The following is a 144,179-nucleotide window of genomic DNA, read 5'->3' as shown; positions in this document are numbered from 1 at the left end:
AGAATCCGTCCAAGTACCCAAAAACTTTCTGAACGAGAACCGAAAATTGGTAGAATCGGGGACAGTACCGGATAATGATAGAATCCGGGCGAGTACCGGGAAAATGTAGAATCCGTCCGAGTACCATAAAACTTTCCGAACGAGGGCCGAAAATTGGTAGAATCAGGGTCAGTACCGGAAAATGATAGAATCCGGGCGAGTACCGGGAAAAGGTAGAATCCGTCCGAGTACCCAAAAACTTTCCGAACGAGGACCGAAAATTGGTAGAATCAGGGTCAGTGCCCGAAAATGATAGAATCCGGGCGAGTACCGGGAAAAGGTAGAATCCGTCCGAGTACCCAAAAACTTTCCGAACGAGAACCGAAAATTGGCAGAATCAGGGTCAGTACCGGAAAATGATAGAATCCGGGCGAGTACCGGGAAAATGTAGAATCCGTCCGAGTACCCAAAAACTTTCGGAACGAGAACCGAAAATTGGTAGAATCGGGGACAGTACCGGAAAATGATAGAATCCGGGCGAGTACCGGGAAAATGTAGAATCCGTCCGAGTACCCAAAAACTTTCCGAACGAGAACCGAAAATTGGCAGAATCAGGGTCAGTACCGGAAAATGATAGAATCCGGGCGAGTACCGGGAAAATGTAGAATCCGTCCCAGTACCCAAAAACTTTCTGAACGAGAACCGAAAATTGGTAGAATCGGGGACAGTACCGGATAATGATAGAATCCGGGCGAGTACCGGGAAAATGTAGAATCCGTCCGAGTACCATAAAACTTTCCGAACGAGGGCCGAAAATTGGTAGAATCAGGGTCAGTACCGGAAAATGATAGAATCCGGGCGAGTACCGGGAAAAGGTAGAATCCTTCCGAGTACCCAAAAACTTTCCGAACGAGGACCGAAAATTGGTAGAATCAGGGTCAGTGCCCGAAAATGATAGAATTCGGGCGAGTACCGGGAAAAGGTAGAATCCGTCCGAGTACCCAAAAACTTTCCGAACGAGAACCGAAAATTGGCAGAATCAGGGTCAGTACCGGAAAATGATAGAATCCGGGCGAGTACCGGGAAAATGTAGAATCCGTCCGAGTACCATAAAACTTTCCGAACGAGGACCGAAAATTGGTAGAATCAGGGTCAGTGCCCGAAAATGATAGAATCCGGGCGAGTACCGGGAAAAGGTAGAATCCGTCCGAGTACCATAAAACTTTCCGAACGAGAACCGAAAATTGGCAGAATCAGGCTCAGTACCGGAAAATGATAGAATCCGGGCGAGTACCGGGAAAATGTAGAATCCGTCCGAGTACCCAAAAACTTTCTGAACGAGAACCGAAAATTGGTAGAATCGGGGACAGTACCGGATAATGATAGAATCCGGGCGAGTACCGGGAAAATGTAGAATCCGTCCGAGTACCATAAAACTTTCCGAACGAGGGCCGAAAATTGGTAGAATCAGGGTCAGTACCGGAAAATGATAGAATCCGGGCGAGTACCGGGAAAAGGTAGAATCCTTCCGAGTACCCAAAAACTTTCCGAACGAGGACCGAAAATTGGTAGAATCAGGGTCAGTGCCCGAAAATGATAGAATTCGGGCGAGTACCGGGAAAAGGTAGAATCCGTCCGAGTACCCAAAAACTTTCCGAACGAGAACCGAAAATTGGCAGAATCAGGGTCAGTACCGGAAAATGATAGAATCCGGGCGAGTACCGGGAAAATGTAGAATCCGTCCGAGTACCCAAAAACTTTCTGAACGAGAACCGAAAATTGGTAGAATCGGGGACAGTACCGGAAAATGATAGAATCCGGGCGAGTACCGGGAAAATGTAGAATCCGTCCGAGTACCCAAAAACTTTCCGAACGACGATCGAAAATTGGTTGAATCAGGGTCAGTACAAGAAAATGATAGAATCCGGGCGAGTACCGGGAAAATGTAGAATCCGTCCGAGTACCCAAAAACTTTCCGAACGACGACCGAATATTGGTAGAATCAGGGTCAGTACCGAAAAATGATAGAATCCGCGCGAGTACCGGGAAAAGGTATAATCCGTCCGAGTACCCAAAATCTTTTCGAACGAGGACCGAAAATTGGTAGAATCAGGGTCAGTGCCCGAAAATGATAGAATCCGGGCGAGTACCGGGAAAAGTAGAATCCGTCCGAGTACCCAAAAACTTTCCGAACGATGACCGAAAATTGGTAGAATCAGGGTCAGTACCGGAAAATGATAGAATCCGGGCGAGTACCGGGAAAAGGTAGAATCCGTCCGAGTACCCAAAATCTTTTCGAACGAGGACCGAAAATTGGTAGAATCAGGGTCAGTGCCCGAAAATGATAGAATCCGGGCGAGTACCGGGAAAAGGTAGAATCCGTCCGAGTACCCAAAAACTTTCCGAACGATGACCGAAAATTGGTAGAATCAGGGTCAGTACCGGAAAATGATAGAATCCGGACGAGTACCGGGAAAATGTAGAATCCGTCCGAGTACCCAAAAACTGTTCGAACGAGAACCTAAAATTATTAGAATCAGGGACAGTACCGGAAAATGATAGAATCCGGGCGAGTACCGAGAAAAGGTAGAATCCGTCCGAGTACCCAAAAACTGTCCGAACGATGACCGAAAATTGGTAGAATCAGGGTCAGTACCGGAAAATGATAGAATCCGGGCGAGTACCGGGAAAAGGTAGAATCCTTCCGAGTACCCAAAAACTTTCCGAACGAGGACCGAAAATTGGTAGAATCAGGGTCAGTGCCCGAAAATGATAGAATTCGGGCGAGTACCGGGAAAAGGTAGAATCCGTCCGAGTACCCAAAAACTTTCCGAACGAGAACCGAAAATTGGCAGAATCAGGGTCAGTACCGGAAAATGATAGAATCCGGGCGAGTACCGGGAAAATGTAGAATCCGTCCGAGTACCCAAAAACTTTCTGAACGAGAACCGAAAATTGGTAGAATCGGGGACAGTACCGGAAAATGATAGAATCCGGGCGAGTACCGGGAAAATGTAGAATCCGTCCGAGTACCCAAAAACTTTCCGAACGACGATCGAAAATTGGTTGAATCAGGGTCAGTACAAGAAAATGATAGAATCCGGGCGAGTACCGGGAAAATGTAGAATCCGTCCGAGTACCCAAAAACTTTCCGAACGACGACCGAAAATTGGTAGAATCAGGGTCAGTACCGAAAAATGATAGAATCCGCGCGAGTACCGGGAAAAGGTATAATCCGTCCGAGTACCCAAAATCTTTTCGAACGAGGACCGAAAATTGGTAGAATCAGGGTCAGTGCCCGAAAATGATAGAATCCGGGCGAGTACCGGGAAAAGTAGAATCCGTCCGAGTACCCAAAAACTTTCCGAACGATGACCGAAAATTGGTAGAATCAGGGTCAGTACCGGAAAATGATAGAATCCGGGCGAGTACCGGGAAAAGGTAGAATCCGTCCGAGTACCCAAAATCTTTTCGAACGAGGACCGAAAATTGGTAGAATCAGGGTCAGTGCCCGAAAATGATAGAATCCGGGCGAGTACCGGGAAAAGGTAGAATCCGTCCGAGTACCCAAAAACTTTCCGAACGATGACCGAAAATTGGTAGAATCAGGGTCAGTACCGGAAAATGATAGAATCCGGACGAGTACCGGGAAAATGTAGAATCCGTCCAAGTACCCAAAAACTGTTCGAACGAGAACCTAAAATTATTAGAATCAGGGACAGTACCGGAAAATGATAGAATCCGGGCGAGTACCGAGAAAAGGTAGAATCCGTCCGAGTACCCAAAAACTGTCCAAACGATGACCGAAAATTGGTAGAATCAGGGTCAGTACCGGAAAATGATAGAATCCGGGCGAGTACCGGGAAAAGGTAGAATCCGTCCGAGTACCCAAAAACTTTCCGAACGATGACCGAAAATTGGTAGAATCAGGGTCAGTGCCGGAAAATGATAGAATCCGGGCGAGTACCGGGAAAAGGTAGAATCCGTCCGAGTACCCAAAATCTTTTCGAACGAGGACCGAAAATTGGTAGAATCAGGGTCAGTGCCCGAAAATGATAGAATCCGGGCGAGTACCGGGAAAATGTAGAATCCGTCCGAGTACCCAAAAACTTTCTGAACGAGAACCGAAAATTGGTAGAATCGGGGACAGTACCGGATAATGATAGAATCCGGGCGAGTACCGGGAAAAGGTAGAATCCTTCCGAGTACCATAAAACTTTCCGAACGAGGACCGAAAATTGGTAGAATCAGGGTCAGTGCCCGAAAATGATAGAATCCGGGCGAGTACTGGGAAAAGGTAGAATCCGTACGAGTACCCAAAAACTTTCCGAACGATGACCGAAAATTGGTAGAATCAGGGTCAGTACCGGAAAATGATAGAATCCGGGCGAGTACCGGGAAAAGGTAGAATCCGTCCGAGTACCCAAAAACTGTCCGAACGACGATCGAAAATTGGTAGAATCAGGTTCAGTACCGGAAAATGATAGAATCCGGGCGAGTACCGGGAAAAGGTAGAATCCGTCCGAGTACCCAAAATCTGTCCGAACGATGACCGAAAATTGGTAGAATCAGGGTCAGTACCGGAAAATGATAGAATCCGGGCGAGTACCGGGAAAAGGTAGAATCCGTCCGAGTACCCAAAAACTTTCCGAACGAGGACCGAAAATTGGTAGAATCAGGGTCAGTACCGGAAAATGATAGAATCCGGGCGAGTACCGGGAAAAGGTAGAATCCTTCCGAGTACCATAAAACTTTCCGAACGAGGACCGAAAATTGGTAGAATCAGGGTCAGTGCCCGAAAATGATAGAATCCGGGCGAGTACCGGGAAAAGGTAGAATCCGTCCGAGTACCCAAAATCTGTCCGAACGATGACCGAAAATTGGTAGAATCAGGGTCAGTACCGGAAAATGATAGAATCCGGGCGAGTACCGGGAAAAGGTAGAATCCGTCCGAGTACCCAAAAACTTTCCGAACGATGACCGAAAATTGGTAGAATCAGGGTCAGTACCGGAAAATGATAGAATCCGGGCGAGTACCGGGAAAAGGTAGAATCCTTCCGAGTACCCAAAAACTTTCTGAACGAGAACCGAAAATTGGTAGAATCGGGGACAGTACCGGATAATGATAGAATCCGGGCGAGTACCGGGAAAATGTAGAATCCGTCCGAGTACCATAAAACTTTCCGAACGAGGGCCGAAAATTGGTAGAATCAGGGTCAGTACAGGAAAATGATAGAATCCGGGCGAGTACCGGGAAAAGGTAGAATCCTTCCGAGTACCATAAAACTTTCCGAACGAGGACCGAAAATTGGTAGAATCAGGGTCAGTGCCCGAAAATGATAGAATCCGGGCGAGTACCGGGAAAAGGTAGAATCCGTCCGAGTACCCAAAAACTTTCCGAACGATGACCGAAAATTGGTAGAATCAGGGTCAGTACCGGAAAATGATAGAATCCGGGCGAGTACCGGGAAAAGGTAGAATCCGTCCGAGTACCCAAAAACTGTCCGAACGACGATCGAAAATTGGTAGAATCAGGTTCAGTACCGGAAAATGATAGAATCCGGGCGAGTACCGGGAAAAGGTAGAATCCGTCCGAGTACCCAAAATCTGTCCGAACGATGACCGAAAATTGGTAGAATCAGGGTCAGTACCGGAAAATGATAGAATCCGGGCGAGTACCGGGAAAAGGTAGAATCCGTCCGAGTACCCAAAAACTTTCCGAACGATGACCGAAAATTGGTAGAATCAGGGTCAGTACCGGAAAATGATAGAATCCGGGCGAGTACCGGGAAAAGGTAGAATCCGTCCGAGTACCCAAAAACTGTCCGAACGACGATCGAAAATTGGTAGAATCAGGTTCAGTACCGGAAAATGATAGAATCCGGGCGAGTACCGGGAAAAGGTAGAATCCGTCCGAGTACCCAAAATCTGTCCGAACGATGACCGAAAATTGGTAGAATCAGGGTCAGTACCGGAAAATGATAGAATCTGGGCGAGTACCGGGAAAAGGTAGAATCCGTCCGAGTACCCAAAAACTTTCCGAACGATGACCGAAAATTGGTAGAATCAGGGTCAGTACCAGAAAATGATAGAATCCGGGCGAGTACCGGGAAAAGGTAGAATCCTTCCGAGTACCATAAAACTTTCCGAACGAGGACCGAAAATTGGTAGAATCAGGGTCAGTGCCCGAAAATGATAGAATCCGGGCGAGTACCGGGAAAAGGTAGAATCCGTCCGAGTACCATAAAACTTTCCGAACGAGGGCCGAAAATTGGTAGAATCAGGGTCAGTACCGGAAAATGATAGAATCCGGGCGAGTACCGGGAAAAGGTAGAATCCGTCCGAGTACCCAAAAACTTTCCGAACGAGGACCGAAAATTGGTAGAATCAGGGTCAGTGCCCGAAAATGATAGAATCCGGGCGAGTACCGGGAAAAGGTAGAATCCTTCCGAGTACCATAAAACTTTCCGAACGAGGACCGAAAATTGGTAGAATCAGGGTCAGTGCCCGAAAATGATAGAATCCGGGCGAGTACCGGGAAAAGGTAGAATCCGTCCGAGTACCCAAAATCTGTCCGAACGATGACCGAAAATTGGTAGAATCAGGGTCAGTACCGGAAAATGATAGAATCCGGGCGAGTACCGGGAAAAGGTAGAATCCGTCCGAGTACCCAAAAACTTTCCGAACGATGACCGAAAATTGGTAGAATCAGGGTCAGTACCGGAAAATGATAGAATCCGGGCGAGTACCGGGAAAAGGTAGAATCCGTCCGAGTACCCAAAAACTGTCCGAACGACGATCGAAAATTGGTAGAATCAGGTTCAGTACCGGAAAATGATAGAATCCGGGCGAGTACCGGGAAAAGGTAGAATCCGTCCGAGTACCCAAAATCTGTCCGAACGATGACCGAAAATTGGTAGAATCAGGGTCAGTACCGGAAAATGATAGAATCCGGGCGAGTACCGGGAAAAGGTAGAATCCGTCCGAGTACCCAAAAACTTTCCGAACGATGACCGAAAATTGGTAGAATCAGGGTCAGTACCGGAAAATGATAGAATCCGGGCGAGTACCGGGAAAAGGTAGAATCCGTCCGAGTACCCAAAAACTGTCCGAACGACGATCGAAAATTGGTAGAATCAGGTTCAGTACCGGAAAATGATAGAATCCGGGCGAGTACCGGGAAAAGGTAGAATCCGTCCGAGTACCCAAAATCTGTCCGAACGATGACCGAAAATTGGTAGAATCAGGGTCAGTACCGGAAAATGATAGAATCCGGGCGAGTACCGGGAAAAGGTAGAATCCGTCCGAGTACCCAAAAACTTTCCGAACGATGACCGAAAATTGGTAGAATCAGGGTCAGTACCGGAAAATGATAGAATCCGGGCGAGTACCGGGAAAAGGTAGAATCCTTCCGAGTACCATAAAACTTTCCGAACGAGGACCGAAAATTGGTAGAATCAGGGTCAGTGCCCGAAAATGATAGAATCCGGGCGAGTACCGGGAAAAGGTAGAATCCGTCCGAGTACCATAAAACTTTCCGAACGAGGGCCGAAAATTGGTAGAATCAGGGTCAGTACCGGAAAATGATAGAATCCGGGCGAGTACCGGGAAAAGGTAGAATCCGTCCGAGTACCCAAAAACTTTCCGAACGAGGACCGAAAATTGGTAGAATCAGGGTCAGTGCCCGAAAATGATAGAATCCGGGCGAGTACCGGGAAAAGGTAGAATCCTTCCGAGTACCATAAAACTTTCCGAACGAGGACCGAAAATTGGTAGAATCAGGGTCAGTGCCCGAAAATGATAGAATCCGGGCGAGTACCGGGAAAAGGTAGAATCCGTCCGAGTACCCAAAATCTGTCCGAACGATGACCGAAAATTGGTAGAATCAGGGTCAGTACCGGAAAATGATAGAATCCGGGCGAGTACCGGGAAAAGGTAGAATCCGTCCGAGTACCCAAAAACTTTCCGAACGATGACCGAAAATTGGTAGAATCAGGGTCAGTACCGGAAAATGATAGAATCCGGGCGAGTACCGGGAAAAGGTAGAATCCTTCCGAGTACCCAAAAACTTTCTGAACGAGAACCGAAAATTGGTAGAATCGGGGACAGTACCGGATAATGATAGAATTCGGGCGAGTACCGGGAAAATGTAGAATCCGTCCGAGTACCATAAAACTTTCCGAACGAGGGCCGAAAATTGGTAGAATCAGGGTCAGTACAGGAAAATGATAGAATCCGGGCGAGTACCGGGAAAAGGTAGAATCCTTCCGAGTACAATAAAACTTTCCGAACGAGGACCGAAAATTGGTAGAATCAGGGTCAGTGCCCGAAAATGATAGAATCCGGGCGAGTACCGGGAAAAGGTAGAATCCGTCCGAGTACCCAAAAACTTTCCGAACGATGACCGAAAATTGGTAGAATCAGGGTCAGTACCGGAAAATGATAGAATCCGGGCGAGTACCGGGAAAAGGTAGAATCCGTCCGAGTACCCAAAAACTGTCCGAACGACGATCGAAAATTGGTAGAATCAGGTTCAGTACCGGAAAATGATAGAATCCGGGCGAGTACCGGGAAAAGGTAGAATCCGTCCGAGTACCCAAAATCTGTCCGAACGATGACCGAAAATTGGTAGAATCAGGGTCAGTACCGGAAAATGATAGAATCCGGGCGAGTACCGGGAAAAGGTAGAATCCGTCCGAGTACCCAAAATCTGTCCGAACGATGACCGAAAATTGGTAGAATCAGGGTCAGTATCGGAAAATGATAGAATCCGGGCGAGTACCGGGAAAAGGTAGAATCCGTCCGAGTACCCAAAAACTTTCCGAACGATGACCGAAAATTGGTAGAATCAGGGTCAGTACCGGAAAATCATAGAATCCGGGCGAGTACCGGGAAAAGGTAGAATCCGTCCGAGTACCCAAAAACTGTCCGAACGACGATCGAAAATTGGTAGAATCAGTTTCAGTACCGAAAAATGATAGAATCCGGGCGAGTACCGGGAAAAGGTAGAATCCGTCCGAGTACCCAAAATCTGTCCGAACGATGACCGAAAATTGGTAGAATCAGGGTCAGTACCGGAAAATGATAGAATCCGGGCGAGTACCGGGAAAAGGTAGAATCCGTCCGAGTACCCAAAAACTTTCCGAACGATGACCGAAAATTGGTAGAATCAGGGTCAGTACCGGAAAATGATAGAATCCGGGCGAGTACCGGGAAAAGGTAGAATCCTTCCGAGTACCATAAAACTTTCCGAACGAGGACCGAAAATTGGTAGAATCAGGGTCAGTGCCCGAAAATGATAGAATCCGGGCGAGTACCGGGAAAAGGTAGAATCCGTCCGAGTACCATAAAACTTTCCGAACGAGGGCCGAAAATTGGTAGAATCAGGGTCAGTACCGGAAAATGATAGAATCCGGGCGAGTACCGGGAAAAGGTAGAATCCGTCCGAGTACCCAAAAACTTTCCGAACGAGGACCGAAAATTGGTAGAATCAGGGTCAGTGCCCGAAAATGATAGAATCCGGGCGAGTACCGGGAAAAGGTAGAATCCTTCCGAGTACCATAAAACTTTCCGAACGAGGACCGAAAATTGGTAGAATCAGGGTCAGTGCCCGAAAATGATAGAATCCGGGCGAGTACCGGGAAAAGGTAGAATCCGTCCGAGTACCCAAAATCTGTCCGAACGATGACCGAAAATTGGTAGAATCAGGGTCAGTCCCGGAAAATGATAGAATCCGGGCGAGTACCGGGAAAAGGTAGAATCCGTCCGAGTACCCAAAAACTTTCCGAACGATGACCGAAAATTGGTAGAATCAGGGTCAGTACCGGAAAATGATAGAATCCGGGCGAGTACCGGGAAAAGGTAGAATCCTTCCGAGTACCCAAAAACTTTCTGAACGAGAACCGAAAATTGGTAGAATCGGGGACAGTACCGGATAATGATAGAATTCGGGCGAGTACCGGGAAAATGTAGAATCCGTCCGAGTACCATAAAACTTTCCGAACGAGGGCCGAAAATTGGTAGAATCAGGGTCAGTACAGGAAAATGATAGAATCCGGGCGAGTACCGGGAAAAGGTAGAATCCTTCCGAGTACCATAAAACTTTCCGAACGAGGACCGAAAATTGGTAGAATCAGGGTCAGTGCCCGAAAATGATAGAATCCGGGCGAGTACCGGGAAAAGGTAGAATCCGTCCGAGTACCCAAAAACTTTCCGAACGATGACCGAAAATTGGTAGAATCAGGGTCAGTACCGGAAAATGATAGAATCCGGGCGAGTACCGGGAAAAGGTAGAATCCGTCCGAGTACCCAAAAACTGTCCGAACGACGATCGAAAATTGGTAGAATCAGGTTCAGTACCGGAAAATGATAGAATCCGGGCGAGTACCGGGAAAAGGTAGAATCCGTCCGAGTACCCAAAATCTGTCCGAACGATGACCGAAAATTGGTAGAATCAGGGTCAGTACCGGAAAATGATAGAATCCGGGCGAGTACCGGGAAAAGGTAGAATCCGTCCGAGTACCCAAAATCTGTCCGAACGATGACCGAAAATTGGTAGAATCAGGGTCAGTACCGGAAAATGATAGAATCCGGGCGAGTACCGGGAAAAGGTAGAATCCGTCCGAGTACCCAAAAACTTTCCGAACGATGACCGAAAATTGGTAGAATCAGGGTCAGTACCGGAAAATCATAGAATCCGGGCGAGTACCGGGAAAAGGTAGAATCCGTCCGAGTACCCAAAAACTGTCCGAACGACGATCGAAAATTGGTAGAATTAGGTTCAGTACCGGAAAATGATAGAATCCGGGCGAGTACCGGGAAAAGGTAGAATCCGTCCGAGTACCCAAAATCTGTCCGAACGATGACCGAAAATTGGTAGAATCAGGGTCAGTACCGGAAAATGATAGAATCCGGGCGAGTACCGGGAAAAGGTAGAATCCGTCCGAGTACCCAAAATCTGTCCGAACGATGACCGAAAATTGGTAGAATCAGGGTCAGTACCGGAAAATGATAGAATCCGGGCGAGTACCGGGAAAAGGTAGAATCCGTCCGAGTACCCAAAAACTTTCCGAACGATGACCGAAAATTGGTAGAATCAGGGTCAGTACCGGAAAATCATAGAATCCGGGCGAGTACCGGGAAAAGGTAGAATCCGTCCGAGTACCCAAAAACTGTCCGAACGACGATCGAAAATTGGTAGAATCAGGTTCAGTACCGGAAAATGATAGAATCCGGGCGAGTACCGGGAAAAGGTAGAATCCGTCCGAGTACCCAAAATCTGTCCGAACGATGACCGAAAATTGGTAGAATCAGGGTCAGTACCGGAAAATGATAGAATCCGGGCGAGTACCGGGAAAAGGTAGAATCCGTCCGAGTACCCAAAATCTGTCCGAACGATGACCGAAAATTGGTAGAATCAGGGTCAGTACCGGAAAATGATAGAATCCGGGCGAGTACCGGGAAAAGGTAGAATCCTTCCGAGTACCATAAAACTTTCCGAACGAGGACCGAAAATTGGTAGAATCAGGGTCAGTGCCCGAAAATGATAGAATCCGGGCGAGTACCGGGAAAAGGTAGAATCCGTCCGAGTACCATAAAACTTTCCGAACGAGGGCCGAAAATTGGTAGAATCAGGGTCAGTACCGGAAAATGATAGAATCCGGGCGAGTACCGGGAAAAGGTAGAATCCGTCCGAGTACCCAAAAACTTTCCGAACGAGGACCGAAAATTGGTAGAATCAGGGTCAGTGCCCGAAAATGATAGAATCCGGGCGAGTACCGGGAAAAGGTAGAATCCTTCCGAGTACCATAAAACTTTCCGAACGAGGACCGAAAATTGGTAGAATCAGGGTCAGTGCCCGAAAATGATAGAATCCGGGCGAGTACCGGGAAAAGGTAGAATCCGTCCGAGTACCCAAAATCTGTCCGAACGATGACCGAAAATTGGTAGAATCAGGGTCAGTACCGGAAAATGATAGAATCCGGGCGAGTACCGGGAAAAGGTAGAATCCGTCCGAGTACCCAAAAACTTTTCGAACGATGACCGAAAATTGGTAGAATCAGGGTCAGTACCGGAAAATGATAGAATCCGGGCGAGTACCGGGAAAAGGTAGAATCCTTCCGAGTACCCAAAAACTTTCTGAACGAGAACCGAAAATTGGTAGAATCGGGGACAGTACCGGATAATGATAGAATTCGGGCGAGTACCGGGAAAATGTAGAATCCGTCCGAGTACCATAAAACTTTCCGAACGAGGGCCGAAAATTGGTAGAATCAGGGTCAGTACAGGAAAATGATAGAATCCGGGCGAGTACCGGGAAAAGGTAGAATCCTTCCGAGTACCATAAAACTTTCCGAACGAGGACCGAAAATTGGTAGAATCAGGGTCAGTGCCCGAAAATGATAGAATCCGGGCGAGTACCGGGAAAAGGTAGAATCCGTCCGAGTACCCAAAAACTTTCCGAACGATGACCGAAAATTGGTAGAATCAGGGTCAGTACCGGAAAATGATAGAATCCGGGCGAGTACCGGGAAAAGGTAGAATCCGTCCGAGTACCCAAAAACTGTCCGAACGACGATCGAAAATTGGTAGAATCAGGTTCAGTACCGGAAAATGATAGAATCCGGGCGAGTACCGGGAAAAGGTAGAATCCGTCCGAGTACCCAAAATCTGTCCGAACGATGACCGAAAATTGGTAGAATCAGGGTCAGTACCGGAAAATGATAGAATCCGGGCGAGTACCGGGAAAAGGTAGAATCCGTCCGAGTACCCAAAATCTGTCCGAACGATGACCGAAAATTGGTAGAATCAGGGTCAGTACCGGAAAATGATAGAATCCGGGCGAGTACCGGGAAAAGGTAGAATCCGTCCGAGTACCCAAAAACTTTCCGAACGATGACCGAAAATTGGTAGAATCAGGGTCAGTACCGGAAAATCATAGAATCCGGACGAGTACCGGGAAAAGGTAGAATCCGTCCGAGTACCCAAAAACTGTCCGAACGACGATCGAAAATTGGTAGAATTAGGTTCAGTACCGGAAAATGATAGAATCCGGGCGAGTACCGGGAAAAGGTAGAATCCGTCCGAGTACCCAAAATCTGTCCGAACGATGACCGAAAATTGGTAGAATCAGGGTCAGTACCGGAAAATGATAGAATCCGGGCGAGTACCGGGAAAAGGTAGAATCCGTCCGAGTACCCAAAATCTGTCCGAACGATGACCGAAAATTGGTAGAATCAGGGTCAGTACCGGAAAATGATAGAATCCGGGCGAGTACCGGGAAAAGGTAGAATCCGTCCGAGTACCCAAAAACTTTCCGAACGATGACCGAAAATTGGTAGAATCAGGGTCAGTACCGGAAAATCATAGAATCCGGGCGAGTACCGGGAAAAGGTAGAATCCGTCCGAGTACCCAAAAACTGTCCGAACGACGATCGAAAATTGGTAGAATCAGGTTCAGTACCGGAAAATGATAGAATCCGGGCGAGTACCGGGAAAAGGTAGAATCCGTCCGAGTACCCAAAATCTGTCCGAACGATGACCGAAAATTGGTAGAATCAGGGTCAGTACCGGAAAATGATAGAATCCGGGCGAGTACCGGGAAAAGGTAGAATCCGTCCGAGTACCCAAAATCTGTCCGAACGATGACCGAAAATTGGTAGAATCAGGGTCAGTACCGGAAAATGATAGAATCCGGGCGAGTACCGGGAAAAGGTAGAATCCTTCCGAGTACCATAAAACTTTCCGAACGAGGACCGAAAATTGGTAGAATCAGGGTCAGTGCCCGAAAATGATAGAATCCGGGCGAGTACCGGGAAAAGGTAGAATCCGTCCGAGTACCATAAAACTTTCCGAACGAGGGCCGAAAATTGGTAGAATCAGGGTCAGTACCGGAAAATGATAGAATCCGGGCGAGTACCGGGAAAAGGTAGAATCCGTCCGAGTACCCAAAAACTTTCCGAACGAGGACCGAAAATTGGTAGAATCAGGGTCAGTGCCCGAAAATGATAGAATCCGGGCGAGTACCGGGAAAAGGTAGAATCCTTCCGAGTACCATAAAACTTTCCGAACGAGGACCGAAAATTGGTAGAATCAGGGTCAGTGCCCGAAAATGATAGAATCCGGGCGAGTACCGGGAAAAGGTAGAATCCGTCCGAGTACCCAAAATCTGTCCGAACGATGACCGAAAATTGGTAGAATCAGGGTCAGTACCGGAAAATGATAGAATCCGGGCGAGTACCGGGAAAAGGTAGAATCCGTCCGAGTACCCAAAAACTTTCCGAACGATGACCGAAAATTGGTAGAATCAGGGTCAGTACCGGAAAATGATAGAATCCGGGCGAGTACCGGGAAAAGGTAGAATCCTTCCGAGTACCCAAAAACTTTCTGAACGAGAACCGAAAATTGGTAGAATCGGGGACAGTACCGGATAATGATAGAATTCGGGCGAGTACCGGGAAAATGTAGAATCCGTCCGAGTACCATAAAACTTTCCGAACGAGGGCCGAAAATTGGTAGAATCAGGGTCAGTACAGGAAAATGATAGAATCCGGGCGAGTACCGGGAAAAGGTAGAATCCTTCCGAGTACCATAAAACTTTCCGAACGAGGACCGAAAATTGGTAGAATCAGGGTCAGTGCCCGAAAATGATAGAATCCGGGCGAGTACCGGGAAAAGGTAGAATCCGTCCGAGTACCCAAAAACTTTCCGAACGATGACCGAAAATTGGTAGAATCAGGGTCAGTACCGGAAAATGATAGAATCCGGGCGAGTACCGGGAAAAGGTAGAATCCGTCCGAGTACCCAAAAACTGTCCGAACGACGATCGAAAATTGGTAGAATCAGGTTCAGTACCGGAAAATGATAGAATCCGGGCGAGTACCGGGAAAAGGTAGAATCCGTCCGAGTACCCAAAATCTGTCCGAACGATGACCGAAAATTGGTAGAATCAGGGTCAGTACCGGAAAATGATAGAATCCGGGCGAGTACCGGGAAAAGGTAGAATCCGTCCGAGTACCCAAAATCTGTCCGAACGATGACCGAAAATTGGTAGAATCAGGGTCAGTACCGGAAAATGATAGAATCCGGGCGAGTACCGGGAAAAGGTAGAATCCGTCCGAGTACCCAAAAACTTTCCGAACGATGACCGAAAATTGGTAGAATCAGGGTCAGTACCGGAAAATCATAGAATCCGGGCGAATACCGGGAAAAGGTAGAATCCGTCCGAGTACCCAAAAACTGTCCGAACGACGATCGAAAATTGGTAGAATTAGGTTCAGTACCGGAAAATGATAGAATCCGGGCGAGTACCGGGAAAAGGTAGAATCCGTCCGAGTACCCAAAATCTGTCCGAACGATGACCGAAAATTGGTAGAATCAGGGTCAGTACCGGAAAATGATAGAATCCGGGCGAGTACCGGGAAAAGGTAGAATCCGTCCGAGTACCCAAAATCTGTCCGAACGATGACCGAAAATTGGTAGAATCAGGGTCAGTACCGGAAAATGATAGAATCCGGGCGAGTACCGGGAAAAGGTAGAATCCGTCCGAGTACCCAAAAACTTTCCGAACGATGACCGAAAATTGGTAGAATCAGGGTCAGTACCGGAAAATCATAGAATCCGGGCGAGTACCGGGAAAAGGTAGAATCCGTCCGAGTACCCAAAAACTGTCCGAACGACGATCGAAAATTGGTAGAATCAGGTTCAGTACCGGAAAATGATAGAATCCGGGCGAGTACCGGGAAAAGGTAGAATCCGTCCGAGTACCCAAAATCTGTCCGAACGATGACCGAAAATTGGTAGAATCAGGGTCAGTACCGGAAAATGATAGAATCCGGGCGAGTACCGGGAAAAGGTAGAATCCGTCCGAGTACCCAAAATCTGTCCGAACGATGACCGAAAATTGGTAGAATCAGGGTCAGTACCGGAAAATGATAGAATCCGGGCGAGTACCGGGAAAAGGTAGAATCCTTCCGAGTACCATAAAACTTTCCGAACGAGGACCGAAAATTGGTAGAATCAGGGTCAGTGCCCGAAAATGATAGAATCCGGGCGAGTACCGGGAAAAGGTAGAATCCGTCCGAGTACCCAAAATCTGTCCGAACGATGACCGAAAATTGGTAGAATCAGGGTCAGTACCGGAAAATGATAGAATCCGGGCGAGTACCGGGAAAAGGTAGAATCCGTCCGAGTACCCAAAAACTTTCCGAACGATGACCGAAAATTGGTAGAATCAGGGTCAGTACCGGAAAATGATAGAATCCGGGCGAGTACCGGGAAAAGGTAGAATCCTTCCGAGTACCCAAAAACTTTCTGAACGAGAACCGAAAATTGGTAGAATCGGGGACAGTACCGGATAATGATAGAATCCGGGCGAGTACCGGGAAAATGTAGAATCCGTCCGAGTACCATAAAACTTTCCGAACGAGGGCCGAAAATTGGTAGAATCAGGGTCAGTACAGGAAAATGATAGAATCCGGGCGAGTACCGGGAAAAGGTAGAATCCTTCCGAGTACCATAAAACTTTCCGAACGAGGACCGAAAATTGGTAGAATCAGGGTCAGTGCCCGAAAATGATAGAATCCGGGCGAGTACCGGGAAAAGGTAGAATCCGTCCGAGTACCCAAAAACTTTCCGAACGATGACCGAAAATTGGTAGAATCAGGGTCAGTACCGGAAAATGATAGAATCCGGGCGAGTACCGGGAAAAGGTAGAATCCGTCCGAGTACCCAAAAACTGTCCGAACGACGATCGAAAATTGGTAGAATCAGGTTCAGTACCGGAAAATGATAGAATCCGGGCGAGTACCGGGAAAAGGTAGAATCCGTCCGAGTACCCAAAATCTGTCCGAACGATGACCGAAAATTGGTAGAATCAGGGTCAGTACCGGAAAATGATAGAATCCGGGCGAGTACCGGGAAAAGGTAGAATCCGTCCGAGTACCCAAAATCTGTCCGAACGATGACCGAAAATTGGTAGAATCAGGGTCAGTACCGGAAAATGATAGAATCCGGGCGAGTACCGGGAAAAGGTAGAATCCGTCCGAGTACCCAAAAACTTTCCGAACGATGACCGAAAATTGGTAGAATCAGGGTCAGTACCGGAAAATCATAGAATCCGGGCGAGTACCGGGAAAAGGTAGAATCCGTCCGAGTACCCAAAAACTGTCCGAACGACGATCGAAAATTGGTAGAATCAGGTTCAGTACCGGAAAATGATAGAATCCGGGCGAGTACCGGGAAAAGGTAGAATCCGTCCGAGTACCCAAAATCTGTCCGAACGATGACCGAAAATTGGTAGAATCAGGGTCAGTACCGGAAAATGATAGAATCCGGGCGAGTACCGGGAAAAGGTAGAATCCGTCCGAGTACCCAAAATCTGTCCGAACGATGACCGAAAATTGGTAGAATCAGGGTCAGTACCGGAAAATGATAGAATCCGGGCGAGTACCGGGAAAAGGTAGAATCCTTCCGAGTACCATAAAACTTTCCGAACGAGGACCGAAAATTGGTAGAATCAGGGTCAGTGCCCGAAAATGATAGAATCCGGGCGAGTACCGGGAAAAGGTAGAATCCGTCCGAGTACCCAAAATCTGTCCGAACGATGACCGAAAATTGGTAGAATCAGGGTCAGTACCGGAAAATGATAGAATCCGGGCGAGTACCGGGAAAAGGTAGAATCCGTCCGAGTACCCAAAAACTTTACGAACGATGACCGAAAATTGGTAGAATCAGGGTCAGTACCGGAAAATGATAGAATCCGGGCGAGTACCGGGAAAAGGTAGAATCCTTCCGAGTACCCAAAAACTTTCTGAACGAGAACCGAAAATTGGTAGAATCAGGGTCAGTACCGGAAAATGATAGAATCCGGACGAGTACCGGGAAAATGTAGAATCCGTCCGAGTACCCAAAAACTGTTCGAACGAGAACCTAAAATTATTAGAATCAGGGACAGTACCGGAAAATGATAGAATCCGGGCGAGTACCGAGAAAAGGTAGAATCCGTCCGAGTACCCAAAAACTGTCCGAACGATGACCGAAAATTGGTAGAATCAGGGTCAGTACCGGAAAATGATAGAATCCGGGCGAGTACCGGGAAAAGGTAGAATCCGTCCGAGTACCCAAAAACTTTCCGAACGATGACCGAAAATTGGTAGAATCAGGGTCAGTACCGGAAAATCATAGAATCCGGGCGAGTACCGGGAAAAGGTAGAATCCGTCCGAGTACCCAAAAACTGTCCGAACGACGATCGAAAATTGGTAGAATCAGGTTCAGTACCGGAAAATGATAGAATCCGGGCGAGTACCGGGAAAAGGTAGAATCCGTCCGAGTACCCAAAATCTGTCCGAACGATGACCGAAAATTGGTAGAATCAGGGTCAGTACCGGAAAATGATAGAATCCGGGCGAGTACCGGGAAAAGGTAGAATCCGTCCGAGTACCCAAAATCTGTCCGAACGATGACCGAAAATTGGTAGAATCAGGGTCAGTACCGGAAAATGATAGAATCCGGGCGAGTACCGGGAAAAGGTAGAATCCTTCCGAGTACCATAAAACTTTCCGAACGAGGACCGAAAATTGGTAGAATCAGGGTCAGTGCCCGAAAATGATAGAATCCGGGCGAGTACCGGGAAAAGGTAGAATCCGTCCGAGTACCCAAAATCTGTCCGAACGATGACCGAAAATTGGTAGAATCAGGGTCAGTACCGGAAAATGATAGAATCCGGGCGAGTACCGGGAAAAGGTAGAATCCGTCCGAGTACCCAAAAACTTTCCGAACGATGACCGAAAATTGGTAGAATCAGGGTCAGTACCGGAAAATGATAGAATCCGGGCGAGTACCGGGAAAAGGTAGAATCCTTCCGAGTACCCAAAAACTTTCTGAACGAGAACCGAAAATTGGTAGAATCGGGGACAGTACCGGATAATGATAGAATCCGGGCGAGTACCGGGAAAATGTAGAATCCGTCCGAGTACCATAAAACTTTCCGAACGAGGGCCGAAAATTGGTAGAATCAGGGTCAGTACAGGAAAATGATAGAATCCGGGCGAGTACCGGGAAAAGGTAGAATCCTTCCGAGTACCATAAAACTTTCCGAACGAGGACCGAAAATTGGTAGAATCAGGGTCAGTGCCCGAAAATGATAGAATCCGGGCGAGTACCGGGAAAAGGTAGAATCCGTCCGAGTACCCAAAAACTTTCCGAACGATGACCGAAAATTGGTAGAATCAGGGTCAGTACCGGAAAATGATAGAATCCGGGCGAGTACCGGGAAAAGGTAGAATCCGTCCGAGTACCCAAAAACTGTCCGAACGACGATCGAAAATTGGTAGAATCAGGTTCAGTACCGGAAAATGATAGAATCCGGGCGAGTACCGGGAAAAGGTAGAATCCGTCCGAGTACCCAAAATCTGTCCGAACGATGACCGAAAATTGGTAGAATCAGGGTCAGTACCGGAAAATGATAGAATCCGGGCGAGTACCGGGAAAAGGTAGAATCCGTCCGAGTACCCAAAATCTGTCCGAACGATGACCGAAAATTGGTAGAATCAGGGTCAGTACCGGAAAATGATAGAATCCGGGCGAGTACCGGGAAAAGGTAGAATCCGTCCGAGTACCCAAAAACTTTCCGAACGATGACCGAAAATTGGTAGAATCAGGGTCAGTACCGGAAAATCATAGAATCCGGGCGAGTACCGGGAAAAGGTAGAATCCGTCCGAGTACCCAAAAACTCTCCGAACGACGATCGAAAATTGGTAGAATCAGGTTCAGTACCGGAAAATGATAGAATCCGGGCGAGTACCGGGAAAAGGTAGAATCCGTCCGAGTACCCAAAATCTGTCCGAACGATGACCGAAAATTGGTAGAATCAGGGTCAGTACCGGAAAATGATAGAATCCGGGCGAGTACCGGGAAAAGGTAGAATCCGTCCGAGTACCCAAAATCTGTCCGAACGATGACCGAAAATTGGTAGAATCAGGGTCAGTACCGGAAAATGATAGAATCCGGGCGAGTACCGGGAAAAGGTAGAATCCTTCCGAGTACCATAAAACTTTCCGAACGAGGACCGAAAATTGGTAGAATCAGGGTCAGTGCCCGAAAATGATAGAATCCGGGCGAGTACCGGGAAAAGGTAGAATCCGTCCGAGTACCCAAAATCTGTCCGAACGATGACCGAAAATTGGTAGAATCAGGGTCAGTACCGGAAAATGATAGAATCCGGGCGAGTACCGGGAAAAGGTAGAATCCGTCCGAGTACCCAAAAACTTTCCGAACGATGACCGAAAATTGGTAGAATCAGGGTCAGTACCGGAAAATGATAGAATCCGGGCGAGTACCGGGAAAAGGTAGAATCCTTCCGAGTACCCAAAAACTTTCTGAACGAGAACCGAAAATTGGTAGAATCAGGGTCAGTACCGGAAAATGATAGAATCCGGACGAGTACCGGGAAAATGTAGAATCCGTCCGAGTACCCAAAAACTGTTCGAACGAGAACCTAAAATTATTAGAATCAGGGACAGTACCGGAAAATGATAGAATCCGGGCGAGTACCGAGAAAAGGTAGAATCCGTCCGAGTACCCAAAAACTGTCCGAACGATGACCGAAAATTGGTAGAATCAGGGTCAGTACCGGAAAATGATAGAATCCGGGCGAGTACCGGGAAAAGGTAGAATCCGTCCGAGTACCCAAAAACTTTCCGAACGATGACCGAAAATTGGTAGAATCAGGGTCAGTACCGGAAAATCATAGAATCCGGGCGAGTACCGGGAAAAGGTAGAATCCGTCCGAGTACCCAAAAACTGTCCGAACGACGATCGAAAATTGGTAGAATCAGGTTCAGTACCGGAAAATGATAGAATCCGGGCGAGTACCGGGAAAAGGTAGAATCCGTCCGAGTACCCAAAATCTGTCCGAACGATGACCGAAAATTGGTAGAATCAGGGTCAGTACCGGAAAATGATAGAATCCGGGCGAGTACCGGGAAAAGGTAGAATCCGTCCGAGTACCCAAAATCTGTCCGAACGATGACCGAAAATTGGTAGAATCAGGGTCAGTACCGGAAAATGATAGAATCCGGGCGAGTACCGGGAAAAGGTAGAATCCTTCCGAGTACCATAAAACTTTCCGAACGAGGACCGAAAATTGGTAGAATCAGGGTCAGTGCCCGAAAATGATAGAATCCGGGCGAGTACCGGGAAAAGGTAGAATCCGTCCGAGTACCCAAAATCTGTCCGAACGATGACCGAAAATTGGTAGAATCAGGGTCAGTACCGGAAAATGATAGAATCCGGGCGAGTACCGGGAAAAGGTAGAATCCGTCCGAGTACCCAAAAACTTTCCGAACGATGACCGAAAATTGGTAGAATCAGGGTCAGTACCGGAAAATGATAGAATCCGGGCGAGTACCGGGAAAAGGTAGAATCCTTCCGAGTACCCAAAAACTTTCTGAACGAGAACCGAAAATTGGTAGAATCAGGGTCAGTACCGGAAAATGATAGAATCCGGACGAGTACCGGGAAAATGTAGAATCCGTCCGAGTACCCAAAAACTGTTCGAACGAGAACCTAAAATTATTAGAATCAGGGACAGTACCGGAAAATGATAGAATCCGGGCGAGTACCGAGAAAAGGTAGAATCCGTCCGAGTACCCAAAAACTGTCCGAACGATGACCGAAAATTGGTAGAATCAGGGTCAGTACCGGAAAATGATAGAATCCGGGCGAGTACCGGGAAAAGGTAGAATCCTTCCGAGTACCCAAAAACTTTCCGAACGAGGACCGAAAATTGGTAGAATCAGGGTCAGTGCCCGAAAATGATAGAATTCGGGCGAGTACCGGGAAAAGGTAGAATCCGTCCGAGTACCCAAAAACTTTCCGAACGAGAACCGAAAATTGGCAGAATCAGGGTCAGTACCGGAAAATGATAGAATCCGGGCGAGTACCGGGAAAATGTAGAATCCGTCCGAGTACCCAAAAACTTTCTGAACGAGAACCGAAAATTGGTAGAATCGGGGACAGTACCGGAAAATGATAGAATCCGGGCGAGTACCGGGAAAATGTAGAATCCGTCCGAGTACCCAAAAACTTTCCGAACGATGATCGAAAATTGGTTGAATCAGGGTCAGTACAAGAAAATGATAGAATCCGGGCGAGTACCGGGAAAATGTAGAATCCGTCCGAGTACCCAAAAACTTTCCGAACGACGACTGAAAATTGGTAGAATCAGGGTCAGTACCGAAAAATGATAGAATCCGCGCGAGTACCGGGAAAAGGTATAATCCGTCCGAGTACCCAAAATCTTTTCGAACGAGGACCGAAAATTGGTAGAATCAGGGTCAGTGCCCGAAAATGATAGAATCCGGGCGAGTACCGGGAAAAGTAGAATCCGTCCGAGTACCCAAAAACTTTCCGAACGATGACCGAAAATTGGTAGAATCAGGGTCAGTACCGGAAAATGATAGAATCCGGGCGAGTACCGGGAAAAGGTAGAATCCGTCCGAGTACCCAAAATCTGTCCGAACGATGACCGAAAATTGGTAGAATCAGGGTCAGTACCGGAAAATGATAGAATCCGGGCGAGTACCGGGAAAAGGTAGAATCCGTCCGAGTACCCAAAAACTTTCCGAACGATGACCGAAAATTGGTAGAATCAGGGTCAGTACCGGAAAATGATAGAATCCGGGCGAGTACCGGGAAAAGGTAGAATCCTTCCGAGTACCCAAAAACTTTCTGAACGAGAACCGAAAATTGGTAGAATCAGGGTCAGTACCGGAAAATGATAGAATCCGGACGAGTACCGGGAAAATGTAGAATCCGTCCGAGTACCCAAAAACTGTTCGAACGAGAACCTAAAATTATTAGAATCAGGGACAGTACCGGAAAATGATAGAATCCGGGCGAGTACCGAGAAAAGGTAGAATCCGTCCGAGTACCCAAAAACTGTCCGAACGATGACCGAAAATTGGTAGAATCAGGGTCAGTACCGGAAAATGATAGAATCCGGGCGAGTACCGGGAAAAGGTAGAATCCTTCCGAGTACCCAAAAACTTTCCGAACGAGGACCGAAAATTGGTAGAATCAGGGTCAGTGCCCGAAAATGATAGAATTCGGGCGAGTACCGGGAAAAGGTAGAATCCGTCCGAGTACCCAAAAACTTTCCGAACGAGAACCGAAAATTGGCAGAATCAGGGTCAGTACCGGAAAATGATAGAATCCGGGCGAGTACCGGGAAAATGTAGAATCCGTCCGAGTACCCAAAAACTTTCTGAACGAGAACCGAAAATTGGTAGAATCGGGGACAGTACCGGAAAATGATAGAATCCGGGCGAGTACCGGGAAAATGTAGAATCCGTCCGAGTACCCAAAAACTTTCCGAACGACGATCGAAAATTGGTTGAATCAGGGTCAGTACAAGAAAATGATAGAATCCGGGCGAGTACCGGGAAAATGTAGAATCCGTCCGAGTACCCAAAAACTTTCCGAACGACGACCGAAAATTGGTAGAATCAGGGTCAGTACCGAAAAATGATAGAATCCGCGCGAGTACCGGGAAAAGGTATAATCCGTCCGAGTACCCAAAATCTTTTCGAACGAGGACCGAAAATTGGTAGAATCAGGGTCAGTGCCCGAAAATGATAGAATCCGGGCGAGTACCGGGAAAAGTAGAATCCGTCCGAGTACCCAAAAACTTTCCGAACGATGACCGAAAATTGGTAGAATCAGGGTCAGTACCGGAAAATGATAGAATCCGGGCGAGTACCGGGAAAAGGTAGAATCCGTCCGAGTACCCAAAATCTGTCCGAACGATGACCGAAAATTGGTAGAATCAGGGTCAGTACCGGAAAATGATAGAATCCGGGCGAGTACCGGGAAAAGGTAGAATCCGTCCGAGTACCCAAAAACTTTCCGAACGATGACCGAAAATTGGTAGAATCAGGGTCAGTACCGGAAAATGATAGAATCCGGGCGAGTACCGGGAAAAGGTAGAATCCTTCCGAGTACCCAAAAACTTTCTGAACGAGAACCGAAAATTGGTAGAATCAGGGTCAGTACCGGAAAATGATAGAATCCGGACGAGTACCGGGAAAATGTAGAATCCGTCCGAGTACCCAAAAACTGTTCGAACGAGAACCTAAAATTATTAGAATCAGGGACAGTACCGGAAAATGATAGAATCCGGGCGAGTACCGAGAAAAGGTAGAATCCGTCCGAGTACCCAAAAACTGTCCGAACGATGACCGAAAATTGGTAGAATCAGGGTCAGTACCGGAAAATGATAGAATCCGGGCGAGTACCGGGAAAAGGTAGAATCCGTCCGAGTACCCAAAAACTGTCCGAACGACGATCGAAAATTGGTAGAATCAGGGTCAGTGCCGGAAAATGATAGAATCCGGGCGAGTACCGGGAAAAGGTAGAATCCGTCCGAGTACCCAAAAACTGTCCGAACGATGACCGAAAATTGGTAGAATCAGGGTCAGTACCGGAAAATGATAGAATCCGGGCGAGTACCGGGAAAAGGTAGAATCCTTCCGAGTACCCAAAAACTTTCCGAACGAGGACCGAAAATTGGTAGAATCAGGGTCAGTGCCCGAAAATGATAGAATTCGGGCGAGTACCGGGAAAAGGTAGAATCCGTCCGAGTACCCAAAAACTTTCCGAACGAGAACCGAAAATTGGCAGAATCAGGGTCAGTACCGGAAAATGATAGAATCCGGGCGAGTACCGGGAAAATGTAGAATCCGTCCGAGTACCCAAAAACTTTCTGAACGAGAACCGAAAATTGGTAGAATCGGGGACAGTACCGGAAAATGATAGAATCCGGGCGAGTACCGGGAAAATGTAGAATCCGTCCGAGTACCCAAAAACTTTCCGAACGACGATCGAAAATTGGTTGAATCAGGGTCAGTACAAGAAAATGATAGAATCCGGGCGAGTACCGGGAAAATGTAGAATCCGTCCGAGTACCCAAAAACTTTCCGAACGATGACCGAAAATTGGTAGAATCAGGGTCAGTACCGGAAAATGATAGAATCCGGGCGAGTACCGGGAAAAGGTAGAATCCGTCCGAGTACCCAAAATCTGTCCGAACGATGACCGAAAATTGGTAGAATCAGGGTCAGTACCGGAAAATGATAGAATCCGGGCGAGTACCGGGAAAAGGTAGAATCCGTCCGAGTACCCAAAAACTTTCCGAACGATGACCGAAAATTGGTAGAATCAGGGTCAGTACCGGAAAATGATAGAATCCGGGCGAGTACCGGGAAAAGGTAGAATCCTTCCGAGTACCCAAAAACTTTCTGAACGAGAACCGAAAATTGGTAGAATCAGGGTCAGTACCGGAAAATGATAGAATCCGGACGAGTACCGGGAAAATGTAGAATCCGTCCGAGTACCCAAAAACTGTTCGAACGAGAACCTAAAATTATTAGAATCAGGGACAGTACCGGAAAATGATAGAATCCGGGCGAGTACCGAGAAAAGGTAGAATCCGTCCGAGTACCCAAAAACTGTCCGAACGATGACCGAAAATTGGTAGAATCAGGGTCAGTACCGGAAAATGATAGAATCCGGGCGAGTACCGGGAAAAGGTAGAATCCGTCCGAGTACCCAAAAACTTTCCGAACGATGACCGAAAATTGGTAGAATCAGGGTCAGTACCGGAAAATCATAGAATCCGGGCGAGTACCGGGAAAAGGTAGAATCCGTCCGAGTACCCAAAAACTGTCCGAACGACGATCGAAAATTGGTAGAATCAGGTTCAGTACCGGAAAATGATAGAATCCGGGCGAGTACCGGGAAAAGGTAGAATCCGTCCGAGTACCCAAAATCTGTCCGAACGATGACCGAAAATTGGTAGAATCAGGGTCAGTACCGGAAAATGATAGAATCCGGGCGAGTACCGGGAAAAGGTAGAATCCGTCCGAGTACCCAAAATCTGTCCGAACGATGACCGAAAATTGGTAGAATCAGGGTCAGTACCGGAAAATGATAGAATCCGGGCGAGTACCGGGAAAAGGTAGAATCCTTCCGAGTACCATAAAACTTTCCGAACGAGGACCGAAAATTGGTAGAATCAGGGTCAGTGCCCGAAAATGATAGAATCCGGGCGAGTACCGGGAAAAGGTAGAATCCGTCCGAGTACCCAAAATCTGTCCGAACGATGACCGAAAATTGGTAGAATCAGGGTCAGTACCGGAAAATGATAGAATCCGGGCGAGTACCGGGAAAAGGTAGAATCCGTCCGAGTACCCAAAAACTTTCCGAACGATGACCGAAAATTGGTAGAATCAGGGTCAGTACCGGAAAATGATAGAATCCGGGCGAGTACCGGGAAAAGGTAGAATCCTTCCGAGTACCCAAAAACTTTCTGAACGAGAACCGAAAATTGGTAGAATCAGGGTCAGTACCGGAAAATGATAGAATCCGGACGAGTACCGGGAAAATGTAGAATCCGTCCGAGTACCCAAAAACTGTTCGAACGAGAACCTAAAATTATTAGAATCAGGGACAGTACCGGAAAATGATAGAATCCGGGCGAGTACCGAGAAAAGGTAGAATCCGTCCGAGTACCCAAAAACTGTCCGAACGATGACCGAAAATTGGTAGAATCAGGGTCAGTACCGGAAAATGATAGAATCCGGGCGAGTACCGGGAAAAGGTAGAATCCTTCCGAGTACCCAAAAACTTTCCGAACGAGGACCGAAAATTGGTAGAATCAGGGTCAGTGCCCGAAAATGATAGAATTCGGGCGAGTACCGGGAAAAGGTAGAATCCGTCCGAGTACCCAAAAACTTTCCGAACGAGAACCGAAAATTGGCAGAATCAGGGTCAGTACCGGAAAATGATAGAATCCGGGCGAGTACCGGGAAAATGTAGAATCCGTCCGAGTACCCAAAAACTTTCTGAACGAGAACCGAAAATTGGTAGAATCGGGGACAGTACCGGAAAATGATAGAATCCGGGCGAGTACCGGGAAAATGTAGAATCCGTCCGAGTACCCAAAAACTTTCCGAACGACGATCGAAAATTGGTTGAATCAGGGTCAGTACAAGAAAATGATAGAATCCGGGCGAGTACCGGGAAAATGTAGAATCCGTCCGAGTACCCAAAAACTTTCCGAACGATGACCGAAAATTGGTAGAATCAGGGTCAGTACCGGAAAATGATAGAATCCGGGCGAGTACCGGGAAAAGGTAGAATCCGTCCGAGTACCCAAAATCTGTCCGAACGATGACCGAAAATTGGTAGAATCAGGGTCAGTACCGGAAAATGATAGAATCCGGGCGAGTACCGGGAAAAGGTAGAATCCGTCCGAGTACCCAAAAACTTTCCGAACGATGACCGAAAATTGGTAGAATCAGGGTCAGTACCGGAAAATGATAGAATCCGGGCGAGTACCGGGAAAAGGTAGAATCCTTCCGAGTACCCAAAAACTTTCTGAACGAGAACCGAAAATTGGTAGAATCAGGGTCAGTACCGGAAAATGATAGAATCCGGACGAGTACCGGGAAAATGTAGAATCCGTCCGAGTACCCAAAAACTGTTCGAACGAGAACCTAAAATTATTAGAATCAGGGACAGTACCGGAAAATGATAGAATCCGGGCGAGTACCGAGAAAAGGTAGAATCCGTCCGAGTACCCAAAAACTGTCCGAACGATGACCGAAAATTGGTAGAATCAGGGTCAGTACCGGAAAATGATAGAATCCGGGCGAGTACCGGGAAAAGGTAGAATCCGTCCGAGTACCCAAAAACTTTCCGAACGATGACCGAAAATTGGTAGAATCAGGGTCAGTACCGGAAAATCATAGAATCCGGGCGAGTACCGGGAAAAGGTAGAATCCGTCCGAGTACCCAAAAACTGTCCGAACGACGATCGAAAATTGGTAGAATCAGGTTCAGTACCGGAAAATGATAGAATCCGGGCGAGTACCGGGAAAAGGTAGAATCCGTCCGAGTACCCAAAATCTGTCCGAACGATGACCGAAAATTGGTAGAATCAGGGTCAGTACCGGAAAATGATAGAATCCGGGCGAGTACCGGGAAAAGGTAGAATCCGTCCGAGTACCCAAAATCTGTCCGAACGATGACCGAAAATTGGTAGAATCAGGGTCAGTACCGGAAAATGATAGAATCCGGGCGAGTACCGGGAAAAGGTAGAATCCTTCCGAGTACCATAAAACTTTCCGAACGAGGACCGAAAATTGGTAGAATCAGGGTCAGTGCCCGAAAATGATAGAATCCGGGCGAGTACCGGGAAAAGGTAGAATCCGTCCGAGTACCCAAAATCTGTCCGAACGATGACCGAAAATTGGTAGAATCAGGGTCAGTACCGGAAAATGATAGAATCCGGGCGAGTACCGGGAAAAGGTAGAATCCGTCCGAGTACCCAAAAACTTTCCGAACGATGACCGAAAATTGGTAGAATCAGGGTCAGTACCGGAAAATCATAGAATCCGGGCGAGTACCGGGAAAAGGTAGAATCCGTCCGAGTACCCAAAAACTGTCCGAACGACGATCGAAAATTGGTAGAATCAGGTTCAGTACCGGAAAATGATAGAATCCGGGCGAGTACCGGGAAAAGGTAGAATCCGTCCGAGTACCCAAAATCTGTCCGAACGATGACCGAAAATTGGTAGAATCAGGGTCAGTACCGGAAAATGATAGAATCCGGGCGAGTACCGGGAAAAGGTAGAATCCGTCCGAGTACCCAAAATCTGTCCGAACGATGACCGAAAATTGGTAGAATCAGGGTCAGTACCGGAAAATGATAGAATCCGGGCGAGTACCGGGAAAAGGTAGAATCCTTCCGAGTACCATAAAACTTTCCGAACGAGGACCGAAAATTGGTAGAATCAGGGTCAGTGCCCGAAAATGATAGAATCCGGGCGAGTACCGGGAAAAGGTAGAATCCGTCCGAGTACCCAAAATCTGTCCGAACGATGACCGAAAATTGGTAGAATCAGGGTCAGTACCGGAAAATGATAGAATCCGGGCGAGTACCGGGAAAAGGTAGAATCCGTCCGAGTACCCAAAAACTTTCCGAACGATGACCGAAAATTGGTAGAATCAGGGTCAGTACCGGAAAATGATAGAATCCGGGCGAGTACCGGGAAAAGGTAGAATCCTTCCGAGTACCCAAAAACTTTCTGAACGAGAACCGAAAATTGGTAGAATCAGGGTCAGTACCGGAAAATGATAGAATCCGGACGAGTACCGGGAAAATGTAGAATCCGTCCGAGTACCCAAAAACTGTTCGAACGAGAACCTAAAATTATTAGAATCAGGGACAGTACCGGAAAATGATAGAATCCGGGCGAGTACCGAGAAAAGGTAGAATCCGTCCGAGTACCCAAAAACTGTCCGAACGATGACCGAAAATTGGTAGAATCAGGGTCAGTACCGGAAAATGATAGAATCCGGGCGAGTACCGGGAAAAGGTAGAATCCTTCCGAGTACCCAAAAACTTTCCGAACGAGGACCGAAAATTGGTAGAATCAGGGTCAGTGCCCGAAAATGATAGAATTCGGGCGAGTACCGGGAAAAGGTAGAATCCGTCCGAGTACCCAAAAACTTTCCGAACGAGAACCGAAAATTGGCAGAATCAGGGTCAGTACCGGAAAATGATAGAATCCGGGCGAGTACCGGGAAAATGTAGAATCCGTCCGAGTACCCAAAAACTTTCTGAACGAGAACCGAAAATTGGTAGAATCGGGGACAGTACCGGAAAATGATAGAATCCGGGCGAGTACCGGGAAAATGTAGAATCCGTCCGAGTACCCAAAAACTTTCCGAACGATGATCGAAAATTGGTTGAATCAGGGTCAGTACAAGAAAATGATAGAATCCGGGCGAGTACCGGGAAAATGTAGAATCCGTCCGAGTACCCAAAAACTTTCCGAACGACGACTGAAAATTGGTAGAATCAGGGTCAGTACCGAAAAATGATAGAATCCGCGCGAGTACCGGGAAAAGGTATAATCCGTCCGAGTACCCAAAATCTTTTCGAACGAGGACCGAAAATTGGTAGAATCAGGGTCAGTGCCCGAAAATGATAGAATCCGGGCGAGTACCGGGAAAAGTAGAATCCGTCCGAGTACCCAAAAACTTTCCGAACGATGACCGAAAATTGGTAGAATCAGGGTCAGTACCGGAAAATGATAGAATCCGGGCGAGTACCGGGAAAAGGTAGAATCCGTCCGAGTACCCAAAATCTGTCCGAACGATGACCGAAAATTGGTAGAATCAGGGTCAGTACCGGAAAATGATAGAATCCGGGCGAGTACCGGGAAAAGGTAGAATCCGTCCGAGTACCCAAAAACTTTCCGAACGATGACCGAAAATTGGTAGAATCAGGGTCAGTACCGGAAAATGATAGAATCCGGGCGAGTACCGGGAAAAGGTAGAATCCTTCCGAGTACCCAAAAACTTTCTGAACGAGAACCGAAAATTGGTAGAATCAGGGTCAGTACCGGAAAATGATAGAATCCGGACGAGTACCGGGAAAATGTAGAATCCGTCCGAGTACCCAAAAACTGTTCGAACGAGAACCTAAAATTATTAGAATCAGGGACAGTACCGGAAAATGATAGAATCCGGGCGAGTACCGAGAAAAGGTAGAATCCGTCCGAGTACCCAAAAACTGTCCGAACGATGACCGAAAATTGGTAGAATCAGGGTCAGTACCGGAAAATGATAGAATCCGGGCGAGTACCGGGAAAAGGTAGAATCCTTCCGAGTACCCAAAAACTTTCCGAACGAGGACCGAAAATTGGTAGAATCAGGGTCAGTGCCCGAAAATGATAGAATTCGGGCGAGTACCGGGAAAAGGTAGAATCCGTCCGAGTACCCAAAAACTTTCCGAACGAGAACCGAAAATTGGCAGAATCAGGGTCAGTACCGGAAAATGATAGAATCCGGGCGAGTACCGGGAAAATGTAGAATCCGTCCGAGTACCCAAAAACTTTCTGAACGAGAACCGAAAATTGGTAGAATCGGGGACAGTACCGGAAAATGATAGAATCCGGGCGAGTACCGGGAAAATGTAGAATCCGTCCGAGTACCCAAAAACTTTCCGAACGACGATCGAAAATTGGTTGAATCAGGGTCAGTACAAGAAAATGATAGAATCCGGGCGAGTACCGGGAAAATGTAGAATCCGTCCGAGTACCCAAAAACTTTCCGAACGACGACCGAAAATTGGTAGAATCAGGGTCAGTACCGAAAAATGATAGAATCCGCGCGAGTACCGGGAAAAGGTATAATCCGTCCGAGTACCCAAAATCTTTTCGAACGAGGACCGAAAATTGGTAGAATCAGGGTCAGTGCCCGAAAATGATAGAATCCGGGCGAGTACCGGGAAAAGTAGAATCCGTCCGAGTACCCAAAAACTTTCCGAACGATGACCGAAAATTGGTAGAATCAGGGTCAGTACCGGAAAATGATAGAATCCGGGCGAGTACCGGGAAAAGGTAGAATCCGTCCGAGTACCCAAAATCTGTCCGAACGATGACCGAAAATTGGTAGAATCAGGGTCAGTACCGGAAAATGATAGAATCCGGGCGAGTACCGGGAAAAGGTAGAATCCGTCCGAGTACCCAAAAACTTTCCGAACGATGACCGAAAATTGGTAGAATCAGGGTCAGTACCGGAAAATGATAGAATCCGGGCGAGTACCGGGAAAAGGTAGAATCCTTCCGAGTACCCAAAAACTTTCTGAACGAGAACCGAAAATTGGTAGAATCAGGGTCAGTACCGGAAAATGATAGAATCCGGACGAGTACCGGGAAAATGTAGAATCCGTCCGAGTACCCAAAAACTGTTCGAACGAGAACCTAAAATTATTAGAATCAGGGACAGTACCGGAAAATGATAGAATCCGGGCGAGTACCGAGAAAAGGTAGAATCCGTCCGAGTACCCAAAAACTGTCCGAACGATGACCGAAAATTGGTAGAATCAGGGTCAGTACCGGAAAATGATAGAATCCGGGCGAGTACCGGGAAAAGGTAGAATCCTTCCGAGTACCCAAAAACTTTCCGAACGAGGACCGAAAATTGGTAGAATCAGGGTCAGTGCCCGAAAATGATAGAATTCGGGCGAGTACCGGGAAAAGGTAGAATCCGTCCGAGTACCCAAAAACTTTCCGAACGAGAACCGAAAATTGGCAGAATCAGGGTCAGTACCGGAAAATGATAGAATCCGGGCGAGTACCGGGAAAATGTAGAATCCGTCCGAGTACCCAAAAACTTTCTGAACGAGAACCGAAAATTGGTAGAATCGGGGACAGTACCGGAAAATGATAGAATCCGGGCGAGTACCGGGAAAATGTAGAATCCGTCCGAGTACCCAAAAACTTTCCGAACGACGATCGAAAATTGGTTGAATCAGGGTCAGTACAAGAAAATGATAGAATCCGGGCGAGTACCGGGAAAATGTAGAATCCGTCCGAGTACCCAAAAACTTTCCGAACGACGACCGAAAATTGGTAGAATCAGGGTCAGTACCGAAAAATGATAGAATCCGCGCGAGTACCGGGAAAAGGTATAATCCGTCCGAGTACCCAAAATCTTTTCGAACGAGGACCGAAAATTGGTAGAATCAGGGTCAGTGCCCGAAAATGATAGAATCCGGGCGAGTACCGGGAAAAGTAGAATCCGTCCGAGTACCCAAAAACTTTCCGAACGATGACCGAAAATTGGTACAATCAGGATCAGTACCGGAAAATGATAGAATCCGGGCGAGTACCGGGAAAAGGTAGAATCCGTCCGAGTACCCAAAATCTGTCCGAACGATGACCGAAAATTGGTAGAATCAGGGTCAGTACCGGAAAATGATAGAATCCGGGCGAGTACCGGGAAAAGGTAGAATCCTTCCGAGTACCATAAAACTTTCCGAACGAGGACCGAAAATTGGTAGAATCAGGGTCAGTGCCCGAAAATGATAGAATCCGGGCGAGTACCGGGAAAAGGTAGAATCCGTCCGAGTACCCAAAATCTGTCCGAACGATGACCGAAAATTGGTAGAATCAGGGTCAGTACCGGAAAATGATAGAATCCGGGCGAGTACCGGGAAAAGGTAGAATCCGTCCGAGTACCCAAAAACTTTCCGAACGATGACCGAAAATTGGTAGAATCAGGGTCAGTACCGGAAAATGATAGAATCCGGGCGAGTACCGGGAAAAGGTAGAATCCTTCCGAGTACCCAAAAACTTTCTGAACGAGAACCGAAAATTGGTAGAATCGGGGACAGTACCGGATAATGATAGAATCCGGGCGAGTACCGGGAAAATGTAGAATCCGTCCGAGTACCATAAAACTTTCCGAACGAGGGCCGAAAATTGGTAGAATCAGGGTCAGTACAGGAAAATGATAGAATCCGGGCGAGTACCGGGAAAAGGTAGAATCCTTCCGAGTACCATAAAACTTTCCGAACGAGGACCGAAAATTGGTAGAATCAGGGTCAGTGCCCGAAAATGATAGAATCCGGGCGAGTACCGGGAAAAGGTAGAATCCGTCCGAGTACCCAAAAACTTTCCGAACGATGACCGAAAATTGGTAGAATCAGGGTCAGTACCGGAAAATGATAGAATCCGGGCGAGTACCGGGAAAAGGTAGAATCCGTCCGAGTACCCAAAAACTGTCCGAACGACGATCGAAAATTGGTTGAATCAGGGTCAGTACAAGAAAATGATAGAATCCGGGCGAGTACCGGGAAAATGTAGAATCCGTCCGAGTACCCAAAAACTTTCCGAACGACGACCGAAAATTGGTAGAATCAGGGTCAGTACCGAAAAATGATAGAATCCGCGCGAGTACCGGGAAAAGGTAGAATCCTTCCGAGTACCCAAAAACTTTCCGAACGAGGACCGAAAATTGGTAGAATCAGGGTCAGTGCCCGAAAATGATAGAATTCGGGCGAGTACCGGGAAAAGGTAGAATCCGTCCGAGTACCCAAAAACTTTCCGAACGAGAACCGAAAATTGGCAGAATCAGGGTCAGTACCGGAAAATGATAGAATCCGGGCGAGTACCGGGAAAAGGTAGAATCCGTCCGAGTACCCAAAAACTTTCCGAACGACGATCGAAAATTGGTTGAATCAGGGTCAGTACAAGAAAATGATAGAATCCGGGCGAGTACCGGGAAAATGTAGAATCCGTCCGAGTACCCAAAAACTTTCCGAACGACGACCGAAAATTGGTAGAATCAGGGTCAGTACCGAAAAATGATAGAATCCGCGCGAGTACCGGGAAAAGGTATAATCCGTCCGAGTACCCAAAATCTTTTCGAACGAGGACCGAAAATTGGTAGAATCAGGGTCAGTGCCCGAAAATGATAGAATCCGGGCGAGTACCGGGAAAAGTAGAATCCGTCCGAGTACCCAAAAACTTTCCGAACGATGACCGAAAATTGGTACAATCAGGATCAGTACCGGAAAATGATAGAATCCGGGCGAGTACCGGGAAAAGGTAGAATCCGTCCGAGTACCCAAAATCTGTCCGAACGATGACCGAAAATTGGTAGAATCAGGGTCAGTACCGGAAAATGATAGAATCCGGGCGAGTACCGGGAAAAGGTAGAATCCTTCCGAGTACCATAAAACTTTCCGAACGAGGACCGAAAATTGGTAGAATCAGGGTCAGTGCCCGAAAATGATAGAATCCGGGCGAGTACCGGGAAAAGGTAGAATCCGTCCGAGTACCCAAAATCTGTCCGAACGATGACCGAAAATTGGTAGAATCAGGGTCAGTACCGGAAAATGATAGAATCCGGGCGAGTACCGGGAAAAGGTAGAATCCGTCCGAGTACCCAAAAACTTTCCGAACGATGACCGAAAATTGGTAGAATCAGGGTCAGTACCGGAAAATGATAGAATCCGGGCGAGTACCGGGAAAAGGTAGAATCCTTCCGAGTACCCAAAAACTTTCTGAACGAGAACCGAAAATTGGTAGAATCGGGGACAGTACCGGATAATGATAGAATCCGGGCGAGTACCGGGAAAATGTAGAATCCGTCCGAGTACCATAAAACTTTCCGAACGAGGGCCGAAAATTGGTAGAATCAGGGTCAGTACAGGAAAATGATAGAATCCGGGCGAGTACCGGGAAAAGGTAGAATCCTTCCGAGTACCATAAAACTTTCCGAACGAGGACCGAAAATTGGTAGAATCAGGGTCAGTGCCCGAAAATGATAGAATCCGGGCGAGTACCGGGAAAAGGTAGAATCCGTCCGAGTACCCAAAAACTTTCCGAACGATGACCGAAAATTGGTAGAATCAGGGTCAGTACCGGAAAATGATAGAATCCGGGCGAGTACCGGGAAAAGGTAGAATCCGTCCGAGTACCCAAAAACTGTCCGAACGACGATCGAAAATTGGTAGAATCAGGTTCAGTACCGGAAAATGATAGAATCCGGGCGAGTACCGGGAAAAGGTAGAATCCGTCCGAGTACCCAAAATCTGTCCGAACGATGACCGAAAATTGGTAGAATCAGGGTCAGTACCGGAAAATGATAGAATCCGGGCGAGTACCGGGAAAAGGTAGAATCCGTCCGAGTACCCAAAAACTTTCCGAACGATGACCGAAAATTGGTAGAATCAGGGTCAGTACCGGAAAATGATAGAATCCGGGCGAGTACCGGGAAAAGGTAGAATCCGTCCGAGTACCCAAAAACTGTCCGAACGACGATCGAAAATTGGTAGAATCAGGTTCAGTACCGGAAAATGATAGAATCCGGGCGAGTACCGGGAAAAGGTAGAATCCGTCCGAGTACCCAAAAACTTTCCGAACGATGACCGAAAATTGGTAGAATCAGGGTCAGTACCGGAAAATGATAGAATCCGGACGAGTACCGGGAAAATGTAGAATCCGTCCGAGTACCCAAAAACTGTTCGAACGAGAACCTAAAATTATTAGAATCAGGGACAGTACCGGAAAATGATAGAATCCGGGCGAGTACCGAGAAAAGGTAGAATCCGTCCGAGTACCCAAAAACTGTCCGAACGATGACCGAAAATTGGTAGAATCAGGGTCAGTACCGGAAAATGATAGAATCCGGGCGAGTACCGGGAAAAGGTAGAATCCTTCCGAGTACCCAAAAACTTTCCGAACGAGGACCGAAAATTGGTAGAATCAGGGTCAGTGCCCGAAAATGATAGAATTCGGGCGAGTACCGGGAAAAGGTAGAATCCGTCCGAGTACCCAAAAACTTTCCGAACGAGAACCGAAAATTGGCAGAATCAGGGTCAGTACCGGAAAATGATAGAATCCGGGCGAGTACCGGGAAAATGTAGAATCCGTCCGAGTACCCAAAAATTTTCTGAACGAGAACCGAAAATTGGTAGAATCGGGGACAGTACCGGAAAATGATAGAATCCGGGCGAGTACCGGGAAAATGTAGAATCCGTCCGAGTACCCAAAAACTTTCCGAACGACGATCGAAAATTGGTTGAATCAGGGTCAGTACAAGAAAATGATAGAATCCGGGCGAGTACCGGGAAAATGTAGAATCCGTCCGAGTACCCAAAAACTTTCCGAACGACGACCGAAAATTGGTAGAATCAGGGTCAGTACCGAAAAATGATAGAATCCGCGCGAGTACCGGGAAAAGGTATAATCCGTCCGAGTACCCAAAATCTTTTCGAACGAGGACCGAAAATTGGTAGAATCAGGGTCAGTGCCCGAAAATGATAGAATCCGGGCGAGTACCGGGAAAAGTAGAATCCGTCCGAGTACCCAAAAACTTTCCGAACGATGACCGAAAATTGGTAGAATCAGGGTCAGTACCGGAAAATGATAGAATCCGGGCGAGTACCGGGAAAAGGTAGAATCCGTCCGAGTACCCAAAATCTGTCCGAACGATGACCGAAAATTGGTAGAATCAGGGTCAGTACCGGAAAATGATAGAATCCGGGCGAGTACCGGGAAAAGGTAGAATCCGTCCGAGTACCCAAAAACTTTCCGAACGATGACCGAAAATTGGTAGAATCAGGGTCAGTACCGGAAAATGATAGAATCCGGGCGAGTACCGGGAAAAGGTAGAATCCTTCCGAGTACCCAAAAACTTTCTGAACGAGAACCGAAAATTGGTAGAATCAGGGTCAGTACCGGAAAATGATAGAATCCGGACGAGTACCGGGAAAATGTAGAATCCGTCCGAGTACCCAAAAACTGTTCGAACGAGAACCTAAAATTATTAGAATCAGGGACAGTACCGGAAAATGATAGAATCCGGGCGAGTACCGAGAAAAGGTAGAATCCGTCCGAGTACCCAAAAACTGTCCGAACGATGACCGAAAATTGGTAGAATCAGGGTCAGTACCGGAAAATGATAGAATCCGGGCGAGTACCGGGAAAAGGTAGAATCCTTCCGAGTACCCAAAAACTTTCCGAACGAGGACCGAAAATTGGTAGAATCAGGGTCAGTGCCCGAAAATGATAGAATTCGGGCGAGTACCGGGAAAAGGTAGAATCCGTCCGAGTACCCAAAAACTTTCCGAACGAGAACCGAAAATTGGCAGAATCAGGGTCAGTACCGGAAAATGATAGAATCCGGGCGAGTACCGGGAAAATGTAGAATCCGTCCGAGTACCCAAAAACTTTCTGAACGAGAACCGAAAATTGGTAGAATCGGGGACAGTACCGGAAAATGATAGAATCCGGGCGAGTACCGGGAAAATGTAGAATCCGTCCGAGTACCCAAAAACTTTCCGAACGACGATCGAAAATTGGTTGAATCAGGGTCAGTACAAGAAAATGATAGAATCCGGGCGAGTACCGGGAAAATGTAGAATCCGTCCGAGTACCCAAAAACTTTCCGAACGACGACCGAAAATTGGTAGAATCAGGGTCAGTACCGAAAAATGATAGAATCCGCGCGAGTACCGGGAAAAGGTATAATCCGTCCGAGTACCCAAAATCTTTTCGAACGAGGACCGAAAATTGGTAGAATCAGGGTCAGTGCCCGAAAATGATAGAATCCGGGCGAGTACCGGGAAAAGTAGAATCCGTCCGAGTACCCAAAAACTTTCCGAACGATGACCGAAAATTGGTAGAATCAGGGTCAGTACCGGAAAATGATAGAATCCGGGCGAGTACCGGGAAAAGGTAGAATCCGTCCGAGTACCCAAAATCTGTCCGAACGATGACCGAAAATTGGTAGAATCAGGGTCAGTACCGGAAAATGATAGAATCCGGGCGAGTACCGGGAAAAGGTAGAATCCGTCCGAGTACCCAAAAACTTTCCGAACGATGACCGAAAATTGGTAGAATCAGGGTCAGTACCGGAAAATGATAGAATCCGGGCGAGTACCGGGAAAAGGTAGAATCCTTCCGAGTACCCAAAAACTTTCTGAACGAGAACCGAAAATTGGTAGAATCAGGGTCAGTACCGGAAAATGATAGAATCCGGACGAGTACCGGGAAAATGTAGAATCCGTCCGAGTACCCAAAAACTGTTCGAACGAGAACCTAAAATTATAAGAATCAGGGACAGTACCGGAAAATGATAGAATCCGGGCGAGTACCGAGAAAAGGTAGAATCCGTCCGAGTACCCAAAAACTGTCCGAACGATGACCGAAAATTGGTAGAATCAGGGTCAGTACCGGAAAATGATAGAATCCGGGCGAGTACCGGGAAAAGGTAGAATCCTTCCGAGTACCCAAAAACTTTCCGAACGAGGACCGAAAATTGGTAGAATCAGGGTCAGTGCCCGAAAATGATAGAATTCGGGCGAGTACCGGGAAAAGGTAGAATCCGTCCGAGTACCCAAAAACTTTCCGAACGAGAACCGAAAATTGGCAGAATCAGGGTCAGTACCGGAAAATGATAGAATCCGGGCGAGTACCGGGAAAATGTAGAATCCGTCCGAGTACCCAAAAACTTTCTGAACGAGAACCGAAAATTGGTAGAATCGGGGACAGTACCGGAAAATGATAGAATCCGGGCGAGTACCGGGAAAATGTAGAATCCGTCCGAGTACCCAAAAACTTTCCGAACGACGATCGAAAATTGGTTGAATCAGGGTCAGTACAAGAAAATGATAGAATCCGGGCGAGTACCGGGAAAATGTAGAATCCGTCCGAGTACCCAAAAACTTTCCGAACGACGACCGAAAATTGGTAGAATCAGGGTCAGTACCGAAAAATGATAGAATCCGCGCGAGTACCGGGAAAAGGTATAATCCGTCCGAGTACCCAAAATCTTTTCGAACGAGGACCGAAAATTGGTAGAATCAGGGTCAGTGCCCGAAAATGATAGAATCCGGGCGAGTACCGGGAAAAGTAGAATCCGTCCGAGTACCCAAAAACTTTCCGAACGATGACCGAAAATTGGTAGAATCAGTGTCAGTACCGGAAAATGATAGAATCCGGGCGAGTACCGGGAAAAGGTAGAATCCGTCCGAGTACCCAAAATCTGTCCGAACGATGACCGAAAATTGGTAGAATCAGGGTCAGTACCGGAAAATGATAGAATCCGGGCGAGTACCGGGAAAAGGTAGAATCCTTCCGAGTACCATAAAACTTTCCGAACGAGGACCGAAAATTGGTAGAATCAGGGTCAGTGCCCGAAAATGATAGAATCCGGGCGAGTACCGGGAAAAGGTAGAATCCGTCCGAGTACCCAAAATCTGTCCGAACGATGACCGAAAATTGGTAGAATCAGGGTCAGTACCGGAAAATGATAGAATCCGGGCGAGTACCGGGAAAAGGTAGAATCCGTCCGAGTACCCAAAAACTTTCCGAACGATGACCGAAAATTGGTAGAATCAGGGTCAGTACCGGAAAATGATAGAATCCGGGCGAGTACCGGGAAAAGGTAGAATCCTTCCGAGTACCCAAAAACTTTCTGAACGAGAACCGAAAATTGGTAGAATCGGGGACAGTACCGGATAATGATAGAATCCGGGCGAGTACCGGGAAAATGTAGAATCCGTCCGAGTACCATAAAACTTTCCGAACGAGGGCCGAAAATTGGTAGAATCAGGGTCAGTACAGGAAAATGATAGAATCCGGGCGAGTACCGGGAAAAGGTAGAATCCTTCCGAGTACCATAAAACTTTCCGAACGAGGACCGAAAATTGGTAGAATCAGGGTCAGTGCCCGAAAATGATAGAATCCGGGCGAGTACCGGGAAAAGGTAGAATCCGTCCGAGTACCCAAAAACTTTCCGAACGATGACCGAAAATTGGTAGAATCAGGGTCAGTACCGGAAAATGATAGAATCCGGGCGAGTACCGGGAAAAGGTAGAATCCGTCCGAGTACCCAAAAACTGTCCGAACGACGATCGAAAATTGGTAGAATCAGGTTCAGTACCGGAAAATGATAGAATCCGGGCGAGTACCGGGAAAAGGTAGAATCCGTCCGAGTACCCAAAATCTGTCCGAACGATGACCGAAAATTGGTAGAATCAGGGTCAGTACCGGAAAATGATAGAATCCGGGCGAGTACCGGGAAAAGGTAGAATCCGTCCGAGTACCCAAAAACTTTTCCGAACGATGACCGAAAATTGGTAGAATCAGGGTCAGTACCGGAAAATGATAGAATCCGGGCGAGTACCGGGAAAAGGTAGAATCCGTCCGAGTACCCAAAAACTGTCCGAACGACGATCGAAAATTGGTAGAATCAGGTTCAGTACCGGAAAATGATAGAATCCGGGCGAGTACCGGGAAAAGGTAGAATCCGTCCGAGTACCCAAAAACTTTCCGAACGATGACCGAAAATTGGTAGAATCAGGGTCAGTACCGGAAAATGATAGAATCCGGACGAGTACCGGGAAAATGTAGAATCCGTCCGAGTACCCAAAAACTGTTCGAACGAGAACCTAAAATTATTAGAATCAGGGACAGTACCGGAAAATGATAGAATCCGGGCGAGTACCGAGAAAAGGTAGAATCCGTCCGAGTACCCAAAAACTGTCCGAACGATGACCGAAAATTGGTAGAATCAGGGTCAGTACCGGAAAATGGTAGAATCCGGGCGAGTACCGGGAAAAGGTAGAATCCTTCCGAGTACCCAAAAACTTTCCGAACGAGGACCGAAAATTGGTAGAATCAGGGTCAGTGCCCGAAAATGATAGAATTCGGGCGAGTACCGGGAAAAGGTAGAATCCGTCCGAGTACCCAAAAACTTTCCGAACGAGAACCGAAAATTGGCAGAATCAGGGTCAGTACCGGAAAATGATAGAATCCGGGCGAGTACCGGGAAAATGTAGAATCCGTCCGAGTACCCAAAAACTTTCTGAACGAGAACCGAAAATTGGTAGAATCGGGGACAGTACCGGAAAATGATAGAATCCGGGCGAGTACCGGGAAAATGTAGAATCCGTCCGAGTACCCAAAAACTTTCCGAACGACGATCGAAAATTGGTTGAATCAGGGTCAGTACAAGAAAATGATAGAATCCGGGCGAGTACCGGGAAAATGTAGAATCCGTCCGAGTGCCCAAAAACTTTCCGAACGACGACCGAAAATTGGTAGAATCAGGGTCAGTATCGAAAAATGATAGAATCCGCGCGAGTACCGGGAAAAGGTATAATCCGTCCGAGTACCCAAAATCTTTTCGAACGAGGACCGAAAATTGGTAGAATCAGGGTCAGTGCCCGAAAATGATAGAATCCGGGCGAGTACCGGGAAAAGTAGAATCCGTCCGAGTACCCAAAATCTTTCCGAACGATGACCGAAAATTGGTAGAATCAGGGTCAGTACCGGAAAATGATAGAATCCGGGCGAGTACCGGGAAAAGGTAGAATCCGTCCGAGTACCCAAAATCTTTTCGAACGAGGACCGAAAATTGGTAGAATCAGGGTCAGTGCCCGAAAATGATAGAATCCGGGCGAGTACCGGGAAAAGGTAGAATCCGTCCGAGTACCCAAAAACTTTCCGAACGATGACCGAAAATTGGTAGAATCAGGGTCAGTACCGGAAAATGATAGAATCCGGACGAGTACCGGGAAAATGTAGAATCCGTCCAAGTACCCAAAAACTGTTCGAACGAGAACCTAAAATTATTAGAATCAGGGACAGTACCGGAAAATGATAGAATCCGGGCGAGTACCGAGAAAAGGTAGAATCCGTCCGAGTACCCAAAAACTGTCCAAACGATGACCGAAAATTGGTAGAATCAGGGTCAGTACCGGAAAATGATAGAATTCGGGCGAGTACCGGGAAAATGTAGAATCCGTCCGAGTACCATAAAACTTTCCGAACGAGGGCCGAAAATTGGTAGAATCAGAGTCAGTACAGGAAAATGATAGAATCCGGGCGAGTACCGGGAAAAGGTAGAATCCTTCCGAGTACCATAAAACTTTCCGAACGAGGACCGAAAATTGGTAGAATCAGGGTCAGTGCCCGAAAATGATAGAATCCGGGCGAGTACCGGGAAAAGGTAGAATCCGTCCGAGTACCCAAAAACTTTCCGAACGATGACCGAAAATTGGTAGAATCAGGGTCAGTACCGGAAAATGATAGAATCCGGGCGAGTACCGGGAAAAGGTAGAATCCGTCCGAGTACCCAAAAACTGTCCGAACGACGATCGAAAATTGGTAGAATCAGGTTCAGTACCGGAAAATGATAGAATCCGGGCGAGTACCGGGAAAAGGTAGAATCCGTCCGAGTACCCAAAATCTGTCCGAACGATGACCGAAAATTGGTAGAATCAGGGTCAGTACCGGAAAATGATAGAATCCGGGCGAGTACCGGGAAAAGGTAGAATCCGTCCGAGTACCCAAAAACTTTCCGAACGATGACCGAAAATTGGTAGAATCAGGGTCAGTACCGGAAAATGATAGAATCCGGGCGAGTACCGGGAAAAGGTAGAATCCGTCCGAGTACCCAAAAACTGTCCGAACGACGATCGAAAATTGGTAGAATCAGGTTCAGTACCGGAAAATGATAGAATCCGGGCGAGTACCGGGAAAAGGTAGAATCCGTCCGAGTACCCAAAATCTGTCCGAACGATGACCGAAAATTGGTAGAATCAGGGTCAGTACCGGAAAATGATAGAATCCGGGCGAGTACCGGGAAAAGGTAGAATCCGTCCGAGTACCCAAAAACTTTCCGAACGATGACCGAAAATTGGTAGAATCAGGGTCAGTACCGGAAAATGATAGAATCCGGGCGAGTACCGGGAAAAGGTAGAATCCTTCCGAGTACCATAAAACTTTCCGAACGAGGACCGAAAATTGGTAGAATCAGGGTCAGTGCCCGAAAATGATAGAATCCGGGCGAGTACCGGGAAAAGGTAGAATCCGTCCGAGTACCATAAAACTTTCCGAACGAGGGCCGAAAATTGGTAGAATCAGGGTCAGTACGGGAAAATGATAGAATCCGGGCGAGTACCGGGAAAAGGTAGAATCCGTCCGAGTACCATAAAACTTTCCGAACGAGGGCCGAAAATTGGTAGAATCAGGGTCAGTTCCGGAAAATGATAGAATCCGGGCGAGTACCGGGAAAAGGTAGAATCCGTCCGAGTACCCAAAAACTTTCCGAACGAGGACCGAAAATTGGTAGAATCAGGGTCAGTGCCCGAAAATGATAGAATCCGGGCGAGTACCGGGAAAAGGTAGAATCCGTCCGAGTACTCAAAAACTTTCCGAACGAGAACCGAAAATTGGCAGAATCACGGTCAGTACCAGAAAATGTTAGAATCCGGGCGAGTACCGGGAAAATGTAGAATCCGTCCGAGTACCCAAAGACTTTCTGAACGAGAACCGAAAATTGGTAGAATCGGGGACAGTACCGGATAATGATAGAATCCGGGCGAGTACCGGGAAAATGTAGAATCCGTCCGAGTACCATAAAACTTTCCGAACGAGGGCCGAAAATTGGTAGAATCAGGGTCAGTACGGGAAAATGATAGAATCCGGGCGAGTACCGGGAAAAGGTAGAATCCGTCCGAGTACCATAAAACTTTCCGAACGAGGGCCGAAAATTGGTAGAATCAGGGTCAGTACCGGAAAATGATAGAATCCGGGCGAGTACCGGGAAAAGGTAGAATCCGTCCGAGTACCCAAAATCTGTCCGAACGATGACCGAAAATTGGTAGAATCAGGGTCAGTACCGGAAAATGATAGAATCCGGGCGAGTACCGGGAAAAGGTAGAATCCGTCCGAGTACCCAAAAACTGTCCGAACGACGATCGAAAATTGGTAGAATCAGGTTCAGTACCGGAAAATGATAGAATCCGGGCGAGTACCGGGAAAAGGTAGAATCCGTCCGAGTACCCAAAATCTGTCCGAACGATGACCGAAAATTGGTAGAATCAGGGTCAGTACCGGAAAATGATAGAATCCGGGCGAGTACCGGGAAAAGGTAGAATCCGTCCGAGTACCCAAAAACTTTCCGAACGATGACCGAAAATTGGTAGAATCAGGGTCAGTACCGGAAAATGATAGAATCCGGGCGAGTACCGGGAAAAGGTAGAATCCTTCCGAGTACCATAAAACTTTCCGAACGAGGACCGAAAATTGGTAGAATCAGGGTCAGTGCCCGAAAATGATAGAATCCGGGCGAGTACCGGGAAAAGGTAGAATCCGTCCGAGTACCATAAAACTTTCCGAACGAGGGCCGAAAATTGGTAGAATCAGGGTCAGTACCGGAAAATGATAGAATCCGGGCGAGTACCGGGAAAAGGTAGAATCCGTCCGAGTACCCAAAAACTTTCCGAACGAGGACCGAAAATTGGTAGAATCAGGGTCAGTGCCCGAAAATGATAGAATCCGGGCGAGTACCGGGAAAAGGTAGAATCCTTCCGAGTACCATAAAACTTTCCGAACGAGGACCGAAAATTGGTAGAATCAGGGTCAGTGCCCGAAAATGATAGAATCCGGGCGAGTACCGGGAAAAGGTAGAATCCGTCCGAGTACCCAAAATCTGTCCGAACGATGACCGAAAATTGGTAGAATCAGGGTCAGTACCGGAAAATGATAGAATCCGGGCGAGTACCGGGAAAAGGTAGAATCCGTCCGAGTACCCAAAAACTTTCCGAACGATGACCGAAAATTGGTAGAATCAGGGTCAGTACCGGAAAATGATAGAATCCGGGCGAGTACCGGGAAAAGGTAGAATCCTTCCGAGTACCCAAAAACTTTCTGAACGAGAACCGAAAATTGGTAGAATCGGGGACAGTACCGGATAATGATAGAATTCGGGCGAGTACCGGGAAAATGTAGAATCCGTCCGAGTACCATAAAACTTTCCGAACGAGGGCCGAAAATTGGTAGAATCAGGGTCAGTACAGGAAAATGATAGAATCCGGGCGAGTACCGGGAAAAGGTAGAATCCTTCCGAGTACCATAAAACTTTCCGAACGAGGACCGAAAATTGGTAGAATCAGGGTCAGTGCCCGAAAATGATAGAATCCGGGCGAGTACCGGGAAAAGGTAGAATCCGTCCGAGTACCCAAAAACTTTCCGAACGATGACCGAAAATTGGTAGAATCAGGGTCAGTACCGAAAAATGATAGAATCCGGGCGAGTACCGGGAAAAGGTAGAATCCGTCCGAGTACCCAAAAACTGTCCGAACGACGATCGAAAATTGGTAGAATCAGGTTCAGTACCGGAAAATGATAGAATCCGGGCGAGTACCGGGAAAAGGTAGAATCCGTCCGAGTACCCAAAATCTGTCCGAACGATGACCGAAAATTGGTAGAATCAGGGTCAGTACCGGAAAATGATAGAATCCGGGCGAGTACCGGGAAAAGGTAGAATCCGTCCGAGTACCCAAAAACTTTCCGAACGATGACCGAAAATTGGTAGAATCAGGGTCAGTACCGGAAAATGATAGAATCCGGGCGAGTACCGGGAAAAGGTAGAATCCGTCCGAGTACCCAAAAACTGTCCGAACGACGATCGAAAATTGGTAGAATCAGGTTCAGTACCGGAAAATGATAGAATCCGGGCGAGTACCGGGAAAAGGTAGAATCCGTCCGAGTACCCAAAATCTGTCCGAACGATGACCGAAAATTGGTAGAATCAGGGTCAGTACCGGAAAATGATAGAATCCGGGCGAGTACCGGGAAAAGGTAGAATCCGTCCGAGTACCCAAAAACTTTCCGAACGATGACCGAAAATTGGTAGAATCAGGGTCAGTACCGGAAAATGATAGAATCCGGGCGAGTACCGGGAAAAGGTAGAATCCTTCCGAGTACCATAAAACTTTCCGAACGAGGACCGAAAATTGGTAGAATCAGGGTCAGTGCCCGAAAATGATAGAATCCGGGCGAGTACCGGGAAAAGGTAGAATCCGTCCGAGTACCATAAAACTTTCCGAACGAGGGCCGAAAATTGGTAGAATCAGGGTCAGTACGGGAAAATGATAGAATCCGGGCGAGTACCGGGAAAAGGTAGAATCCGTCCGAGTACCATAAAACTTTCCGAACGAGGGCCGAAAATTGGTAGAATCAGGGTCAGTTCCGGAAAATGATAGAATCCGGGCGAGTACCGGGAAAAGGTAGAATCCGTCCGAGTACCCAAAAACTTTCCGAACGAGGACCGAAAATTGGTAGAATCAGGGTCAGTGCCCGAAAATGATAGAATCCGGGCGAGTACCGGGAAAAGGTAGAATCCGTCCGAGTACTCAAAAACTTTCCGAACGAGAACCGAAAATTGGCAGAATCACGGTCAGTACCAGAAAATGTTAGAATCCGGGCGAGTACCGGGAAAATGTAGAATCCGTCCGAGTACCCAAAGACTTTCTGAACGAGAACCGAAAATTGGTAGAATCGGGGACAGTACCGGATAATGATAGAATCCGGGCGAGTACCGGGAAAATGTAGAATCCGTCCGAGTACCATAAAACTTTCCGAACGAGGGCCGAAAATTGGTAGAATCAGGGTCAGTACGGGAAAATGATAGAATCCGGGCGAGTACCGGGAAAAGGTAGAATCCGTCCGAGTACCATAAAACTTTCCGAACGAGGGCCGAAAATTGGTAGAATCAGGGTCAGTACCGGAAAATGATAGAATCCGGGCGAGTACCGGGAAAAGGTAGAATCCGTCCGAGTACCCAAAATCTGTCCGAACGATGACCGAAAATTGGTAGAATCAGGGTCAGTACCGGAAAATGATAGAATCCGGGCGAGTACCGGGAAAAGGTAGAATCCGTCCGAGTACCCAAAAACTGTCCGAACGACGATCGAAAATTGGTAGAATCAGGTTCAGTACCGGAAAATGATAGAATCCGGGCGAGTACCGGGAAAAGGTAGAATCCGTCCGAGTACCCAAAATCTGTCCGAACGATGACCGAAAATTGGTAGAATCAGGGTCAGTACCGGAAAATGATAGAATCCGGGCGAGTACCGGGAAAAGGTAGAATCCGTCCGAGTACCCAAAAACTTTCCGAACGATGACCGAAAATTGGTAGAATCAGGGTCAGTACCGGAAAATGATAGAATCCGGGCGAGTACCGGGAAAAGGTAGAATCCTTCCGAGTACCATAAAACTTTCCGAACGAGGACCGAAAATTGGTAGAATCAGGGTCAGTGCCCGAAAATGATAGAATCCGGGCGAGTACCGGGAAAAGGTAGAATCCGTCCGAGTACCATAAAACTTTCCGAACGAGGGCCGAAAATTGGTAGAATCAGGGTCAGTACCGGAAAATGATAGAATCCGGGCGAGTACCGGGAAAAGGTAGAATCCGTCCGAGTACCCAAAAACTTTCCGAACGAGGACCGAAAATTGGTAGAATCAGGGTCAGTGCCCGAAAATGATAGAATCCGGGCGAGTACCGGGAAAAGGTAGAATCCTTCCGAGTACCATAAAACTTTCCGAACGAGGACCGAAAATTGGTAGAATCAGGGTCAGTGCCCGAAAATGATAGAATCCGGGCGAGTACCGGGAAAAGGTAGAATCCGTCCGAGTACCCAAAATCTGTCCGAACGATGACCGAAAATTGGTAGAATCAGGGTCAGTACCGGAAAATGATAGAATCCGGGCGAGTACCGGGAAAAGGTAGAATCCGTCCGAGTACCCAAAAACTTTCCGAACGATGACCGAAAATTGGTAGAATCAGGGTCAGTACCGGAAAATGATAGAATCCGGGCGAGTACCGGGAAAAGGTAGAATCCTTCCGAGTACCCAAAAACTTTCTGAACGAGAACCGAAAATTGGTAGAATCGGGGACAGTACCGGATAATGATAGAATTCGGGCGAGTACCGGGAAAATGTAGAATCCGTCCGAGTACCATAAAACTTTCCGAACGAGGGCCGAAAATTGGTAGAATCAGGGTCAGTACAGGAAAATGATAGAATCCGGGCGAGTACCGGGAAAAGGTAGAATCCTTCCGAGTACCATAAAACTTTCCGAACGAGGACCGAAAATTGGTAGAATCAGGGTCAGTGCCCGAAAATGATAGAATCCGGGCGAGTACCGGGAAAAGGTAGAATCCGTCCGAGTACCCAAAAACTTTCCGAACGATGACCGAAAATTGGTAGAATCAGGGTCAGTACCGGAAAATGATAGAATCCGGGCGAGTACCGGGAAAAGGTAGAATCCGTCCGAGTACCCAAAAACTGTCCGAACGACGATCGAAAATTGGTAGAATCAGGTTCAGTACCGGAAAATGATAGAATCCGGGCGAGTACCGGGAAAAGGTAGAATCCGTCCGAGTACCCAAAATCTGTCCGAACGATGACCGAAAATTGGTAGAATCAGGGTCAGTACCGGAAAATGATAGAATCCGGGCGAGTACCGGGAAAAGGTAGAATCCGTCCGAGTACCCAAAAACTTTCCGAACGATGACCGAAAATTGGTAGAATCAGGGTCAGTACCGGAAAATGATAGAATCCGGGCGAGTACCGGGAAAAGGTAGAATCCGTCCGAGTACCCAAAAACTGTCCGAACGACGATCGAAAATTGGTAGAATCAGGTTCAGTACCGGAAAATGATAGAATCCGGGCGAGTACCGGGAAAAGGTAGAATCCGTCCGAGTACCCAAAATCTGTCCGAACGATGACCGAAAATTGGTAGAATCAGGGTCAGTACCGGAAAATGATAGAATCCGGGCGAGTACCGGGAAAAGGTAGAATCCGTCCGAGTACCCAAAAACTTTCCGAACGATGACCGAAAATTGGTAGAATCAGGGTCAGTACCGGAAAATGATAGAATCCGGGCGAGTACCGGGAAAAGGTAGAATCCTTCCGAGTACCATAAAACTTTCCGAACGAGGACCGAAAATTGGTAGAATCAGGGTCAGTGCCCGAAAATGATAGAATCCGGGCGAGTACCGGGAAAAGGTAGAATCCGTCCGAGTACCATAAAACTTTCCGAACGAGGGCCGAAAATTGGTAGAATCAGGGTCAGTACGGGAAAATGATAGAATCCGGGCGAGTACCGGGAAAAGGTAGAATCCGTCCGAGTACCATAAAACTTTCCGAACGAGGGCCGAAAATTGGTAGAATCAGGGTCAGTACCGGAAAATGATAGAATCCGGGCGAGTACCGGGAAAAGGTAGAATCCGTCCGAGTACCCAAAAACTTTCCGAACGAGGACCGAAAATTGGTAGAATCAGGGTCAGTGCCCGAAAATGATAGAATCCGGGCGAGTACCGGGAAAAGGTAGAATCCGTCCGAGTACTCAAAAACTTTCCGAACGAGAACCGAAAATTGGCAGAATCACGGTCAGTACCAGAAAATGTTAGAATCCGGGCGAGTACCGGGAAAATGTAGAATCCGTCCGAGTACCCAAAGACTTTCTGAACGAGAACCGAAAATTGGTAGAATCGGGGACAGTACCGGATAATGATAGAATCCGGGCGAGTACCGGGAAAATGTAGAATCCGTCCGAGTACTATAAAACTTTCCGAACGAGGGCCGAAAATTGGTAGAATCAGGGTCAGTACGGGAAAATGATAGAATCCGGGCGAGTACCGGGAAAAGGTAGAATCCGTCCGAGTACCATAAAACTTTCCGAACGAGGGCCGAAAATTGGTAGAATCAGGGTCAGTACAGGAAAATGATAGAATCCGGGCGAGTACCGGGAAAAGGTAGAATCCGTCCGAGTACCCAAAAACTTTCCGAACGAGGACCGAAAATTGTTAGAATCAGGGTCAGTGCCCGAAAATGATAGAATCCGGGCGAGTACCGGGAAAAGGTAGAATCCGTCCGAGTACCCAAAAACTTTCCGAACGAGAACCGAAAATTGGCAGAATCAGGGTCAGTACCGGAAAATGATAGAATCCGGGCGAGTACCGGGAAAAGGTAGAATCCGTCCGAGTACCCAAAAACTGTCCGAACGACGATCGAAAATTGGTAGAATCAGGTTCAGTACCGGAAAATGATAGAATCCGGGCGAGTACCGGGAAAAGGTAGAATCCGTCCGAGTACCCAAAATCTGTCCGAACGATGACCGAAAATTGGTAGAATCAGGGTCAGTACCGGAAAATGATAGAATCCGGGCGAGTACCGGGAAAAGGTAGAATCCGTCCGAGTACCCAAAAACTTTCCGAACGAGGACCGAAAATTGGTAGAATCAAGGTCAGTACCGGAAAATGATAGAATCCGGGCGAGTACCGGGAAAAAGTAGAATCCTTCCGAGTACCATAAAACTTTCCGAACGAGGACCGAAAATTGGTAGAATCAGGGTCAGTGCCCGAAAATGATAGAATCCGGGCGAGTACCGGGAAAAGGTAGAATCCGTCCGAGTACCATAAAACTTTCCGAACGAGGGCCGAAAATTGGTAGAATCAGGGTCAGTACCGGAAAATGATAGAATCCGGGCGAGTACCGGGAAAAGGTAGAATCCGTCCGAGTACCCAAAAACTTTCCGAACGAGGACCGAAAATTGGTAGAATCAGGGTCAGTGCCCGAAAATGATAGAATCCGGGCGAGTACCGGGAAAAGGTAGAATCCGTCCGAGTACTCAAAAACGTTCCGAACGAGAACCGAAAATTGGCAGAATCACGGTCAGTACCAGAAAATGTTAGAATCCGGGCGAGTACCGGGAAAATGTAGAATCCGTCCGAGTACTCAAAGACTTTCTGAACGAGAACCGAAAATTGGTAGAATCGGGGACAGTACCGGATAATGATAGAATCCGGGCGAGTACCGGGAAAATGTAGAATCCGTCCGAGTACCATAAAACTTTCCGAACGAGGGCCGAAAATTGGTAGAATCAGGGTCAGTACCGGAAAATGATAGAATCCGGGCGAGTACCGGGAAAAGGTAGAATTCGTCCGAGTACCCAAAAACTTTCCGAACGAGGACCGAAAATTGGTAGAATCAGGGTCAGTGCCCGAAAATGATAGAATCCGGGCGAGTACCGGGAAAAGGTAGAATCCGTCCGAGTACTCAAAAACTTTCCGAACGAGAACCGAAAATTGGCAGAATCACGGTCAGTACCAGAAAATGTTAGAATCCGGGCGAGTACCGGGAAAATGTAGAATCCGTCCGAGTACCCAAAGACTTTCTGAACGAGAACCGAAAATTGGTAGAATCGGGGACAGTACCGGATAATGATAGAATCCGGGCGAGTACCGGGAAAATGTAGAATCCGTCCGAGTACTATAAAACTTTCCGAACGAGGGCCGAAAATTGGTAGAATCAGGGTCAGTACGGGAAAATGATAGAATCCGGGCGAGTACCGGGAAAAGGTAGAATCCGTCCGAGTACCATAAAACTTTCCGAACGAGGGCCGAAAATTGGTAGAATCAGGGTCAGTACAGGAAAATGATAGAATCCGGGCGAGTACCGGGAAAAGGTAGAATCCGTCCGAGTACCCAAAAACTTTCCGAACGAGGACCGAAAATTGTTAGAATCAGGGTCAGTGCCCGAAAATGATAGAATCCGGGCGAGTACCGGGAAAAGGTAGAATCCGTCCGAGTACCCAAAAACTTTCCGAACGAGAACCGAAAATTGGCAGAATCAGGGTCAGTACCGGAAAATGATAGAATCCGGGCGAGTACCGGGAAAAGGTAGAATCCGTCCGAGTACCCAAAAACTGTCCGAACGACGATCGAAAATTGGTAGAATCAGGTTCAGTACCGGAAAATGATAGAATCCGGGCGAGTACCGGGAAAAGGTAGAATCCGTCCGAGTACCCAAAATCTGTCCGAACGATGACCGAAAATTGGTAGAATCAGGGTCAGTACCGGAAAATGATAGAATCCGGGCGAGTACCGGGAAAAGGTAGAATCCGTCCGAGTACCCAAAAACTTTCCGAACGAGGACCGAAAATTGGTAGAATCAAGGTCAGTACCGGAAAATGATAGAATCCGGGCGAGTACCGGGAAAAAGTAGAATCCTTCCGAGTACCATAAAACTTTCCGAACGAGGACCGAAAATTGGTAGAATCAGGGTCAGTGCCCGAAAATGATAGAATCCGGGCGAGTACCGGGAAAAGGTAGAATCCGTCCGAGTACCATAAAACTTTCCGAACGAGGGCCGAAAATTGGTAGAATCAGGGTCAGTACCGGAAAATGATAGAATCCGGGCGAGTACCGGGAAAAGGTAGAATCCGTCCGAGTACCATAAAACTTTCCGAACGAGGGCCGAAAATTGGTAGAATCAGGGTCAGTACCGGAAAATGATAGAATCCGGGCGAGTACCGGGAAAAGGTAGAATCCGTCCGAGTACCCAAAAACTTTCCGAACGAGGACCGAAAATTGGTAGAATCAGGGTCAGTGCCCGAAAATGATAGAATCCGGGCGAGTACCGGGAAAAGGTAGAATCCGTCCGAGTACTCAAAAACGTTCCGAACGAGAACCGAAAATTGGCAGAATCACGGTCAGTACCAGAAAATGTTAGAATCCGGGCGAGTACCGGGAAAATGTAGAATCCGTCCGAGTACTCAAAGACTTTCTGAACGAGAACCGAAAATTGGTAGAATCGGGGACAGTACCGGATAATGATAGAATCCGGGCGAGTACCGGGAAAATGTAGAATCCGTCCGAGTACCATAAAACTTTCCGAACGAGGGCCGAAAATTGGTAGAATCAGGGTCAGTACCGGAAAATGATAGAATCCGGGCGAGTACCGGGAAAAGGTAGAATTCGTCCGAGTACCCAAAAACTTTCCGAACGAGGACCGAAAATTGGTAGAATCAGGGTCAGTGCCCGAAAATGATAGAATCCGGGCGAGTACCGGGAAAAGGTAGAATCCGTCCGAGTACTCAAAAACTTTCCGAACGAGAACCGAAAATTGGCAGAATCACGGTCAGTACCAGAAAATGTTAGAATCCGGGCGAGTACCGGGAAAATGTAGAATCCGTCCGAGTACCCAAAGACTTTCTGAACGAGAACCGAAAATTGGTAGAATCGGGGACAGTACCGGATAATGATAGAATCCGGGCGAGTACCGGGAAAATGTAGAATCCGTCCGAGTACCATAAAACTTTCCGAACGAGGGCCGAAAATTGGTAGAATCAGGGTCAGTACGGGAAAATGATAGAATCCGGGCGAGTACCGGGAAAAGGTAGAATCCGTCCGAGTACCATAAAACTTTCCGAACGAGGGCCGAAAATTGGTAGAATCAGGGTCAGTACCGGAAAATGATAGAATCCGGGCGAGTACCGGGAAAAGGTAGAATCCGTCCGAGTACCCAAAAACTTTCCGAACGAGGACCGAAAATTGTTAGAATCAGGGTCAGTGCCCGAAAATGATAGAATCCGGGCGAGTACCGGGAAAAGGTAGAATCCGTCCGAGTACCCAAAAACTTTCCGAACGAGAACCGAAAATTGGCAGAATCAGGGTCAGTACCGGAAAATGATAGAATCCGGGCGAGTAACGGGAAAATGTAGAATCCGTCCGAGTACCCAAAGACTTTCTGAACGAGAACCGAAAATTGGTAGAATCGGGGACAGTACCGGATAATGATAGAATCCGGGCGAGTACCGGGAAAATGTAGAATCCGTCCGAGTACCATAAAACTTTCCGAACGAGGGCCGAAAATTGGTAGAATCAGGGTCAGTACGGGAAAATGATAGAATCCGGGCGAGTACCGGGAAAAGGTAGAATCCGTCCGAGTACCATAAAACTTTCCGAACGAGGGCCGAAAATTGGTAGAATCAGGGTCAGTACCGGAAAATGATAGAATCCGGGCGAGTACCGGGAAAAGGTAGAATCCGTCCGAGTACCCAAAAACTTTCCAAACGAGGACCGAAAATTGTTAGAATCAGGGTCAGTGCCCGAAAATGATAGAATCCGGGCGAGTACCGGGAAAAGGTAGAATCCGTCCGAGTACCCAAAAACTTTCCGAACGAGAACCGAAAATTGGCAGAATCAGGGTCAGTACCGGAAAATGATAGAATCCGGGCGAGTACCGGGAAAATGTAGAATCCGTCCGAGTACCCAAAGACTTTCTGAACGAGAACCGAAAATTGGTAGAATCGGGGACAGTACCGGATAATGATAGAATCCGGGCGAGTACCGGGAAAATGTAGAATCCGTCCGAGTACCATAAAACTTTCCGAACGAGGGCCGAAAATTGGTAGAATCAGGGTCAGTACGGGAAAATGATAGAATCCGGGCGAGTACCGGGAAAAGGTAGAATCCGTCCGAGTACCATAAAACTTTCCGAACGAGGGCCGAAAATTGGTAGAATCAGGGTCAGTACCGGAAAATGATAGAATCCGGGCGAGTACCGGGAAAAGGTAGAATCCGTCCGAGTACCCAAAAACTTTCCGAACGAGGACCGAAAATTGGTAGAATCAGGGTCAGTGCCCGAAAATGATAGAATCCGGGCGAGTACCGGGAAAAGGTAGAATCCGTCCGAGTACTCAAAAACTTTCCGAACGAGAACCGAAAATTGGCAGAATCACGGTCAGTACCAGAAAATGTTAGAATCCGGGCGAGTACCGGGAAAATGTAGAATCCGTCCGAGTACCCAAAGACTTTCTGAACGAGAACCGAAAATTGGTAGAATCGGGGACAGTACCGGATAATGATAGAATCCGGGCGAGTACCGGGAAAATGTAGAATCCGTCCGAGTACCATAAAACTTTCCGAACGAGGGCCGAAAATTGGTAGAATCAGGGTCAGTACGGGAAAATGATAGAATCCGGGCGAGTACCGGGAAAAGGTAGAATCCGTCCGAGTACCATAAAACTTTCCGAACGAGGGCCGAAAATTGGTAGAATCAGGGTCAGTACAGGAAAATGATAGAATCCGGGCGAGTACCGGGAAAAGGTAGAATCCGTCCGAGTACCCAAAAACTTTCCGAACGAGGACCGAAAATTGTTAGAATCAGGGTCAGTGCCCGAAAATGATAGAATCCGGGCGAGTACCGGGAAAAGGTAGAATCCGTCCGAGTACCCAAAAACTTTCCGAACGAGAACCGAAAATTGGCAGAATCAGGGTCAGTACCGGAAAATGATAGAATCCGGGCGAGTACCGGGAAAAGGTAGAATCCGTCCGAGTACCCAAAAACTGTCCGAACGACGATCGAAAATTGGTAGAATCAGGTTCAGTACCGGAAAATGATAGAATCCGGGCGAGTACCGGGAAAAGGTAGAATCCGTCCGAGTACCCAAAATCTGTCCGAACGATGACCGAAAATTGGTAGAATCAGGGTCAGTACCGGAAAATGATAGAATCCGGGCGAGTACCGGGAAAAGGTAGAATCCGTCCGAGTACCCAAAAACTTTCCGAACGAGGACCGAAAATTGGTAGAATCAAGGTCAGTACCGGAAAATGATAGAATCCGGGCGAGTACCGGGAAAAAGTAGAATCCTTCCGAGTACCATAAAACTTTCCGAACGAGGACCGAAAATTGGTAGAATCAGGGTCAGTGCCCGAAAATGATAGAATCCGGGCGAGTACCGGGAAAAGGTAGAATCCGTCCGAGTACCATAAAACTTTCCGAACGAGGGCCGAAAATTGGTAGAATCAGGGTCAGTACCGGAAAATGATAGAATCCGGGCGAGTACCGGGAAAAGGTAGAATCCGTCCGAGTACCCAAAAACTTTCCGAACGAGGACCGAAAATTGGTAGAATCAGGGTCAGTGCCCGAAAATGATAGAATCCGGGCGAGTACCGGGAAAAGGTAGAATCCGTCCGAGTACTCAAAAACGTTCCGAACGAGAACCGAAAATTGGCAGAATCACGGTCAGTACCAGAAAATGTTAGAATCCGGGCGAGTACCGGGAAAATGTAGAATCCGTCCGAGTACTCAAAGACTTTCTGAACGAGAACCGAAAATTGGTAGAATCGGGGACAGTACCGGATAATGATAGAATCCGGGCGAGTACCGGGAAAATGTAGAATCCGTCCGAGTACCATAAAACTTTCCGAACGAGGGCCGAAAATTGGTAGAATCAGGGTCAGTACCGGAAAATGATAGAATCCGGGCGAGTACCGGGAAAAGGTAGAATTCGTCCGAGTACCCAAAAACTTTCCGAACGAGGACCGAAAATTGGTAGAATCAGGGTCAGTGCCCGAAAATGATAGAATCCGGGCGAGTACCGGGAAAAGGTAGAATCCGTCCGAGTACTCAAAAACTTTCCGAACGAGAACCGAAAATTGGCAGAATCACGGTCAGTACCAGAAAATGTTAGAATCCGGGCGAGTACCGGGAAAATGTAGAATCCGTCCGAGTACCCAAAGACTTTCTGAACGAGAACCGAAAATTGGTAGAATCGGGGACAGTACCGGATAATGATAGAATCCGGGCGAGTACCGGGAAAATGTAGAATCCGTCCGAGTACCATAAAACTTTCCGAACGAGGGCCGAAAATTGGTAGAATCAGGGTCAGTACGGGAAAATGATAGAATCCGGGCGAGTACCGGGAAAAGGTAGAATCCGTCCGAGTACCATAAAACTTTCCGAACGAGGGCCGAAAATTGGTAGAATCAGGGTCAGTACCGGAAAATGATAGAATCCGGGCGAGTACCGGGAAAAGGTAGAATCCGTCCGAGTACCCAAAAACATTCCGAACGAGGACCGAAAATTGTTAGAATCAGGGTCAGTGCCCGAAAATGATAGAATCCGGGCGAGTACCGGGAAAAGGTAGAATCCGTCCGAGTACCCAAAAACTTTCCGAACGAGAACCGAAAATTGGCAGAATCAGGGTCAGTACCGGAAAATGATAGAATCCGGGCGAGTAACGGGAAAATGTAGAATCCGTCCGAGTACCCAAAGACTTTCTGAACGAGAACCGAAAATTGGTAGAATCGGGGACAGTACCGGATAATGATAGAATCCGGGCGAGTACCGGGAAAATGTAGAATCCGTCCGAGTACCATAAAACTTTCCGAACGAGGGCCGAAAATTGGTAGAATCAGGGTCAGTACGGGAAAATGATAGAATCCGGGCGAGTACCGGGAAAAGGTAGAATCCGTCCGAGTACCATAAAACTTTCCGAACGAGGGCCGAAAATTGGTAGAATCAGGGTCAGTACCGGAAAATGATAGAATCCGGGCGAGTACCGGGAAAAGGTAGAATCCGTCCGAGTACCCAAAAACTTTCCGAACGAGGACCGAAAATTGTTAGAATCAGGGTCAGTGCCCGAAAATGATAGAATCCGGGCGAGTACCGGGAAAAGGTAGAATCCGTCCGAGTACCCAAAAACTTTCCGAACGAGAACCGAAAATTGGCAGAATCAGGGTCAGTACCGGAAAATGATAGAATCCGGGCGAGTACCGGGAAAATGTAGAATCCGTCCGAGTACCCAAAGACTTTCTGAACGAGAACCGAAAATTGGTAGAATCGGGGACAGTACCGGATAATGATAGAATCCGGGCGAGTACCGGGAAAATGTAGAATCCGTCCGAGTACCATAAAACTTTCCGAACGAGGGCCGAAAATTGGTAGAATCAGGGTCAGTACGGGAAAATGATAGAATCCGGGCGAGTACCGGGAAAAGGTAGAATCCGTCCGAGTACCATAAAACTTTCCGAACGAGGGCCGAAAATTGGTAGAATCAGGGTCAGTACCGGAAAATGATAGAATCCGGGCGAGTACCGGGAAAAGGTAGAATCCGTCCGAGTACCCAAAAACTTTCCGAACGAGGACCGAAAATTGTTAGAATCAGGGTCAGTGCCCGAAAATGATAGAATCCGGGCGAGTACCGGGAAAAGGTAGAATCCGTCCGAGTACCCAAAAACTTTCCGAACGAGAACCGAAAATTGGCAGAATCAGGGTCAGTACCGGAAAATGATAGAATCCGGGCGAGTACCGGGAAAATGTAGAATCCGTCCGAGTACCCAAAGACTTTCTGAACGAGAACCGAAAATTGGTAGAATCGGGGACAGTACCGGATAATGATAGAATCCGGGCGAGTACCGGGAAAATGTAGAATCCGTCCGAGTACCATAAAACTTTCCGAACGAGGGCCGAAAATTGGTAGAATCAGGGTCAGTACGGGAAAATGATAGAATCCGGGCGAGTACCGGGAAAAGGTAGAATCCGTCCGAGTACCATAAAACTTTCCGAACGAGGGCCGAAAATTGGTAGAATCAGGGTCAGTACCGGAAAATGATAGAATCCGGGCGAGTACCGGGAAAAGGTAGAATCCGTCCGAGTACCCAAAAACTTTCCGAACGAGGACCGAAAATTGGTAGAATCAGGGTCAGTGCCCGAAAATGATAGAATCCGGGCGAGTACCGGGAAAAGGTAGAATCCGTCCGAGTACTCAAAAACTTTCCGAACGAGAACCGAAAATTGGCAGAATCACGGTCAGTACCAGAAAATGTTAGAATCCGGGCGAGTACCGGGAAAATGTAGAATCCGTCCGAGTACCCAAAGACTTTCTGAACGAGAACCGAAAATTGGTAGAATCGGGGACAGTACCGGATAATGATAGAATCCGGGCGAGTACCGGGAAAATGTAGAATCCGTCCGAGTACCATAAAACTTTCCGAACGAGGGCCGAAAATTGGTAGAATCAGGGTCAGTACGGGAAAATGATAGAATCCGGGCGAGTACCGGGAAAAGGTAGAATCCGTCCGAGTACCATAAAACTTTCCGAACGAGGGCCGAAAATTGGTAGAATCAGGGTCAGTACAGGAAAATGATAGAATCCGGGCGAGTACCGGGAAAAGGTAGAATCCGTCCGAGTACCCAAAAACTTTCCGAACGAGGACCGAAAATTGTTAGAATCAGGGTCAGTGCCCGAAAATGATAGAATCCGGGCGAGTACCGGGAAAAGGTAGAATCCGTCCGAGTACCCAAAAACTTTCCGAACGAGAACCGAAAATTGGCAGAATCAGGGTCAGTACCGGAAAATGATAGAATCCGGGCGAGTACCGGGAAAAGGTAGAATCCGTCCGAGTACCCAAAAACTGTCCGAACGACGATCGAAAATTGGTAGAATCAGGTTCAGTACCGGAAAATGATAGAATCCGGGCGAGTACCGGGAAAAGGTAGAATCCGTCCGAGTACCCAAAATCTGTCCGAACGATGACCGAAAATTGGTAGAATCAGGGTCAGTACCGGAAAATGATAGAATCCGGGCGAGTACCGGGAAAAGGTAGAATCCGTCCGAGTACCCAAAAACTTTCCGAACGAGGACCGAAAATTGGTAGAATCAAGGTCAGTACCGGAAAATGATAGAATCCGGGCGAGTACCGGGAAAAAGTAGAATCCTTCCGAGTACCATAAAACTTTCCGAACGAGGACCGAAAATTGGTAGAATCAGGGTCAGTGCCCGAAAATGATAGAATCCGGGCGAGTACCGGGAAAAGGTAGAATCCGTCCGAGTACCATAAAACTTTCCGAACGAGGGCCGAAAATTGGTAGAATCAGGGTCAGTACCGGAAAATGATAGAATCCGGGCGAGTACCGGGAAAAGGTAGAATCCGTCCGAGTACCCAAAAACTTTCCGAACGAGGACCGAAAATTGGTAGAATCAGGGTCAGTGCCCGAAAATGATAGAATCCGGGCGAGTACCGGGAAAAGGTAGAATCCGTCCGAGTACTCAAAAACGTTCCGAACGAGAACCGAAAATTGGCAGAATCACGGTCAGTACCAGAAAATGTTAGAATCCGGGCGAGTACCGGGAAAATGTAGAATCCGTCCGAGTACTCAAAGACTTTCTGAACGAGAACCGAAAATTGGTAGAATCGGGGACAGTACCGGATAATGATAGAATCCGGGCGAGTACCGGGAAAATGTAGAATCCGTCCGAGTACCATAAAACTTTCCGAACGAGGGCCGAAAATTGGTAGAATCAGGGTCAGTACCGGAAAATGATAGAATCCGGGCGAGTACCGGGAAAAGGTAGAATTCGTCCGAGTACCCAAAAACTTTCCGAACGAGGACCGAAAATTGGTAGAATCAGGGTCAGTGCCCGAAAATGATAGAATCCGGGCGAGTACCGGGAAAAGGTAGAATCCGTCCGAGTACTCAAAAACTTTCCGAACGAGAACCGAAAATTGGCAGAATCACGGTCAGTACCAGAAAATGTTAGAATCCGGGCGAGTACCGGGAAAATGTAGAATCCGTCCGAGTACCCAAAGACTTTCTGAACGAGAACCGAAAATTGGTAGAATCGGGGACAGTACCGGATAATGATAGAATCCGGGCGAGTACCGGGAAAATGTAGAATCCGTCCGAGTACCATAAAACTTTCCGAACGAGGGCCGAAAATTGGTAGAATCAGGGTCAGTACGGGAAAATGATAGAATCCGGGCGAGTACCGGGAAAAGGTAGAATCCGTCCGAGTACCATAAAACTTTCCGAACGAGGGCCGAAAATTGGTAGAATCAGGGTCAGTACCGGAAAATGATAGAATCCGGGCGAGTACCGGGAAAAGGTAGAATCCGTCCGAGTACCCAAAAACTTTCCGAACGAGGACCGAAAATTGTTAGAATCAGGGTCAGTGCCCGAAAATGATAGAATCCGGGCGAGTACCGGGAAAAGGTAGAATCCGTCCGAGTACCCAAAAACTTTCCGAACGAGAACCGAAAATTGGCAGAATCAGGGTCAGTACCGGAAAATGATAGAATCCGGGCGAGTAACGGGAAAATGTAGAATCCGTCCGAGTACCCAAAGACTTTCTGAACGAGAACCGAAAATTGGTAGAATCGGGGACAGTACCGGATAATGATAGAATCCGGGCGAGTACCGGGAAAATGTAGAATCCGTCCGAGTACCATAAAACTTTCCGAACGAGGGCCGAAAATTGGTAGAATCAGGGTCAGTACGGGAAAATGATAGAATCCGGGCGAGTACCGGGAAAAGGTAGAATCCGTCCGAGTACCATAAAACTTTCCGAACGAGGGCCGAAAATTGGTAGAATCAGGGTCAGTACCGGAAAATGATAGAATCCGGGCGAGTACCGGGAAAAGGTAGAATCCGTCCGAGTACCCAAAAACTTTCCGAACGAGGACCGAAAATTGTTAGAATCAGGGTCAGTGCCCGAAAATGATAGAATCCGGGCGAGTACCGGGAAAAGGTAGAATCCGTCCGAGTACCCAAAAACTTTCCGAACGAGAACCGAAAATTGGCAGAATCAGGGTCAGTACCGGAAAATGATAGAATCCGGGCGAGTACCGGGAAAATGTAGAATCCGTCCGAGTACCCAAAGACTTTCTGAACGAGAACCGAAAATTGGTAGAATCGGGGACAGTACCGGATAATGATAGAATCCGGGCGAGTACCGGGAAAATGTAGAATCCGTCCGAGTACCATAAAACTTTCCGAACGAGGGCCGAAAATTGGTAGAATCAGGGTCAGTACGGGAAAATGATAGAATCCGGGCGAGTACCGGGAAAAGGTAGAATCCGTCCGAGTACCATAAAACTTTCCGAACGAGGGCCGAAAATTGGTAGAATCAGGGTCAGTACCGGAAAATGATAGAATCCGGGCGAGTACCGGGAAAAGGTAGAATTCGTCCGAGTACCCAAAAACTTTCCGAACGAGGACCGAAAATTGGTAGAATCAGGGTCAGTGCCCGAAAATGATAGAATCCGGGCGAGTACCGGGAAAAGGTAGAATCCGTCCGAGTACTCAAAAACTTTCCGAACGAGAACCGAAAATTGGCAGAATCACGGTCAGTACCAGAAAATGTTAGAATCCGGGCGAGTACCGGGAAAATGTAGAATCCGTCCGAGTACCCAAAGACTTTCTAAACGAGAACCGAAAATTGGTAGAATCGGGGACAGTACCGGATAATGATAGAATCCGGGCGAGTACCGGGAAAATGTAGAATCCGTCCGAGTACCATAAAACTTTCCGAACGAGGGCCGAAAATTGGTAGAATCAGGGTCAGTACGGGAAAATGATAGAATCCGGGCGAGTACCGGGAAAAGGTAGAATCCGTCCGAGTACCCAAAAACTGTCCGAACGACGATCGAAAATTGGTAGAATCAGGTTCAGTACCGGAAAATGATAGAATCCGGGCGAGTACCGGGAAAAGGTAGAATCCGTCCGAGTACCCAAAATCTGTCCGAACGATGACCGAAAATTGGTAGAATCAGGGTCAGTACGGGAAAATGATAGAATCCGGGCGAGTACCGGGAAAAGGTAGAATCCGTCCGAGTACTCAAAAACTTTCCGAACGAGAACCGAAAATTGGCAGAATCACGGTCAGTACCAGAAAATGTTAGAATCCGGGCGAGTACCGGGAAAATGTAGAATCCGTCCGAGTACCCAAAGACTTTCTAAACGAGAACCGAAAATTGGTAGAATCGGGGACAGTACCGGATAATGATAGAATCCGGGCGAGTACCGGGAAAATGTAGAATCCGTCCGAGTACCATAAAACTTTCCGAACGAGGGCCGAAAATTGGTAGAATCAGGGTCAGTACGGGAAAATGATAGAATCCGGGCGAGTACCGGGAAAAGGTAGAATCCGTCCGAGTACCCAAAAACTGTCCGAACGACGATCGAAAATTGGTAGAATCAGGTTCAGTACCGGAAAATGATAGAATCCGGGCGAGTACCGGGAAAAGGTAGAATCCGTCCGAGTACTCAAAAACTTTCCGAACGAGAACCGAAAATTGGCAGAATCACGGTCAGTACCAGAAAATGTTAGAATCCGGGCGAGTACCGGGAAAATGTAGAATCCGTCCGAGTACCCAAAGACTTTCTGAACGAGAACCGAAAATTGGTAGAATCGGGGACAGTACCGGATAATGATAGAATCCGGGCGAGTACCGGGAAAATGTAGAATCCGTCCGAGTACCATAAAACTTTCCGAACGAGGGCCGAAAATTGGTAGAATCAGGGTCAGTACGGGAAAATGATAGAATCCGGGCGAGTACCGGAAAAAGGTAGAATCCGTCCGAGTACCATAAAACTTTCCGAACGAGGGCCGAAAATTGGTAGAATCAGGGTCAGTACCGGAAAATGATAGAATCCGGGCGAGTACCGGGAAAAGGTAGAATCCGTCCGAGTACCCAAAAACTTTCCGAACGAGGACCGAAAATTGTTAGAATCAGGGTCAGTGCCCGAAAATGATAGAATCCGGGCGAGTACCGGGAAAAGGTAGAATCCGTCCGAGTGCCCAAAAACTTTCCGAACGAGAACCGAAAATTGGCAGAATCAGGGTCAGTACCGGAAAATGATAGAATCCGGGCGAGTACCGGGAAAATGTAGAATCCGTCCGAGTACCCAAAGACTTTCTGAACGAGAACCGAAAATTGGTAGAATCGGGGACAGTACCGGATAATGATAGAATCCGGGCGAGTACCGGGAAAATGTAGAATCCGTCCGAGTACCATAAAACTTTCCGAACGAGGGCCGAAAATTGGTAGAATCAGGGTCAGTACGGGAAAATGATAGAATCCGGGCTAGTACCGGGAAAAGGTAGAATCCGTCCGAGTACCATAAAACTTTCCGAACGAGGGCCGAAAATTGGTAGAATCAGGGTCAGTACCGGAAAATGATAGAATCCGGGCGAGTACCGGGAAAAGGTAGAATTCGTCCGAGTACCCAAAAACTTTCCGAACGAGGACCGAAAATTGGTAGAATCAGGGTCAGTGCCCGAAAATGATAGAATCCGGGCGAGTACCGGGAAAAGGTAGAATCCGTCCGAGTACTCAAAAACTTTCCGAACGAGAACCGAAAATTGGCAGAATCACGGTCAGTACCAGAAAATGTTAGAATCCGGGCGAGTACCGGGAAAATGTAGAATCCGTCCGAGTACCCAAAGACTTTCTAAACGAGAACCGAAAATTGGTAGAATCGGGGACAGTACCGGATAATGATAGAATCCGGGCGAGTACCGGGAAAATGTAGAATCCGTCCGAGTACCATAAAACTTTCCGAACGAGGGCCGAAAATTGGTAGAATCAGGGTTAGTACGGGAAAATGATAGAATCCGGGCGAGTACCGGGAAAAGGTAGAATCCGTCCGAGTACCCAAAAACTGTCCGAACGACGATCGAAAATTGGTAGAATCAGGTTCAGTACCGGAAAATGATAGAATCCGGGCGAGTACCGGGAAAAGGTAGAATCCGTCCGAGTACCCAAAATCTGTCCGAACGATGACCGAAAATTGGTAGAATCAGGGTCAGTACGGGAAAATGATAGAATCCGGGCGAGTACCGGGAAAAGGTAGAATCCGTCCGAGTACTCAAAAACTTTCCGAACGAGAACCGAAAATTGGCAGAATCACGGTCAGTACCAGAAAATGTTAGAATCCGGGCGAGTACCGGGAAAATGTAGAATCCGTCCGAGTACCCAAAGACTTTCTAAACGAGAACCGAAAATTGGTAGAATCGGGGACAGTACCGGATAATGATAGAATCCGGGCGAGTACCGGGAAAATGTAGAATCCGTCCGAGTACCATAAAACTTTCCGAACGAGGGCCGAAAATTGGTAGAATCAGGGTCAGTACGGGAAAATGATAGAATCCGGGCGAGTACCGGGAAAAGGTAGAATCCGTCCGAGTACCCAAAAACTGTCCGAACGACGATCGAAAATTGGTAGAATCAGGTTCAGTACCGGAAAATGATAGAATCCGGGCGAGTACCGGGAAAAGGTAGAATCCGTCCGAGTACCCAAAATCTGTCCGAACGATGACCGAAAATTGGTAGAATCAGGGTCAGTACGGGAAAATGATAGAATCCGGGCGAGTACCGGGAAAAGGTAGAATCCGTCCGAGTACTCAAAAACTTTCCGAACGAGAACCGAAAATTGGCAGAATCACGGTCAGTACCAGAAAATGTTAGAATCCGGGCGAGTACCGGGAAAATGTAGAATCCGTCCGAGTACCCAAAGACTTTCTAAACGAGAACCGAAAATTGGTAGAATCGGGGACAGTACCGGATAATGATAGAATCCGGGCGAGTACCGGGAAAATGTAGAATCCGTCCGAGTACCATAAAACTTTCCGAACGAGGGCCGAAAATTGGTAGAATCAGGGTCAGTACGGGAAAATGATAGAATCCGGGCGAGTACCGGGAAAAGGTAGAATCCGTCCGAGTACCCAAAAACTGTCCGAACGACGATCGAAAATTGGTAGAATCAGGTTCAGTACCGGAAAATGATAGAATCCGGGCGAGTACCGGGAAAAGGTAGAATCCGTCCGAGTACCCAAAATCTGTCCGAACGATGACCGAAAATTGGTAGAATCAGGGTCAGTACCGGAAAATGATAGAATCCGGGCGAGTACCGGGAAAAGGTAGAATCCGTCCGAGTACTCAAAAACTTTCCGAACGAGAACCGAAAATTGGCAGAATCACGGTCAGTACCAGAAAATGTTAGAATCCGGGCGAGTACCGGGAAAATGTAGAATCCGTCCGAGTACCCAAAGACTTTCTAAACGAGAACCGAAAATTGGTAGAATCGGGGACAGTACCGGATAATGATAGAATCCGGGCGAGTACCGGGAAAATGTAGAATCCGTCCGAGTACCATAAAACTTTCCGAACGAGGGCCGAAAATTGGTAGAATCAGGGTCAGTACGGGAAAATGATAGAATCCGGGCGAGTACCGGGAAAAGGTAGAATCCGTCCGAGTACCCAAAAACTGTCCGAACGACGATCGAAAATTGGTAGAATCAGGTTCAGTACCGGAAAATGATAGAATCCGGGCGAGTACCGGGAAAAGGTAGAATCCGTCCGAGTACCCAAAATCTGTCCGAACGATGACCGAAAATTGGTAGAATCAGGGTCAGTACCGGAAAATGATAGAATCCGGGCGAGTACCGGGAAAAGGTAGAATCCGTCCGAGTACCCAAAATCTGTCCGAACGATGACCGAAAATTGGTAGAATCAGGGTCAGTACCAGAAAATGATAGAATCCGGGCGAGTACCGGGAAAAGGTAGAATCCGTCCGAGTACCCAAAAACTTTCCGAACGAGGACCGAAAATTGGTAGAATCAGGGTCAGTGCCCGAAAATGATAGAATCCGGGCGAGTACCGGGAAAAGGTAGAATCCGTCCGAGTACTCAAAAACTTTCCGAACGAGAACCGAAAATTGGCAGAATCACGGTCAGTACCAGAAAATGTTAGAATCCGGGCGAGTACCGGGAAAATGTAGAATCCGTCCGAGTACCCAAAGACTTTTTGAACGAGAACCGAAAATTGGTAGAATCGGGGACAGTACCGGATAATGATAGAATCCGGGCGAGTACCGGGAAAATGTAGAATCCGTCCGAGTACCATAAAACTTTCCGAACGAGGGCCGAAAATTGGTAGAATCAGGGTCAGTACAGGAAAATGATAGAATCCGGGCGAGTACCGGGAAAAGGTAGAATCCTTCCGAGTACCATAAAACTTTCCGAACGAGGACCGAAAATTGGTAGAATCAGGGTCAGTGCCCGAAAATGATAGAATCCGGGCGAGTACCGGGAAAAGGTAGAATCCGTCCGAGTACCCAAAAACTTTCCGAACGAGGACCGAAAATTGGTAGAATCAGGGTCAGTGCCCGAAAATGATAGAATCCGGGCGAGTACCGGGAAAAGGTAGAATCCGTCCGAGTACCCAAAAACTTTCCGAACGATGACCGAAAATTGGTAGAATCAGGGTCAGTACCGGAAAATGATAGAATCCGGGCGAGTACCGGGAAAAGGTAGAATCCGTACGAGTACCCAAAGACTGTCCGAACGACGATCGAAAATTGGTAGAATCAGGTTCAGTACCGGAAAATGATAGAATCCGGGCGAGTACCGGGAAAAGGTAGAATCCGTCCGAGTACCCAAAAACTTTCCGAACGATGACCGAAAATTGGTAGAATCAGGGTCAGTACCGGAAAATGATAGAATCCGGGCGAGTACCGGGAAAAGGTAGAATCCTTCCGAGTACCCAAAAACTTTCCGAACGAGAACCGAAAATTGGCAGAATCAGGGTCAGTACCGGAAAATGATAGAATCCGGGCGAGTACCGGGAAAATGTAGAATCCGTCCGAGTACCCAAAAACTTTCTGAACGAGAACCGAAAATTGGTAGAATCGGGGACAGTACCGGATAATGATAGAATCCGGGCGAGTACCGGGAAAATGTAGAATCCGTCCGAGTACCATAAAACTTTCCGAACGAGGGCCGAAAATTGGTAGAATCAGGGTCAGTACCGGAAAATGATAGAATCCGGGCGAGTACCGGGAAAAGGTAGAATCCTTCCGAGTACCCAAAAACTTTCCGAACGAGGACCGAATATTGGTAGAATCAGGGTCAGTGCCCGAAAATGATAGAATTCGGGCGAGTACCGGGAAAAGGTAGAATCCGTCCGAGTACCCAAAAACTTTCCGAACGAGAACCGAAAATTGGTTGAATCAGGGTCAGTACAAGAAAATGATAGAATCCGGGCGAGTACCGGGAAAATGTAGAATCCGTCCGAGTACCCAAAAACTTTCCGAACGAGAACCGAAAATTGGTAGAATCGGGGACAGTACCGGATAATGATAGAATCCGGGCGAGTACCGGGAAAATGTAGAATCCGTCCGAGTACCATAAAACTTTCCGAACGAGGGCCGAAAATTGGTAGAATCAGGGTCAGTACGGGAAAATGATAGAATCCGGGCGAGTACCGGGAAAAGGTAGAATCCGTCCGAGTACCATAAAACTTTCCGAACGAGGGCCGAAAATTGGTAGAATCAGGGTCAGTACCGGAAAATGATAGAATCCGGGCGAGTACCGGGAAAAGGTAGAATCCGTCCGAGTACCCAAAAACTTTCCGAACGAGGACCGAAAATTGTTAGAATCAGGGTCAGTGCCCGAAAATGATAGAATCCGGGCGAGTACCGGGAAAAGGTAGAATCCGTCCGAGTACCCAAAAACTTTCCGAACGAGAACCGAAAATTGGCAGAATCAGGGTCAGTACCGGAAAATGATAGAATCCGGGCGAGTACCGGGAAAATGTAGAATCCGTCCGAGTACCCAAAGACTTTCTGAACGAGAACCGAAAATTGGTAGAATCGGGGACAGTACCGGATAATGATAGAATCCGGGCGAGTACCGGGAAAATGTAGAATCCGTCCGAGTACCATAAAACTTTCCGAACGAGGGCCGAAAATTGGTAGAATCAGGGTCAGTACGGGAAAATGATAGAATCCGGGCGAGTACCGGGAAAAGGTAGAATCCGTCCGAGTACCATAAAACTTTCCGAACGAGGGCCGAAAATTGGTAGAATCAGGGTCAGTACCGGAAAATGATAGAATCCGGGCGAGTACTGGGAAAAGGTAGAATCCTTCCGAGTACCCAAAAACTTTCCGAACGAGAACCGAAAATTGGCAGAATCAGGGTCAGTACCGGAAAATGCTAGAATCCGGGCGAGTACCGGGAAAATGTAGAATCCGTCCGAGTACCCAAAAACTTTCTGAACGAGAACCGAAAATTGGTAGAATCGGGGACAGTACCGGATAATGATAGAATCCGGGCGAGTACCGGGAAAATGTAGAATCCGTCCGAGTACCATAAAACTTTCCGAACGAGGGCCGAAAATTGGTAGAATCAGGGTCAGTACCGGAAAATGATAATATCCGGGCGAGTACCGGGAAAAGGTAGAATCCTTCCGAGTACCCAAAAACTTTCCGAACGAGGACCGAAAATTGGTAGAATCAGGGTCAGTGCCCGAAAATGATAGAATTCGGGCGAGTACCGGGAAAAGGTAGAATCCGTCCGAGTACCCAAAAACTTTCCGAACGAGAACCGAAAATTGGTTGAATCAGGGTCAGTACAAGAAAATGATAGAATCCGGGCGAGTACCGGGAAAATGTAGAATCCGTCCGAGTACCCAAAAACTTTCCGAACGAGAACCGAAAATTGGTAGAATCGGGGACGGTACCGGATAATGATAGAATCCGGGCGAGTACCGGGAAAATGTAGAATCCGTCCGAGTACCATAAAACTTTCCGAACGAGGGCCGAAAATTGGTAGAATCAGGGTCAGTACAGGAAAATGATAGAATCCGGGCGAGTACCGGGAAAAGGTAGAATCCTTCCGAGTACCATAAAACTTTCCGAACGAGGACCGAAAATTGGTAGAATCAGGGTCAGTGCCCGAAAATGATAGAATCCGGGCGAGTACCGGGAAAAGGTAGAATCCGTCCGAGTACCCAAAAACTTTCCGAACGAGGACCGAAAATTGGTAGAATCAGGGTCAGTGCCCGAAAATGATAGAATCCGGGCGAGTACCGGGAAAAGGTAGAATCCGTCCGAGTACCCAAAAACTTTCCGAACGATGACCGAAAATTGGTAGAATCAGGGTCAGTACCGGAAAATGATAGAATCCGGGCGAGTACCGGGAAAAGGTAGAATCCGTCCGAGTACCCAAAGACTGTCCGAACGACGATCGAAAATTGGTAGAATCAGGTTCAGTACCGGAAAATGATAGAATCCGGGCGAGTACCGGGAAAAGGTAGAATCCGTCCGAGTACCCAAAAACTTTCCGAACGATGACCGAAAATTGGTAGAATCAGGGTCAGTACCGGAAAATGATAGAATCCGGGCGAGTACCGGGAAAAGGTAGAATCCTTCCGAGTACCCAAAAACTTTCCGAACGAGAACCGAAAATTGGCAGAATCAGGGTCAGTACCGGAAAATGATAGAATCCGGGCGAGTACCGGGAAAATGTAGAATCCGTCCGAGTACCCAAAAACTTTCTGAACGAGAACCGAAAATTGGTAGAATCGGGGACAGTACCGGATAATGATAGAATCCGGGCGAGTACCGGGAAAATGTAGAATCCGTCCGAGTACCATAAAACTTTCCGAACGAGGGCCGAAAATTGGTAGAATCAGGGTCAGTACCGGAAAATGATAGAATCCGGGCGAGTACCGGGAAAAGGTAGAATCCTTCCGAGTACCCAAAAACTTTCCGAACGAGGACCGAATATTGGTAGAATCAGGGTCAGTGCCCGAAAATGATAGAATTCGGGCGAGTACCGGGAAAAGGTAGAATCCGTCCGAGTACCCAAAAACTTTCCGAACGAGAACCGAAAATTGGTTGAATCAGGGTCAGTACAAGAAAATGATAGAATCCGGGCGAGTACCGGGAAAATGTAGAATCCGTCCGAGTACCCAAAAACTTTCCGAACGAGAACCGAAAATTGGTAGAATCGGGGACGGTACCGGATAATGATAGAATCCGGGCGAGTACCGGGAAAATGTAGAATCCGTCCGAGTACCATAAAACTTTCCGAACGAGGGCCGAAAATTGGTAGAATCAGGGTCAGTACAGGAAAATGATAGAATCCGGGCGAGTACCGGGAAAAGGTAGAATCCTTCCGAGTACCATAAAACTTTCCGAACGAGGACCGAAAATTGGTAGAATCAGGGTCAGTGCCCGAAAATGATAGAATCCGGGCGAGTACCGGGAAAAGGTAGAATCCGTCCGAGTACCCAAAAACTTTCCGAACGAGGACCGAAAATTGGTAGAATCAGGGTCAGTGCCCGAAAATGATAGAATCCGGGCGAGTACCGGGAAAAGGTAGAATCCGTCCGAGTACCCAAAAACTTTCCGAACGATGACCGAAAATTGGTAGAATCAGGGTCAGTTCCGGAAAATGATAGAATCCGGGCGAGTACCGGGAAAAGGTAGAATCCTTCCGAGTACCCAAAAACTTTCCGAACGAGGACCGAAAATTGGTAGAATCAGGGTCAGTGCCCGAAAATGATAGAATTCGGGCGAGTACCGGGAAAAGGTAGAATCCGTCCGAGTACCCAAAAACTTTCCGAACGAGTACCGAAAATTGGTTGAATCAGGGTCAGTACAAGAAAATGATAGAATCCGGGCGAGTACCGGGAAAATGTAGAATCCGTCCGAGTACCCAAAAACTTTCCGAACGAGAACCGAAAATTGGTAGAATCGGGGACGGTACCGGATAATGATAGAATCCGGGCGAGTACCGGGAAAATGTAGAATCCGTCCGAGTACCATAAAACTTTCCGAACGAGGGCCGAAAATTGGTAGAATCAGGGTCAGTACAGGAAAATGATAGAATCCGGGCGAGTACCGGGAAAAGGTAGAATCCTTCCGAGTACCATAAAACTTTCCGAACGAGGACCGAAAATTGGTAGAATCAGGGTCAGTGCCCGAAAATGATAGAATCCGGGCGAGTACCGGGAAAAGGTAGAATCCGTCCGAGTACCCAAAAACTTTCCGAACGAGGACCGAAAATTGGTAGAATCAGGGTCAGTGCCCGAAAATGATAGAATCCGGGCGAGTACCGGGAAAAGGTAGAATCCGTCCGAGTACCCAAAAACTTTCCGAACGATGACCGAAAATTGGTAGAATCAGGGTCAGTACCGGAAAATGATAGAATCCGGGCGAGTACCGGGAAAAGGTAGAATCCGTCCGAGTACCCAAAGACTGTCCGAACGACGATCGAAAATTGGTAGAATCAGGTTCAGTACCGGAAAATGATAGAATCCGGGCGAGTACCGGGAAAAGGTAGAATCCGTCCGAGTACCCAAAAACTTTCCGAACGATGACCGAAAATTGGTAGAATCAAGGTCAGTACCGGAAAATGATAGAATCCGGGCGAGTACCGGGAAAAGGTAGAATCCGTCCGAGTACCCAAAAACTTTCCGAACGAGGGCCGAAAATTGGTAGAATCAGGGTCAGTACCGGAAAATGATAGAATCCGGGCGAGTACCGGGAAAAGGTAGAATCCTTCCGAGTACCCAAAAACTTTCCGAACGAGGACCGAATATTGGTAGAATCAGGGTCAGTGCCCGAAAATGATAGAATTCGGGCGAGTACCGGGAAAAGGTAGAATCCGTCCGAGTACCCAAAAACTTTCCGAACGAGAACCGAAAATTGGTTGAATCAGGGTCAGTACAAGAAAATGATAGAATCCGGGCGAGTACCGGGAAAATGTAGAATCCGTCCGAGTACCCAAAAACTTTCCGAACGAGAACCGAAAATTGGTAGAATCGGGGACAGTACCGGATAATGATAGAATCCGGGCGAGTACCGGGAAAATGTAGAATCCGTCCGAGTACCATAAAACTTTCCGAACGAGGGCCGAAAATTGGTAGAATCAGGGTCAGTACGGGAAAATGATAGAATCCGGGCGAGTACCGGGAAAAGGTAGAATCCGTCCGAGTACCATAAAACTTTCCGAACGAGGGCCGAAAATTGGTAGAATCAGGGTCAGTACCGGAAAATGATAGAATCCGGGCGAGTACCGGGAAAAGGTAGAATCCGTCCGAGTACCCAAAAACTTTCCGAACGAGGACCGAAAATTGTTAGAATCAGGGTCAGTGCCCGAAAATGATAGAATCCGGGCGAGTACCGGGAAAAGGTAGAATCCGTCCGAGTACCCAAAAACTTTCCGAACGAGAACCGAAAATTGGCAGAATCAGGGTCAGTACCGGAAAATGATAGAATCCGGGCGAGTACCGGGAAAATGTAGAATCCGTCCGAGTACCCAAAGACTTTCTGAACGAGAACCGAAAATTGGTAGAATCGGGGACAGTACCGGATAATGATAGAATCCGGGCGAGTACCGGGAAAATGTAGAATCCGTCCGAGTACCATAAAACTTTCCGAACGAGGGCCGAAAATTGGTAGAATCAGGGTCAGTACGGGAAAATGATAGAATCCGGGCGAGTACCGGGAAAAGGTAGAATCCGTCCGAGTACCATAAAACTTTCCGAACGAGGGCCGAAAATTGGTAGAATCAGGGTCAGTACCGGAAAATGATAGAATCCGGGCGAGTACTGGGAAAAGGTAGAATCCTTCCGAGTACCCAAAAACTTTCCGAACGAGAACCGAAAATTGGCAGAATCAGGGTCAGTACCGGAAAATGCTAGAATCCGGGCGAGTACCGGGAAAATGTAGAATCCGTCCGAGTACCCAAAAACTTTCTGAACGAGAACCGAAAATTGGTAGAATCGGGGACAGTACCGGATAATGATAGAATCCGGGCGAGTACCGGGAAAATGTAGAATCCGTCCGAGTACCATAAAACTTTCCGAACGAGGGCCGAAAATTGGTAGAATCAGGGTCAGTACCGGAAAATGATAATATCCGGGCGAGTACCGGGAAAAGGTAGAATCCTTCCGAGTACCCAAAAACTTTCCGAACGAGGACCGAAAATTGGTAGAATCAGGGTCAGTGCCCGAAAATGATAGAATTCGGGCGAGTACCGGGAAAAGGTAGAATCCGTCCGAGTACCCAAAAACTTTCCGAACGAGAACCGAAAATTGGTTGAATCAGGGTCAGTACAAGAAAATGATAGAATCCGGGCGAGTACCGGGAAAATGTAGAATCCGTCCGAGTACCCAAAAACTTTCCGAACGAGAACCGAAAATTGGTAGAATCGGGGACGGTACCGGATAATGATAGAATCCGGGCGAGTACCGGGAAAATGTAGAATCCGTCCGAGTACCATAAAACTTTCCGAACGAGGGCCGAAAATTGGTAGAATCAGGGTCAGTACAGGAAAATGATAGAATCCGGGCGAGTACCGGGAAAAGGTAGAATCCTTCCGAGTACCATAAAACTTTCCGAACGAGGACCGAAAATTGGTAGAATCAGGGTCAGTGCCCGAAAATGATAGAATCCGGGCGAGTACCGGGAAAAGGTAGAATCCGTCCGAGTACCCAAAAACTTTCCGAACGAGGACCGAAAATTGGTAGAATCAGGGTCAGTGCCCGAAAATGATAGAATCCGGGCGAGTACCGGGAAAAGGTAGAATCCGTCCGAGTACCCAAAAACTTTCCGAACGATGACCGAAAATTGGTAGAATCAGGGTCAGTACCGGAAAATGATAGAATCCGGGCGAGTACCGGGAAAAGGTAGAATCCGTCCGAGTACCCAAAGACTGTCCGAACGACGATCGAAAATTGGTAGAATCAGGTTCAGTACCGGAAAATGATAGAATCCGGGCGAGTACCGGGAAAAGGTAGAATCCGTCCGAGTACCCAAAAACTTTCCGAACGATGACCGAAAATTGGTAGAATCAGGGTCAGTACCGGAAAATGATAGAATCCGGGCGAGTACCGGGAAAAGGTAGAATCCTTCCGAGTACCCAAAAACTTTCCGAACGAGAACCGAAAATTGGCAGAATCAGGGTCAGTACCGGAAAATGATAGAATCCGGGCGAGTACCGGGAAAATGTAGAATCCGTCCGAGTACCCAAAAACTTTCTGAACGAGAACCGAAAATTGGTAGAATCGGGGACAGTACCGGATAATGATAGAATCCGGGCGAGTACCGGGAAAATGTAGAATCCGTCCGAGTACCATAAAACTTTCCGAACGAGGGCCGAAAATTGGTAGAATCAGGGTCAGTACCGGAAAATGATAGAATCCGGGCGAGTACCGGGAAAAGGTAGAATCCTTCCGAGTACCCAAAAACTTTCCGAACGAGGACCGAATATTGGTAGAATCAGGGTCAGTGCCCGAAAATGATAGAATTCGGGCGAGTACCGGGAAAAGGTAGAATCCGTCCGAGTACCCAAAAACTTTCCGAACGAGAACCGAAAATTGGTTGAATCAGGGTCAGTACAAGAAAATGATAGAATCCGGGCGAGTACCGGGAAAATGTAGAATCCGTCCGAGTACCCAAAAACTTTCCGAACGAGAACCGAAAATTGGTAGAATCGGGGACGGTACCGGATAATGATAGAATCCGGGCGAGTACCGGGAAAATGTAGAATCCGTCCGAGTACCATAAAACTTTCCGAACGAGGGCCGAAAATTGGTAGAATCAGGGTCAGTACAGGAAAATGATAGAATCCGGGCGAGTACCGGGAAAAGGTAGAATCCTTCCGAGTACCATAAAACTTTCCGAACGAGGACCGAAAATTGGTAGAATCAGGGTCAGTGCCCGAAAATGATAGAATCCGGGCGAGTACCGGGAAAAGGTAGAATCCGTCCGAGTACCCAAAAACTTTCCGAACGAGGACCGAAAATTGGTAGAATCAGGGTCAGTGCCCGAAAATGATAGAATCCGGGCGAGTACCGGGAAAAGGTAGAATCCGTCCGAGTACCCAAAAACTTTCCGAACGATGACCGAAAATTGGTAGAATCAGGGTCAGTTCCGGAAAATGATAGAATCCGGGCGAGTACCGGGAAAAGGTAGAATCCTTCCGAGTACCCAAAAACTTTCCGAACGAGGACCGAAAATTGGTAGAATCAGGGTCAGTGCCCGAAAATGATAGAATTCGGGCGAGTACCGGGAAAAGGTAGAATCCGTCCGAGTACCCAAAAACTTTCCGAACGAGTACCGAAAATTGGTTGAATCAGGGTCAGTACAAGAAAATGATAGAATCCGGGCGAGTACCGGGAAAATGTAGAATCCGTCCGAGTACCCAAAAACTTTCCGAACGAGAACCGAAAATTGGTAGAATCGGGGACGGTACCGGATAATGATAGAATCCGGGCGAGTACCGGGAAAATGTAGAATCCGTCCGAGTACCATAAAACTTTCCGAACGAGGGCCGAAAATTGGTAGAATCAGGGTCAGTACAGGAAAATGATAGAATCCGGGCGAGTACCGGGAAAAGGTAGAATCCTTCCGAGTACCATAAAACTTTCCGAACGAGGACCGAAAATTGGTAGAATCAGGGTCAGTGCCCGAAAATGATAGAATCCGGGCGAGTACCGGGAAAAGGTAGAATCCGTCCGAGTACCCAAAAACTTTCCGAACGAGGACCGAAAATTGGTAGAATCAGGGTCAGTGCCCGAAAATGATAGAATCCGGGCGAGTACCGGGAAAAGGTAGAATCCGTCCGAGTACCCAAAAACTTTCCGAACGATGACCGAAAATTGGTAGAATCAGGGTCAGTACCGGAAAATGATAGAATCCGGGCGAGTACCGGGAAAAGGTAGAATCCGTCCGAGTACCCAAAGACTGTCCGAACGACGATCGAAAATTGGTAGAATCAGGTTCAGTACCGGAAAATGATAGAATCCGGGCGAGTACCGGGAAAAGGTAGAATCCGTCCGAGTACCCAAAAACTTTCCGAACGATGACCGAAAATTGGTAGAATCAGGGTCAGTACCGGAAAATGATAGAATCCGGGCGAGTACCGGGAAAAGGTAGAATCCTTCCGAGTACCCAAAAACTTTCCGAACGAGAACCGAAAATTGGCAGAATCAGGGTCAGTACCGGAAAATGATAGAATCCGGGCGAGTACCGGGAAAATGTAGAATCCGTCCGAGTACCCAAAAACTTTCTGAACGAGAACCGAAAATTGGTAGAATCGGGGACAGTACCGGATAATGATAGAATCCGGGCGAGTACCGGGAAAATGTAGAATCCGTCCGAGTACCATAAAACTTTCCGAACGAGGGCCGAAAATTGGTAGAATCAGGGTCAGTACCGGAAAATGATAGAATCCGGGCGAGTACCGGGAAAAGGTAGAATCCTTCCGAGTACCCAAAAACTTTCCGAACGAGGACCGAATATTGGTAGAATCAGGGTCAGTGCCCGAAAATGATAGAATTCGGGCGAGTACCGGGAAAAGGTAGAATCCGTCCGAGTACCCAAAAACTTTCCGAACGAGAACCGAAAATTGGTTGAATCAGGGTCAGTACAAGAAAATGATAGAATCCGGGCGAGTACCGGGAAAATGTAGAATCCGTCCGAGTACCCAAAAACTTTCCGAACGAGAACCGAAAATTGGTAGAATCGGGGACGGTACCGGATAATGATAGAATCCGGGCGAGTACCGGGAAAATGTAGAATCCGTCCGAGTACCATAAAACTTTCCGAACGAGGGCCGAAAATTGGTAGAATCAGGGTCAGTACAGGAAAATGATAGAATCCGGGCGAGTACCGGGAAAAGGTAGAATCCTTCCGAGTACCATAAAACTTTCCGAACGAGGACCGAAAATTGGTAGAATCAGGGTCAGTGCCCGAAAATGATAGAATCCGGGCGAGTACCGGGAAAAGGTAGAATCCGTCCGAGTACCCAAAAACTTTCCGAACGAGGACCGAAAATTGGTAGGATCAGGGTCAGTGCCCGAAAATGATAGAATCCGGGCGAGTACCGGGAAAAGGTAGAATCCGTCCGAGTACCCAAAAACTTTCCGAACGATGACCGAAAATTGGTAGAATCAGGGTCAGTTCCGGAAAATGATAGAATCCGGGCGAGTACCGGGAAAAGGTAGAATCCTTCCGAGTACCCAAAAACTTTCCGAACGAGGACCGAAAATTGGTAGAATCAGGGTCAGTGCCCGAAAATGATAGAATTCGGGCGAGTACCGGGAAAAGGTAGAATCCGTCCGAGTACCCAAAAACTTTCCGAACGAGTACCGAAAATTGGTTGAATCAGGGTCAGTACAAGAAAATGATAGAATCCGGGCGAGTACCGGGAAAATGTAGAATCCGTCCGAGTACCCAAAAACTTTCCGAACGAGAACCGAAAATTGGTAGAATCGGGGACGGTACCGGATAATGATAGAATCCGGGCGAGTACCGGGAAAATGTAGAATCCGTCCGAGTACCATAAAACTTTCCGAACGAGGGCCGAAAATTGGTAGAATCAGGGTCAGTACAGGAAAATGATAGAATCCGGGCGAGTACCGGGAAAAGGTAGAATCCTTCCGAGTACCATAAAACTTTCCGAACGAGGACCGAAAATTGGTAGAATCAGGGTCAGTGCCCGAAAATGATAGAATCCGGGCGAGTACCGGGAAAAGGTAGAATCCGTCCGAGTACCCAAAAACTTTCCGAACGAGGACCGAAAATTGGTAGAATCAGGGTCAGTGCCCGAAAATGATAGAATCCGGGCGAGTACCGGGAAAAGGTAGAATCCGTCCGAGTACCCAAAAACTTTCCGAACGATGACCGAAAATTGGTAGAATCAGGGTCAGTACCGGAAAATGATAGAATCCGGGCGAGTACCGGGAAAAGGTAGAATCCGTCCGAGTACCCAAAAACTGTCCGAACGACGATCGAAAATTGGTAGAATCAGGTTCAGTACCGGAAAATGATAGAATCCGGGCGAGTACCGGGAAAAGGTAGAATCCGTCCGAGTACCCAAAAACTTTCCGAACGATGACCGAAAATTGGTAGAATCAGGGTCAGTACCGGAAAATGATAGAATCCGGGCGAGTACCGGGAAAAGGTAGAATCCTTCCGAGTACCCAAAAACTTTCCGAACGAGGACCGAAAATTGGTAGAATCAGGGTCAGTGCCCGAAAATGATAGAATCCGGGCGAGTACCGGGAAAAGGTAGAATCCGTCCGAGTACCCAAAAACTTTCCGAACGATGACCGAAAATTGGTAGAATCAGGGTCAGTACCGGAAAATGATAGAATCCGGGCGAGTACCGGGAAAAGGTAGAATCCGTCCGAGTACCCAAAAACTGTCCGAACGATGATCGAAAATTGGTAGAATCAGGTTCAGTACCGGAAAATGATAGAATCCGGGCGAGTACCGGGAAAAGGTAGAATCCGTCCGAGTACCCAAAAACTTTCCGAATGATGACCGAAAATTGGTAGAATCAGGGTCAGTACCGGAAAATGATAGAATCCGGGCGAGTACCGGGAAAAGGTAGAATCCTTCCGAGTACCCAAAAACTTTCCGAACGAGGACCGAAAATTGGTAGAATCAGGGTCAGTGCCCGAAAATGATAGAATCCGGGCGAGTACCGGGAAAAGGTAGAATCCGTCCGAGTACCCAAAAACTTTCCGAACGATGACCGAAAATTGGTAGAATCAGGGTCAGTACCGGAAAATGATAGAATCCGAGCGATTACCGGGAAAAGGTAGAATCCGTCCGAGTACCCAAAAACTGTCCGAACGACGATCGAAAATTGGTAGAATCAGGTTCAGTACCGGAAAATGATAGAATCCGGGCGAGTACCGGGAAAAGGTAGAATCCGTCCGAGTACCCAAAAACTTTCCGAATGATGACCGAAAATTGGTAGAATCAGGGTCAGTACCGGAAAATGATAGAATCCGGGCGAGTACCGGGAAAAGGTAGAATCCTTCCGAGTACCATAAAACTTTCCGAACGAGGACCGAAAATTGGTAGAATCAGGGTCAGTGCCCGAAAATGATAGAATCCGGGCGAGTACCGGGAAAAGGTAGAATCCGTCCGAGTACCCAAAAACTTTCCGAACGAGGACCGAAAATTGGTAGAATCAGGGTCAGTGCCCGAAAATGATAGAATCCGGGCGAGTACCGGGAAAAGGTAGAATCCGTCCGAGTACCCAAAAACTTTCCGAACGATGACCGAAAATTGGTAGAATCAGGGTCAGTTCCGGAAAATGATAGAATCCGGGCGAGTACCGGGAAAAGGTAGAATCCTTCCGAGTACCCAAAAACTTTCCGAACGAGGACCGAAAATTGGTAGAATCAGGGTCAGTGCCCGAAAATGATAGAATTCGGGCGAGTACCGGGAAAAGGTAGAATCCGTCCGAGTACCCAAAAACTTTCCGAACGAGTACCGAAAATTGGTTGAATCAGGGTCAGTACAAGAAAATGATAGAATCCGGGCGAGTACCGGGAAAATGTAGAATCCGTCCGAGTACCCAAAAACTTTCCGAACGAGAACCGAAAATTGGTAGAATCGGGGACGGTACCGGATAATGATAGAATCCGGGCGAGTACCGGGAAAATGTAGAATCCGTCCGAGTACCATAAAACTTTCCGAACGAGGGCCGAAAATTGGTAGAATCAGGGTCAGTACAGGAAAATGATAGAATCCGGGCGAGTACCGGGAAAAGGTAGAATCCTTCCGAGTACCATAAAACTTTCCGAACGAGGACCGAAAATTGGTAGAATCAGGGTCAGTGCCCGAAAATGATAGAATCCGGGCGAGTACCGGGAAAAGGTAGAATCCGTCCGAGTACCCAAAAACTTTCCGAACGAGGACCGAAAATTGGTAGAATCAGGGTCAGTGCCCGAAAATGATAGAATCCGGGCGAGTACCGGGAAAAGGTAGAATCCGTCCGAGTACCCAAAAACTTTCCGAACGATGACCGAAAATTGGTAGAATCAGGGTCAGTACCGGAAAATGATAGAATCCGGGCGAGTACCGGGAAAAGGTAGAATCCGTCCGAGTACCCAAAGACTGTCCGAACGACGATCGAAAATTGGTAGAATCAGGTTCAGTACCGGAAAATGATAGAATCCGGGCGAGTACCGGGAAAAGGTAGAATCCGTCCGAGTACCCAAAAACTTTCCGAACGATGACCGAAAATTGGTAGAATCAGGGTCAGTACCGGAAAATGATAGAATCCGGGCGAGTACCGGGAAAAGGTAGAATCCTTCCGAGTACCCAAAAACTTTCCGAACGAGAACCGAAAATTGGCAGAATCAGGGTCAGTACCGGAAAATGATAGAATCCGGGCGAGTACCGGGAAAATGTAGAATCCGTCCGAGTACCCAAAAACTTTCTGAACGAGAACCGAAAATTGGTAGAATCGGGGACAGTACCGGATAATGATAGAATCCGGGCGAGTACCGGGAAAATGTAGAATCCGTCCGAGTACCATAAAACTTTCCGAACGAGGGCCGAAAATTGGTAGAATCAGGGTCAGTACCGGAAAATGATAGAATCCGGGCGAGTACCGGGAAAAGGTAGAATCCTTCCGAGTACCCAAAAACTTTCCGAACGAGGACCGAATATTGGTAGAATCAGGGTCAGTGCCCGAAAATGATAGAATTCGGGCGAGTACCGGGAAAAGGTAGAATCCGTCCGAGTACCCAAAAACTTTCCGAACGAGAACCGAAAATTGGTTGAATCAGGGTCAGTACAAGAAAATGATAGAATCCGGGCGAGTACCGGGAAAATGTAGAATCCGTCCGAGTACCCAAAAACTTTCCGAACGAGAACCGAAAATTGGTAGAATCGGGGACGGTACCGGATAATGATAGAATCCGGGCGAGTACCGGGAAAATGTAGAATCCGTCCGAGTACCATAAAACTTTCCGAACGAGGGCCGAAAATTGGTAGAATCAGGGTCAGTACAGGAAAATGATAGAATCCGGGCGAGTACCGGGAAAAGGTAGAATCCTTCCGAGTACCATAAAACTTTCCGAACGAGGACCGAAAATTGGTAGAATCAGGGTCAGTGCCCGAAAATGATAGAATCCGGGCGAGTACCGGGAAAAGATAGAATCCGTCCGAGTACCCAAAAACTTTCCGAACGAGGACCGAAAATTGGTAGGATCAGGGTCAGTGCCCGAAAATGATAGAATCCGGGCGAGTACCGGGAAAAGGTAGAATCCGTCCGAGTACCCAAAAACTTTCCGAACGATGACCGAAAATTGGTAGAATCAGGGTCAGTTCCGGAAAATGATAGAATCCGGGCGAGTACCGGGAAAAGGTAGAATCCTTCCGAGTACCCAAAAACTTTCCGAACGAGGACCGAAAATTGGTAGAATCAGGGTCAGTGCCCGAAAATGATAGAATTCGGGCGAGTACCGGGAAAAGGTAGAATCCGTCCGAGTACCCAAAAACTTTCCGAACGAGTACCGAAAATTGGTTGAATCAGGGTCAGTACAAGAAAATGATAGAATCCGGGCGAGTACCGGGAAAATGTAGAATCCGTCCGAGTACCCAAAAACTTTCCGAACGAGAACCGAAAATTGGTAGAATCGGGGACGGTACCGGATAATGATAGAATCCGGGCGAGTACCGGGAAAATGTAGAATCCGTCCGAGTACCATAAAACTTTCCGAACGAGGGCCGAAAATTGGTAGAATCAGGGTCAGTACAGGAAAATGATAGAATCCGGGCGAGTACCGGGAAAAGGTAGAATCCTTCCGAGTACCATAAAACTTTCCGAACGAGGACCGAAAATTGGTAGAATCAGGGTCAGTGCCCGAAAATGATAGAATCCGGGCGAGTACCGGGAAAAGGTAGAATCCGTCCGAGTACCCAAAAACTTTCCGAACGAGGACCGAAAATTGGTAGAATCAGGGTCAGTGCCCGAAAATGATAGAATCCGGGCGAGTACCGGGAAAAGGTAGAATCCGTCCGAGTACCCAAAAACTTTCCGAACGATGACCGAAAATTGGTAGAATCAGGGTCAGTACCGGAAAATGATAGAATCCGGGCGAGTACCGGGAAAAGGTAGAATCCGTCCGAGTACCCAAAAACTGTCCGAACGACGATCGAAAATTGGTAGAATCAGGTTCAGTACCGGAAAATGATAGAATCCGGGCGAGTACCGGGAAAAGGTAGAATCCGTCCGAGTACCCAAAAACTTTCCGAACGATGACCGAAAATTGGTAGAATCAGGGTCAGTACCGGAAAATGATAGAATCCGGGCGAGTACCGGGAAAAGGTAGAATCCTTCCGAGTACCCAAAAACTTTCCGAACGAGGACCGAAAATTGGTAGAATCAGGGTCAGTGCCCGAAAATGATAGAATCCGGGCGAGTACCGGGAAAAGGTAGAATCCGTCCGAGTACCCAAAAACTTTCCGAACGATGACCGAAAATTGGTAGAATCAGGGTCAGTACCGGAAAATGATAGAATCCGGGCGAGTACCGGGAAAAGGTAGAATCCGTCCGAGTACCCAAAAACTGTCCGAACGATGATCGAAAATTGGTAGAATCAGGTTCAGTACCGGAAAATGATAGAATCCGGGCGAGTACCGGGAAAAGGTAGAATCCGTCCGAGTACCCAAAAACTTTCCGAATGATGACCGAAAATTGGTAGAATCAGGGTCAGTACCGGAAAATGATAGAATCCGGGCGAGTACCGGGAAAAGGTAGAATCCTTCCGAGTACCCAAAAACTTTCCGAACGAGGACCGAAAATTGGTAGAATCAGGGTCAGTGCCCGAAAATGATAGAATCCGGGCGAGTACCGGGAAAAGGTAGAATCCGTCCGAGTACCCAAAAACTTTCCGAACGATGACCGAAAATTGGTAGAATCAGGGTCAGTACCGGAAAATGATAGAATCCGAGCGAGTACCGGGAAAAGGTAGAATCCGTCCGAGTACCCAAAAACTGTCCGAACGACGATCGAAAATTGGTAGAATCAGGTTCAGTACCGGAAAATGATAGAATCCGGGCGAGTACCGGGAAAAGGTAGAATCCGTCCGAGTACCCAAAAACTTTCCGAATGATGACCGAAAATTGGTAGAATCAGGGTCAGTACCGGAAAATGATAGAATCCGGGCGAGTACCGGGAAAAGGTAGAATCCGTCCGAGTACCCAAAAACTTTCCGAACGAGGACCGAAAATTGGTAGAATCAGGGTCAGTGCCCGAAAATGATAGAATTCGGGCGAGTACCGGGAAAAGGTAGAATCCGTCCGAGTACCCAAAAACTTTCCGAACGAGAACCGAAAATTGGCAGAATCAGGGTCAGTACCGGAAAATGATAGAATCCGGGCGAGTACCGGGAAAAGGTAGAATCCTTCCGAGTACCCAAAAACTTTCCGAACGAGAACCGAAAATTGGTAGAATCAGGGTCAGTGCCCGAAAATGATAGAATCCGGGCGAGTACCGGGAAAAGGTAGAATCCGTCCGAGTACCCAAAAACTTTCCGAACGATGACCGAAAATTGGTAGAATCAGGGTCAGTACCGGAAAATGATAGAATCCGGGCGAGTACCGGGAAAAGGTAGAATCCGTCCGAGTACCCAAAAACTGTCCGAACGACGATCGAAAATTGGTAGAATCAGGTTCAGTACCGGAAAATGATAGAATCCGGGCGAGTACCGGGAAAAGGTAGAATCCGTCCGAGTACCCAAAAACTTTCCGAACGATGACCGAAAATTGGTAGAATCAGGGTCAGTACCGGAAAATGATAGAATCCGGGCGAGTACCGGGAAAAGGTAGAATCCGTCCGAGTACCGAAAAACTTTCCGAATGAGAACCGAAAATTGGTTGAATCAGGGTCAGTACAAGAAAATGATAGAATCCGGGCGAGTACCGGGAAAATGTAGAATCCGTCCGAGTACCCAAAAACTTTCCGAACGAGAACCGAAAATTGGTAGAATCGGGGACGGTACCGGATAATGATAGAATCCGGGCGAGTACCGGGAAAATGTAGAATCCGTCCGAGTACCATAAAACTTTCCGAACGAGGGCCGAAAATTGGTAGAATCAGGGTCAGTACAGGAAAATGATAGAATCCGGGCGAGTACCGGGAAAAGGTAGAATCCTTCCGAGTACCATAAAACTTTCCGAACGAGGACCGAAAATTGGTAGAATCAGGGTCAGTGCCCGAAAATGATAGAATCCGGGCGAGTACCGGGAAAAGGTAGAATCCGTCCGAGTACCCAAAAACTTTCCGAACGAGGACCGAAAATTGGTAGAATCAGGGTCAGTGCCCGAAAATGATAGAATCCGGGCGAGTACCGGGAAAAGGTAGAATCCGTCCGAGTACCCAAAAACTTTCCGAACGATGACCGAAAATTGGTAGAATCAGGGTCAGTACCGGAAAATGATAGAATCCGGGCGAGTACCGGGAAAAGGTAGAATCCGTCCGAGTACCCAAAAACTGTCCGAACGACGATCGAAAATTGGTAGAATCAGGTTCAGTACCGGAAAATGATAGAATCCGGGCGAGTACCGGGAAAAGGTAGAATCCGTCCGAGTACCCAAAAACTTTCCGAACGATGACCGAAAATTGGTAGAATCAGGGTCAGTACCGGAAAATGATAGAATCCGGGCGAGTACCGGGAAAAGGTAGAATCCTTCCGAGTACCCAAAAACTTTCCGAACGAGGACCGAAAATTGGTAGAATCAGGGTCAGTGCCCGAAAATGATAGAATCCGGGCGAGTACCGGGAAAAGGTAGAATCCGTCCGAGTACCCAAAAACTTTCCGAACGATGACCGAAAATTGGTAGAATCAGGGTCAGTACCGGAAAATGATAGAATCCGGGCGAGTACCGGGAAAAGGTAGAATCCGTCCGAGTACCCAAAAACTGTCCGAACGACGATCGAAAATTGGTAGAATCAGGTTCAGTACCGGAAAATGATAGAATCCGGGCGAGTACCGGGAAAAGGTAGAATCCGTCCGAGTACCCAAAAACTTTCCGAACGATGACCGAAAATTGGTAGAATCAGGGTCAGTACCGGAAAATGATAGAATCCGGGCGAGTACCGGGAAAAGGTAGAATCCGTCCGAGTACCGAAAAACTTTCCGAATGAGAACCGAAAATTGGTTGAATCAGGGTCAGTACAAGAAAATGATAGAATCCGGGCGAGTACCGGGAAAATGTAGAATCCGTCCGAGTACCCAAAAACTTTCCGAACGAGAACCGAAAATTGGTAGAATCGGGGACGGTACCGGATAATGATAGAATCCGGGCGAGTACCGGGAAAATGTAGAATCCGTCCGAGTACCATAAAACTTTCCGAACGAGGGCCGAAAATTGGTAGAATCAGGGTCAGTACAGGAAAATGATAGAATCCGGGCGAGTACCGGGAAAAGGTAGAATCCTTCCGAGTACCATAAAACTTTCCGAACGAGGACCGAAAATTGGTAGAATCAGGGTCAGTGCCCGAAAATGATAGAATCCGGGCGAGTACCGGGAAAAGGTAGAATCCGTCCGAGTACCCAAAAACTTTCCGAACGAGGACCGAAAATCGGTAGAATCAGGGTCAGTGCCCGAAAATGATAGAATCCGGGCGAGTACCGGGAAAAGGTAGAATCCGTCCGAGTACCCAAAAACTTTCCGAACGATGACCGAAAATTGGTAGAATCAGGGTCAGTACCGGAAAATGATAGAATCCGGGCGAGTACCGGGAAAAGGTAGAATCCGTCCGAGTACCCAAAAACTGTCCGAACGACGATCGAAAATTGGTAGAATCAGGTTCAGTACCGGAAAATGATAGAATCCGGGCGAGTACCGGGAAAAGGTAGAATCCGTCCGAGTACCCAAAAACTTTCCGAACGATGACCGAAAATTGGTAGAATCAGGGTCAGTACCGGAAAATGATAGAATCCGGGCGAGTACCGGGAAAAGGTAGAATCCTTCCGAGTACCCAAAAACTTTCCGAACGAGGACCGAAAATTGGTAGAATCAGGGTCAGTGCCCGAAAATGATAGAATCCGGGCGAGTACCGGGAAAAGGTAGAATCCGTCCGAGTACCCAAAAACTTTCCGAACGATGACCGAAAATTGGTAGAATCAGGGTCAGTACCGGAAAATGATAGAATCCGGGCGAGTACCGGGAAAAGGTAGAATCCGTCCGAGTACCCAAAAACTGTCCGAACGACGATCGAAAATTGGTAGAATCAGGTTCAGTACCGGAAAATGATAGAATCCGGGCGAGTACCGGGAAAAGGTAGAATCCGTCCGAGTACCCAAAAACTTTCCGAACGATGACCGAAAATTGGTAGAATCAGGGTCAGTACCGGAAAATGATAGAATCCGGGCGAGTACCGGGAAAAGGTAGAATCCGTCCGAGTACCGAAAAACTTTCCGAATGAGAACCGAAAATTGGTTGAATCAGGGTCAGTACAAGAAAATGATAGAATCCGGGCGAGTACCGGGAAAATGTAGAATCCGTCCGAGTACCCAAAAACTTTCCGAACGAGAACCGAAAATTGGTAGAATCGGGGACGGTACCGGATAATGATAGAATCCGGGCGAGTACCGGGAAAATGTAGAATCCGTCCGAGTACCATAAAACTTTCCGAACGAGGGCCGAAAATTGGTAGAATCAGGGTCAGTACAGGAAAATGATAGAATCCGGGCGAGTACCGGGAAAAGGTAGAATCCTTCCGAGTACCATAAAACTTTCCGAACGAGGACCGAAAATTGGTAGAATCAGGGTCAGTGCCCGAAAATGATAGAATCCGGGCGAGTACCGGGAAAAGGTAGAATCCGTCCGAGTACCCAAAAACTTTCCGAACGAGGACCGAAAATTGGTAGAATCAGGGTCAGTGCCCGAAAATGATAGAATCCGGGCGAGTACCGGGAAAAGGTAGAATCCGTCCGAGTACCCAAAAACTTTCCGAACGATGACCGAAAATTGGTAGAATCAGGGTCAGTACCGGAAAATGATAGAATCCGGGCGAGTACCGGGAAAAGGTAGAATCCGTCCGAGTACCCAAAAACTGTCCGAACGACGATCGAAAATTGGTAGAATCAGGTTCAGTACCGGAAAATGATAGAATCCGGGCGAGTACCGGGAAAAGGTAGAATCCGTCCGAGTACCCAAAAACTTTCCGAACGATGACCGAAAATTGGTAGAATCAGGGTCAGTACCGGAAAATGATAGAATCCGGGCGAGTACCGGGAAAAGGTAGAATCCTTCCGAGTACCCAAAAACTTTCCGAACGAGGACCGAAAATTGGTAGAATCAGGGTCAGTGCCCGAAAATGATAGAATCCGGGCGAGTACCGGGAAAAGGTAGAATCCGTCCGAGTACCCAAAAACTTTCCGAACGATGACCGAAAATTGGTAGAATCAGGGTCAGTACCGGAAAATGATAAAATCCGGGCGAGTACCGGGAAAAGGTAGAATCCGTCCGAGTACCCAAAAACTGTCCGAACGACGATCGAAAATTGGTAGAATCAGGTTCAGTACCGGAAAATGATAGAATCCGGGCGAGTACCGGGAAAAGGTAGAATCCGTCCGAGTACCCAAAAACTTTCCGAACGATGACCGAAAATTGGTAGAATCAGGGTCAGTACAGGAAAATGATAGAATCCGGGCGAGTACCGGGAAAAGGTAGAATCCTTCCGAGTACCATAAAACTTTCCGAACGAGGACCGAAAATTGGTAGAATCAGGGTCAGTGCCCGAAAATGATAGAATCCGGGCGAGTACCGGGAAAAGGTAGAATCCGTCCGAGTACCCAAAAACTTTCCGAACGAGGACCGAAAATTGGTAGAATCAGGGTCAGTGCCCGAAAATGATAGAATCCGGGCGAGTACCGGGAAAAGGTAGAATCCGTCCGAGTACCCAAAAACTTTCCGAACGATGACCGAAAATTGGTAGAATCAGGGTCAGTACCGGAAAATGATAGAATCCGGGCGAGTACCGGGAAAAGGTAGAATCCGTCCGAGTACCCAAAAACTGTCCGAACGACGATCGAAAATTGGTAGAATCAGGTTCAGTACCGGAAAATGATAGAATCCGGGCGAGTACCGGGAAAAGGTAGAATCCGTCCGAGTACCCAAAAACTTTCCGAACGATGACCGAAAATTGGTAGAATCAGGGTCAGTACCGGAAAATGATAGAATCCGGGCGAGTACCGGGAAAAGGTAGAATCCTTCCGAGTACCCAAAAACTTTCCGAACGAGGACCGAAAATTGGTAGAATCATGGTCAGTGCCCGAAAATGATAGAATCCGGGCGAGTACCGGGAAAAGGTAGAATCCGTCCGAGTACCCAAAAACTTTCCGAACGATGACCGAAAATTGGTAGAATCAGGGTCAGTACCGGAAAATGATAAAATCCGGGCGAGTACCGGGAAAAGGTAGAATCCGTCCGAGTACCCAAAAACTGTCCGAACGACGATCGAAAATTGGTAGAATCAGGTTCAGTACCGGAAAATGATAGAATCCGGGCGAGTACCGGGAAAAGGTAGAATCCGTCCGAGTACCCAAAAACTTTCCGAACGATGACCGAAAATTGGTAGAATCAGGGTCAGTACCGGAAAATGATAGAATCCGGGCGAGTACCGGGAAAAGGTAGAATCCTTCCGAGTACCCAAAAACTTTCCGAACGAGAACCGAAAATTGGTAGAATCAGGGTCAGTGCCCGAAAATGATAGAATCCGGGCGAGTACCGGGAAAAGGTAGAATCCGTCCGAGTACCCAAAAACTTTCCGAACGATGACCGAAAATTGGTAGAATCAGGGTCAGTACCGGAAAATGATAGAATCCGGGCGAGTACCGGGAAAAGGTAGAATCCGTCCGAGTACCCAAAAACTGTCCGAACGACGATCGAAAATTGGTAGAATCAGGTTCAGTACCGGAAAATGATAGAATCCGGGCGAGTACCGGGAAAAGGTAGAATCCGTCCGAGTACCCAAAAACTTTCCGAACGATGACCGAAAATTGGTAGAATCAGGGTCAGTACCGGAAAATGATAGAATCCGGGCGAGTACCGGGAAAAGGTAGAATCCGTCCGAGTACCCAAAAACTTTCCGAACGAGAACCGAAAATTGGTTGAATCAGGGTCAGTACAAGAAAATGATAGAATCCGGGCGAGTACCGGGAAAATGTAGAATCCGTCCGAGTACCCAAAAACTTTCCGAACGAGAACCGAAAATTGGTAGAATCGGGGACGGTACCGGATAATGATAGAATCCGGGCGAGTACCGGGAAAATGTAGAATCCGTCCGAGTACCATAAAACTTTCCGAACGAGGGCCGAAAATTGGTAGAATCAGGGTCAGTACAGGAAAATGATAGAATCCGGGCGAGTACCGGGAAAAGGTAGAATCCTTCCGAGTACCATAAAACTTTCCGAACGAGGACCGAAAATTGGTAGAATCAGGGTCAGTGGCCGAAAATGATAGAATCCGGGCGAGTACCGGGAAAAGGTAGAATCCGTCCGAGTACCCAAAAACTTTTCGAACGATGACCGAAAATTGGTAGAATCAGGGTCAGTACCGGAAAATGATAGAATCCGGGCGAGTACCGGGAAAAGGTAGAATCCGTCCGAGTACCCAAAAACTTTCCGAACGATGACCGAAAATTGGTAGAATCAGGGTCAGTACCGGAAAATGATAGAATCCGGGCGAGTACCGGGAAAAGGTAGAATCCGTCCGAGTACCGAAAAACTTTCCGAATGAGAACCGAAAATTGGTTGAATCAGGGTCAGTACAAGAAAATGATAGAATCCGGGCGAGTACCGGGAAAATGTAGAATCCGTCCGAGTACCCAAAAACTTTCCGAACGAGAACCGAAAATTGGTAGAATCGGGGACGGTACCGGATAATGATAGAATCCGGGCGAGTACCGGGAAAATGTAGAATCCGTCCGAGTACCATAAAACTTTCCGAACGAGCGCCGAAAATTGGTAGAATCAGGGTCAGTACAGGAAAATGATAGAATCCGGGCGAGTACCGGGAAAAGGTAGAATCCTTCCGAGTACCATAAAACTTTCCGAACGAGGACCGAAAATTGGTAGAATCAGGGTCAGTGCCCGAAAATGATAGAATCCGGGCTAGTACCGGGAAAAGGTAGAATCCGTCCGAGTACCCAAAAACTTTCCGAACGAGGACCGAAAATTGGTAGAATCAGGGTCAGTGCCCGAAAATGATAGAATCCGGGCGAGTACCGGGAAAAGGTAGAATCCGTCCGAGTACCCAAAAACTTTCCGAACGATGACCGAAAATTGGTAGAATCAGGGTCAGTACCGGAAAATGATAGAATCCGGGCGAGTACCGGGAAAAGGTAGAATCCGTCCGAGTACCCAAAAACTGTCCGAACGACGATCGAAAATTGGTAGAATCAGGTTCAGTACCGGAAAATGATAGAATCCGGGCGAGTACCGGGAAAAGGTAGAATCCGTCCGAGTACCCAAAAACTTTCCGAACGATGACCGAAAATTGGTAGAATCAGGGTCAGTACCGGAAAATGATAGAATCCGGGCGAGTACCGGGAAAAGGTAGAATCCTTCCGAGTACCCAAAAACTTTCCGAACGAGGACCGAAAATTGGTAGAATCAGGGTCAGTGCCCGAAAATGATAGAATCCGGGCGAGTACCGGGAAAAGGTAGAATCCGTCCGAGTACCCAAAAACTTTCCGAACGATGACCGAAAATTGGTAGAATCAGGGTCAGTACCGGAAAATGATAAAATCCGGGCGAGTACCGGGAAAAGGTAGAATCCGTCCGAGTACCCAAAAACTGTCCGAACGACGATCGAAAATTGGTAGAATCAGGTTCAGTACCGGAAAATGATAGAATCCGGGCGAGTACCGGGAAAAGGTAGAATCCGTCCGAGTACCCAAAAACTTTCCGAACGATGACCGAAAATTGGTAGAATCAGGGTCAGTACCGGAAAATGATAGAATCCGGGCGAGTACCGGGAAAAGGTAGAATCCTTCCGAGTACCCAAAAACTTTCCGAACGAGAACCGAAAATTGGTAGAATCAGGGTCAGTGCCCGAAAATGATAGAATCCGGGCGAGTACCGGGAAAAGGTAGAATCCGTCCGAGTACCCAAAAACTTTCCGAACGATGACCGAAAATTGGTAGAATCAGGGTCAGTACCGGAAAATGATAGAATCCGGGCGAGTACCGGGAAAAGGTAGAATCCGTCCGAGTACCCAAAAACTGTCCGAACGACGATCGAAAATTGGTAGAATCAGGTTCAGTACCGGAAAATGATAGAATCCGGGCGAGTACCGGGAAAAGGTAGAATCCGTCCGAGTACCCAAAAACTTTCCGAACGATGACCGAAAATTGGTAGAATCAGGGTCAGTACCGGAAAATGATAGAATCCGGGCGAGTACCGGGAAAAGGTAGAATCCGTCCGAGTACCCAAAAACTTTCCGAACGAGAACCGAAAATTGGTTGAATCAGGGTCAGTACAAGAAAATGATAGAATCCGGGCGAGTACCGGGAAAATGTAGAATCCGTCCGAGTACCCAAAAACTTTCCGAACGAGAACCGAAAATTGGTAGAATCGGGGACGGTACCGGATAATGATAGAATCCGGGCGAGTACCGGGAAAATGTAGAATCCGTCCGAGTACCATAAAACTTTCCGAACGAGGGCCGAAAATTGGTAGAATCAGGGTCAGTACAGGAAAATGATAGAATCCGGGCGAGTACCGGGAAAAGGTAGAATCCGTCCGAGTACCCAAAAACTTTCCGAACGATGACCGAAAATTGGTAGAATCAGGGTCAGTACCGGAAAATGATAGAATCCGGGCGAGTACCGGGAAAAGGTAGAATCCGTCCGAGTACCCAAAAACTGTCCGAACGACGATCGAAAATTGGTAGAATCAGGTTCAGTACCGGAAAATGATAGAATCCGGGCGAGTACCGGGAAAAGGTAGAATCCGTCCGAGTACCCAAAAACTTTCCGAACGATGACCGAAAATTGGTAGAATCAGGGTCAGTACCGGAAAATGATAGAATCCGGGCGAGTACCGGGAAAAGGTAGAATCCTTCCGAGTACCCAAAAACTTTCCGAACGAGGACCGAAAATTGGTAGAATCAGGGTCAGTGCCCGAAAATGATAGAATCCGGGCGAGTACCGGGAAAAGGTAGAATCCGTCCGAGTACCCAAAAACTTTCCGAACGATGACCGAAAATTGGTAGAATCAGGGTCAGTACCGGAAAATGATAAAATCCGGGCGAGTACCGGGAAAAGGTAGAATCCGTCCGAGTACCCAAAAACTGTCCGAACGACGATCGAAAATTGGTAGAATCAGGTTCAGTACCGGAAAATGATAGAATCCGGGCGAGTACCGGGAAAAGGTAGAATCCGTCCGAGTACCCAAAAACTTTCCGAACGATGACCGAAAATTGGTAGAATCAGGGTCAGTACCGGAAAATGATAGAATCCGGGCGAGTACCGGGAAAAGGTAGAATCCTTCCGAGTACCCAAAAACTTTCCGAACGAGAACCGAAAATTGGTAGAATCAGGGTCAGTGCCCGAAAATGATAGAATCCGGGCGAGTACCGGGAAAAGGTAGAATCCTTCCGAGTACCATAAAACTTTCCGAACGAGGACCGAAAATTGGTAGAATCAGGGTCAGTGCCCGAAAATGATAGAATCCGGGCTAGTACCGGGAAAAGGTAGAATCCGTCCGAGTACCCAAAAACTTTCCGAACGAGGACCGAAAATTGGTAGAATCAGGGTCAGTGCCCGAAAATGATAGAATCCGGGCGAGTACCGGGAAAAGGTAGAATCCGTCCGAGTACCCAAAAACTTTCCGAACGATGACCGAAAATTGGTAGAATCAGGGTCAGTACCGGAAAATGATAGAATCCGGGCGAGTACCGGGAAAAGGTAGAATCCGTCCGAGTACCCAAAAACTGTCCGAACGACGATCGAAAATTGGTAGAATCAGGTTCAGTACCGGAAAATGATAGAATCCGGGCGAGTACCGGGAAAAGGTAGAATCCGTCCGAGTACCCAAAAACTTTCCGAACGATGACCGAAAATTGGTAGAATCAGGGTCAGTACCGGAAAATGATAGAATCCGGGCGAGTACCGGGAAAAGGTAGAATCCTTCCGAGTACCCAAAAACTTTCCGAACGAGGACCGAAAATTGGTAGAATCAGGGTCAGTGCCCGAAAATGATAGAATCCGGGCGAGTACCGGGAAAAGGTAGAATCCGTCCGAGTACCCAAAAACTTTCCGAACGATGACCGAAAATTGGTAGAATCAGGGTCAGTACCGGAAAATGATAAAATCCGGGCGAGTACCGGGAAAAGGTAGAATCCGTCCGAGTACCCAAAAACTGTCCGAACGACGATCGAAAATTGGTAGAATCAGGTTCAGTACCGGAAAATGATAGAATCCGGGCGAGTACCGGGAAAAGGTAGAATCCGTCCGAGTACCCAAAAACTTTCCGAACGATGACCGAAAATTGGTAGAATCAGGGTCAGTACCGGAAAATGATAGAATCCGGGCGAGTACCGGGAAAAGGTAGAATCCGTCCGAGTACCCAAAAACTGTCCGAACGACGATCGAAAATTGGTAGAATCAGGTTCAGTACCGGAAAATGATAGAATCCGGGCGAGTACCGGGAAAAGGTAGAATCCGTCCGAGTACCCAAAAACTTTCCGAACGATGACCGAAAACTGGTAGAATCAGGGTCAGTACCGGAAAATGATAGAATCCGGGCGAGTACCGGGAAAAGGTAGAATCCGTCCGAGTACCCAAAAACTGTCCGAACGACGATCGAAAATTGGTAGAATCAGGTTCAGTACCGGAAAATGATAGAATCCGGGCGAGTACCGGGAAAAGGTAGAATCCGTCCGAGTACCCAAAAACTTTCCGAACGATGACCGAAAATTGGTAGAATCAGGGTCAGTACCGGAAAATGATAGAATCCGGGCGAGTACCGGGAAAAGGTAGAATCCGTCCGAGTACCCAAAAACTGTCCGAACGACGATCGAAAATTGGTAGAATCAGGTTCAGTACCGGAAAATGATAGAATCCGGGCGAGTACCGGGAAAAGGTAGAATCCGTCCGAGTACCCAAAAACTTTCCGAACGATGACCGAAAATTGGTAGAATCAGGGTCAGTACCGGAAAATGATAGAATCCGGGCGAGTACCGGGAAAAAGTAGAATCCGTCCGAGTACCCAAAAACTTTCCGAACGAGAACCGAAAATTGGTTGAATCAGGGTCAGTACAAGAAAATGATAGAATCCGGGCGAGTACCGGGAAAATGTAGAATCCGTCCGAGTACCCAAAAACTTTCCGAACGAGGACCGAAAATTGGTAGAATCAGGGTCAGTGCCCGAAAATGATAGAATCCGGGCGAGTACCGGGAAAAGGTAGAATCCGTCCGAGTACCCAAAAACTTTCCGAACGATGACCGAAAATTGGTAGAATCAGGGTCAGTACCGGAAAATGATAAAATCCGGGCGAGTACCGGGAAAAGGTAGAATCCGTCCGAGTACCCAAAAACTGTCCGAACGACGATCGAAAATTGGTAGAATCAGGTTCAGTACCGGAAAATGATAGAATCCGGGCGAGTACCGGGAAAAGGTAGAATCCGTCCGAGTACCCAAAAACTTTCCGAACGATGACCGAAAATTGGTAGAATCAGGGTCAGTACCGGAAAATGATAGAATCCGGGCGAGTACCGGGAAAAGGTAGAATCCTTCCGAGTACCCAAAAACTTTCCGAACGAGGACCGAAAATTGGTAGAATCAGGGTCAGTGCCCGAAAATGATAGAATCCGGGCGAGTACCGGGAAAAGGTAGAATCCGTCCGAGTACCCAAAAACTTTCCGAACGATGACCGAAAATTGGTAGAATCAGGGTCAGTACCGGAAAATGATAGAATCCGGGCGAGTACCGGGAAAAGGTAGAATCCGTCCGAGTACCCAAAAACTGTCCGAACGACGATCGAAAATTGGTAGAATCAGGTTCAGTACCGGAAAATGATAGAATCCGGGCGAGTACCGGGAAAAGGTAGAATCCGTCCGAGTACCCAAAAACTTTCCGAACGATGACCGAAAATTGGTAGAATCAGGGTCAGTACCGGAAAATGATAGAATCCGGGCGAGTACCGGGAAAAGGTAGAATCCGTCCGAGTACCCAAAAACTTTCCGAACGAGAACCGAAAATTGGTTGAATCAGGGTCAGTACAAGAAAATGATAGAATCCGGGCGAGTACCGGGAAAATGTAGAATCCGTCCGAGTACCCAAAAACTTTCCGAACGAGAACCGAAAATTGGTAGAATCGGGGACGGTACCGGATAATGATAGAATCCGGGCGAGTACCGGGAAAATGTAGAATCCGTCCGAGTACCATAAAACTTTCCGAACGAGGGCCGAAAATTGGTAGAATCAGGGTCAGTACAGGAAAATGATAGAATCCGGGCGAGTACCGGGAAAAGGTAGAATCCTTCCGAGTACCATAAAACTTTCCGAACGAGGACCGAAAATTGGTAGAATCAGGGTCAGTGCCCGAAAATGATAGAATCCGGGCGAGTACCGGGAAAAGGTAGAATCCGTCCGAGTACCCAAAAACTTTCCGAACGAGGACCGAAAATTGGTAGAATCAGGGTCAGTGCCCGAAAATGATAGAATCCGGGCGAGTACCGGGAAAAGGTAGAATCCGTCCGAGTACCCAAAAACTTTCCGAACGATGACCGAAAATTGGTAGAATCAGGGTCAGTACCGGAAAATGATAGAATCCGGGCGAGTACCGGGAAAAGGTAGAATCCGTCCGAGTACCCAAAAACTGTCCGAACGACGATCGAAAATTGGTAGAATCAGGTTCAGTACCGGAAAATGATAGAATCCGGGCGAGTACCGGGAAAAGGTAGAATCCGTCCGAGTACCCAAAAACTTTCCGAACGATGACCGAAAATTGGTAGAATCAGGGTCAGTACCGGAAAATGATAGAATCCGGGCGAGTACCGGGAAAAGGTAGAATCCTTCCGAGTACCCAAAAACTTTCCGAACGAGGACCGAAAATTGGTAGAATCAGGGTCAGTGCCCGAAAATGATAGAATCCGGGCGAGTACCGGGAAAAGGTAGAATCCGTCCGAGTACCCAAAAACTTTCCGAACGATGACCGAAAATTGGTAGAATCAGGGTCAGTACCGGAAAATGATAAAATCCGGGCGAGTACCGGGAAAAGGTAGAATCCGTCCGAGTACCCAAAAACTGTCCGAACGACGATCGAAAATTGGTAGAATCAGGTTCAGTACCGGAAAATGATAGAATCCGGGCGAGTACCGGGAAAAGGTAGAATCCGTCCGAGTACCCAAAAACTTTCCGAACGATGACCGAAAATTGGTAGAATCAGGGTCAGTACCGGAAAATGATAGAATCCGGGCGAGTACCGGGAAAAGGTAGAATCCTTCCGAGTACCCAAAAACTTTCCGAACGAGAACCGAAAATTGGTAGAATCAGGGTCAGTGCCCGAAAATGATAGAATCCGGGCGAGTACCGGGAAAAGGTAGAATCCGTCCGAGTACCCAAAAACTTTCCGAACGATGACCGAAAATTGGTAGAATCAGGGTCAGTACCGGAAAATGATAGAATCCGGGCGAGTACCGGGAAAAGGTAGAATCCGTCCGAGTACCCAAAAACTGTCCGAACGACGATCGAAAATTGGTAGAATCAGGTTCAGTACCGGAAAATGATAGAATCCGGGCGAGTACCGGGAAAAGGTAGAATCCGTCCGAGTACCCAAAAACTTTCCGAACGATGACCGAAAATTGGTAGAATCAGGGTCAGTACCGGAAAATGATAGAATCCGGGCGAGTACCGGGAAAAGGTAGAATCCGTCCGAGTACCCAAAAACTTTCCGAACGAGAACCGAAAATTGGTTGAATCAGGGTCAGTACAAGAAAATGATAGAATCCGGGCGAGTACCGGGAAAATGTAGAATCCGTCCGAGTACCCAAAAACTTTCCGAACGAGAACCGAAAATTGGTAGAATCGGGGACGGTACCGGATAATGATAGAATCCGGGCGAGTACCGGGAAAATGTAGAATCCGTCCGAGTACCATAAAACTTTCCGAACGAGGGCCGAAAATTGGTAGAATCAGGGTCAGTACAGGAAAATGATAGAATCCGGGCGAGTACCGGGAAAAGGTAGAATCCGTCCGAGTACCCAAAAACTTTCCGAACGATGACCGAAAATTGGTAGAATCAGGGTCAGTACCGGAAAATGATAGAATCCGGGCGAGTACCGGGAAAAGGTAGAATCCGTCCGAGTACCCAAAAACTGTCCGAACGACGATCGAAAATTGGTAGAATCAGGTTCAGTACCGGAAAATGATAGAATCCGGGCGAGTACCGGGAAAAGGTAGAATCCGTCCGAGTACCCAAAAACTTTCCGAACGATGACCGAAAATTGGTAGAATCAGGGTCAGTACCGGAAAATGATAGAATCCGGGCGAGTACCGGGAAAAGGTAGAATCCTTCCGAGTACCCAAAAACTTTCCGAACGAGGACCGAAAATTGGTAGAATCAGGGTCAGTGCCCGAAAATGATAGAATCCGGGCGAGTACCGGGAAAAGGTAGAATCCGTCCGAGTACCCAAAAACTTTCCGAACGATGACCGAAAATTGGTAGAATCAGGGTCAGTACCGGAAAATGATAGAATCCGGGCGAGTACCGGGAAAAGGTAGAATCCGTCCGAGTACCCAAAAACTGTCCGAACGACGATCGAAAATTGGTAGAATCAGGTTCAGTACCGGAAAATGATAGAATCCGGGCGAGTACCGGGAAAAGGTAGAATCCGTCCGAGTACCCAAAAACTTTCCGAACGAGAACCGAAAATTGGTTGAATCAGGGTCAGTACAAGAAAATGATAGAATCCGGGCGAGTACCGGGAAAATGTAGAATCCGTCCGAGTACCCAAAAACTTTACGAACGAGAACCGAAAATTGGTAGAATCGGGGACGGTACCGGATAATGATAGAATCCGGGCGAGTACCGGGAAAATGTAGAATCCGTCCGAGTACCATAAAACTTTCCGAACGAGGGCCGAAAATTGGTAGAATCAGGGTCAGTACAGGAAAATGATAGAATCCGGGCGAGTACCGGGAAAAGGTAGAATCCTTCCGAGTACCATAAAACTTTCCGAACGAGGACCGAAAATTGGTAGAATCAGGGTCAGTGCCCGAAAATGATAGAATCCGGGCGAGTACCGGGAAAAGGTAGAATCCGTCCGACTACCCAAAAACTTTCCGAACGAGGACCGAAAATTGGTAGAATCAGGGTCAGTGCCCGAAAATGATAGAATCCGGGCGAGTACCGGGAAAAGGTAGAATCCGTCCGAGTACCCAAAAACTTTCCGAACGATGACCGAAAATTGGTAGAATCAGGGTCAGTACCGGAAAATGATAGAATCCGGGCGAGTACCGGGAAAAGGTAGAATCCTTCCGAGTACCCAAAAACTTTCCGAACGAGGACCGAAAATTGGTAGAATCAGGGTCAGTGCCCGAAAATGATAGAATCCGGGCGAGTACCGGGAAAAGGTAGAATCCGTCCGAGTACCCAAAAACTTTCCGAACGATGACCGAAAATTGGTAGAATCAGGGTCAGTACCGGAAAATGATAAAATCCGGGCGAGTACCGGGAAAAGGTAGAATCCGTCCGAGTACCCAAAAACTTTCCGAACGAGGACCGAAAATTGGTAGAATCAGGGTCAGTGCCCGAAAATGATAGAATCCGGGCGAGTACCGGGAAAAGGTAGAATCCTTCCGAGTACCCAAAAACTTTCCGAACGAGAACCGAAAATTGGTAGAATCAGGGTCAGTGCCCGAAAATGATAGAATCCGGGCGAGTACCGGGAAAAGGTAGAATCCGTCCGAGTACCCAAAAACTTTCCGAACGATGACCGAAAACTGGTAGAATCAGGGTCAGTACCGGAAAATGATAGAATCCGGGCGAGTACCGGGAAAAGGTAGAATCCGTCCGAGTACCCAAAAACTGTCCGAACGACGATCGAAAATTGGTAGAATCAGGTTCAGTACCGGAAAATGATAGAATCCGGGCGAGTACCGGGAAAAGGTAGAATCCGTCCGAGTACCCAAAAACTTTCCGAACGATGACCGAAAATTGGTAGAATCAGGGTCAGTACCGGAAAATGATAGAATCCGGGCGAGTACCGGGAAAAGGTAGAATCCGTCCGAGTACCCAAAAACTGTCCGAACGACGATCGAAAATTGGTAGAATCAGGTTCAGTACCGGAAAATGATAGAATCCGGGCGAGTACCGGGAAAAGGTAGAATCCGTCCGAGTACCCAAAAACTTTCCGAACGATGACCGAAAATTGGTAGAATCAGGGTCAGTACCGGAAAATGATAGAATCCGGGCGAGTACCGGGAAAAAGTAGAATCCGTCCGAGTACCCAAAAACTTTCCGAACGAGAACCGAAAATTGGTTGAATCAGGGTCAGTACAAGAAAATGATAGAATCCGGGCGAGTACCGGGAAAATGTAGAATCCGTCCGAGTACCCAAAAACTTTCCGAACGAGGACCGAAAATTGGTAGAATCAGGGTCAGTGCCCGAAAATGATAGAATCCGGGCGAGTACCGGGAAAAGGTAGAATCCGTCCGAGTACCCAAAAACTTTCCGAACGATGACCGAAAATTGGTAGAATCGGGGACGGTACCGGATAATGATAGAATCCGGGCGAGTACCGGGAAAATGTAGAATCCGTCCGAGTACCATAAAACTTTCCGAACGAGGGCCGAAAATTGGTAGAATCAGGGTCAGTACAGGAAAATGATAGAATCCGGGCGAGTACCGGGAAAAGGTAGAATCCTTCCGAGTACCATAAAACTTTCCGAACGAGGACCGAAAATTGGTAGAATCAGGGTCAGTGCCCGAAAATGATAGAATCCGGGCGAGTACCGGGAAAAGGTAGAATCCGTCCGAGTACCCAAAAACTTTCCGAACGAGGACCGAAAATTGGTAGAATCAGGGTCAGTGCCCGAAAATGATAGAATCCGGGCGAGTACCGGGAAAAGGTAGAATCCGTCCGAGTACCCAAAAACTTTCCGAACGATGACCGAAAATTGGTAGAATCAGGGTCAGTACCGGAAAATGATAGAATCCGGGCGAGTACCGGGAAAAGGTAGAATCCGTCCGAGTACCCAAAAACTGTCCGAACGACGATCGAAAATTGGTAGAATCAGGTTCAGTACCGGAAAATGATAGAATCCGGGCGAGTACCGGGAAAAGGTAGAATCCGTCCGAGTACCCAAAAACTTTCCGAACGATGACCGAAAATTGGTAGAATCAGGGTCAGTACCGGAAAATGATAGAATCCGGGCGAGTACCGGGAAAAGGTAGAATCCTTCCGAGTACCCAAAAACTTTCCGAACGAGGACCGAAAATTGGTAGAATCAGGGTCAGTGCCCGAAAATGATAGAATCCGGGCGAGTACCGGGAAAAGGTAGAATCCGTCCGAGTACCCAAAAACTTTCCGAACGATGACCGAAAATTGGTAGAATCAGGGTCAGTACCGGAAAATGATAGAATCCGGGCGAGTACCGGGAAAAGGTAGAATCCGTCCGAGTACCCAAAAACTGTCCGAACGACGATCGAAAATTGGTAGAATCAGGTTCAGTACCGGAAAATGATAGAATCCGGGCGAGTACCGGGAAAAGGTAGAATCCGTCCGAGTACCCAAAAACTTTCCGAACGATGACCGAAAATTGGTAGAATCAGGGTCAGTACCGGAAAATGATAGAATCCGGGCGAGTACCGGGAAAAGGTAGAATCCTTCCGAGTACCCAAAAACTTTCCGAACGAGAACCGAAAATTGGCAGAATCAGGGTCAGTACCGGAAAATGATAGAATCCGGGCGAGTACCGGGAAAATGTAGAATCCGTCCGAGTACCCAAAAACTTTCTGAACGAGAACCGAAAATTGGTAGAATCGGGGACAGTACCGGATAATGATAGAATCCGGGCGAGTACCGGGAAAATGTAGAATCCGTCCGAGTACCATAAAACTTTCCGAACGAGGGCCGAAAATTGGTAGAATCAGGGTCAGTACCGGAAAATGATAGAATCCGGGCGAGTACCGGGAAAAGGTAGAATCCTTCCGAGTACCCAAAAACTTTCCGAACGAGGACCGAAAATTGGTAGAATCAGGGTCAGTGCCCGAAAATGATAGAATTCGGGCGAGTACCGGGAAAAGGTAGAATCCGTCCGAGTACCCAAAAACTTTCCGAACGAGAACCGAAAATTGGTTGAATCAGGGTCAGTACAAGAAAATGATAGAATCCGGGCGAGTACCGGGAAAATGTAGAATCCGTCCGAGTACCCAAAAACTTTCCGAACGATGACCGAAAATTGGTAGAATCAGGGTCAGTACCGGAAAATGATAGAATCCGGGCGAGTACCGGGAAAAGGTAGAATCCGTCCGAGTACCCAAAAACTTTCCGAACGAGAACCGAAAATTGGTTGAATCAGGGTCAGTACAAGAAAATGATAGAATCCGGGCGAGTACCGGGAAAATGTAGAATCCGTCCGAGTACCCAAAAACTTTCCGAACGAGAACCGAAAATTGGTAGAATCGGGGACGGTACCGGATAATGATAGAATCCGGGCGAGTACCGGGAAAATGTAGAATCCGTCCGAGTACCATAAAACTTTCCGAACGAGGGCCGAAAATTGGTAGAATCAGGTTCAGTACCGGAAAATGATAGAATCCGGGCGAGTACCGGGAAAAGGTAGAATCCGTCCGAGTACCCAAAAACTTTCCGAACGATGACCGAAAATTGGTAGAATCAGGGTCAGTACCGGAAAATGATAGAATCCGGGCGAGTACCGGGAAAAGGTAGAATCCGTCCGAGTACCCAAAAACTTTCCGAACGAGAACCGAAAATTGGTTGAATCAGGGTCAGTACAAGAAAATGATAGAATCCGGGCGAGTACCGGGAAAATGTAGAATCCGTCCGAGTACCCAAAAACTTTCCGAACGAGAACCGAAAATTGGTAGAATCGGGGACGGTACCGGATAATGATAGAATCCGGGCGAGTACCGGGAAAATGTAGAATCCGTCCGAGTACCATAAAACTTTCCGAACGAGGGCCGAAAATTGGTAGAATCAGGGTCAGTACAGGAAAATGATAGAATCCGGGCGAGTACCGGGAAAAGGTAGAATCCTTCCGAGTACCATAAAACTTTCCGAACGAGGACCGAAAATTGGTAGAATCAGGGTCAGTGCCCGAAAATGATAGAATCCGGGCGAGTACCGGGAAAAGGTAGAATCCGTCCGAGTACCCAAAAACTTTCCGAACGAGGACCGAAAATTGGTAGAATCAGGGTCAGTGCCCGAAAATGATAGAATCCGGGCGAGTACCGGGAAAAGGTAGAATCCGTCCGAGTACCCAAAAACTTTCCGAACGATGACCGAAAATTGGTAGAATCAGGGTCAGTACCGGAAAATGATAGAATCCGGGCGAGTACCGGGAAAAGGTAGAATCCGTCCGAGTACCCAAAAACTGTCCGAACGACGATCGAAAATTGGTAGAATCAGGTTCAGTACCGGAAAATGATAGAATCCGGGCGAGTACCGGGAAAAGGTAGAATCCTTCCGAGTACCCAAAAACTTTCCGAACGAGGACCGAAAATTGGTAGAATCAGGGTCAGTGCCCGAAAATGATAGAATCCGGGCGAGTACCGGGAAAAGGTAGAATCCGTCCGAGTACCCAAAAACTTTCCGAACGATGACCGAAAATTGGTAGAATCAGGGTCAGTACCGGAAAATGATAAAATCCGGGCGAGTACCGGGAAAAGGTAGAATCCGTCCGAGTACCCAAAAACTTTCCGAACGAGGACCGAAAATTGGTAGAATCAGGGTCAGTGCCCGAAAATGATAGAATCCGGGCGAGTACCGGGAAAAGGTAGAATCCTTCCGAGTACCCAAAAACTTTCCGAACGAGAACCGAAAATTGGTAGAATCAGGGTCAGTGCCCGAAAATGATAGAATCCGGGCGAGTACCGGGAAAAGGTAGAATCCGTCCGAGTACCCAAAAACTTTCCGAACGATGACCGAAAACTGGTAGAATCAGGGTCAGTACCGGAAAATGATAGAATCCGGGCGAGTACCGGGAAAAGGTAGAATCCGTCCGAGTACCCAAAAACTGTCCGAACGACGATCGAAAATTGGTAGAATCAGGTTCAGTACCGGAAAATGATAGAATCCGGGCGAGTACCGGGAAAAGGTAGAATCCGTCCGAGTACCCAAAAACTTTCCGAACGATGACCGAAAATTGGTAGAATCAGGGTCAGTACCGGAAAATGATAGAATCCGGGCGAGTACCGGGAAAAGGTAGAATCCGTCCGAGTACCCAAAAACTGTCCGAACGACGATCGAAAATTGGTAGAATCAGGTTCAGTACCGGAAAATGATAGAATCCGGGCGAGTACCGGGAAAAGGTAGAATCCGTCCGAGTACCCAAAAACTTTCCGAACGATGACCGAAAATTGGTAGAATCAGGGTCAGTACCGGAAAATGATAGAATCCGGGCGAGTACCGGGAAAAAGTAGAATCCGTCCGAGTACCCAAAAACTTTCCGAACGAGAACCGAAAATTGGTTGAATCAGGGTCAGTACAAGAAAATGATAGAATCCGGGCGAGTACCGGGAAAATGTAGAATCCGTCCGAGTACCCAAAAACTTTCCGAACGAGGACCGAAAATTGGTAGAATCAGGGTCAGTGCCCGAAAATGATAGAATCCGGGCGAGTACCGGGAAAAGGTAGAATCCGTCCGAGTACCCAAAAACTTTCCGAACGATGACCGAAAATTGGTAGAATCGGGGACGGTACCGGATAATGATAGAATCCGGGCGAGTACCGGGAAAATGTAGAATCCGTCCGAGTACCATAAAACTTTCCGAACGAGGGCCGAAAATTGGTAGAATCAGGGTCAGTACAGGAAAATGATAGAATCCGGGCGAGTACCGGGAAAAGGTAGAATCCTTCCGAGTACCATAAAACTTTCCGAACGAGGACCGAAAATTGGTAGAATCAGGGTCAGTGCCCGAAAATGATAGAATCCGGGCGAGTACCGGGAAAAGGTAGAATCCGTCCGAGTACCCAAAAACTTTCCGAACGAGGACCGAAAATTGGTAGAATCAGGGTCAGTGCCCGAAAATGATAGAATCCGGGCGAGTACCGGGAAAAGGTAGAATCCGTCCGAGTACCCAAAAACTTTCCGAACGATGACCGAAAATTGGTAGAATCAGGGTCAGTACCGGAAAATGATAGAATCCGGGCGAGTACCGGGAAAAGGTAGAATCCGTCCGAGTACCCAAAAACTGTCCGAACGACGATCGAAAATTGGTAGAATCAGGTTCAGTACCGGAAAATGATAGAATCCGGGCGAGTACCGGGAAAAGGTAGAATCCGTCCGAGTACCCAAAAACTTTCCGAACGATGACCGAAAATTGGTAGAATCAGGGTCAGTACCGGAAAATGATAGAATCCGGGCGAGTACCGGGAAAAGGTAGAATCCTTCCGAGTACCCAAAAACTTTCCGAACGAGGACCGAAAATTGGTAGAATCAGGGTCAGTGCCCGAAAATGATAGAATCCGGGCGAGTACCGGGAAAAGGTAGAATCCGTCCGAGTACCCAAAAACTTTCCGAACGATGACCGAAAATTGGTAGAATCAGGGTCAGTACCGGAAAATGATAGAATCCGGGCGAGTACCGGGAAAAGGTAGAATCCGTCCGAGTACCCAAAAACTGTCCGAACGACGATCGAAAATTGGTAGAATCAGGTTCAGTACCGGAAAATGATAGAATCCGGGCGAGTACCGGGAAAAGGTAGAATCCGTCCGAGTACCCAAAAACTTTCCGAACGATGACCGAATATTGGTAGAATCAGGGTCAGTACCGGAAAATGATAGAATCCGGGCGAGTACCGGGAAAAGGTAGAATCCTTCCGAGTACCCAAAAACTTTCCGAACGAGAACCGAAAATTGGCAGAATCAGGGTCAGTACCGGAAAATGATAGAATCCGGGCGAGTACCGGGAAAATGTAGAATCCGTCCGAGTACCCAAAAACTTTCTGAACGAGAACCGAAAATTGGTAGAATCGGGGACAGTACCGGATAATGATAGAATCCGGGCGAGTACCGGGAAAATGTAGAATCCGTCCGAGTACCATAAAACTTTCCGAACGAGGGCCGAAAATTGGTAGAATCAGGGTCAGTACCGGAAAATGATAGAATCCGGGCGAGTACCGGGAAAAGGTAGAATCCTTCCGAGTACCCAAAAACTTTCCGAACGAGGACCGAAAATTGGTAGAATCAGGGTCAGTGCCCGAAAATGATAGAATTCGGGCGAGTACCGGGAAAAGGTAGAATCCGTCCGAGTACCCAAAAACTTTCCGAACGAGAACCGAAAATTGGTTGAATCAGGGTCAGTACAAGAAAATGATAGAATCCGGGCGAGTACCGGGAAAATGTAGAATCCGTCCGAGTACCCAAAAACTTTCCGAACGAGAACCGAAAATTGGTAGAATCGGGGACGGTACCGGATAATGATAGAATCCGGGCGAGTACCGGGAAAATGTAGAATCCGTCCGAGTACCATAAAACTTTCCGAACGAGGGCCGAAAATTGGTAGAATCAGGGTCAGTACAGGAAAATGATAGAATCCGGGCGAGTACCGGGAAAAGGTAGAATCCTTCCGAGTACCATAAAACTTTCCGAACGAGGACCGAAAATTGGTAGAATCAGGGTCAGTGCCCGAAAATGATAGAATCCGGGCGAGTACCGGGAAAATGTAGAATCCGTCCGAGTACTCAAAGACTTTCTGAACGAGAACCGAAAATTGGTAGAATCGGGGACAGTACCGGATAATGATAGAATCCGGGCGAGTACCGGGAAAATGTAGAATCCGTCCGAGTACCCAAAAACTTTCCGAACGAGGGCCGAAAATTGGTAGAATCAGGGTCAGTACCGGAAAATGATAGAATCCGGGCGAGTACCGGGAAAAGGTAGAATCCTTCCGAGTACCCAAAAACTTTCCGAACGAGGACCGAAAATTGGTAGAATCAGGGTCAGTGCCCGAAAATGATATAATTCGGGCGAGTACCGGGAAAAGGTAGAATCCGTCCGAGTACCCAAAAACTTTCCGAACGAGAACCGAAAATTGGTTGAATCAGGGTCAGTACAAGAAAATGATAGAATCCGGGCGAGTACCGGGAAAATGTAGAATCCGTCCGAGTACCCAAAAACTTTCCGAACGAGAACCGAAAATTGGTAGAATCGGGGACGGTACCGGATAATGATAGAATCCGGGCGAGTACCGGGAAAATGTAGAATCCGTCCGAGTACCATAAAACTTTCCGAACGAGGGCCGAAAATTGGTAGAATCAGGTTCAGTACCGGAAAATGATAGAATCCGGGCGAGTACCGGGAAAAGGTAGAATCCGTCCGAGTACCCAAAAACTTTCCGAACGATGACCGAAAATTGGTAGAATCAGGGTCAGTACCGGAAAATGATAGAATCCGGGCGAGTACCGGGAAAAGGTAGAATCCGTCCGAGTACCCAAAAACTTTCCGAATGATGACCGAAAATTGGTAGAATCAGGGTCAGTACCGGAAAATGATAGAATCCGGGCGAGTACCGGGAAAAGGTAGAATCCGTCCGAGTACCCAAAAACTTTCCGAACGAGGACCGAAAATTGGTAGAATCAGGGTCAGTGCCCGAAAATGATAGAATTCGGGCGAGTACCGGGAAAAGGTAGAATCCGTCCGAGTACCCAAAAACTTTCCGAACGAGAACCGAAAATTGGTTGAATCAGGGTCAGTACAAGAAAATGATAGAATCCGGGCGAGTACCGGGAAAATGTAGAATCCGTCCGAGTACCCAAAAACTTTACGAACGAGAACCGAAAATTGGTAGAATCGGGGACGGTACCGGATATTGATAGAATCCGGGCGAGTACCGGGAAAATGTAGAATCCGTCCGAGTACCATAAAACTTTCCGAACGAGGGCCGAAAATTGGTAGAATCAGGGTCAGTACAGGAAAATGATAGAATCCGGGCGAGTACCGGGAAAAGGTAGAATCCTTCCGAGTACCATAAAACTTTCCGAACGAGGACCGAAAATTGGTAGAATCAGGGTCAGTGCCCGAAAATGATAGAATCCGGGCGAGTACCGGGAAAAGGTAGAATCCGTCCGACTACCCAAAAACTTTCCGAACGAGGACCGAAAATTGGTAGAATCAGGGTCAGTGCCCGAAAATGATAGAATCCGGGCGAGTACCGGGAAAAGGTAGAATCCGTCCGAGTACCCAAAAACTTTCCGAACGATGACCGAAAATTGGTAGAATCAGGGTCAGTACCGGAAAATGATAGAATTCGGGCGAGTACCGGGAAAAGGTAGAATCCTTCCGAGTACCCAAAAACTTTCCGAACGAGGACCGAAAATTGGTAGAATCAGGGTCAGTGCCCGAAAATGATAGAATCCGGGCGAGTACCGGGAAAAGGTAGAATCCGTCCGAGTACCCAAAAACTTTCCGAACGATGACCGAAAATTGGTAGAATCAGGGTCAGTACCGGAAAATGATAAAATCCGGGCGAGTACCGGGAAAAGGTAGAATCCGTCCGAGTACCCAAAAACTTTCCGAACGAGGACCGAAAATTGGTAGAATCAGGGTCAGTGCCCGAAAATGATAGAATCCGGGCGAGTACCGGGAAAAGGTAGAATCCTTCCGAGTACCCAAAAACTTTCCGAACGAGAACCGAAAATTGGTAGAATCAGGGTCAGTGCCCGAAAATGATAGAATCCGGGCGAGTACCGGGAAAAGGTAGAATCCGTCCGAGTACCCAAAAACTTTCCGAACGATGACCGAAAACTGGTAGAATCAGGGTCAGTACCGGAAAATGATAGAATCCGGGCGAGTACCGGGAAAAGGTAGAATCCGTCCGAGTACCCAAAAACTGTCCGAACGACGATCGAAAATTGGTAGAATCAGGTTCAGTACCGGAAAATGATAGAATCCGAGCGAGTACCGGGAAAAGGTAGAATCCGTCCGAGTACCCAAAAACTTTCCGAACGATGACCGAAAATTGGTAGAATCAGGGTCAGTACCGGAAAATGATAGAATCCGGGCGAGTACCGGGAAAAGGTAGAATCCGTCCGAGTACCCAAAAACTTTCCGAACGAGAACCGAAAATTGGTTGAATCAGGGTCAGTACAAGAAAATGATAGAATCCGGGCGAGTACCGGGAAAATGTAGAATCCGTCCGAGTACCCAAAAACTTTCCGAACGAGAACCGAAAATTGGTAGAATCGGGGACGGTACCGGATAATGATAGAATCCGGGCGAGTACCGGGAAAATGTAGAATCCGTCCGAGTACCATAAAACTTTCCGAACGAGGGCCGAAAATTGGTAGAATCAGGGTCAGTACAGGAAAATGATAGAATCCGGGCGAGTACCGGGAAAAGGTAGAATCCTTCCGAGTACCATAAAACTTTCCGAACGAGGACCGAAAATTGGTAGAATCAGGGTCAGTGCCCGAAAATGATAGAATCCGGGCGAGTACCGGGAAAAGGTAGAATCCGTCCGAGTACCCAAAAACTTTCCGAACGATGACCGAAAATTGGTAGAATCAGGGTCAGTACCGGAAAATGATAGAATCCGGGCGAGTACCGGGAAAAGGTAGAATCCGTCCGAGTACCCAAAAACTGTCCGAACGACGATCGAAAATTGGTAGAATCATGTTCAGTACCGGAAAATGATAGAATCCGGGCGAGTACCGGGAAAAGGTAGAATCCGTCCGAGTACCCAAAAACTTTCCGAATGATGACCGAAAATTGGTAGAATCAGGGTCAGTACCGGAAAATGATAGAATCCGGGCGAGTACCGGGAAAAGGTAGAATCCGTCCGAGTACCCAAAAACTTTCCGAACGAGGACCGAAAATTGGTAGAATCAGGGTCAGTGCCCGAAAATGATAGAATTCGGGCGAGTACCGGGAAAAGGTAGAATCCGTCCGAGTACCCAAAAACTTTCCGAACGAGAACCGAAAATTGGTTGAATCAGGGTCAGTACAAGAAAATGATAGAATCCGGGCGAGTACCGGGAAAATGTAGAATCCGTCCGAGTACCCAAAAACTTTACGAACGAGAACCGAAAATTGGTAGAATCGGGGACGGTACCGGATAATGATAGAATCCGGGCGAGTACCGGGAAAATGTAGAATCCGTCCGAGTACCATAAAACTTTCCGAACGAGGGCCGAAAATTGGTAGAATCAGGGTCAGTACAGGAAAATGATAGAATCCGGGCGAGTACCGGGAAAAGGTAGAATCCTTCCGAGTACCATAAAACTTTCCGAACGAGGACCGAAAATTGGTAGAATCAGGGTCAGTGCCCGAAAATGATAGAATCCGGGCGAGTACCGGGAAAAGGTAGAATCCGTCCGACTACCCAAAAACTTTCCGAACGAGGACCGAAAATTGGTAGAATCAGGGTCAGTGCCCGAAAATGATAGAATCCGGGCGAGTACCGGGAAAAGGTAGAATCCGTCCGAGTACCCAAAAACTTTCCGAACGATGACCGAAAATTGGTAGAATCAGGGTCAGTACCGGAAAATGATAGAATCCGGGCGAGTACCGGGAAAAGGTAGAATCCTTCCGAGTACCCAAAAACTTTCCGAACGAGGACCGAAAATTGGTAGAATCAGGGTCAGTGCCCGAAAATGATAGAATCCGGGCGAGTACCGGGAAAAGGTAGAATCCGTCCGAGTACCCAAAAACTTTCCGAACGATGACCGAAAATTGGTAGAATCAGGGTCAGTACCGGAAAATGATAAAATCCGGGCGAGTACCGGGAAAAGGTAGAATCCGTCCGAGTACCCAAAAACTTTCCGAACGAGGACCGAAAATTGGTAGAATCAGGGTCAGTGCCCGAAAATGATAGAATCCGGGCGAGTACCGGGAAAAGGTAGAATCCTTCCGAGTACCCAAAAACTTTCCGAACGAGAACCGAAAATTGGTAGAATCAGGGTCAGTGCCCGAAAATGATAGAATCCGGGCGAGTACCGGGAAAAGGTAGAATCCGTCCGAGTACCCAAAAACTTTCCGAACGATGACCGAAAACTGGTAGAATCAGGGTCAGTACCGGAAAATGATAGAATCCGGGCGAGTACCGGGAAAAGGTAGAATCCGTCCGAGTACCCAAAAACTGTCCGAACGACGATCGAAAATTGGTAGAATCAGGTTCAGTACCGGAAAATGATAGAATCCGGGCGAGTACCGGGAAAAGGTAGAATCCGTCCGAGTACCCAAAAACTTTCCGAACGATGACCGAAAATTGGTAGAATCAGGGTCAGTACCGGAAAATGATAGAATCCGGGCGAGTACCGGGAAAAGGTAGAATCCGTCCGAGTACCCAAAAACTTTCCGAACGAGAACCGAAAATTGGTTGAATCAGGGTCAGTACAAGAAAATGATAGAATCCGGGCGAGTACCGGGAAAATGTAGAATCCGTCCGAGTACCCAAAAACTTTCCGAACGAGAACCGAAAATTGGTAGAATCGGGGACGGTACCGGATAATGATAGAATCCGGGCGAGTACCGGGAAAATGTAGAATCCGTCCGAGTACCATAAAACTTTCCGAACGAGGGCCGAAAATTGGTAGAATCAGGGTCAGTACAGGAAAATGATAGAATCCGGGCGAGTACCGGGAAAAGGTAGAATCCTTCCGAGTACCATAAAACTTTCCGAACGAGGACCGAAAATTGGTAGAATCAGGGTCAGTGCCCGAAAATGATAGAATCCGGGCGAGTACCGGGAAAAGGTAGAATCCGTCCGAGTACCCAAAAACTTTCCGAACGAGGACCGAAAATTGGTAGAATCAGGGTCAGTGCCCGAAAATGATAGAATCCGGGCGAGTACCGGGAAAAGGTAGAATCCGTCCGAGTACCCAAAAACTTTCCGAACGATGACCGAAAATTGGTAGAATCAGGGTCAGTACCGGAAAATGATAGAATCCGGGCGAGTACCGGGAAAAGGTAGAATCCGTCCGAGTACCCAAAAACTGTCCGAACGACGATCGAAAATTGGTAGAATCAGGTTCAGTACCGGAAAATGATAGAATCCGGGCGAGTACCGGGAAAAGGTAGAATCCGTCCGAGTACCCAAAAACTTTCCGAACGATGACCGAAAATTGGTAGAATCAGGGTCAGTACCGGAAAATGATAGAATCCGGGCGAGTACCGGGAAAAGGTAGAATCCTTCCGAGTACCCAAAAACTTTCCGAACGAGGACCGAAAATTGGTAGAATCAGGGTCAGTGCCCGAAAATGATAGAATCCGGGCGAGTACCGGGAAAAGGTAGAATCCGTCCGAGTACCCAAAAACTTTCCGAACGATGACCGAAAATTGGTAGAATCAGGGTCAGTACCGGAAAATGATAGAATCCGGGCGAGTACCGGGAAAAGGTAGAATCCGTCCGAGTACCCAAAAACTGTCCGAACGACGATCGAAAATTGGTAGAATCAGGGTCAGTACCGGAAAATGATAGAATCCGGGCGAGTACCGGGAAAAGGTAGAATCCGTCCGAGTACCCAAAAACTGTCCGAACGACGATCGAAAATTGGTAGAATCAGGTTCAGTACCGGAAAATGATAGAATCCGGGCGAGTACCGGGAAAAGGTAGAATCCGTCCGAGTACCCAAAAACTTTCCGAACGATGACCGAAAATTGGTAGAATCAGGGTCAGTACCGGAAAATGATAGAATCCGGGCGAGTACCGGGAAAAGGTAGAATCCTTCCGAGTACCCAAAAACTTTCCGAACGAGAACCGAAAATTGGCAGAATCAGGGTCAGTACCGGAAAATGATAGAATCCGGGCGAGTACCGGGAAAATGTAGAATCCGTCCGAGTACCCAAAAACTTTCTGAACGAGAACCGAAAATTGGTAGAATCGGGGACAGTACCGGATAATGATAGAATCCGGGCGAGTACCGGGAAAATGTAGAATCCGTCCGAGTACCATAAAACTTTCCGAACGAGGGCCGAAAATTGGTAGAATCAGGGTCAGTACCGGAAAATGATAGAATCCGGGCGAGTACCGGGAAAAGGTAGAATCCTTCCGAGTACCCAAAAACTTTCCGAACGAGGACCGAAAATTGGTAGAATCAGGGTCAGTGCCCGAAAATGATAGAATTCGGGCGAGTACCGGGAAAAGGTAGAATCCGTCCGAGTACCCAAAAACTTTCCGAACGAGAACCGAAAATTGGTTGAATCAGGGTCAGTACAAGAAAATGATAGAATCCGGGCGAGTACCGGGAAAATGTAGAATCCGTCCGAGTACCCAAAAACTTTCCGAACGAGAACCGAAAATTGGTAGAATCGGGGACGGTACCGGATAATGATAGAATCCGGGCGAGTACCGGGAAAATGTAGAATCCGTCCGAGTACCATAAAACTTTCCGAACGAGGGCCGAAAATTGGTAGAATCAGGGTCAGTACAGGAAAATGATAGAATCCGGGCGAGTACCGGGAAAAGGTAGAATCCTTCCGAGTACCATAAAACTTTCCGAACGAGGACCGAAAATTGGTAGAATCAGGGTCAGTGCCCGAAAATGATAGAATCCGGGCGAGTACCGGGAAAAGGTAGAATCCGTCCGAGTACCCAAAAACTTTCCGAACGAGGACCGAAAATTGGTAGAATCAGGGTCAGTGCCCGAAAATGATAGAATCCGGGCGAGTACCGGGAAAAGGTAGAATCCGTCCGAGTACCCAAAAACTTTCCGAACGATGACCGAAAATTGGTAGAATCAGGGTCAGTACCGGAAAATGATAGAATCCGGGCGAGTACCGGGAAAAGGTAGAATCCGTCCGAGTACCCAAAAACTGTCCGAACGACGATCGAAAATTGGTAGAATCAGGTTCAGTACCGGAAAATGATAGAATCCGGGCGAGTACCGGGAAAAGGTAGAATCCGTCCGAGTACCCAAAAACTGTCCGAACGATGACCGAAAATTGGTAGAATCAGGGTCAGTACCGGAAAATGATAGAATCCGGGCGAGTACCGGGAAAAGGTAGAATCCGTCCGAGTACCCAAAAACTTTCCGAACGATGACCGAAAATTGGTAGAATCAGGGTCAGTACCGGAAAATGATAGAATCCGGGCGAGTACCGGGAAAAGGTAGAATCCTTCCGAGTACCCAAAAACTTTCCGAACGAGGACCGAAAATTGGTAGAATCAGGGTCAGTGCCCGAAAATGATAGAATCCGGGCGAGTACCGGGAAAAGGTAGAATCCGTCCGAGTACCCAAAAACTTTCCGAACGATGACCGAAAATTGGTAGAATCAGGGTCAGTACCGGAAAATGATAGAATCCGGGCGAGTACCGGGAAAAGGTAGAATCCGTCCGAGTACCCAAAAACTGTCCGAACGACGATCGAAAATTGGTAGAATCAGGTTCAGTACCGGAAAATGATAGAATCCGGGCGAGTACCGGGAAAAGGTAGAATCCGTCCGAGTACCCAAAAACTTTCCGAACGATGACCGAAAATTGGTAGAATCAGGGTCAGTACCGGAAAATGATAGAATCCGGGCGAGTACCGGGAAAAGGTAGAATCCTTCCGAGTACCCAAAAACTTTCCGAACGAGAACCGAAAATTGGCAGAATCAGGGTCAGTACCGGAAAATGATAGAATCCGGGCGAGTACCGGGAAAATGTAGAATCCGTCCGAGTACCCAAAAACTTTCTGAACGAGAACCGAAAATTGGTAGAATCGGGGACAGTACCGGATAATGATAGAATCCGGGCGAGTACCGGGAAAATGTAGAATCCGTCCGAGTACCATAAAACTTTCCGAACGAGGGCCGAAAATTGGTAGAATCAGGGTCAGTACCGGAAAATGATAGAATCCGGGCGAGTACCGGGAAAAGGTAGAATCCTTCCGAGTACCCAAAAACTTTCCGAACGAGGACCGAAAATTGGTAGAATCAGGGTCAGTGCCCGAAAATGATAGAATTCGGGCGAGTACCGGGAAAAGGTAGAATCCGTCCGAGTACCCAAAAACTTTCCGAACGAGAACCGAAAATTGGTTGAATCAGGGTCAGTACAAGAAAATGATAGAATCCGGGCGAGTACCGGGAAAATGTAGAATCCGTCCGAGTACCCAAAAACTTTCCGAACGAGAACCGAAAATTGGTAGAATCGGGGACGGTACCGGATAATGATAGAATCCGGGCGAGTACCGGGAAAATGTAGAATCCGTCCGAGTACCATAAAACTTTCCGAACGAGGGCCGAAAATTGGTAGAATCAGGGTCAGTACAGGAAAATGATAGAATCCGGGCGAGTACCGGGAAAAGGTAGAATCCTTCCGAGTACCATAAAACTTTCCGAACGAGGACCGAAAATTGGTAGAATCAGGGTCAGTGCCCGAAAATGATAGAATCCGGGCGAGTACCGGGAAAATGTAGAATCCGTCCGAGTACTCAAAGACTTTCTGAACGAGAACCGAAAATTGGTAGAATCGGGGACAGTACCGGATAATGATAGAATCCGGGCGAGTACCGGGAAAATGTAGAATCCGTCCGAGTACCCAAAAACTTTCCGAACGAGGGCCGAAAATTGGTAGAATCAGGGTCAGTACCGGAAAATGATAGAATCCGGGCGAGTACCGGGAAAAGGTAGAATCCTTCCGAGTACCCAAAAACTTTCCGAACGAGGACCGAAAATTGGTAGAATCAGGGTCAGTGCCCGAAAATGATAGAATTCGGGCGAGTACGTGGAAAAGGTAGAATCCGTCCGAGTACCCAAAAACTTTCCGAACGAGAACCGAAAATTGGTTGAATCAGGGTCAGTACAAGAAAATGATAGAATCCGGGCGAGTACCGGGAAAATGTAGAATCCGTCCGAGTACCCAAAAACTTTCCGAACGAGAACCGAAAATTGGTAGAATCGGGGACGGTACCGGATAATGATAGAATCCGGGCGAGTACCGGGAAAATGTAGAATCCGTCCGAGTACCATAAAACTTTCCGAACGAGGGCCGAAAATTGGTAGAATCAGGGTCAGTACAGGAAAATGATAGAATCCGGGCGAGTACCGGGAAAAGGTAGAATCCTTCCGAGTACCATAAAACTTTCCGAACGAGGACCGAAAATTGGTAGAATCAGGGTCAGTGCCCGAAAATGATAGAATCCGGGCGAGTACCGGGAAAAGGTAGAATCCGTCCGAGTACCCAAAAACTTTCCGAACGAGGACCGAAAATTGGTAGAATCAGGGTCAGTGCCCGAAAATGATAGAATCCGGGCGAGTACCGGGAAAAGGTAGAATCCGTCCGAGTACCCAAAAACTTTCCGAACGATGACCGAAAATTGGTAGAATCAGGGTCAGTACCGGAAAATGATAGAATCCGGGCGAGTACCGGGAAAAGGTAGAATCCGTCCGAGTACCCAAAAACTGTCCGAACGACGATCGAAAATTGGTAGAATCAGGTTCAGTACCGGAAAATGATAGAATCCGGGCGAGTACCGGGAAAAGGTAGAATCCGTCCGAGTACCCAAAAACTTTCCGAACGATGACCGAAAATTGGTAGAATCAGGGTCAGTACCGGAAAATGATAGAATCCGGGCGAGTACCGGGAAAAGGTAGAATCCTTCCGAGTACCCAAAAACTTTCCGAACGAGAACCGAAAATTGGCAGAATCAGGGTCAGTACCGGAAAATGATAGAATCCGGGCGAGTACCGGGAAAATGTAGAATCCGTCCGAGTACCCAAAAACTTTCTGAACGAGAACCGAAAATTGGTAGAATCGGGGACAGTACCGGATAATGATAGAATCCGGGCGAGTACCGGGAAAATGTAGAATCCGTCCGAGTACCATAAAACTTTCCGAACGAGGGCCGAAAATTGGTAGAATCAGGGTCAGTACCGGAAAATGATAGAATCCGGGCGAGTACCGGGAAAAGGTAGAATCCTTCCGAGTACTCAAAACCTTTCCGAACGAGGACCGAAAATTGGTAGAATCAGGGTCAGTGCCCGAAAATGATAGAATTCGGGCGAGTACCGGGAAAAGGTAGAATCCGTCCGAGTACCCAAAAACTTTCCGAACGAGAACCGAAAATTGGTTGAATCAGGGTCAGTACAAGAAAATGATAGAATCCGGGAGAGTACCGGGAAAATGTAGAATCCGTCCGAGTACCCAAAAACTTTCCGAACGAGAACCGAAAATTGGTAGAATCGGGGACGGTACCGGATAATGATAGAATCCGGGCGAGTACCGGGAAAATGTAGAATCCTTCCGAGTACCCAAAAACTTTCCGAACGAGGACCGAAAATTGGTAGAATCAGGGTCAGTGCCCGAAAATGATAGAATTCGGGCGAGTACCGGGAAAAGGTAGAATCCGTCCGAGTACCCAAAAACTTTCCGAACGAGAACCGAAAATTGGCAGAATCAGGGTCAGTACCGGAAAATGATAGAATCCGGGCGAGTACCGGGAAAAGGTAGAATCCGTCCGAGTACCCAAAAACTTTCCGAACGAGAACCGAAAATTGGCAGAATCAGGGTCAGTACCGGAAAATGATAGAATCCGGGCGAGTACCGGGAAAAGGTAGAATCCTTCCGAGTACCATAAAACTTTCCGAACGAGGACCGAAAATTGGTAGAATCAGGGTCAGTGCCCGAAAATGATAGAATCCGGGCGAGTACCGGGAAAAGGTAGAATCCTTCCGAGTACCCAAAATCTGTCCGAACGATGACCGAAAATTGGTAGAATCAGGGTCAGTACCGGAAAATGATAGAATCCGGGCGAGTACCATAAAACTTTCCGAACGAGGGCCGAAAATTGGTAGAATCAGGGTCAGTACAGGAAAATGATAGAATCCGGGCGAGTACCGGGAAAAGGTAGAATCCTTCCGAGTACCATAAAACTTTCCGAACGAGGACCGAAAATTGGTAGAATCAGGGTCAGTGCCCGAAAATGATAGAATCCGGGCGAGTACCGGGAAAAGGTAGAATCCGTCCGAGTACCCAAAAACTTTCCGAACGAGGACCGAAAATTGGTAGAATCAGGGTCAGTGCCCGAAAATGATAGAATCCGGGCGACTACCGGGAAAAGGTAGAATCCGTCCGAGTACCCAAAAACTTTCCGAACGATGACCGAAAATTGGTAGAATCAGGGTCAGTACCGGAAAATGATAGAATCCGGGCGAGTACCGGGAAAAGGTAGAATCCGTCCGAGTACCCAAAAACTGTCCGAACGACGATCGAAAATTGGTAGAATCAGGTTCAGTACCGGAAAATGATAGAATCCGGGCGAGTACCGGGAAAAGGTAGAATCCGTCCGAGTACCCAAAAACTTTCCGAACGATGACCGAAAATTGGTAGAATCAGGGTCAGTACCGGAAAATGATAGAATCCGGACGAGTACCGGGAAAATGTAGAATCCGTCCGAGTACCCAAAAACTGTTCGAACGAGAACCTAAAATTATTAGAATCAGGGACAGTACCGGAAAATGATAGAATCCGGGCGAGTACCGAGAAAAGGTAGAATCCGTCCGAGTACCCAAAAACTGTCCGAACGATGACCGAAAATTGGGAGAATCAGGGTCAGTACGGGAAAATGATAGAATCCGGGCGAGTACCGGGAAAAGGTAGAATCCGTCCGAGTACCATAAAACATTCCGAACGAGGGCCGAAAATTGGTAGAATCAGGGTCAGTACCGGAAAATGATAGAATCCGGGCGAGTACCGGGAAAAGGTAGAATCCTTCCGAGTACCCAAAAACTTTTCGAACGAGGACCGAAAATTGGTAGAATCAGGGTCAGTGCCCGAAAATGATAGAATTCGGGCGAGTACCGGGAAAAGGTAGAATCCGTCCGAGTACCCAAAAACTTTCCGAACGAGAACCGAAAATTGGCAGAATCAGGGTCAGTACCGGAAAATGATAGAATCCGGGCGAGTACCGGGAAAATGTAGAATCCGTCCGAGTACCCAAAAACTTTATGAACGAGAACCGAAAATTGGTAGAATCGGGGACAGTACCGGAAAATGATAGAATCCGGGCGAGTACCGGGAAAATGTAGAATCCGTCCGAGTACCATAAAACTTTCCGAACGAGGGCCGAAAATTGGTAGAATCAGGGTCAGTACCGGAAAATGATAGAATCCGGGCGAGTACCGGGAAAAGGTAGAATCCTTCCGAGTACCTAAAAACTTTCCGAACGAGAACCGAAAATTGGCAGAATCAGGGTCAGTACCGGAAAATGATAGAATCCGGGCGAGTACCGGGAAAATGTAGAATCCGTCCGAGTACCCAAAAACTTTCTGAACGAGAACCGAAAATTGGTAGAATCGGGGACAGTACCGGATAATGATAGAATCCGGGCGAGTACCGGGAAAATGTAGAATCCGTCCGAGTACCATAAAACTTTCCGAACGAGGGCCGAAAATTGGTAGAATCAGGGTCAGTACCGGAAAATGATAGAATCCGGGCGAGTACCGGGAAAAGGTAGAATCCTTCCGAGTACTCAAAACCTTTCCGAACGAGGACCGAAAATTGGTAGAATCAGGGTCAGTGCCCGAAAATGATAGAATTCGGGCGAGTACCGGGAAAAGGTAGAATCCGTCCGAGTACCCAAAAACTTTCCGAACGAGAACCGAAAATTGGCAGAATCAGGGTCAGTACCGGAAAATGATAGAATCCGGGCGAGTACCGGGAAAAGGTAGAATCCGTCCGAGTACCCAAAAACTTTCCGAACGAGAACCGAAAATTGGCAGAATCAGGGTCAGTACCGGAAAATGATAGAATCCGGGCGAGTACCGGGAAAAGGTAGAATCCTTCCGAGTACCATAAAACTTTCCGAACGAGGACCGAAAATTGGTAGAATCAGGGTCAGTGCCCGAAAATGATAGAATCCGGGCGAGTACCGGGAAAAGGTAGAATCCTTCCGAGTACCCAAAATCTGTCCGAACGATGACCGAAAATTGGTAGAATCAGGGTCAGTACCGGAAAATGATAGAATCCGGGCGAGTACCATAAAACTTTCCGAACGAGGGCCGAAAATTGGTAGAATCAGGGTCAGTACAGGAAAATGATAGAATCCGGGCGAGTACCGGGAAAAGGTAGAATCCTTCCGAGTACCATAAAACTTTCCGAACGAGGACCGAAAATTGGTAGAATCAGGGTCAGTGCCCGAAAATGATAGAATCCGGGCGAGTACCGGGAAAAGGTAGAATCCGTCCGAGTACCCAAAAACTTTCCGAACGAGGACCGAAAATTGGTAGAATCAGGGTCAGTGCCCGAAAATGATAGAATCCGGGCGACTACCGGGAAAAGGTAGAATCCGTCCGAGTACCCAAAAACTTTCCGAACGATGACCGAAAATTGGTAGAATCAGGGTCAGTACCGGAAAATGATAGAATCCGGGCGAGTACCGGGAAAAGGTAGAATCCGTCCGAGTACCCAAAAACTGTCCGAACGACGATCGAAAATTGGTAGAATCAGGTTCAGTACCGGAAAATGATAGAATCCGGGCGAGTACCGGAAAAAGGTAGAATCCGTCCGAGTACCCAAAAACTGTCCGAACGACGATCGAAAATTGGTAGAATCAGGTTCAGTACCGGAAAATGATAGAATCCGGGCGAGTACCGGGAAAAGGTAGAATCCTTCCGAGTACCCAAAAACTTTTCGAACGAGGACCGAAAATTGGTAGAATCAGGGTCAGTGCCCGAAAATGATAGAATTCGGGCGAGTACCGGGAAAAGGTAGAATCCGTCCGAGTACCCAAAAACTTTCCGAACGAGAACCGAAAATTGGCAGAATCAGGGTCAGTACCGGAAAATGATAGAATCCGGGCGAGTACCGGGAAAATGTAGAATCCGTCCGAGTACCCAAAAACTTTATGAACGAGAACCGAAAATTGGTAGAATCGGGGACAGTACCGGAAAATGATAGAATCCGGGCGAGTACCGGGAAAATGTAGAATCCGTCCGAGTACCATAAAACTTTCCGAACGAGGGCCGAAAATTGGTAGAATCAGGGTCAGTACCGGAAAATGATAGAATCCGGGCGAGTACCGGGAAAAGGTAGAATCCTTCCGAGTACCTAAAAACTTTCCGAACGAGAACCGAAAATTGGCAGAATCAGGGTCAGTACCGGAAAATGATAGAATCCGGGCGAGTACCGGGAAAATGTAGAATCCGTCCGAGTACCCAAAAACTTTCTGAACGAGAACCGAAAATTGGTAGAATCGGGGACAGTACCGGATAATGATAGAATCCGGGCGAGTACCGGGAAAATGTAGAATCCGTCCGAGTACCATAAAACTTTCCGAACGAGGGCCGAAAATTGGTAGAATCAGGGTCAGTACCGGAAAATGATAGAATCCGGGCGAGTACCGGGAAAAGGTAGAATCCTTCCGAGTACTCAAAACCTTTCCGAACGAGGACCGAAAATTGGTAGAATCAGGGTCAGTGCCCGAAAATGATAGAATTCGGGCGAGTACCGGGAAAAGGTAGAATCCGTCCGAGTACCCAAAAACTTTCCGAACGAGAACCGAAAATTGGCAGAATCAGGGTCAGTACCGGAAAATGATAGAATCCGGGCGAGTACCGGGAAAAGGTAGAATCCGTCCGAGTACCCAAAAACTTTCCGAACGAGAACCGAAAATTGGCAGAATCAGGGTCAGTACCGGAAAATGATAGAATCCGGGCGAGTACCGGGAAAAGGTAGAATCCTTCCGAGTACCATAAAACTTTCCGAACGAGGACCGAAAATTGGTAGAATCAGGGTCAGTGCCCGAAAATGATAGAATCCGGGCGAGTACCGGGAAAAGGTAGAATCCTTCCGAGTACCCAAAATCTGTCCGAACGATGACCGAAAATTGGTAGAATCAGGGTCAGTACCGGAAAATGATAGAATCCGGGCGAGTACCATAAAACTTTCCGAACGAGGGCCGAAAATTGGTAGAATCAGGGTCAGTACAGGAAAATGATAGAATCCGGGCGAGTACCGGGAAAAGGTAGAATCCTTCCGAGTACCATAAAACTTTCCGAACGAGGACCGAAAATTGGTAGAATCAGGGTCAGTGCCCGAAAATGATAGAATCCGGGCGAGTACCGGGAAAAGGTAGAATCCGTCCGAGTACCCAAAAACTTTCCGAACGAGGACCGAAAATTGGTAGAATCAGGGTCAGTGCCCGAAAATGATAGAATCCGGGCGACTACCGGGAAAAGGTAGAATCCGTCCGAGTACCCAAAAACTTTCCGAACGATGACCGAAAATTGGTAGAATCAGGGTCAGTACCGGAAAATGATAGAATCCGGGCGAGTACCGGGAAAAGGTAGAATCCGTCCGAGTACCCAAAAACTGTCCGAACGACGATCGAAAATTGGTAGAATCAGGTTCAGTACCGGAAAATGATAGAATCCGGGCGAGTACCGGGAAAAGGTAGAATCCGTCCGAGTACCCAAAAACTTTCCGAACGATGACCGAAAATTGGTAGAATCAGGGTCAGTACCGGAAAATGATAGAATCCGGACGAGTACCGAGAAAAGGTAGAATCCGTCCGAGTACCCAAAAACTGTCCGAACGATGACCGAAAATTGGGAGAATCAGGGTCAGTACGGGAAAATGATAGAATCCGGGCGAGTACCGGGAAAAGGTAGAATCCGTCCGAGTACCATAAAACATTCCGAACGAGGGCCGAAAATTGGTAGAATCAGGGTCAGTACCGGAAAATGATAGAATCCGGGCGAGTACCGGGAAAAGGTAGAATCCGTCCGAGTACCCAAAAACTTTCCGAACGATGACCGAAAATTGGTAGAATCAGGGTCAGTACCGGAAAATGATAGAATCCGGACGAGTACCGGGAAAATGTAGAATCCGTCCGAGTACCCAAAAACTGTTCGAACGAGAACCTAAAATTATTAGAATCAGGGACAGTACCGGAAAATGATAGAATCCGGGCGAGTACCGAGAAAAGGTAGAATCCGTCCGAGTACCCAAAAACTGTCCGAACGATGACCGAAAATTGGGAGAATCAGGGTCAGTACGGGAAAATGATAGAATCCGGGCGAGTACCGGGAAAAGGTAGAATCCGTCCGAGTACCATAAAACATTCCGAACGAGGGCCGAAAATTGGTAGAATCAGGGTCAGTACCGGAAAATGATAGAATCCGGGCGAGTACCGGGAAAAGGTAGAATCCTTCCGAGTACCCAAAAACTTTTCGAACGAGGACCGAAAATTGGTAGAATCAGGGTCAGTGCCCGAAAATGATAGAATTCGGGCGAGTACCGGGAAAAGGTAGAATCCGTCCGAGTACCCAAAAACTTTCCGAACGAGAACCGAAAATTGGCAGAATCAGGGTCAGTACCGGAAAATGATAGAATCCGGGCGAGTACCGGGAAAATGTAGAATCCGTCCGAGTACCCAAAAACTTTATGAACGAGAACCGAAAATTGGTAGAATCGGGGACAGTACCGGAAAATGATAGAATCCGGGCGAGTACCGGGAAAATGTAGAATCCGTCCGAGTACCATAAAACTTTCCGAACGAGGGCCGAAAATTGGTAGAATCAGGGTCAGTACCGGAAAATGATAGAATCCGGGCGAGTACCGGGAAAAGGTAGAATCCTTCCGAGTACCTAAAAACTTTCCGAACGAGAACCGAAAATTGGCAGAATCAGGGTCAGTACCGGAAAATGATAGAATCCGGGCGAGTACCGGGAAAATGTAGAATCCGTCCGAGTACCCAAAAACTTTCTGAACGAGAACCGAAAATTGGTAGAATCGGGGACAGTACCGGATAATGATAGAATCCGGGCGAGTACCGGGAAAATGTAGAATCCGTCCGAGTACCATAAAACTTTCCGAACGAGGGCCGAAAATTGGTAGAATCAGGGTCAGTACCGGAAAATGATAGAATCCGGGCGAGTACCGGGAAAAGGTAGAATCCTTCCGAGTACTCAAAACCTTTCCGAACGAGGACCGAAAATTGGTAGAATCAGGGTCAGTGCCCGAAAATGATAGAATTCGGGCGAGTACCGGGAAAAGGTAGAATCCGTCCGAGTACCCAAAAACTTTCCGAACGAGAACCGAAAATTGGCAGAATCAGGGTCAGTACCGGAAAATGATAGAATCCGGGCGAGTACCGGGAAAATGTAGAATCCGTCCGAGTACCCAAAAAATTTCTGAACGAGAACCGAAAATTGGTAGAATCGGGGACAGTACCGGAAAATGATAGAATCCGGGCGAGTACCGGGAAAATGTTGAATCCGTCCGAGTACCCAAAAACTTTCCGAACGACGATCGAAAATTGGTTGAATCAGGGTCAGTACAAGAAAATGATAGAATCCGGGCGAGTACCGGGAAAATGTAGAATCCGTCCGAGTACCCAAAAACTTTCCGAACGAGAACCGAAAATTGGTAGAATCGGGGACAGTACCGGATAATGATAGAATCCGGGCGAGTACCGGGAAAATGTAGAATCCGTCCGAGTACCATAAAACTTTCCGAACGAGGGCCGAAAATTGGTAGAATCAGGGTCAGTACAGGAAAATGATAGAATCCGGGCGAGTACAGGGAAAAGGTAGAATCCTTCCGAGTACCATAAAACTTTCCGAACGAGGACCGAAAATTGGTAGAATCAGGGTCAGCGCCCGAAAATGATAGAATCCGGGCGAGTACCGGGAAAAGGTAGAATCCGTCCGAGTACCCAAAAACTTTCCGAACGAGGACCGAAAATTGGTAGAATCAGGGTCAGTGCCCGAAAATGATAGAATCCGGGCGAGTACCGGGAAAAGGTAGAATCCGTCCGAGTACCCAAAAACTTTCCGAACGATGACCGAAAATTGGTAGAATCAGGGTCAGTACCGGAAAATGATAGAATCCGGGCGAGTACCGGGAAAAGGTAGAATCCGTCCGAGTACCCAAAAACTGTCCGAACGACGATCGAAAATTGGTAGAATCAGGTTCAGTACCGGAAAATGATAGAATCCGGGCGAGTACCGGGAAAAGGTAGAATCCGTCCGAGTACCCAAAAGCTTTCCGAACGATGACCGAAAATTGGTAGAATCAGGGTCAGTACCGGAAAATGATAGAATCCGGACGAGTACCGGGAAAATGTAGAATCCGTCCGAGTACCCAAAAACTGTTCGAACGAGAACCTAAAATTATTAGAATCAGGGACAGTACCGGAAAATGATAGAATCCGGGCGAGTACCGAGAAAAGGTAGAATCCGTCCGAGTACCCAAAAACTGTCCGAACGATGACCGAAAATTGGGAGAATCAGGGTCAGTACCGGAAAATGATAGAATCCGGACGAGTACCGGGAAAATGTAGAATCCGTCCGAGTACCCAAAAACTGTTCGAACGAGAACCTAAAATTATTAGAATCAGGGACAGTACCGGAAAATGATAGAATCCGGGCGAGTACCGAGAAAAGGTAGAATCCGTCCGAGTACCCAAAAACTGTCCGAACGATGACCGAAAATTGGGAGAATCAGGGTCAGTACCGGAAAATGATAGAATCCGGGCGAGTACCGGGAAAAGGTAGAATCCGTCCGAGTACCCAAAAACTTTCCGAACGAGAACCGAAAATTGGCAGAATCAAGGTCAGTACCGGAAAATGATAGAATCCGGGCGAGTACCGGGAAAATGTAGAATCCGTCCGAGTACCCAAAGACTTTCTGAACGAGAACCGAAAATTGGTAGAATCGGGGACAGTACCGGATAATGATAGAATCCGGGTGAGTACCGGGAAAATGTAGAATCCGTCCGAGTACCATAAAACTTTCCGAACGAGGGCCGAAAATTGGTAGAATCAGGGTCAGTACGGGAAAATGATAGAATCCGGGCGAGTACCGGGAAAAGGTAGAATCCGTCCGAGTACCATAAAACATTCCGAACGAGGGCCGAAAATTGGTAGAATCAGGGTCAGTACCGGAAAATGATAGAATCCGGGCGAGTACCGGGAAAATGTAGAATCCGTCCGAGTACCCAAAAAATTTCTGAACGAGAACCGAAAATTGGTAGAATCGGGGACAGTACCGGAAAATGATAGAATCCGGGCGAGTACCGGGAAAATGTAGAATCCGTCCGAGTACCCAAAAACTTTCCGAACGACGATCGAAAATTGGTTGAATCAGGGTCAGTACAAGAAAATGATAGAATCCGGGCGAGTACCGGGAAAATGTAGAATCCGTCCGAGTACCCAAAAACTTTCCGAACGAGAACCGAAAATTGGTAGAATTGGGGACAGTACCGGATAATGATAGAATCCGGGCGAGTACCGGGAAAATGTAGAATCCGTCCGAGTACCATAAAACTTTCCGAACGAGGGCCGAAAATTGGTAGAATCAGGGTCAGTACAGGAAAATGATAGAATCCGGGCGAGTACAGGGAAAAGGTAGAATCCTTCCGAGTACCATAAAACTTTCCGAACGAGGACCGAAAATTGGTAGAATCAGGGTCAGTGCCCGAAAATGATAGAATCCGGGCGAGTACCGGGAAAAGGTAGAATCCGTCCGAGTACCCAAAAACTTTCCGAACGATGACCGAAAATTGGTAGAATCAGGGTCAGTACCGGAAAATGATAGAATCCGGGCGAGTACCGGGAAAAGGTAGAATCCGTCCGAGTACCCAAAAACTGTCCGAACGACGATCGAAAATTGGTAGAATCAGGTTCAGTACCGGAAAATGATAGAATCCGGGCGAGTACCGGGAAAAGGTAGAATCCGTCCGAGTACCCAAAAGCTTTCCGAACGATGACCGAAAATTGGTAGAATCAGGGTCAGTACCGGAAAATGATAGAATCCGGACGAGTACCGGGAAAATGTAGAATCCGTCCGAGTACCCAAAAACTGTTCGAACGAGAACCTAAAATTATTAGAATCAGGGACAGTACCGGAAAATGATAGAATCCGGGCGAGTACCGAGAAAAGGTAGAATCCGTCTTAGTACCCAAAAACTGTCCGAACGATGACCGAAAATTGGGAGAATCAGGGTCAGTACCGGAAAATGATAGAATCCGGGCGAGTACCGGGAAAAGGTAGAATCCGTCCGAGTACCCAAAAACTTTCCGAACGAGAACCGAAAATTGGCAGAATCAGGGTCAGTACCGGAAAATGATAGAATCCGGGCGAGTACCGGGAAAATGTAGAATCCGTCCGAGTACCCAAAGACTTTCTGAACGAGAACCGAAAATTGGTAGAATCGGGGACAGTACCGGATAATGATAGAATCCGGGTGAGTACCGGGAAAATGTAGAATCCGTCCGAGTACCATAAAACTTTCCGAACGAGGGCCGAAAATTGGTAGAATCAGGGTCAGTACGGGAAAATGATAGAATCCGGGCGAGTACCGGGAAAATGTAGAATCCGTCCGAGTACCATAAAACTATCCGAACGAGGGCCGAAAATTGGTAGAATCAGGGTCAGTACAGGAAAATGATAGAATCCGGGCGAGTACCGGGAAAAGGTAGAATCCTTCCGAGTACCATAAAACTTTCCGAACGAGGACCGAAAATTGGTAGAATCAGGGTCAGTGCCCGAAAATGATAGAATCCGGGCGAGTACCGGGAAAAGGTAGAATCCGTCCGAGTACCCAAAAACTTTCCGAACGATGACCGAAAATTGGTAGAATCAGGGTCAGTACCGGAAAATGATAGAATCCGGGCGAGTACCGGGAAAAGGTAGAATCCTTCCGAGTACCCAAAAACTTTCCGAACGAGAACCGAAAATTGGCAGAATCAGGGTCAGTACCGGAAAATGATAGAATCCGGGCGAGTACCGGGAAAATGTAGAATCCGTCCGAGTACCCAAAGACTTTCTGAACGAGAACCGAAAATTGGTAGAATCGGGGACAGTACCGGATAATGATAAAATCCGGGTGAGTACCGGGAAAATGTAGAATCCGTCCGAGTACCATAAAACTTTCCGAACGAGGGCCGAAAATTGGTAGAATCAGGGTCAGTACGGGAAAATGATAGAATCCGGGCGAGTACCGGGAAAATGTAGAATCCGTCCGAGTACCATAAAACTTTCCGAACGAGGGCCGAAAATTGGTAGAATCAGGGTCAGTACGGGAAAATGATAGAATCCGGGCGAGTACCGGGAAAAGGTAGAATCCTTCCGAGTACCATAAAACTTTCCGAACGAGGACCGAAAATTGGTAGAATCAGGGTCAGTGCCCGAAAATGATAGAATCCGGGCGAGTACCGGGAAAAGGTAGAATCCGTCCGAGTACCCAAAAACTTTCCGAACGATGACCGAAAATTGGTAGAATCAGGGTCAGTACCGGAAAATGATAGAATCCGGGCGAGTACCGGGAAAAGGTAGAATCCTTCCGAGTACCCAAAAACTTTCCGAACGAGAACCGAAAATTGGCAGAATCAGGGTCAGTACCGGAAAATGATAGAATCCGGGCGAGTACCGGGAAAATGTAGAATCCGTCCGAGTACCCAAAGACTTTCTGAACGAGAACCGAAAATTGGTAGAATCGGGGACAGTACCGGATAATGATAGAATCCGGGTGAGTACCGGGAAAATGTAGAATCCGTCCGAGTACCATAAAACTTTCCGAACGAGGGCCGAAAATTGGTAGAATCAGGGTCAGTACGGGAAAATGATAGAATCCGGGCGAGTACCGGGAAAATGTAGAATCCGTCCGAGTACCATAAAACTTTCCGAACGAGGGCCGAAAATTGGTAGAATCAGGGTCAGTACAGGAAAATGATAGAATCCGGGCGAGTACCGGGAAAAGGTAGAATCCTTCCGAGTACCATAAAACTTTCCGAACGAGGACCGAAAATTGGTAGAATCAGGGTCAGTGCCCGAAAATGATAGAATCCGGGCGAGTACCGGGAAAAGGTAGAATCCGTCCGAGTACTCAAAAACTTTCCGAACGATGACCGAAAATTGGTAGAATCAGGGTCAGTACCGGAAAATGATAGAATCCGGGCGAGTACCGGGAAAAGGTAGAATCCGTCCGAGTACCCAAAAACTTTCCGAACGAGGACCAAAAATTGTTAGAATCAGGGTCAGTGCCCGAAAATGATAGAATCCGGGCGAGTACCGGGAAAAGGTAGAATCCGTCCGAGTACCCAAAAACTTTCTGAACGATGACCGAAAATTGGTAGAATCAGGGTCAGTACCGGATAATGATAGAATCCGGGTGAGTACCGGGAAAATGTAGAATCCGTCCGAGTACCATAAAACATTCCGAACGAGGGCCGAAAATTGGTAGAATCAGGGTCAGTACCGGAAAATGATAGAATCCGGGCGAGTACCGGGAAAAGGTAGAATCCTTCCGAGTACCCAAAAACTTTCCGAACGAGGACCGAAAATTGGTAGAATCAGGGTCAGTGCCCGAAAATGATAGAATTCGGGCGAGTACCGGGAAAAGGTAGAATCCGTCCGAGTACCCAAAAACTTTCCGAACGAGAACCGAAAATTGGCAGAATCAGGGTCAGTACCGGAAAATGATAGAATCCGGACGAGTACCGGGAAAATGTAGAATCCGTCCGAGTACCCAAAAACTTTATGAACGAGAACCGAAAATTGGTAGAATCGGGGACAGTACCGGAAAATGATAGAATCCGGGCGAGTACCGGGAAAATGTAGAATCCGTCCGAGTACCCAAAAACTTTCTGAACGAGAACCGAAAATTGGTAGAATCGGGGACAGTACCGGATAATGATAGAATCCGGGCGAGTACCGGGAAAATGTAGAATCCGTCCGAGTACCATAAAACTTTCCGAACGAGAGCCGAAAATTGGTAGAATCAGGGTCAGTACAGGAAAATGATAGAATCCGGGCGAGTACCGGGAAAAGGTAGAATCCTTCCGAGTACCATAAAACTTTCCGAACGAGGACCGAAAATTGGTAGAATCAGGGTCAGTGCCCGAAAATGATAGAATCCGGGCGAGTACCGGGAAAAGGTAGAATCCGTCCGAGTACCCAAAAACTTTCCGAACGATGACCGAAAATTGGGAGAATCAGGGTCAGTACCGGAAAATGATAGAATCCGGGCGAGTACCGGGAAAAGGTAGAATCCGTCCGAGTACCCAAAAACTTTATGAACGAGAACCGAAAATTGGTAGAATCGGGGACAGTACCGGAAAATGATAAAATCCGGGCGAGTACCGGGAAAATGTAGAATCCGTCCGAGTACCCAAAAACTTTCCGAACGACGATCGAAAATTGGTTGAATCAGGGTCAGTACAAGAAAATGATAGAATCCGGGCGAGTACCGGGAAAATGTAGAATCCGTCCGAGTACCCAAAAACTTTCCGAACGAGAACCGAAAATTGGTAGAATCGGGGACAGTACCGGATAATGATAGAATCCGGGCGAGTACCGGGAAAATGTAGAATCCGTCCGAGTACCCAAAGACTTTCTGAACGAGAACCGAAAATTGGTAGAATCGGGGACAGTACCGGATAATGATAGAATCCGGGTGAGTACCGGGAAAATGTAGAATCCGTCCGAGTACCATAAAACTTTCCGAACGAGGGCCGAAAATTGGTAGAATCAGGGTCAGTACGGGAAAATGATAGAATCCGGCCGAGTACCGGGAAAAGGTAGAATCCGTCCGAGTACCATAAAACATTCCGAACGAGGGCCGAAAATTGGTAGAATCAGGGTCAGTACCGGAAAATGATAGAATCCGGGCGAGTACCGGGAAAAGGTAGAATCCTTCCGAGTACCCAAAAACTTTCCGAACGAGGACCGAAAATTGGTAGAATCAGGGTCAGTGCCCGAAAATGATAGAATTCGGGCGAGTACCGGGAAAAGGTAGAATCCGTCCGAGTACCCAAAAACTTTCCGAACGAGAACCGAAAATTGGCAGAATCAGGGTCAGTACCGGAAAATGATAGAATCCGGGCGAGTACCGGGAAAATGTAGAATCCGTCCGAGTACCATAAAACTTTCCGAACGAGGGCCGAAAATTGGTAGAATCAGGGTCAGTACGGGAAAATGATAGAATCCGGGCGAGTACCGGGAAAATGTAGAATCCGTCCGAGTACCATAAAACTTTCCGAACGAGGGCCGAAAATTGGTAGAATCAGGGTCAGTACGGGAAAATGATAGAATCCGGGCGAGTACCGGGAAAATGTAGAATCCGTCCGAGTACCATAAAACTTTCCGAACGAGGGCCGAAAATTGGTAGAATCAGGGTCAGTACCGGAAAATGATAGAATCCGGGCGAGTACCGGGAAAAGGTAGAATCCTTCCGAGTACCATAAAACTTTCCGAACGAGGACCGAAAATTGGTAGAATCAGGGTCAGTGCCCGAAAATGATAGAATCCGGGCGAGTACCGGGAAAAGGTAGAATCCGTCCGAGTACCCAAAAACTTTCCGAACGATGACCGAAAATTGGTAGAATCAGGGTCAGTACCGGAAAATGATAGAATCCGGGCGAGTACCGGGAAAAGGTAGAATCCTTCCGAGTACCCAAAAACTTTCCGAACGAGAACCGAAAATTGGCAGAATCAGGGTCAGTACCGGAAAATGATAGAATCCGGGCGAGTACCGGGAAAATGTAGAATCCGTCCGAGTACCCAAAGACTTTCTGAACGAGAACCGAAAATTGGTAGAATCGGGGACAGTACCGGATAATGATAGAATCCGGGTGAGTACCGGGAAAATGTAGAATCCGTCCGAGTACCATAAAACTTTCCGAACGAGGGCCGAAAATTGGTAGAATCAGGGTCAGTACGGGAAAATGATAGAATCCGGGCGAGTACCGGGAAAATGTAGAATCCGTCCGAGTACCATAAAACTTTCCGAACGAGGGCCGAAAATTGGTAGAATCAGGGTCAGTACAGGAAAATGATAGAATCCGGGCGAGTACCGGGAAAAGGTAGAATCCTTCCGAGTACCATAAAACTTTCCGAACGAGGACCGAAAATTGGTAGAATCAGGGTCAGTGCCCGAAAATGATAGAATCCGGGCGAGTACCGGGAAAAGGTAGAATCCGTCCGAGTACTCAAAAACTTTCCGAACGATGACCGAAAATTGGTAGAATCAGGGTCAGTACCGGAAAATGATAGAATCCGGGCGAGTACCGGGAAAAGGTAGAATCCGTCCGAGTACCCAAAAACTTTCCGAACGAGGACCAAAAATTGTTAGAATCAGGGTCAGTGCCCGAAAATGATAGAATCCGGGCGAGTACCGGGAAAAGGTAGAATCCGTCCGAGTACCCAAAAACTTTCTGAACGATGACCGAAAATTGGTAGAATCAGGGTCAGTACCGGATAATGATAGAATCCGGGTGAGTACCGGGAAAATGTAGAATCCGTCCGAGTACCATAAAACATTCCGAACGAGGGCCGAAAATTGGTAGAATCAGGGTCAGTACCGGAAAATGATAGAATCCGGGCGAGTACCGGGAAAAGGTAGAATCCTTCCGAGTACCCAAAAACTTTCCGAACGAGGACCGAAAATTGGTAGAATCAGGGTCAGTGCCCGAAAATGATAGAATTCGGGCGAGTACCGGGAAAAGGTAGAATCCGTCCGAGTACCCAAAAACTTTCCGAACGAGAACCGAAAATTGGCAGAATCAGGGTCAGTACCGGAAAATGATAGAATCCGGACGAGTACCGGGAAAATGTAGAATCCGTCCGAGTACCCAAAAACTTTATGAACGAGAACCGAAAATTGGTAGAATCGGGGACAGTACCGGAAAATGATAGAATCCGGGCGAGTACCGGGAAAATGTAGAATCCGTCCGAGTACCCAAAAACTTTCTGAACGAGAACCGAAAATTGGTAGAATCGGGGACAGTACCGGATAATGATAGAATCCGGGCGAGTACCGGGAAAATGTAGAATCCGTCCGAGTACCATAAAACTTTCCGAACGAGAGCCGAAAATTGGTAGAATCAGGGTCAGTACAGGAAAATGATAGAATCCGGGCGAGTACCGGGAAAAGGTAGAATCCTTCCGAGTACCATAAAACTTTCCGAACGAGGACCGAAAATTGGTAGAATCAGGGTCAGTGCCCGAAAATGATAGAATCCGGGCGAGTACCGGGAAAAGGTAGAATCCGTCCGAGTACCCAAAAACTTTCCGAACGATGACCGAAAATTGGTAGAATCAGGGTCAGTACCGGAAAATGATAGAATCCGGGCGAGTACCGGGAAAAGGTAGAATCCGTCCGAGTACCCAAAAACTTTATGAACGAGAACCGAAAATTGGTAGAATCGGGGACAGTACCGGAAAATGATAAAATCCGGGCGAGTACCGGGAAAATGTAGAATCCGTCCGAGTACCCAAAAACTTTCCGAACGACGATCGAAAATTGGTTGAATCAGGGTCAGTACAAGAAAATGATAGAATCCGGGCGAGTACCGGGAAAATGTAGAATCCGTCCGAGTACCCAAAAACTTTCCGAACGAGAACCGAAAATTGGTAGAATCGGGGACAGTACCGGATAATGATAGAATCCGGGCGAGTACCGGGAAAATGTAGAATCCGTCCGAGTACCCAAAGACTTTCTGAACGAGAACCGAAAATTGGTAGAATCGGGGACAGTACCGGATAATGATAGAATCCGGGTGAGTACCGGGAAAATGTAGAATCCGTCCGAGTACCATAAAACTTTCCGAACGAGGGCCGAAAATTGGTAGAATCAGGGTCAGTACGGGAAAATGATAGAATCCGGCCGAGTACCGGGAAAAGGTAGAATCCGTCCGAGTACCATAAAACATTCCGAACGAGGGCCGAAAATTGGTAGAATCAGGGTCAGTACCGGAAAATGATAGAATCCGGGCGAGTACCGGGAAAAGGTAGAATCCTTCCGAGTACCCAAAAACTTTCCGAACGAGGACCGAAAATTGGTAGAATCAGGGTCAGTGCCCGAAAATGATAGAATTCGGGCGAGTACCGGGAAAAGGTAGAATCCGTCCGAGTACCCAAAAACTTTCCGAACGAGAACCGAAAATTGGCAGAATCAGGGTCAGTACCGGAAAATGATAGAATCCGGGCGAGTACCGGGAAAATGTAGAATCCGTCCGAGTACCATAAAACTTTCCGAACGAGGGCCGAAAATTGGTAGAATCAGGGTCAGTACGGGAAAATGATAGAATCCGGGCGAGTACCGGGAAAATGTAGAATCCGTCCGAGTACCATAAAACTTTCCGAACGAGGGCCGAAAATTGGTAGAATCAGGGTCAGTACGGGAAAATGATAGAATCCGGGCGAGTACCGGGAAAATGTAGAATCCGTCCGAGTACCATAAAACTTTCCGAACGAGGGCCGAAAATTGGTAGAATCAGGGTCAGTACAGGAAAATGATAGAATCCGGGCGAGTACCGGGAAAAGGTAGAATCCTTCCGAGTACCATAAAACTTTCCGAACGAGGACCGAAAATTGGTAGAATCAGGGTCAGTGCCCGAAAATGATAGAATCCGGGCGAGTACCGGGAAAAGGTAGAATCCGTCCGAGTACCCAAAAACTTTCCGAACGATGACCGAAAATTGGTAGAATCAGGGTCAGTACCGGAAAATGATAGAATCCGGGCGAGTACCGGGAAAAGGTAGAATCCTTCCGAGTACCCAAAAACTTTCCGAACGAGAACCGAAAATTGGCAGAATCAGGGTCAGTACCGGAAAATGATAGAATCCGGGCGAGTACCGGGAAAATGTAGAATCCGTCCGAGTACCCAAAGACTTTCTGAACGAGAACCGAAAATTGGTAGAATCGGGGACAGTACCGGATAATGATAGAATCCGGGTGAGTACCGGGAAAATGTAGAATCCGTCCGAGTACCATAAAACTTTCCGAACGAGGGCCGAAAATTGGTAGAATCAGGGTCAGTACGGGAAAATGATAGAATCCGGGCGAGTACCGGGAAAATGTAGAATCCGTCCGAGTACCATAAAACTTTCCGAACGAGGGCCGAAAATTGGTAGAATCAGGGTCAGTACAGGAAAATGATAGAATCCGGGCGAGTACCGGGAAAAGGTAGAATCCTTCCGAGTACCATAAAACTTTCCGAACGAGGACCGAAAATTGGTAGAATCAGGGTCAGTGCCCGAAAATGATAGAATCCGGGCGAGTACCGGGAAAAGGTAGAATCCGTCCGAGTACTCAAAAACTTTCCGAACGATGACCGAAAATTGGTAGAATCAGGGTCAGTACCGGAAAATGATAGAATCCGGGCGAGTACCGGGAAAAGGTAGAATCCGTCCGAGTACCCAAAAACTTTCCGAACGAGGACCAAAAATTGTTAGAATCAGGGTCAGTGCCCGAAAATGATAGAATCCGGGCGAGTACCGGGAAAAGGTAGAATCCGTCCGAGTACCCAAAAACTTTCTGAACGATGACCGAAAATTGGTAGAATCAGGGTCAGTACCGGATAATGATAGAATCCGGGTGAGTACCGGGAAAATGTAGAATCCGTCCGAGTACCATAAAACATTCCGAACGAGGGCCGAAAATTGGTAGAATCAGGGTCAGTACCGGAAAATGATAGAATCCGGGCGAGTACCGGGAAAAGGTAGAATCCTTCCGAGTACCCAAAAACTTTCCGAACGAGGACCGAAAATTGGTAGAATCAGGGTCAGTGCCCGAAAATGATAGAATTCGGGCGAGTACCGGGAAAAGGTAGAATCCGTCCGAGTACCCAAAAACTTTCCGAACGAGAACCGAAAATTGGCAGAATCAGGGTCAGTACCGGAAAATGATAGAATCCGGGCGAGTACCGGGAAAAGGTAGAATCCGTCCGAGTACCCAAAAACTTTATGAACGAGAACCGAAAATTGGTAGAATCGGGGACAGTACCGGAAAATGATAAAATCCGGGCGAGTACCGGGAAAATGTAGAATCCGTCCGAGTACCCAAAAACTTTCCGAACGACGATCGAAAATTGGTTGAATCAGGGTCAGTACAAGAAAATGATAGAATCCGGGCGAGTACCGGGAAAATGTAGAATCCGTCCGAGTACCCAAAAACTTTCCGAACGAGAACCGAAAATTGGTAGAATCGGGGACAGTACCGGATAATGATAGAATCCGGGCGAGTACCGGGAAAATGTAGAATCCGTCCGAGTACCCAAAGACTTTCTGAACGAGAACCGAAAATTGGTAGAATCGGGGACAGTACCGGATAATGATAGAATCCGGGTGAGTACCGGGAAAATGTAGAATCCGTCCGAGTACCATAAAACTTTCCGAACGAGGGCCGAAAATTGGTAGAATCAGGGTCAGTACGGGAAAATGATAGAATCCGGCCGAGTACCGGGAAAAGGTAGAATCCGTCCGAGTACCATAAAACATTCCGAACGAGGGCCGAAAATTGGTAGAATCAGGGTCAGTACCGGAAAATGATAGAATCCGGGCGAGTACCGGGAAAAGGTAGAATCCTTCCGAGTACCCAAAAACTTTCCGAACGAGGACCGAAAATTGGTAGAATCAGGGTCAGTGCCCGAAAATGATAGAATTCGGGCGAGTACCGGGAAAAGGTAGAATCCGTCCGAGTACCCAAAAACTTTCCGAACGAGAACCGAAAATTGGCAGAATCAGGGTCAGTACCGGAAAATGATAGAATCCGGGCGAGTACCGGGAAAATGTAGAATCCGTCCGAGTACCCAAAAACTTTATGAACGAGAACCGAAAATTGGTAGAATCGGGGACAGTACCGGAAAATGATAGAATCCGGGCGAGTACCGGGAAAATGTAGAATCCGTCCGAGTACCCAAAAACTTTCTGAACGAGAACCGAAAATTGGTAGAATCGGGGACAGTACCGGATAATGATAGAATCCGGGCGAGTACCGGGAAAATGTAGAATCCGTCCGAGTACCATAAAACTTTCCGAACGAGGGCCGAAAATTGGTAGAATCAGGGTCAGTACGGGAAAATGATAGAATCCGGGCGAGTACCGGGAAAAGGTAGAATCCGTCCGAGTACCATAAAACATTCCGAACGAGGGCCGAAAATTGGTAGAATCAGGGTCAGTACCGGAAAATGATAGAATCCGGGCGAGTACCGGGAAAAGGTAGAATCCTTCCGAGTACCATAAAACTTTCCGAACGAGGACCGAAAATTGGTAGAATCAGGGTCAGTGCCCGAAAATGATAGAATCCGGGCGAGTACCGGGAAAAGGTAGAATCCGTCCGAGTACCCAAAAACTTTCCGAACGATGACCGAAAATTGGTAGAATCAGGGTCAGTACCGGAAAATGATAGAATCCGGGCGAGTACCGGGAAAAGGTAGAATCCGTCCGAGTACCCAAAAACTTTATGAACGAGAACCGAAAATTGGTAGAATCGGGGACAGTACCGGAAAATGATAAAATCCGGGCGAGTACCGGGAAAATGTAGAATCCGTCCGAGTACCCAAAAACTTTCCGAACGACGATCGAAAATTGGTTGAATCAGGGTCAGTACAAGAAAATGATAGAATCCGGGCGAGTACCGGGAAAATGTAGAATCCGTCCGAGTACCCAAAAACTTTCCGAACGAGAACCGAAAATTGGTAGAATCGGGGACAGTACCGGATAATGATAGAATCCGGGCGAGTACCGGGAAAATGTAGAATCCGTCCGAGTACCATAAAACTTTCCGAACGAGGGCCGAAAATTGGTAGAATCAGGGTCAGTACAGGAAAATGATAGAATCCGGGCGAGTACAGGGAAAAGGTAGAATCCTTCCGAGTACCATAAAACTTTCCGAACGAGGACCGAAAATTGGTAGAATCAGGGTCAGTGCCCGAAAATGATAGAATTCGGGCGAGTACCGGGAAAAGGTAGAATCCGTCCGAGTACCCAAAAACTTTCCGAACGATGACCGAAAATTGGTAGAATCAGGGTCAGTACCGGAAAATGATAGAATCCGGGCGAGTACCGGGAAAAGGTAGAATCCGTCCGAGTACCCAAAAACTGTCCGAACGACGATCGAAAATTGGTAGAATCAGGTTCAGTACCGGAAAATGATAGAATCCGGGCGAGTACCGGGAAAAGGTAGAATCCGTCCGAGTACCCAAAAGCTTTCCGAACGATGACCGAAAATTGGTAGAATCAGGGTCAGTACCGGAAAATGATAGAATCCGGACGAGTACCGGGAAAATGTAGAATCCGTCCGAGTACCCAAAAACTGTTCGAACGAGAACCTAAAATTATTAGAATCAGGGACAGTACCGGAAAATGATAGAATCCGGGCGAGTACCGAGAAAAGGTAGAATCCGTCCGAGTACCCAAAAACTGTCCGAACGATGACCGAAAATTGGGAGAATCAGGGTCAGTACCGGAAAATGATAGAATCCGGGCGAGTACCGGGAAAAGGTAGAATCCGTCCGAGTACCCAAAAACTTTCCGAACGAGAACCGAAAATTGGCAGAATCAGGGTCAGTACCGGAAAATGATAGAATCCGGGCGAGTACCGGGAAAATGTAGAATCCGTCCGAGTACCCAAAGACTTTCTGAACGAGAACCGAAAATTGGTAGAATCGGGGACAGTACCGGATAATGATAGAATCCGGGTGAGTACCGGGAAAATGTAGAATCCGTCCGAGTACCATAAAACTTTCCGAACGAGGGCCGAAAATTGGTAGAATCAGGGTCAGTACGGGAAAATGATAGAATCCGGCCGAGTACCGGGAAAAGGTAGAATCCGTCCGAGTACCATAAAACATTCCGAACGAGGGCCGAAAATTGGTAGAATCAGGGTCAGTACCGGAAAATGATAGAATCCGGGCGAGTACCGGGAAAAGGTAGAATCCTTCCGAGTACCCAAAAACTTTCCGAACGAGGACCGAAAATTGGTAGAATCAGGGTCAGTGCCCGAAAATGATAGAATTCGGGCGAGTACCGGGAAAAGGTAGAATCCGTCCGAGTACCCAAAAACTTTCCGAACGAGAACCGAAAATTGGCAGAATCAGGGTCAGTACCGGAAAATGATAGAATCCGGGCGAGTACCGGGAAAATGTAGAATCCGTCCGAGTACCCAAAAACTTTCCGAACGAGGACCGAAAATTGGTAGAATCAGGGTCAGTGCCCGAAAATGATAGAATTCGGGCGAGTACCGGGAAAAGGTAGAATCCGTCCGAGTACCCAAAAACTTTCCGAACGAGAACCGAAAATTGGCAGAATCAGGGTCAGTACCGGAAAATGATAGAATCCGGGCGAGTACCGGGAAAATGTAGAATCCGTCCGAGTACCCAAAAACTTTATGAACGAGAACCGAAAATTGGTAGAATCGGGGACAGTACCGGAAAATGATAGAATCCGGGCGAGTACCGGGAAAATGTAGAATCCGTCCGAGTACCCAAAAACTTTCTGAACGAGAACCGAAAATTGGTAGAATCGGGGACAGTACCGGATAATGATAGAATCCGGGCGAGTACCGGGAAAATGTAGAATCCGTCCGAGTACCATAAAACTTTCCGAACGAGGGCCGAAAATTGGTAGAATCAGGGTCAGTACGGGAAAATGATAGAATCCGGGCGAGTACCGGGAAAAGGTAGAATCCGTCCGAGTACCATAAAACATTCCGAACGAGGGCCGAAAATTGGTAGAATCAGGGTCAGTACCGGAAAATGATAGAATCCGGGCGAGTACCGGGAAAAGGTAGAATCCTTCCGAGTACCATAAAACTTTCCGAACGAGGACCGAAAATTGGTAGAATCAGGGTCAGTGCCCGAAAATGATAGAATCCGGGCGAGTACCGGGAAAAGGTAGAATCCGTCCGAGTACCCAAAAACTTTCCGAACGATGACCGAAAATTGGTAGAATCAGGGTCAGTACCGGAAAATGATAGAATCCGGGCGAGTACCGGGAAAAGGTAGAATCCGTCCGAGTACCCAAAAACTTTATGAACGAGAACCGAAAATTGGTAGAATCGGGGACAGTACCGGAAAATGATAAAATCCGGGCGAGTACCGGGAAAATGTAGAATCCGTCCGAGTACCCAAAAACTTTCCGAACGACGATCGAAAATTGGTTGAATCAGGGTCAGTACAAGAAAATGATAGAATCCGGGCGAGTACCGGGAAAATGTAGAATCCGTCCGAGTACCCAAAAACTTTCCGAACGAGAACCGAAAATTGGTAGAATCGGGGACAGTACCGGATAATGATAGAATCCGGGCGAGTACCGGGAAAATGTAGAATCCGTCCGAGTACCATAAAACTTTCCGAACGAGGGCCGAAAATTGGTAGAATCAGGGTCAGTACAGGAAAATGATAGAATCCGGGCGAGTACAGGGAAAAGGTAGAATCCTTCCGAGTACCATAAAACTTTCCGAACGAGGACCGAAAATTGGTAGAATCAGGGTCAGTGCCCGAAAATGATAGAATTCGGGCGAGTACCGGGAAAAGGTAGAATCCGTCCGAGTACCCAAAAACTTTCCGAACGATGACCGAAAATTGGTAGAATCAGGGTCAGTACCGGAAAATGATAGAATCCGGGCGAGTACCGGGAAAAGGTAGAATCCGTCCGAGTACCCAAAAACTGTCCGAACGACGATCGAAAATTGGTAGAATCAGGTTCAGTACCGGAAAATGATAGAATCCGGGCGAGTACCGGGAAAAGGTAGAATCCGTCCGAGTACCCAAAAGCTTTCCGAACGATGACCGAAAATTGGTAGAATCAGGGTCAGTACCGGAAAATGATAGAATCCGGACGAGTACCGGGAAAATGTAGAATCCGTCCGAGTACCCAAAAACTGTTCGAACGAGAACCTAAAATTATTAGAATCAGGGACAGTACCGGAAAATGATAGAATCCGGGCGAGTACCGAGAAAAGGTAGAATCCGTCCGAGTACCCAAAAACTGTCCGAACGATGACCGAAAATTGGGAGAATCAGGGTCAGTACCGGAAAATGATAGAATCCGGGCGAGTACCGGGAAAAGGTAGAATCCGTCCGAGTACCCAAAAACTTTCCGAACGAGAACCGAAAATTGGCAGAATCAGGGTCAGTACCGGAAAATGATAGAATCCGGGCGAGTACCGGGAAAATGTAGAATCCGTCCGAGTACCCAAAGACTTTCTGAACGAGAACCGAAAATTGGTAGAATCGGGGACAGTACCGGATAATGATAGAATCCGGGTGAGTACCGGGAAAATGTAGAATCCGTCCGAGTACCATAAAACTTTCCGAACGAGGGCCGAAAATTGGTAGAATCAGGGTCAGTACGGGAAAATGATAGAATCCGGCCGAGTACCGGGAAAAGGTAGAATCCGTCCGAGTACCATAAAACATTCCGAACGAGGGCCGAAAATTGGTAGAATCAGGGTCAGTACCGGAAAATGATAGAATCCGGGCGAGTACCGGGAAAAGGTAGAATCCTTCCGAGTACCCAAAAACTTTCCGAACGAGGACCGAAAATTGGTAGAATCAGGGTCAGTGCCCGAAAATGATAGAATTCGGGCGAGTACCGGGAAAAGGTAGAATCCGTCCGAGTACCCAAAAACTTTCCGAACGAGAACCGAAAATTGGCAGAATCAGGGTCAGTACCGGAAAATGATAGAATCCGGGCGAGTACCGGGAAAATGTAGAATCCGTCCGAGTACCCAAAAACTTTATGAACGAGAACCGAAAATTGGTAGAATCGGGGACAGTACCGGAAAATGATAGAATCCGGGCGAGTACCGGGAAAATGTAGAATCCGTCCGAGTACCCAAAAACTTTCTGAACGAGAACCGAAAATTGGTAGAATCGGGGACAGTACCGGATAATGATAGAATCCGGGCGAGTACCGGGAAAATGTAGAATCCGTCCGAGTACCATAAAACTTTCCGAACGAGGGCCGAAAATTGGTAGAATCAGGGTCAGTACGGGAAAATGATAGAATCCGGGCGAGTACCGGGAAAAGGTAGAATCCGTCCGAGTACCATAAAACATTCCGAACGAGGGCCGAAAATTGGTAGAATCAGGGTCAGTACCGGAAAATGATAGAATCCGGGCGAGTACCGGGAAAAGGTAGAATCCTTCCGAGTACCATAAAACTTTCCGAACGAGGACCGAAAATTGGTAGAATCAGGGTCAGTGCCCGAAAATGATAGAATCCGGGCGAGTACCGGGAAAAGGTAGAATCCGTCCGAGTACCCAAAAACTTTCCGAACGATGACCGAAAATTGGTAGAATCAGGGTCAGTACCGGAAAATGATAGAATCCGGGCGAGTACCGGGAAAAGGTAGAATCCGTCCGAGTACCCAAAAACTTTATGAACGAGAACCGAAAATTGGTAGAATCGGGGACAGTACCGGAAAATGATAAAATCCGGGCGAGTACCGGGAAAATGTAGAATCCGTCCGAGTACCCAAAAACTTTCCGAACGACGATCGAAAATTGGTTGAATCAGGGTCAGTACAAGAAAATGATAGAATCCGGGCGAGTACCGGGAAAATGTAGAATCCGTCCGAGTACCCAAAAACTTTCCGAACGAGAACCGAAAATTGGTAGAATCGGGGACAGTACCGGATAATGATAGAATCCGGGCGAGTACCGGGAAAATGTAGAATCCGTCCGAGTACCATAAAACTTTCCGAACGAGGGCCGAAAATTGGTAGAATCAGGGTCAGTACAGGAAAATGATAGAATCCGGGCGAGTACAGGGAAAAGGTAGAATCCTTCCGAGTACCATAAAACTTTCCGAACGAGGACCGAAAATTGGTAGAATCAGGGTCAGTGCCCGAAAATGATAGAATTCGGGCGAGTACCGGGAAAAGGTAGAATCCGTCCGAGTACCCAAAAACTTTCCGAACGATGACCGAAAATTGGTAGAATCAGGGTCAGTACCGGAAAATGATAGAATCCGGGCGAGTACCGGGAAAAGGTAGAATCCGTCCGAGTACCCAAAAACTGTCCGAACGACGATCGAAAATTGGTAGAATCAGGTTCAGTACCGGAAAATGATAGAATCCGGGCGAGTACCGGGAAAAGGTAGAATCCGTCCGAGTACCCAAAAGCTTTCCGAACGATGACCGAAAATTGGTAGAATCAGGGTCAGTACCGGAAAATGATAGAATCCGGACGAGTACCGGGAAAATGTAGAATCCGTCCGAGTACCCAAAAACTGTTCGAACGAGAACCTAAAATTATTAGAATCAGGGACAGTACCGGAAAATGATAGAATCCGGGCGAGTACCGAGAAAAGGTAGAATCCGTCCGAGTACCCAAAAACTGTCCGAACGATGACCGAAAATTGGGAGAATCAGGGTCAGTACCGGAAAATGATAGAATCCGGGCGAGTACCGGGAAAAGGTAGAATCCGTCCGAGTACCCAAAAACTTTCCGAACGAGAACCGAAAATTGGCAGAATCAGGGTCAGTACCGGAAAATGATAGAATCCGGGCGAGTACCGGGAAAATGTAGAATCCGTCCGAGTACCCAAAGACTTTCTGAACGAGAACCGAAAATTGGTAGAATCGGGGACAGTACCGGATAATGATAGAATCCGGGTGAGTACCGGGAAAATGTAGAATCCGTCCGAGTACCATAAAACTTTCCGAACGAGGGCCGAAAATTCGTAGAATCAGGGTCAGTACGGGAAAATGATAGAATCCGGGCGAGTACCGGGAAAAGGTAGAATCCGTCCGAGTACCATAAAACATTCCGAACGAGGGCCGAAAATTGGTAGAATCAGGGTCAGTACCGGAAAATGATAGAATCCGGGCGAGTACCGGGAAAAGGTAGAATCCTTCCGAGTACCCAAAAACTGTCCGAACGACGATCGAAAATTGGTAGAATCAGGTTCAGTACCGGAAAATGATAGAATCCGGGCGAGTACCGGGAAAAGGTAGAATCCGTCCGAGTACCCAAAAGCTTTCCGAACGATGACCGAAAATTGGTAGAATCAGGGTCAGTACCGGAAAATGATAGAATCCGGACGAGTACCGGGAAAATGTAGAATCCGTCCGAGTACCCAAAAACTGTTCGAACGAGAACCTAAAATTATTAGAATCAGGGACAGTACCGGAAAATGATAGAATCCGGGCGAGTACCGAGAAAAGGTAGAATCCGTCCGAGTACCCAAAAACTGTCCGAACGATGACCGAAAATTGGGAGAATCAGGGTCAGTACCGGAAAATGATAGAATCCGGGCGAGTACCGGGAAAAGGTAGAATCCGTCCGAGTACCCAAAAACTTTCCGAACGAGAACCGAAAATTGGCAGAATCAGGGTCAGTACCGGAAAATGATAGAATCCGGGCGAGTACCGGGAAAATGTAGAATCCGTCCGAGTACCCAAAAACTTTATGAACGAGAACCGAAAATTGGTAGAATCGGGGACAGTACCGGAAAATGATAGAATCCGGGCGAGTACCGGGAAAATGTAGAATCCGTCCGAGTACCCAAAAACTTTCTGAACTAGAACCGAAAATTGGTAGAATCGGGGACAGTACCGGATAATGATAGAATCCGGGCGAGTACCGGGAAAATGTAGAATCCGTCCGAGTACCATAAAACTTTCCGAACGAGGGCCGAAAATTGGTAGAATCAGGGTCAGTACGGGAAAATGATAGAATCCGGGCGAGTACCGGGAAAAGGTAGAATCCGTCCGAGTACCATAAAACATTCCGAACGAGGGCCGAAAATTGGTAGAATCAGGGTCAGTACCGGAAAATGATAGAATCCGGGCGAGTACCGGGAAAAGGTAGAATCCTTCCGAGTACCATAAAACTTTCCGAACGAGGACCGAAAATTGGTAGAATCAGGGTCAGTGCCCGAAAATGATAGAATCCGGGCGAGTACCGGGAAAAGGTAGAATCCGTCCGAGTACCCAAAAACTTTCCGAACGATGACCGAAAATTGGTAGAATCAGGGTCAGTACCGGAAAATGATAGAATCCGGGCGAGTACCGGGAAAAGGTAGAATCCGTCCGAGTACCCAAAAACTTTATGAACGAGAACCGAAAATTGGTAGAATCGGGGACAGTACCGGAAAATGATAAAATCCGGGCGAGTACCGGGAAAATGTAGAATCCGTCCGAGTACCCAAAAACTTTCCGAACGACG

Source organism: Vitis vinifera, chromosome 1 (assembly GCF_030704535.1).
Source record: "Vitis vinifera cultivar Pinot Noir 40024 chromosome 1, ASM3070453v1".
NCBI lineage: Eukaryota > Viridiplantae > Streptophyta > Magnoliopsida > Vitales > Vitaceae > Vitis > Vitis vinifera.
This window is presented reverse-complemented; position numbering follows the sequence as displayed.